This window comes from Herpailurus yagouaroundi, unplaced genomic scaffold (genome assembly GCF_014898765.1).
Source record: "Herpailurus yagouaroundi ecotype Mexico unplaced genomic scaffold, PumYag 186, whole genome shotgun sequence".
NCBI classification, from domain to species: Eukaryota; Metazoa; Chordata; class Mammalia; order Carnivora; family Felidae; genus Herpailurus; species Herpailurus yagouaroundi.
In genome coordinates this window covers 9,840,179-9,970,167 of record NW_024412417.1, presented here as the reverse complement: position 1 = coordinate 9,970,167, position 129,989 = coordinate 9,840,179, and the positions used below count along the sequence as shown (strand labels likewise).

Sequence of the window (129,989 nt, the reverse complement as noted above, 5' to 3'; positions counted from 1 at the left end):
GCCCTGTAGGAAAGCTGCCCAACGTTCACCCTGCGACGTCCATGGGCAGGGGTGCCACCATTTGCCTTCAGAAACCTCCTGGAAGGAGGAAGCAAGGACATAGAACTCTGGCCTAGGGGGTGACAGATGGAAAGAATAACTCTTGACTCAATCACATGAACGGGAGATTAACATTAATCCTTGCCGGGACTGAGTAACTGCCCAAGGAGGCCCACACGAGCCGCTGAGGGAGCAGCAGGCTCAGAGTGATGCAGGCTGGGGAGCCAGGCCCGCTGATTTATGGGCAACATTCAAAAAGTTAAATGAGCAGAGGCTTTGGAGACTAACACGGGGCAGAGCGGGAGGAGAGGCCAGTGCTTGGTGACAACCTCTCTGGATTCAGAAAAAGAATGCTGCATAGTGTACCCACTTCTTTCTAGGTGAAGGGGTGGCTGTGTGTGTGTGTGTGTGTGTGTGCGTTTTCATGTTTTGCTTTTGGCTGATGTTTTAAATACGAGCAGGCCAACTGGGAGACGTAATCACAGGCCTTTCATAACTGCCTAACGATGGCAAGATGAATGGTTTGGGTGGTGCTGGAGTCATAAATAACAGCAGCATATCAGGGCAAAATTAAACAGCAAGAAAAGCGAATGAAATAAATCTCCTGGGACTCAGGACCATCTTTTCCTAGGAAAACATCAGGATGAGAAAGCTTGATTCCTATGCCAGACCAAGAGCCAAAATCCCAACACCCTTCACATGGCACCACAGCAACATGTCATTGACCTTGAAGTGCTTAAGGACAAGTCCCCGCCTGATTCATGTTTGCATCTAACCCCTCCGGTGCCCGGCACAGAACAGGAGACACGTTGTGCCCAAATGGATGGGGGATGGGTGGAAGGACCGCATGGCATGCCGTTGTGAACTCAGACTTGAAGTCAGCTGATCTGTGCCCAAACCCCGACTTTGTGTCTTTCCAGCAAATTATCAAGCCTCTCTAAACCTCAGTTTCCTTGTCTGCAAAAATGGAGATAATGATAAAAGTGTGGTTGCAAATACTAAATGGAATATTGCACATGAAGCCTAGTGTATGGTGGGTTCTTAGTGTTCCCTCTTTATCATTACTAATGGCTGAATGAAATAACTGGGAACTAAAACTCCATTCCACAGGCCAAACTGGTAGAACTAATTATTTTCACACCTCAGGGAGATAAAGGCTAAGGAAACATGGATGACTATGATGAGGGAGGTGTCATGCTGGGGTTTGGGGGCTCCCTAGCCATCCCTGCTCTTGGCCTGACTCTTGGTTGCCACCCCCCCCCCCCCACCGTCCCTTCCCCTTTGACTTAGGGAAGAATCTACAGATTTAGACTGGGAACATGGCGGACACCCAGCCCACAGCTAGCCTCATCGCTGGCCTCTGGGAAGGGCGGGGAGGGGGAGAGCCCTCTGTGATGATGCCTGCCCAGGAAAAACAAAACCCCAAATTCCAACCGTCGTTGTCCCCGTACTGAAGGCCTGCTTCTCTTTGGCCACCACTTCCTTCCCGACAGGGAGTACCCAGCCCAGGTATGGTCACTTGTAAGACTGCCAAGCTGTGTGGGGAGCCAAGCTCTGCCCTTGGTAAGAAGCAGTTCCTACTTTTCCAAAGGGACAGCCCTATAGGCTAGTGACAGGCAGAAAACAATGATGCATCATAGAATTTTATGACATGAGATATTATTTTGCATGAGAGCCCAAGTTCCAGGAAGACCTTCTGAGGAAATCTTTCTTTCGGTCTGGAGCCTCTTGTAGCCTCTCAGCCTGGTGGGGTGCCCTGAGGGTTTCGACCTCCCTCCTCTCACCTCCCAGTGCTGGGCACTCTGAGGACCAGTTAGTGCCAAGCCCACTCGGCTCTTATCCTTTTGTGAGGGGGGGCACCACCACAGACACCCGAGCCACGGCTCCCCGGGCAAAGGCTTGGAGTATTTCCTCGAGACCACTCAGGCTTGTGTGGGCATGATGTAGGGGGACAGGAATGACTCGGGGCCATCCAAGATGCCGGATGAGACCAAATGCAAACACGCTCTGACCTCTCTCTGTGACACTTCAGGCTCCATCTCTCAACAGGGAGTAAGGTCTTGGCATCTCAGACAAATCCATCCAGAGCCTAATGGCTGACGGGCCGTCCCAGACGCCACCGGAGCATCCCCAAAGTGTGAGGTCGTGGGAGCTCGCGGGGCCTGGCAAAGTACCCGGACATTACTTAAATGCTGGAAGAAACACAAGCTCTCGACCAGAATATTTAGCAACCAGAAACTAGGCCTCACTATTAAAACAAGCAAACAAGCAAACAGGCCTTACGAATGCCTAACACCCAGAAAAAGTGACATTCACATTTGTGAAAAGTCAGCATGAAAAATACCAGAATCTCAGGATTGGCAAAAACCCAAAGATGCCCATCCTGGTGATTCTCAAGCCCGATCCCATGAATGGTCTGTGTTGGAATCATGTAGGGTGCTTAATAAAAATGACAGACTTGGGGGCCATACCGCAGACGCTCAGAAATTTCTTTTAGCAAGCTCCCCAGATGCTTTTGATGATCACCAGGTCCGGAAGCCACTGACTCAGTCCACTGCTCCTGCAACTTTTCTGTGACCACGAATCCCTCTTAGCAGTCTTATTCAAGTGCAGACCTGTTTCAGGTCTGGGGTGCAGCCTGAGATTCTGCCCTTCTAATGCTGCGGGTCTCAGGACCGCCCTGTAAAGGCAGGACTGTTCCCCAACCTCCTCCACTTTACTGAGGAAACCGATCAACATGAGGGGGTGAGGGCTGGGAGTGGGGGTGACGAAGTGGGCAGGGGGTGAGCACAAGGAAGTTGCAGGCCTCACTGGGCAAGAATGCTGGGAAAGCCAGCCCTGGAGGAGCCCACAGAACATCTCCCGACAACAGTGTCAGGGCTTGTGCCCTAATGACTGTTGCAGGCACACAGTGGCAAATATTCAGAACCATGCCGGGTAGTGCCCACAAACAGGAGAATCAAGCTCCTTGCCCAGATCCAGTCTAAGGGCTTGCAGAAGCCCGACCGTAACTGTCCCTCCCCGCCCCGCTTTGGCAAGATCAACTTTACATCTATATGCCAACTGCTGGCACTTATTCCAGAGTGCTCATCAGGCACCCCTGACATTTCCTCCCACGCCCCCCATGCATGCGCGCGCACACACACACACACACACACACACCTCTTGGCTCCTCACAAGTCACAACAGGAAATAGTCACCCCACCTCCTGAGAGCTCTGGGCTAGACATCTTTTGTCCCGGCTCACATTCCCTCGGCACACTTCTTGTCCAGCTCTAGCTGCAGCAAACTGAGGGGCACATGTGTGGCCCAACAGCACCTTGTCTTAGCTGCACCTCTTGTTTCTGTCCTAGGGGCTTCTTGCTGGCCTTCCATGGGATGCCCACAGAGCAGACTCAGCTATTCTAGCACCTGTACAAACCCGGAGGGGCAAGGAAAGGAACGCTCCCTGGGACAACCCTTGACCAGCAGGACTGAAAGCTGGGAACTGAAGACTGCCTTCTCTCTTGCGGACAATTCAGAGGCGCGTAAGCCCACGGGCAACCGGCTAAACAATGCACGCTTGGATCAGCTTCCACTCCTTCCTCCTGCACTCTGCCAGTCTCCACATTTCTGTCCCCTTAGGTCACTTCCTAAAATAAACACCCCGCAGGTAAGCTGTTCCAGGCTCTGCTTTTGAGAAACACCAAGCTCACGCATGCCTCAAGTAGTAGCGGCTGAATCCTGCAGAGCAAGGGAAGAGGAAGCTGGAGACTTCCGAGAGGGCCCACGGTGACCCAGAACATTTGAGACTCCCTGAAGCCAGCGGCCCTGCCTGAGGATCACCCAGCTGTGCAGGATTGTGCGTGGAACAAATTATGTTGTGTCCAAAAAATAAATTTAAGATCCTCTGTGAGATGCTGGAAACAAGAAGGAAAGCTAAAGAAATGAGGCTTTTTTAGCCTGGAGAAGAGAAAGCAAAACTCCCTTCCTAGAAGGTCTGGCTCTCAATATCAGTGGACATAAGTCAGGAGGAGGGGAGATAGGCTTAAGCTGGGGCTGAAGGGGTAGTTCAACCACAGTATGGTGCCAAGGGAGCATCCTTGACGGAATGAGCTCCCTGTCATTGGAGGCATTCGGCTTGTGATGGGGTGGGGGGGGGGGTGTACTTCCCAGGGATAACGTGGAGGGGATTCACTTTTGAGATATGCAAATTGTTTCTTATCTAGGACCCTCTTTAAAAATCACAGAGACCTTTCAAACTAGGATTTTAAGAGTATGCATCTGCCGGGGCGCCTGGGTGGCGCAGTCGGTTAAGCGTCCGACTTCAGCCAGGTCACGATCTCACTGTCCGTGAGTTCGAGCCCCGCGTCAGGCTCTGGGCTGATGGCTCGGAGCCTGGAGCCTGTTTCCGATTCTGTGTCTCCCTCTCTCTCTGCCCCTCCCCTGTTCATGCTCTGTCTCTCTCTGTCCCAAAAATAAATAAACGTTGAAAAAAAAAAATTAAAAAAAAAAGAGTATGCATCTGCCCCAAAAGAAAGAATATTGATTGATCTGTAACTTCATTACCCCCCCGCCCCCCTTTACACAATGACATACACGACTGAATTGTATTTTAGTTGTTTTTGCCCAGCAGGCTGCTTTCTCATGAGGTCTTGGCACCACCTAGTGGCTCTTTAGTCCATTGCAACATATGCCTCGGATAAAACAGTATCTTACAATTTACTATCAACATGCTTTGATTAACGCAGCAACTCAACAAAAATATACTAAATACAAGGCACAGGTTAGGGGCTCAGATTGGGCCTGGGGTGCAAGAATGATCAAATAACACATGGTCTCCCCTTCGTGAGGCTCACAGCCTAATAAACAAGTAAACAACCAAAGAATGTTGTGATATCATCAAGAAATAAACCCCTTCTGTGATAGAAAATAATGTAGGCAGGGGGAAGCCTCTCTGAGAAATATGAAATCAATTTGGAAGGATGGGATAAAAGGGGACAGGGGTGCAGAAACTGGGCGGAGAGGGGAAGGAACATTCCATGAACACAGAGCACAGGGCATCCAAGTCCTGGAGTCACCAAGAGCTTGGTTATTCAAGGAACCAAAAAACAAGCCATTGGAGGGAAGAACAAGGAAAGTTCTATGTTTATAAACATTTCCTTGGTGAAAGCACGCAGATGGTTAGCGCGGTTCTTCCAGAACAATACCTGGTTAAATTTTAACTTTAAAGAAGCGGGAAAGGGAAGATGCCATTACATGAACTTGGCTGTTTCCTCAGGTCCAGCAGGATCCTACCCAGGGCCATCAGTGTTAGCTGTGCCCCCACTCAAGACAGCCTACATCTGCTCCCACCCTGCACGGTTCCGTGTTACTGACAGGCTTCTGTGCCCTTGCCTAATTACACTGGAACCTCATATTAAAAGTCTAGAACTGGTTCTCAACCCTGGCTGCCAAGTCACCTCTGGGAGCTCTTAAGAATCCCAGACACTGGGTCACAGCCCTCACCAGTTAAATCAGCATCTCTGGGAAGTGGGCCCCAGGCCCCAGGGCTTGGAAAGCTCCCCAAGTGATTCCAGGTGCAGCCAAGTTTGAGAACTGATGATCTGGAAGGATACTCACCCAGAGAAAATATTTTATATTCCCAAATAGTGAAGGTTATACATGTAATGAGCCATGTTGTTTTCTTTCAAAACCAGGCCTTCTCCCCAGGTGGAAGTCCCCACTCAGGGCCACCCGGCCCTCTCATTCAGTTCCCACCTAGCTGCTTCACAGTGCAGTCGACAGACCTGTGAGCTGGGCCTGCTAAAGGCACAAGAGTGGTGAGGTTCATTCACACCTTCCCAAGATGCAGGGGCTCCAAAGAGCCAGACGTCCTACCACCACAGCCTCCGCCCAAGTCACACATCAGAACAGCCTTGGGGCTTTAAAGAAATACCACTGCTTGGGCCCAACCCGAGACTGCTTTCTGGAGGAAGAGGCCTGGGCTGTCCGGTGATTCTAACGTGCAGCCAGGACTGAAAGCCAAGGTTGTCAAAGAGACCCGTGCTACTGACTTCTGGAGAGAACGGCAGTGGCCAGAACCGCTGTGTAACTGGGGGTGGCGCTCTGAGTAACCCGAAGTTGCTGGTCTTTGTCATCTTCTATCACCTGCTAAGCAGCCCAGTCCCGACCAGTTAAGACCACAGCAGAGTCCACCCAGCTGTCAACTGCCCACCTCACTTCCCCCTGGCTGGGAAGAAAGGATCCCTCCCCCCAGGCTTGCAGCAGCCAAGTCAGCAATACAATGAGTGCATGATGGGTCAGTTACCTACAATAAAGGTATGAACATTCAGGGTCACACTAAACAAGCTCCATAAGGAACTGGCAATATGCACTTAACCTGCACAGGTACCACGTAGGATTTCAGATGAGCAATTACCAAAGCTTTTTTTTTTTTTTTTTTTTGAGAGAAAGGTGTGCACGAGCAGGGGAGGGGCAGAGGGGGAGAGAGAATCCAAAGCAGGTTCTGCACTGTCAGCACAGAGCCCAATGCGAGGGTCGAACTCACGAACTGTGAGATCACGACCTGAGCCAAAATCAAGAGACGCTTAGCTGACTGAGACACCCAGGTGCCCCATGAAGCTCTTTTATTTTACCGAAAACTAGACGCCCTCCTCAAGTCCTGGAAGGATATGTACCAGAAAGGTAACAGTGGTTACATCTGGGTGGTGAAAATCCAGGTGATTTTAAGTTTGTTGTTGTTGCTTATCTGCATGTTCTAAGTTTTCTTTTTTTTTTCTAAGTTTTCAGTGATGAATATGTATAAATGTAAAAATATTACTTATGTAAAAGCTGAGCATGATCCTACAGAATCAGTTTCTCACACAACTCAGGAAGTGTGTAGCTGGTCTCCAGGCGTTCAGCTCACAACTCTGCTTTTTAGGACACTTCCTGATTTTGCAAACTCTGAAGACTCTGCCCCCATGACAAGAGGCCAGGAGCCACACTACTTTTTTGGTAGCTCTGTAGCACTCGTAGGATCAAAATAAACATGTTTATTCATTCTACTGCTGTAGAGAATAAGACCATTCCTATGTCTTTTTCATAGAAGAAATGCATCCTTCACTGAATATGTGCATATGTTATCAGTGTTTTGCAAACTATAATCTATGAAACTGGTCTTCTCTGGACAATAGGTATAAAAAAACAAAACAAAAGGGGGGGGGGCAGGTCTGTGAAAGATTTTCCTTCCTGCAGGTATCTGCAGGGCCTGGAGTACACGCATTCATTGTGAATCTTCAATAGGAGAATACGGAATACAGCTTTTCCCCAATTTATTTAGCCATCACATTTTTCCAGGAAACATCTCCAGGGGCCAGAGCTCCCACGGACAGATTTTGGGAAATGCTAGTCTATCCTTTCAGCACCTAGTTCTTTGACCTTCTACCACAAAACAGAGTTAACTGCCCTGTTCATGATGCAGGCAGCAGGCCCCAGGCAGGGCGCTGCACGGAATGAGGTCAGGTGATTCACAGCACGCTCAGACTTCTGTCATCCAGAGAGCTAAGCCACAGATGAAGTGGCTCAGAGCCTAGAAAACAAATTGAGGAATGGTCCAATAAACGTTCACAATGGAACATCAGGTGACACTTTAATTTATTCTGTTTACAGACACCCCTAAGTTACACTATTTTTTTCAGTCTCATTTGGGTTGGATACAAATACATCCAGAGGCATGGCGAGAGGAGAAACATCAGACATTTCATTAGCTACTGTAACACTTGCTGTCTCTCTCCCCAACTCGTCACCCCCAAAGGCATTTATACCAAATGCTACTGCAAAAACCCAACGCATTTACATGAAATAATGCTTAACTGTACAGTTAAGTTAAAAAAACAAACCACACTCAAACTCTGCTAGAAATGTGTGCTTGGAAGACAAGGGTCTGACGGTGTGACATACACGTGGATACTAAAAGTGAATGAGCACCTACTTTCTCCACAAGTGAAAAAACCAATGACTCTACTCTTCCTGTGGGACAAGACCTTCACACCCTGCTCAAACGTCAGGTGGACATCATGACTGCATGAGTGTCTAAAAGCAGCTTGTTATTTTAATCATCACCTTGCAGGGACGCCTGGGTGGCTCAGTCAGTTAAGCATCCAACTTCAGCTCAGGTCACGATCTCATGGTTCGTGGGTTCGAGCCCCACGTTGGGCTCTGTGCTGGCAGCTCGGAGCTTGGAGCCCACTTCAAATTCTGTGTCTGCCTCTCTCTGCCCCTCCCCCACTTGCACTCTGTCTCTCTCACAAAAATAAATAAACATTAAAAAGAAGTCATTACCTTGCAGAATGCTGCAGTATACAGCCACATTCCCCAAAGTGTGTTCCTAAAAACACTGGTCCTACAAAGTGCTCCTTGCAAAACGAAGCTTGGCATCAAAGAGATTTAGAAAATACTGTAAGCTGTTATCCACTTCCTGGAGAGGCACAATGTGCATTATCACATGGAAGGTTCTAGAAATCCTTTAAAAAGAAATTGCTTAACTGGGTTTAATCCAGTTTCCCAAATCAATCTGACCTCGGAATCTTTTTTTTTTTTTTTTTAGATAACACATTTCATAGAACATATTTTGAGAAACCATCCTCTACGGTGTTTTTGAGAAATTCTTTGCAAAAACAAAAAGCACAGAAAAATCCAGAAACTTCTAGAATCATGCGTTGTTCAACAGCAAAGAGGACAAACGGTCCTAAAGATCGGCACCCCATTCAGATTCCACCCCAACACCTCTGCCATACACCGAGCCTGCCTGAAAATGGGCAGCAATAAATTTTCCACAATTTCCGTCTGCATGGTGTAAAGCGTTAGGCATGCGGGTTCCGGTATGGAATTGAACATGGTCCAGACAGGGAACCCAATTTCATGCACAGAGGCCAGATGTTTAGAGCCTTTTCCTCTTCTGCAGCAATCAAGTCATTAAACAACCACTGTTACTTATCACACATCTATAAGGCTTTTCAAACAGACCTGACAGCCCTTTGTTCCTTATAAAAAAGGAACAAGAAAACGGGAGAGCTTCTGATTATTTTCAGCAAGAATTACGCAGACCAAGAAACCAAAATATAAAAGCTATGTGGCAAATAATTTTAAAGTGTTGAGCAAGGGCAGGGAAAGATGGAGACCAATGATCTTGGAATAATGGAATGATGTCAGTATTTCATCACATGCATAATACAGAATTCTTTTATTCTGGTCTCCAAGGCATTTCACGTGGTATTTTAAAACAGAACATGGCAAAAACAAAGCTCTCCAGTGGTGGGACTTGGCAAACAGTTAACATCTACGCCCTGCAAGGACGTTAACCAGCATTCACACCTCCACGGCAATTCTCGCAAACCGATACTGCAAAGAGGCAGGGGCCCTCAGCAACACTAGGCCCCTCTCTGCGGTTGGCTGGCCGGACAGCATATCCAGCAGACCCGTCAAGCTAACAAACCCCAGGGCTTCTCCACAGCCCACAGCCATGGAGAAATCTCCCTGGGTGACAAAGCCAAGGAGAACTCTGGAGCAATGAGAAGTCACATCCGGGAGAGGGCCTGACCACAAGCCCAGGGTCAGAGCGTGGTGCCCAGCCGCAGGGTATGCCCCGGCCGGACCCTCAGACACAGTGCACCCTCGGTTCTGCCTCTTCTCTATTTTCTTCTTCTCTTTATGTTTCCGGATCTTGCTCTTGAATGGGTCACTGTGCTTGGATTCGTGGGGCCCACAGTACAGCCGATCCTGACTGAGCTGGAGGAAATCCTCCTTGGCTGGAACACAGATCATGGTGTGCGGCTCGGGGCTGCCCTTCCCCAGCAGGGACAGGCTGACCCATACCAGGGCCCTGGGGAAACGGTCCAAGATGGACAGGCAGGCCTCTCTGGTCAATGCCTCCTGCCCGCTGCTGGGAGCTCGCTGGGCTGCCCAACGGGGTCCAGAACTGGGCCCACACCAGGCTGACAGCTGCTTCAGTGATTTTCTACTCCTATATGGAATTAGAGACACACGTTTGAGGATATTTTGTTTGAGGAGAAAACATGCAATTAGAAGATTGGGCACTGCTAGAGTTAATTTGACTTTTTTAAAACTCTACGTGGGAAAGGATCAAAACTGTAATTTTTAAAAAATTAAAAACAGACATTAATACACTTCTGTAATGATATTTTTGTTTTTATGTGACTACTATTCTTAGACACTGAAGGATTAAAGGTTTAAGAAGATGAAGGCAGAAAAAAAATAAGACAGAAAGACAGAACCTAAGGCTGAGAGAGATAGTTATAGGGAATGAAGGATATGAAATTCTAAGGTTACTGTATAAAAAATAAATATAAGGCAAGAGAGGTGAGCACTTATTAAAAATATGAGCACAGACTAGAAGGTAACTTAAGCACAGTCTAACAGGCTACAGCAGGAACATGTCTTGTACGGTAGCCTCTTCAACGTGATGATGGTCCAATGAATGGGCACTTAATCGCTCATAAATTCAGATCACTGAAAAGGAACTAGAAAAAATCTAATTCGGTGATTTAAGGAAAGAACACTTGCTCAGAGCTTCGAGAGGTTCCTCATTACTGAAGGTCACAGTCACGAGGGTACTGCTTTCTAAGCAAAGACCAATGAAACAGGTCACAGGGAACAACTGCCTTGGTTTATGTCTATGGATGACAATACTTTAAATCATTTGGTCAGTTAGTATCATGCCCCAAATCAAATGTGACTCAGCTATTTCCCTGAGCCCTCTATGGACACTGGAGGACTGGCTTTCCCCTCCAGAAAGTCCATGCATTCCCTTGGGCTTTGCATAAAGGAACAAAGATAACGTTTACATCCTGTAGCCCGGTCGGTATTAAAACAGACAATCTAGGGGCGCCTGGGTGGCTCAGTCGGTTAAGCATCCGACTTCGGCTCAGGTCATGATCTCGAGGTCCGTGAGTTCGAGCCCCGCGTCGGGCTCTGTGCTGACAGCTCAGAGCCTGGAGCCTGTTTCAGATTCTGTGTCTCCCTCTCTCTCTGACCCTCCCCTGTTCATGCTGTCTCTCTCTGTCTCAAAAATAAATAAACGTCAAAAAAAAAAAAAATTTTTTAAAACAGACAATCTAGAACACATCCGGAAGTCGTGTGCACTTACCTAAGAACGCAGAGGAGGCTGCTGGTGGCAGCTGGTCCTGTTACCCACTCAGTCCCCATCTGGGCTGGACGCTCTGTGTCCATCACTTCTCTGGGCTCGCTGGGGCTGCTCAGAGACATGCCCACTTCATCAGACAGCTGATCGGATTTTTCAGGCGTGGGGGTACAAGGCACCTTCTCTCTTTTCAAGTTCCTCTCCTCGCCACGTGGAGAGGAAGCTACAGGTGATTTCTCTTGGGCCTGGACTCTTGATTCCCACTCTTGAGTTAACTGCTCCCAGGGATAGCAGAAAGGTGCCAGAGTGCCAAGCTTAACATAGTTGGGCCGTTTTGCAGGAGGGCGCCTGGTGAAAATCAAGGAGGAGAACCAATTTTGAACAATTAGGATTGGACCATTAAAATAATTATGGCCACTTGTACTACATCTCTATTTAAAAAACAAACATACAAAAAAAATGTTTTCCAAGAAATACGATAAAGAATAACCACCAACTCTACTGGCCAAGCTTATGTCTTCTTCAGTTTTAATTTGATTTTATTTACTTTTATTTATTTTTTTTATTTTAGAGAGAGAGAGCACACGAGCAGGGAACAGGAGCAGAGGGAGAGAAAGAATCTTAAGGAGGCTCCACACTCAGCACAGAGCCCGAAGTGGAGCTCGATCCCATGACCGTGAGGTCATGACCTGAGCTGAAATCAAGAGTCAGACACTCAAACAACTGAGCCTCCCAGGCACCCCTCTTTAGTTTTAATTTCAAAAGGTAATGCATCCACAAAGTGGCCCCATGTGGCCTCTGCACAACTCCAGGGAGTGCTGTTCTTGAAAGACTACAAGCGAATGGTGTCCCTGGAGTTGTGCAGTTGATGTTCCTGCACATTACAACATTCTGCGTTCTAAAGGAACAGAAAGGATGGTGGTGAAGTTTCTCCCTCACTCTTGACCTGTGGCTGGTGAAAAATGCTCCTGGGGTACCTGCCTCACTCGAAGACCTTTAAAAGGAAATTAATGAACCAGCTGCCCTACAAGAGATAGTATCATTTCTTTTTTTTTTTTTTTTTAATTTTTTTTTTTCAACGTTTATTTATTTTTAGGACAGAGAGAGACAGACAATGAACAGGGGAGGGGCAGAGAGAGAGAGGGAGACACAGAATCAGAAACAGGCTCCAGGCTGTGAGCCATCAGCCCAGAGCCCGACGCGGGGCTCGAACTCACGGACCGCGAGATCGTGACCTGGCTGAAGTCGGACGCTTAACCGACTGCGCCACCCAGGCGCCCCGATAGTATCATTTCTTAACATACCCTTCTGGAGACATTTTCTGTACATATGTGCAGATACGTACGTATTTCTTTCCTTTTTGTACCCATTTTACACAAATGTCAGGTCATGATCTCACAGTTCGAGTTTGAGGGTGCAGAGCCTGCTTTGAATTCTCTCTCCCTTTCTCTCTGTCCCTCCCCGACTTGTACTCTCTCTCTCTCAAAATCATAAATAAACTTTAAAAATAAATAAATAGGGGCGCCTGGGTGGCGCAGTCGGTTAAGCGTCCGACTTCAGCCAGGTCACGATCTCGCGGTCCGTGATTTCGAGCCCCGCGTCAGGCTCTGGACGGATGGCTCAGAGCCTGGAGCCTGTTTCCAATTCTGTGTCTCCCTCTCTCTCTGCCCCTCCCCCGTTCATGCTCTGTCTCTCTCTGTCCCAAAAATAAACGTTGAAAAAAAAAAATTAAAAAAAATAATAATAAAAATAAAAATAAATAAATACAAGTTGGTGATATCCTATGTTACTGGGAGTAAGGGGAAGCAGGCACTCTCCTAACTACAGATGAAATCCTAAATTAACACAAACAGTAATTGTCAATAGTACAACAAATCCTTGAGATGTGTATCTTTTTTTTTAAACCAGAGAGCTTATTCGTGGGATTTAGCCTAAGGTCAGTGCTTTCTTCCCTTCCAGCTCCTCTCCAGAGGCAGCTGTTTGGTTTTTACATCCACGGGCCTGAGTGGGGCCGATGTCCTCCTGATGCCCACAGACCATCTTTCCTCTCCTTCCTCCCCCCAAGACCCCAGCCCCCTGAAGCACGTGACATCAGATAAACCACTGGCTCTCCCTCCTCAGCCAGGTCCCCCATCAGCTGCCCACACACCCACTCCTAGTCCAGCCCACCTACCCCTCCCCACCACGAGTCAAACACTGGAGTTTACTGTACATTTACATCTCCTCACTGTAAACCACCACGCTGCACCTCTCCTTACAAAGCTCAAACTCTCCTGTTCGTGGACCCTCCACTCACCCCACCTGGCAAAGCCCATCCGGTTACATCCAACCCTCCGCCCACCCCACACCAGCCCCTGAAGGGCAGAACACAACTGGGGAAGAAGACGCAGCAGTGCTGAACAGTCCTGTCGTAAACACAAAACTCAAGTGGACTACCTTACACTTCTCCAGTCAGTTCTATGTTCCATGCTCCTGGAAAACTGTCCACGTCGATTCTTTTCTCCTCAGATCTCCAGCGGCCTCTGGTCCCTTCTTATTCCTAGCTGATACCCTTGCCTCTCTGTTCACTGAGAAGACAGTCACGATCAGAAGAGTAGTACCTAATCTGCACTACCGTCTACCCTACCTAAATCTGTATTCACGTCTCACTCAGCGCCAGACTTCCAGCCTGCTAAAATGAGATCTGAGCCTGACCCTATAGAACACCATCCCCTCTTCCCCACTCAAGAGCTTTGCTCTTGCAAGGTTAGCCTCCCTCCGCTCTCCTGGATCCCTCCCACCAGCAGGGAAACATGTGCTTTCATCAAGAATATAAGCTCAGTGGGTGGCGTCTGGGTGGCGCCTAGGTGGCTCAGTCAGTTGAGTGTCCGGTTGAGCTTCTGACTCTTAATTTCAGCTCAGGTCATGATCCCAGGGTCGAGCCCCACATCGGGCTCTGTGCTGAGTGTGGAGCCTGCTTCAGACTCTCTCTCTTTTGCCCTCTGCCCCTCCCCAGCTCTCGCATGCATGGTCTCTCGCTCACTCTAAAACAAAAAAACAAACAAAAAGAGTATAAGCTCCAGGAGGCAGGAACAGACCTTGCCTGCCTTCCCCTGCTGTAGCCCCAGTGCCTACAAGGTGTTTGACACATAGCAGGTTCTAAATAAACATATATTAAATGAATGAATAAACCAAACAAAGGTGTACAGATGTATATGGAAAGCTATTTATAAAAGCACATAGCACAAAATAAGAAATAACCCAAAGGGCCACTGATAAATTACAGTACACCCACACTGGAGTCCTGTGCAACTGTTCAGATGTATTTTGAGCAAGGGTTGGCAGATTATGACTCACACATCAAACCTGGGCTGCTGTCTGCTTTTAAATGACACGTGAGCTAAGAAGCTTATACATTCTGAAATGGTTTAAAAAAAAGAATATTTTATGGCACATGAAATTACACGAAATTCAAACTTGAGTGTCCGTAAACAGAGTGAGACTGGCACACAGCCATGCTCATTCATTTATGCACCATCATGTGTGGTTGCCTTTGTAACACAACGCAGGGCTGAGCTGAGCAGCTGCCATAGAAACCAAAAGGCCCACAAAGCCAAAAATACTTATCATCTGGCCTTTTGTGAAAAAAGTTTGCCAACACTTGGTTTAGAGTCACATTTATGGATATGGGAAAACCATCCGTAATACATTACTAAATTAAAAAAGCAGGTTTTCAAATAGTATTCATACTATAATCACTTTTCAAAAAAAATTATACCTAGGGGCGCCTGGGTGGCTCAGTGGGTCAAGCATCTGACTTCGGCTCAGGTCATGATCTTGCAGTTTGTGAGTTCGAGTCTTGCATCAGGCTCTGTGCTGACAGCTCAGAGCCTGGAGCCTGCTTCAGATTCTGTATCTCCCGCTGTCTCTGCCCCTCCCCTGCTCGCACTCTCTCTCTCTCTCTCTCTCTCTCTCTCTCTCTCTCTCTCAAAAATAATACACATTAAAAAAAAAGTTTTAATTGTACCTCAAAGGCACCTCAGTGGCTCAGTCAGTTGAGCACTGAACTCTTGATTTTAGCTCAGGTCATGAGCTCAAGCCCTGAGTTGGGCTCTGTGCTGAGCATGGAACCTATTTAAGATTCTCCCTCTCTCTGTCTCTCTCTCTCTCTATCCCTCTCTGCTCCTCCCCAATTCGAGCCTGCACGTGCTCTCTAAATAAAGAAGTTAAACATTCTAGAAAAAAAATATTTGTACTTAAGAAAAATTTGTATGTGTGAAAAAAAATCTAAAGGATGAGAAGTATTACTGTCGATTACTTAACAAACACATCGAAGTCCAGAGCTACGTATTATAGGAGGCACAGATTACATATTACTGCCCTCTAAGAGCCTGTAAGCCAGCAATCCAGGAAAGTGTCTCTGTGCTTTCACTCACTCACTCATTCACCTATCCCCTGACAAAGTCTGAAAACCAGGCACTGCCTGCCTCTGTGGCTGCGTGAACAGGAAAGCACGATAATTGAGCTCACGGTCAAGGAACTACAACATCCCACTTTCTACTCCTTCATCAATCAACTAATACAAGCTATTAAGGACACTGTGCACCAGGCACTGGCTAGACGTCGCAGATTCCACAACAAACAAGAGAGTTTCTGTTTCTGGGAGCCCACAGAGTCAAAGCATACAGGTTCTCAAAGTTAGCATGCACTTCATAGTATAAGGGTTGGTGAAGCCCCTCACTGGCCACTCCCCCAGTGAGAAAAAAGAAAAGAAAACTCAGTCTAGATGGATAGATACCAAAATGCAAAAATAGTGCTTATCTCTTTGGAAGGAAGGACTACACCAGTTTACAAAGCATTTTTGCACATTACCATAGTTTCAATAAAATTTTAAAACTATGGGGGGCGCCTGGGCACTCAGTCAGTTAAGCATCTGACATCCAACCCAGGTCATGATCTCTGCTCAGGCCATGCTCTCGCTGTTCATGAGTTCAAGCCCCACATCGGGCTCTGTGCTGACAGCTCAGAGCCTGGAGCCTATTTCAGATTCTGTGTCTCCTTCTCTCTCTGACCCTCTTCTGCTCACCATCTGTCTCTCTCTCTCTCAAAAATAAAGAAAAACAGGGGCACCTGGGTGGCTCAGTCGGTTAAGCGTCCGACTTCAGCTCAGGTCATGATCTCGTGGTCCATGAGTTCAAGCCCTGCATCAGGCTCTGTGCTGACTGCTCAGAGCCTGGAGCCTGTTTCGGATTCTGTGTCTCCCTCTCTCTCTGACCCTCCCCTGTTCATGCTCTGTCTCTCTCTGTCTCAAAAATAAATAAACGTTAAAAAAAAAATTTTTTTTTTTAAATTTAAAAAAAAGAAAGAAAAACATTAAAATTTTTTTTTTAATTTCATAAATATGTTATTACCTCAATAACCAGTTATAAAAAAACACAAATTCTATCTCGAGGGGGCAGGGGCTGGTAGTGGAAATCTTGAACAAGTGTCTGAGACTCAGGCCCATAGTTTTAGGCATGCACCATCATCAATGTCAGCAAATGACCAAAGGAAGGGTCTATTGCCTGGAAGGGCCAGATGTGAGACAATCCTAACTTAATTATGTCTTGGTCATGTGAACTAAGAACTAAAGGAAGTCTATGAAAACTCCACGTAGTGTAAGAGTTACCGAAGCTATTCCAAATGTCACTGGCCAAAGTGAGGAGGCCCTTCCCTTCCTCTTAAGACATTAGGAACCAAAGAAGCCAGTTTCTTACCTTTTGTACTTTTCAAGGAGATCCTTGGCTTGCTCTTCAGCAAAAAGAACTCCAGCAGGGCAGTCTGGGAAATCACCAGGGACGTCAGGCGATCTTTTATACTGAGAATGCACCACAGCCTCTTTTAACCCACCAACTCTTGCACCTCGATAGATCTAAAAGAAATGTCAAAAAGATCTTAACAATGTACCAACTTACAGTAAAATTAGTGCTTAATGTTTGTTTGGGGAAATGGGAAACAACCTAAATGCCCATCAAAAGGGAATGGATAAGTGTGGGATAATCCTACAAGGGGTTATACAATAGTAAAAATGATGACACAGAGCGTCACCCATCAATATGGAAAACTCTCAATGTTGAGTGAATATGGTTAAGTTGTAAAAGCATATATATGGTGAGACATATAAAGTTTAAAAACATGTCAAATATAGTTATTTGATTTTAGGATACAAGCATGCTTAATAAGCTATAAAAATAGGCAAGGTAGTGACAAACACTGGAAATAGGAATAGTGATTCTTTTAGAAGGAGGGTGGGAAACAGAACTGGACAGAAAAGAGAGAAAGTGCTTCCAATAAATCTGTAAGTTGGATGGTGGGTGAAGGGTACACAGGTATTCATTATATCAGGATTTATACTTTTTTGTATGCTTGAAACACTTCATAATTTAAAAATTAAAATTATTTAAAAATATTCCCATTCTTTTTTTTTTTTTTCAACGTTTATTTATTTTTGGGACAGAGAGAGACAGAGCATGAACGGGGGAGGGGCAGAGAGAGAGGGAGACACAGAATCGGAAACAGGCTCCAGGCTCTGAGCCATCAGCCCAGAGCCTGACGCGGGGCTCGAACTCACGGACCATGAGATCGTGACCTGGCTGAAGTCGGATGCTTAACCGACTGCGCCACCCAGGCGCCCCTCTTTTTTTTTTTTTTTTTTTTTTAAGTAAGCTCCATGCCCAACATGGGGCTCGAACTCACAACCCTGAAATCAAGAGTTGCATGCTCTACTGACTGAGCCAGTCAGGCGCCCAAGAAATATTCCCATCCTTAAATGATTAACTGAGTATCTCTTGTACTAGGCATAATTGCTAAAATTAATCACCTGTGTGAATTAACAGTTGTACATGTCTTTTCTACTCTCTTAAAATAATAAACTATTTGGAAGAAAAAAACACACTGGATTTTAATAAAAATTTTAGCTGCACTTAGGAATATATGGTCAGCACTTAAAAATGAAAAATGTATTCTATATATCTATAAACATTAGAAAATTATAAAAACTCTTTTTTTTTTTAATGTTTATTTTTGAAGGAGAGAGAGAGACAGAGTGTGAGCAGGAGAGAGGCAATGAGAGAGGGAGATACAGAATCTGAAGGAGGATCCAGGCTCTGAGCTGTCAGCACAGAGCCCAATGTGGGGCTTGAACCTGAGGCGAAGTCAGACACCCAACTGACTCAGCCACCCAGGTGCCCCCAAAATTCTTTTAAAATGGAATAAATTTCTTCAATTAAAAAAACAAACAACTTCAACATTTTGTTACCACTACTATTCAAAAATCAGGACACTTTTAAAATTTCAGAAATCCACATTATGTCAGCCCAACTCTTATTAATGAAAATCTGGCTCCAGGGACTTTATGAAGTATCTCATATCAGAATCATAGCTCAAAGGGTAGAACAATAGAACTCAATTTCTAAGTTGTGCGTGATGTCTGGAACACTTTCAGCTCTTGGTATTTACTGGGAATGTATTTTACACACTGTAAAGTCGGAATCGAAAAGGAACTTACAAATGGAATCCAGAAAGCCATGCCCCAGCCCTTTGGGAGCAGGACATCCCAGCCACTTCCCCAGCCTCGTCGGTCGTCACCAGTCACCCTTCCTGGCTGTTGAATCAAAAGTATAGGTATCTTGGATTCACGGGGACCTAAAACAAGCTGTGACCCGGGCACCAACAATTCACTTCTCTTCCGGTTTAAATCCTAAAGTGGAAGAAAATAATTCAAGACAAACAACCCTAATTTTCTGGGAGATTCTACTGGTTCTCCCTATAAGCAGCTTTAGAAAGTTAAATGCTCTTTTAAAAAACAAGGGGAAATGTTCTCAATAAATAAATGTGAGCCAGTTGAAATCTATGGTATTCCTCCTACAACAATTTTCCTCTATACAAGAGATTGGTTAGAAAATGCCAAATTATCTTAAATTTGAGCTACAATATACCAGATGACTCAAAGCTATAAAATAATATACATCCATTCTACTAATCTCTTCTATCAGGATTAATCTTATCTTCTGATTCTCAGTCCCTACATTTACTTTGGTTAAGATCTGTTGTCATGAGGTGAAAGAGGTGCATACAATCAACAACTTTTTCAAGGAGGGGCAAGTGGGAAAACGCTCTCACCAGGTTTTCTCACCAGGTCTTAAAGATTTAAAACAGAAGATGCTATAAATTATTTGTTACGTGTACTGAAGGGAGCAGTGAACAACACCATCTTAGACTTTCTTGCCAGCTGTAAAAAGAGATGAGCAGGTAGGAGAGAAGCCTAGCACTCACCGGAGAAACTATGCAAGAGACTGCCTCCGTGTTGCCAAGTCTAACTGCTCCCTCAAGCCTGACCAAGCCCTGATTCTCCCTTATTTTTACTCCTGGCTGAGTTTTCACTACCATCTCTACATGTTGTTAATTCCAAAATATCTATCTCCTTAGCCGGGACTTGGCCTCCTGGGATCAAAACTTGTCCTCCGGGCATCTGCTCTGGAAAGTCCTGAGGACCTTCACATTCAGCTTACCCCAGACTGAAGTTGTCCCCACTGCATCTGCTCTCCTCCCATGTTCCCCACCTAGCTGAATGATGCCACAATTGTTCAGTCACTCATTCATTCGTCCATTCTCATATTTACTGCCCATTCATTTACTCATCCATTCGAATGTTTACTGAGCACCATTTTTGTGCCAAACGTCTTCTAGAACTCGGGAATGCAGCTGCGACAAATGAGGCTCTGGCTCTCTTTTACCTAAGGTGCGGAATCTAAGCTAGACTGTCAGGAACTAATCTACCAGGCTCCTCTTTTCCCACTTCCCAGCATCCAAGCAACCACTGCGTCTTGTCAGATTTACCTTCAGGAGTCTGTATTCAACCCCAGGCCCTCCACTCCAGCCACCCTGCCCCAGTTCAGGCCCCCATCACATCCTCAATTAAGCACTATTTCCAAGGTCTCTTTTAAGGCCATCCAACCACACGTCCTCTCTCCAGCTCCTCCGCCTCCAGCCCCATTCCTACCTAGTCTAATGCATCTTCCACAGTGCTGCCATGTCTGATCATGTGGCCGACTTAAAACCTTCCCATGGCACCTGATATCTTCTGTTCAAATCCTTAAAATGCCTCAAGGTCTTTTATGCTCTCGCCCCTATTCACTTCTTCATCTCCTGCCTCACCCTCAACTCCAAGCCACCAATCTACTTGGATATTCTTGAACACATTATCCTGTTTTTAGCCTGGGCCCTCACACATGCTGGTCTTACTTCCAGCAATCCTTTCTTCGCTGCAGCCTTGGCTCCTGGCCCCAAGAAGTCTTGCTAATTCTGACCACCCATCTAAGAGCTCAAATTCCAGCTCCTCTGTCCAAGAAGCTTCCCCAATTTCCCTCACCTGGGCTTCCGGCTTCCCTTGACCCTATACTTTTTCGAACATACCCTAGCCATCTATCCCATCATCTACTATGATTCCTGGTCCTGGTAGGAGCTCAATCATTGTGAAATTAAAGATAGTACATTTATAAGGGGGAAAAAAAACAATAAAAGAAAAATGTATTTAAACCATGGGATTATCATTTTAAGAAAAATTCTCTGTGTTAACTTTTTAGAGAGATTATTCTTCTCTAAGAATAGGAAAAAAATCATAAATAAGGGATCAATAGATTAAAAATAAAAGAAGTCTATGAGATTCTATAAAGGATGAAATAACTTTTACAGCATCTAGAGTGAGGAATTTCAACCTGTCTTCAGGACTTTACCAATAATCCTTACACCATTAGTTACCTGATCCGAGATTTTATTCTCTGTGACATTCTTACAGATAGCTTGGTTCCAAATAAAGCTATGCGCACAGTCCACAGGCACACCCTCCAGAAGCAGCTGTCTAACTTTCTCATTATCTAAGAGGGAAAAGAAATAGCCTTCAAACTACATCCTTTAGATCAATGAAGTCAAACTATAAACATTGCCGGCTGACCTTCTGTTACAAGAAAATGTTCTGTAGGCACTCAACTTCTCTAGAAAAATTTACTTGACTAGAAATTATGTTATCCCTATAGTTGGCTTCATACTAGTCTGTGAAATAGCAAAGCCTCCTAATCTTATTATTTCTGATATTTATTTTTAACGTATAAGATATAAATATCATATTCAACTGCCTCTAAATAATTGTCTAATTCCACATTTAAGATAACCAAATTCTAGGAACTACTGCACAGGTGAATAATTTCTTTATAATGTGCTATGACAGTACAAGCCACATTTTAACTATTGGTTTCAGGGTTCTTAATATCATTCTTGGCCCAATGGTGGTGAGCCAACAGATACCAGCCTTCTCTTCTGCCCTATTATTTCAAGTCTCTTAAAACCCTTTCTCACTGAGTATTTATTCCTTCTGTAAAACATGTTTTTCCCACTCCTTTAAGATGAGCGTATTTTCTGTGAAATCTATCGCTTCTTCCCTTTAAAAAAGCTACACCGTGCCAAAAAGTACTCTAGTGGGAAGAAAAGGAGAAATTTTTTCAATTATAAACATATATATTGATAGATGAGATTTCCTACATGCAGTCCACTAAGGGTAAAAAATCTTCCAGATCTTATTTTTTTTGACTGAAAAATTAAAAGAAAAAAAAAAAAAGAAGGAAAGAAAGACAATTCCTGAGTTTGGGCTAAGGTCTAAACTGCCTATAAAAAAAGGTCACTCAAAGGCACGTACCTGCATGGGTCTGATGGCCAGAAAAAAGTAAGTTGGAAGTGACTGAGCCACAGTGTGACAGATTTCAGGGGAGAACAAAGATAGAGAATATTAAATTGATGAAAAGATCTGAGATAAAAGCTCCTTAAAGCAGAAACCGCCTCTAGTTGCTGCGGTTCCTCATAGAGATAATAACCAACAGCATCCCGAGTAACAGTGCTGTGTGCCGTGAAGTTCACACAGCCTGTCTAGGAGCAAACGGGCTCCATTTCAAATAGCCCCTTTCTACCCAGAATGCCTTCCTGTGGGGTCCCGCCATAGATTCTGAGTGACAGAACTGGGATTCTATTCAGAGCTGGCTGCAGACAAAAGACATGGCACAGGAAAGCACGACCTCACCTCTAAATAGTCTAAAAAATAATAGTAAACAAATAGATGAAACAAAGTAGGTAGTATATCCAGACAATGGAATTTTATTCAGAATTAAAAAGGAATGAGCTATCAAGCCATGAAAAGACATGGAAGCAGCTCCGATGCATATTACAAAGTGAAAGAAGATAATCTGAAAAGGATACATACTGTATGATTCCACCTATACGACATTCTGGAAAAGAAAATTATGAAGACAGTAAAAAGATGAAGGCTGAGAGAGGGAATGAGAGATGAATCGGGAGAGCACAGATTTTTAGAGCAGTGAGACTATTTTATGATACTACAATGGTGGACTCGTGTTGTTATAAATGTGTCAAATCCCACATAAAACACCAAGAGTGAACGTAATATAAATGATGGACTCCGCACAACCATGTGTCAATGCAGTTTCATGGGGGCTGTGCATATGTGGGAGCAGGAACGTTCTATTCCTTCCACTCAATTTTGCTATGAACCTAAAGCTGTTCTAAAATGTAACATCTATTTAAAACAAAACAGAGTATGTCTGAAGGCAAAAGGGAAGGCCCTTTTAGGTCAAGTCTTCAGTAGTTGAGAGAAAGAGAGCATTACCAGCTGAGTCAGCATGCACGCAAGTGGGCCTCGAATGACTTATCAATTCTGAATGTAATTCTAAGTCCTTTGCCCAAGGCTCATATTAAGCATATTTTCTTTCATACGCAGGCAAAAGCCTTCTAATTAACTACATAACTCCAGAATAACTTAAAGGTTGAAGGAAATAGCTTGTTTCCTCCTTTCTTAAGTAGATTTGAAGATGACCAAATTTTAAATTAAAACTTTCTTAATAAGTTTCCTTACAGAAGCAAAGGAAATTAATAAATGCTTTTCTCATTTGGGAATCAAATAAACCAAATTTATAGTCTTCAGATTCACTCTAAATTAAATATGCAGAACAGTTTAAGGGGTGCAGCTGAAGCTGAGGGATTTTTCTCCCAAGAGCAGAAACAGAGAAGTTGGGGCAAAATGACCAATAATTGGACACTTTGCAGAGTCAACTATAGATCAGTGCTCTGAAGGTGCTTGGAAAAGCTGTAAAAAGGGACAATCTCTCACCTATCACTCTAAAGGCAACTTGACTCTTCCCGTGGTTTGGGTACACACTACCAAAGAGTGGGTAAAGAGAAAGATTATAAAAATTCCATGAGCACAACGTAAAGCATTGTCTAAAGCAAATTCATCTCTGGAAGACAAAGACTAGTTAAAACAATCAGGGCCAATCAGCAGATGCAAAAGAGAATACATACTAAAATAACAGTACAAGAGAAATTCGATTTTATTTACATGGTGAAATACTGTGTTATGTTGAAAAGATTTGCAAAAACACACTACTAACATTTAAATCAAATTCAAGAATCAAATGATCAAGTAAACTTTTTCTTCATTTTTATTTTTTATTTTGAGAGAGCGTGCACGCGTGAGTGTGGGAGAGAGCAGGGTGGGGAAAGAGAGAGAATCTTAAGCAGGCTCCACGCTGAGCATGGAGCCCAACAAGAGGCTCAATCCCATGACCCTGGAATCATGACCTGAGCTGAAATCAAGAGTTGGACACTCAACTGACTGAGCCACCCAGGCCCCCCTCAAAGCATCAATATGCATCCTTACTTCAGGTTCTTCACTGAAAGAAACTGTTTCCTTCTCTGCACTCTTGCTGTTCTACTCTCCATACTTCTGACACGCAAATGTGTAGCCATTTTCCCCAGAGCAAGCAATTCTGCAACACCGGCTGATGTTCTACAATCCAAATCAATTCTGACACTATCCACCTGGAGATGGTGTCAGATCCCACAGTTTAAGGGCTCAGTCCCACAAGACTGCCCCTTCCTCAGATGCCAATGCCAATTCGAAGTCCCTGGTTTCCTATACTTCTGACCAGCTGGCTATAAATCGGTCTCACCCATGACCCCCTCCTCAAATTCAATAATTTGCTAGAATGGCTCCCAGAACTCAAGAAAACAGTTTACTTACTACTAATGTAATGTTCTTTTCTGTTTTTAAATAAAAAGATTTAACTCAGAAACAGCCAGATGGAAGAGATGCATAGGGTAAGGTATGAGGGAAGGGATGCCCTTGACCTCTTTGGGCTTAACCACCTTCCCAACACCTCCATGTGTTTAAAAAACCGGAAGTTCTCCGAACCCCAACAGTGTAAGATTTTTATGGAGGCTTAATCAAGTAGGCAAGGCTGATTAAATCATTGCTGTTGACAATGAAACTCAATCTCTAAGCCCCGCCCCTTTCCACAAGCAGGTCTGGATGGGGCAGGGGTAAAAGGGCTGAAAGTTCTAACCTTCTAACCTTGTGGTTGGTTCCCCTGGTCACCAGCCCACCATCCTTAGAGGCTTTCCACCTCATTAACATAAAAATTGTGACTGAAAGGGGCTTTAATGAGTAAGAAAAGACACTCCTTTAGCCTTTAAGGTTTTAAGGCTGTTAACAGACAAAATGGACCAATTTTGGTGTTACTTAAACCATAAAGAAGGGTTTGACTGATGTGGATAACAAACTATCTTCTCATGTGTACTAGGAATTAGAGAACTCTGAAAAGAGAGGGTATATATCATTCGGATACTGTGATATAAGAAGAAAATATGGGGCCTCTGGGTGGCTCAGTCAGTTAAGCTTCCAACTTCGGCTCAGGTCATGGTCTCGCAGTTCATGAGTTTGAGCCCCACGTCGGGCTCTGTGCTGACAGCTCAGAGCCTGGAGCTGCTACAGATACTGTCTCTCCCTCTCTCTCTGTCCCTACCCTCCCTCCCTCCCTCTCTCAAAATAAACATTAAAAAAATTTTTTTTAATTAAGAAAATATGTATTTAGGTTTTGGGGCAAATGCCCCTTTCCTGGCATATAGCTCCTTAAACCCTTGTAATTTCCTAAGTCAAAAAGGCAGAGAATGACTTCAGATATAGAAAGAGAAACTGGAAGTTCTACATCAGAGAATTAAGTTTTAGATCGTGACATTGAGATTCTTCCAAGGATTAGTCTTCCATCAATTGACCCAGCTCATCAAAGTTTATTTCTAAGTTTAATTTTGAATTATCATCCTAGATGATATGTCACATTTGTTAGTAATATTGATATAATACTAACTGCTTAAAAAGTTTACTGCTTTATGTGACTCACATATGACTACACCTTCAAAGAAATTACTTAAAACGGTTTTTTTTTTTTTTAATTTTTTTTTTCAACGTTTATTTATTTTTGGGACAGGGAGAGACAGAGCATGAACGGGGGAGGGTCAGAGAGAGAGGGAGACAGAGAATCGGAAACAGGCTCCAGGCTCTGAGCCATCAGCCCAGAGCCTGACGCGGGGCTCGAACTCACGGACCGCAAGATCGTGACCTGGCTGAAGTCGGACGCTTAACCGACTGCGCCACCCAGGCGCCCCTTAAAACGGTTTTAATAAAATACAATGACCGATAATACAGTAAGCTTTTATAGAAATTAAATCATGTTTTTCAAGATGAACTCTAATTTTCCTGGAACTGGTTTATATTAAGATAAAAGCCTTAAAAAGTATTTAATACAGGGGTGGCTCAGTAGCTTCTGACTTCAGCTCAGTTCATGATCTCACAGTTCGTGAGTTCAAGCCCCAAACGAGGTTCTCTGCTATGAGCGCAGAGCCTGCTTCAGATCCTCTGTCTCCCTCTCTCTCTGCACTCTCCCACTCACTCACTCTCTAAAATAAATAAACATTTTTTAAAAAGTGTTTAATATATAACTGCCTCATTCCAAAAAAGGATTTCAGGCAGCCAAGGAAACTAAATAGAGTTTAACTATGGCTTTAAGGCGATTATTGTAGTCAACATTTAATGGCACAGTGAACACTACAATTTTCATGGTTGCACCAGACCATAATGCCATTAAAAAAGAAAAGAAAGAGGCAACAACTCATTGAGAAAAGTCTAAGGCTCCATAATTAACTAAGTTGCCTATATATCTTCAAACACCTCTACACCTCTCTCATCCAATCCACCTTTCATGTAAGGTCCTGAGACAGTAATTTATTGCTCCCTTAATAAGCTATTAACTACATGTGGAAGTGAAAAAAAAAAAAAAAAACGAAAAAACAAACAAAACTGAAGTTGTTACTACACATACCTGTATTTTTCCTCTCAAAATTCACAACAGAAATTTTATGATTCCTCCAATGAAGAGTGTTTAAATGACAGTAAATACAATGAGATATTAGCACCAGTGTGGCAAACGTAAGACTAGACTAAAATTTTAGCCAGCTCCTGCCCTAGGCCACCCCCACTAAACAACTCCCGTGAGCTACTCCACTGAGTCTAAACCAAGACATCTTACCCTTCAGCACCTGGGATGGCCTTGCCAGGATTCGAACCTGGATCATCTGTATGGTCAGACAGAGGCTTCCAATGAGCACAAGACCAGCTGCGGGTGCGGATCCCTTCCTCACAATTAAAATTCTGAAATGCCAGCCATTTTCAGAGAACCAGTTTCCAGAAAGACAGTTTTTACCAGATACTAAAAATAAAGAACTCAAGGGGGAAAAAATGAACGTAAGGATCAGGCTACATGTCTCAAAGCTAAAAGATACTTCCAAACACACCATCTCCTTTGGTCATAATCACCTTGAAAAGGAGGCAGGTAAAGATCATCCCAACTTTTCATGAGTGAAGTTAATGCAGAGGTGTCAGACAGAACTCTTCCAATGGGACTAAACTACTCAAAACTAAGGAAAACCAAGGGTGTTCTAGAAACTTTACCTTGGCATTTCTCTGGGTTGGGCAAAACTCTGGACCTCTTTTGAGGCAAATTTATTCGAGGATCCCCAACTGTCAGTCCCAAAATAGTACCGGCTGGAATTTCTGCTGGTGATGTTATTCCTTTAACAAAAATAAAAACAAACAAAAAAAACAAGTTTACACAAAGTCACTCACAATATATACACATATGCTTGTATTTTCAATTTTTTTAATAAAAATTTCTTCTTGGGCTATTAAAAAACATGTATTCCTCTTTTTTCCTATTAATACTTTTAGGGAGTAAATTAACATTCATAAAGAATGACGTTTCTTATCAAACACATTAAATTAACAAAACATTATTTTACAACACGAACATGTATATTTCCATCACTGATAACTACAGTAGCTTTATACACAGACGCAATTACATACAGGTAAGTTTAGTCCTTGGTTTAGTACCTGGTCTATGTGTTTACCTATCATAACAGAATGGGAGCTATTTGGAATACTAACATATACTCAAATAGCGTTTCCCACGCTCACTGCGTCAGGTACCTCTCCGACATGTTTTCTTGCTATATTACGACAAGCAGTAACAAGTTAAAAAGTACCACTCCATGTAGGCAGCCCAACTGTAAAACACTCTTTGAACCCACTTCCCACTCCTCCCCTCTTCCCCAAACCACCCAGTCAGCATTCCCTCTGAATACCTCCCAACAATTCAAAAATGGCTTCTTGTTTGTGATGAAGGGAAACGCTATCAGGATTCTTACAGGTTTCAATCCACCAATGGTGAGGTGTCTTCTCTGTGTCCTCTCCCTCCTGAAAAATAACAATTCCTATTCACCAAATAATGAATCGGACTTGATAATTTTATTATGGCTGTGATATGTGAGAAACTGCCATTATATTTAACACAGTAATTAACACCAGACTGACTACTCTTCTCACTAGAGGCAAGGACATAGTGTTACAGTTCTCTCGAGATTTCACACACTAACAATAATACCCATGATTTTCAGAGAGACCACCCAAGCTACTCCATAGCTGCATTCTTCTGTCAGCACACTATTGACAAAAGAGGCCTGCTCCTTGCTCCTCTCCTACTACCACCAACTTCATACCAATTTAAGTAACAAAACCTTCCCCACCAAAGAAAAACCAAACCTTCTGTTTGAAAAAGCAAAAAGATATCTTATGATCACATTATTCCAAAAAACTTCAAATAAGACACACAAATGCTTTACTTATATTTTTCTCAGACAGAACCAGGAATCGAGCAAGGTTTCAAAAAGCACCTCAGGGGTACCTGGCTGGCTCAATTGGCAGAGAGGAGTATGACTCTCGATGGGGTCACGAGCCCCATGTTGGGTACAGAGATTACTTAAAACAAAACAAAACAAAACAAAACAAAACAAAACACAAAAATTGTTAAAACAAAAAACCAAAGAGCACCTCAAGCACCAGTTACACACCAAGAAAGAGAACCTATAGCCATGATTCATACTGAAGTTCACTGAAGTAGGATGTGCTCCTACAGATTCTAAAGAAGCACCCTGTTAACATATGGGCTATTTACCTCACAGAAACTCAGACAACATAGCTTACAGGTTTAAAGTACAGGCTCCGGAACCTAACTTCTTAGGTTCAGATCCTCACTGAGCAACTTATTAGCTAGAGTGGAGCCCCTACTCTGCGCCAGGCACTGTGCTAAGCACTGGAGACAGTCTTTGCCATCAAAGCTCCATGTGAACATCGCATAAGTACCTAAGCAGATCTAGACATATAAATTGAGGAAATGTGCAAAATATGATGAAATATAACTTATATAATTTAACTTGGGGGTCAGGAAAGGATTCTAGAGGGAAACGATATAGAGGCTGAAATGTGAAGAACAAGGAAGGTTTAGCCAACAAAAGGCAGGGGCCGGAGGAGGAGGTGGGGGGCAGAAAGTTCAGCCTCGTGGGGAAACGGGGTGTGAAGGCTCTAAAGGACAGGAGAGCTGACATATTCTGGGACCTGAAAGAAGGCCAGTGTGACTGAGATGCAGGTGAGGAGAGATGAGGGCAGAGGCAGGAAGGCACAAGAGTATGAAGTCACATTAAGGGCTTTGGATTTTACCATAAATACAATAAGAAACTACTTAAAAGCTTTTAATTGGAAAGTAACATGATGTGAATAAACTGTTAAAAGATCATTCCATTTCCTGCATGGAGAATGGAGTGAAAAGAAGGAACAGTAGAGGAAGCAAAAAAGCTGCTTTGGTATTCAGGCAAGAGACATAGAGGTTGAGGCAGGTGTGGAAGCGACGGAGAGGGGAAGAGAGAGAAAGAAAGAGAGAGAGAGAGGGAGAGGGAGGGAAGGAGAAGCTGCCTTTGTTTTTTAAAGTATCTTTCTTCATTAAAAGCTCAAAACCTGTTCAGGCTTAACATCTTATTTGGCATGTCAAATCTGTGAGAGGCACAGTCAACAGAAGGGTGAGTTGCACTAATCCAGGGGAAACAAACAGGATCTGAATCCGAGTGTCTGATTCCTAACTTAATCTCTCCTCTCTATACCTGCGTGGTCCACTTGGTAGCCACCAGCCACAGAGAGCTATCTCTATTTAATTAAAATTAATCGAAGGTACAAAATCAGTTCCTCAGTCACACTAGCCACCCTTCAAGTGCTCAAGAACTACATGTGGCTAATGGCTACCATACGGATGCCACAGAAGACTATCATCCTTGCAGAAAATTCTACTGGACACTGCTGCACTAGACATATTGCTCTTAACCTTTTAGGGATCACAGACCCTTAAAACAAGCCCCAGAAAATATGCACCACACAAGTACAAACAAACAAATAAAACCCGGTACACACTTTCAGTGATTTTAGGGGTTCTCTGTTACCCACAAAACTCACAAACTTGCAAGGAGAGTATGCACTTAAACAAGAACAAGTTAGTTTACTCACTAGATTTCCCCAGATTTGTTCCTCTAGAAGTGAAAGATGACAAAGTATTTGATACTAAACATAAGTAGAGAAATAAAAATTTATAGGGCGTGGCCCAAAATGCTACTGAAATATGTTAGGTTTCAAATTTGCTAGGAAGGACATAACTGGATTAAACCACGACAGTCACATTTACTCTTACGGTATGGACAGAAGCAGCTTTTAGTGCCTCAGTTAGGATGGAGTGGGCAAGTGGACCGATCAACCGGAGCCTGTTCATCTCCATCGTCAAATCACTGAAAGAGAGAAAAGATCTTAAGATGGAAACCTTCATCATACACAGTGTCTGAGCCACTGGCAAAAACAGAACAAGGCTTCACTAAAATTGTTCGGAGGATTCAGAGAGAATTCACCTGTACCTGATTATAACGCCTGTGGCTGGAGAGACCCAAGAATATGGTTGATGTGGATCTCTAGTTCCGTCACCGATGACTTTTTTAACCGGTTTAGCATTTTCTCCATCGTCTTTCCGTTTTCTTTTCTTGCCAATTCTCTCATCAGGTAGTTCCGTTTGGCTTTTTTCCTGCGATGGTGTCAGCAGGGGCTCCAGGGTACAGACAGTTGATTTGATGGGTTCCATACACTGGCACGCTGCTTTTATTTCCTCTAAAATATCCTAAGGAAATATTTAAAAACTTCAGGTAGTTCAGTTCGTATTACTTTTTTCTTCCTTTAAAAATATACATTTTAATCCCTTTACAAATTAAACGAAATTCATCATGATTTATCAAAAAGCTTTTTTGGTGCTGCCGAACAGTGCACAACACTTGAAACAAAAAAACTTCAAAGTGTCAAAGATTAATGAAAATAATGTGACTACTCTGAACAATTAACATTTTCGAAAATCAGATTAAAGAGAAAATTTATAGTCTACCAGAAAAAAGCAGTGACTATGCCAAGAAAAAAAAAGAGAGATTAGAAATCATCACAATTTGGGGCGCCTGGGTGGCTCAGTCAGTTAAGCGCCCAACTCTTGATTTCGGCTCAGGTCATGATCTCAGGTTGGTGTGTTCGAGCCCCACATCAGGCTCTGCACTGGCAGCACAGAACCTGCTTGGGATTGTCTCTCTCTCTCTCTCTGTCCCTCCCTCACACACACACACACATGCTCTCTCTCTCTCAAAATAAATAAACTTAAAAAAAAAAAAATCATCTGAATTACTCAAAATAGTTTCTTATCATCAAAGAGGTTCTTACAAGGACCTGGATACCAACGAAGCAATTCAGACCTGGTAGGACCCTTAGACCAAATGCAGCATTTCAAGCCGTTGCGTACATAGTATGGTGGGTTTTATCTCTACTTCCACTTAGGATTTACTAAAAAGTGAAAGGTCAAGATTTGCTTCATTTCATATTCACATAACGTTCTTCCCTATATTCTAATACCAAGTTCTCATCGAAACATTTATACTATTTAAATTTCCAGAGCATTGATTTCAACAGGAATTAAGAATGCAGTAACAGAGTCATGAGCAAATAACTCTGGGTTATACCTGTTTCAGAGTTGGATGAAGCCAGATCCATAACTGCCTGCTCTCAGAAGTGTGACCAGGGGTCCACTCAGGCTTCCAAATAAACGTAACAGGCCCCAGCATCTCTCTAGGGTATTTATTTGCCCGGTAAAGTATGACACTACCTTGGCGTTTTCCAGATAAGTAGTGAACTGCTGCGAAAGTCAGTCCTGACACAAACAAAAACAAAATTCTCTCATTTCCAGTGCTGAGATAGTAGTAGTATTTCCTGATTGCCATCCTGTTATCTACTGTCTATCTCTATGAGGGATGAGGTGCTGGTGTTGACCACTGCATAGATCAAAGCCTGGCACACAGTAAATTCTCAATACACACTGAATGAATGAATAAATGGATGAATGGGGACTGAGTTTTTGCCCCACTGAATTCACTACACCAAAATAAGGTTCTCTCACCTTCTACTTAACAATGCTACAAATAATTTGAAACCACCCCACCTTTCTTACATTAGCATTCTCATTGGGAACAAGAACTGTCTTACGCATTTTATATATATTTAAATTCCAAAACACTTACTTGCTCATGAAATGAACAAATACGCAAAGACTAAAAGAGCATTCAGCTTTAAAACCAGTTTACCTGTGTCTATACTACACATCGGAGAAAGTGCCTTCAGTATTTCTTCCTCTTTGCCCTTCAGCTCCAAACAACAGTAGTAGGATAGATCCTGCACAAAGGAGGAGACGTAATCAAATACTTAGAATGGGACATGGGGGAAAATTGTAAAACGCCAAAAGTCACATCAGAAAAACTTCTACCAGTCCAAGACTCAGAACAAATTGCCAAAGCTATCATTTCTTTAAGACAAAACCTGAAACCTGTCTATTCTTAGGACATTAGCAAATATTTTTAAACCAATTTAAAGCAAAATCAAAATGAATTTTCATTTAAAATTTAAGTTACTGTGTCTTTTCTAGAAAGAAAATCTGTGGGGGTACCTGGCTGGCTCAGTAAGAGGAGCATGAGACTCTTGATCTTGGGGCTATGAATTCGAGCCCCACATGGGGTGCAGAGGTTACTTAAATAAATAAAACATTTTTTTAATCTGCATTTTATGCCATTTTTACAAACAAGTTTTAAGTAGAGTATAAAAACTGCTGCCTCTAAGTAAAGGGTTATTCCTCCCCCAAATCTACCTAAGAAATCAGAGTAGAATACCACAATATCAATATATTCTGCAAAGTTATGCTAAAGTTCACTTTGGTTAGCTAATTCAGGACTCCAAGATTATTTAACACTGAACCTAGAGACATAATGTCGTAATTAATTTATCCTATATTCCTCCCATGCTTAATCTTGACTAGGATATTCAACTCTGACTAAACAATGTTCAAGGAAAAATGAAAGTAATGAGAGTAAGACCTTACCGACTTAAATGAGATGGCAAGAGATCAACTGAGCTAGTAAAACAAGTATGTTAAAGAACCAAAACAACAGTAACAGTCACTGAACGGATGCTGAGTGCCAGGGCCTGGGCTGTCATCTACTACATCGTACACGTACCAACACGTGATGAGCCAGGTACTTTCTGCTGCCATATGACAGACAAGGATACCGACACAGAGACTGTCCCTGAACAAAGCTATATATCAGCAAGTGGAGAAGCCAGCATTCGAGTTGGGCTCACTGACCCCCAAACCAGCCCCTCTGCCACATCACATTTAAGCAATTTCAGTACACTCAGCACCTGAGACTAAAAGGGAAACTATAGCTAAGCTTCTGACAAACTCACAGAAATCTGTGCTATCACACGCACAGAAATCTTCCAAGCAGCAGGGATCCACCGTCAGCTATCAGTGTGCAGGTGAACCACACCCAAATCTGTACAACTGAGTGTCAGCACCAAACAACAGTTAATAGCCTGGAAGTCGTGGCATCAGACCTGGGCTGAAATCTCAACGTCACCACTCACTGGATGTATAGCCATGGGTAAATTATGTAACTTCTCTGTTCCTTAGTTTCCTCATCTGTAAAGTAGAAATAATGCTAACTACGTCTGCTGCGGTGATGTAAGGACTAAAAGAGTAAACGTATATAAACCATTAAAACCAGGCCTGGCATAAGATTAAGTACTCAAAAAATGTCTGTTACTATCAGCTATTATTTGTATTACTTAGGGCTGATCAAATGTAAAGAAAATATCTGATAACGTCAGCAAAAATCTTGCCCCAAATAAGAAGTAACTTACCCATCTGTCTTAAAATTTGGGAAATGGCAGTGTATGCCAGAAAAAGCACAGGCCAGGGAAATCAGCTGCCCAAAGGCTACCTAGCCACCAACAAGGTGCATGACCCTGGACAAGTCACTTTATCTCTCTGGATCCCAGTTTCCACAATATAGATAAAGGATTTTACTATAATCAATGATTTCTGCTGCTGAATCTTCAAATCAAAAGCCCTTAAAAGGTTCTTGTATTATTTCACACCCATTAGGATGCTATTATCAAATAAACTAAACGTTTATTTATTTTTTGGGACAGAGAGAGACAGAGCATGAATGGGGGAGGGGCAGAGAGAGAGGGAGACACAGAATCGGAAACAGGCTCCAGGCTCTGAGCCATCAGCCCAGAGCCTGACGCGGGGCTCGAACTCACAGACCGTGAGATCGTGACCTGGCTGAAGTTGGACGCTTAACCGACTGCGCCACCCAGGCGCCCCTCAAATAAACTAAAAATAGTAAGTATCAGTGAGGATGTGGAGAAATTGAACGCTGGCACATTGCAGGTTGGAATGAAAAACATCATAGCCTCTATGGAAAACAGTAGGGCAGTTCCTCAAAAAATTAAACACGGTATTACTATGTGAAACAGCAATTCCATTTCTAAGTATATACCCAAAGAACTGAAAACAGAGACTTGGAAAAGATATTTGCAAGTTCATTTCATAGCAGCATCATTCACAACAGCCAAAAGGTGGAAGCAATCCAATGCCCGTTGCTGGATAAACAGATAAACAAGATGTGGTATGTACATACAATGGAGTACTATTCAGCTTTAAAAAGAAGGGAAATTCCAACACACGACACAACATGGCTGAACCTTGAAGACGTTACGTTAAGTGATGTGAGCCAGTCTCAAAAGGATAAATATTGTGTGATTCTCCTTATATGAGGTATCTAGAACAGGCAAATTCCTAAAGACAGAAAGTAGAATAGTGGTTGCTGGGAGTAGGCGAGTGAGCAACGGGGAAGATGAAAAAGACCTGGGGATGAATGGTGATAATAGTTAGACAACAATATGACTATAGTCAATGACACAGAACTGTGCACTTAAAATAATTAAAGGTAGGGTGCCTGGGTGGCTCAGTCAGCTAAGCATCCGACATTAGCTCAGGTCATGATCTCACAGTTTGTGCGTTTGAGCCCCACATTGGGCTCTCTGCTGTCAGCATGGAGCCTGTTTCAGGTTCTCTGTTCCCCTCTCTCTCCCCCTTCCCGGCTTGTTCTCTTTCTCTCTCTCTCTCAAAATAAATAAACCTTAAAAAATAATAATATTTAAAAGAGGTGCCTGGCTGGCTCAGTCAGTGGAGCATGTGACTCTTGATCTCAGGGCTGCAAGATGGAGCCTCACACTGGGTGTACGGATTATTCAAAAATAAAACCTTGGGCACATGGGTGTCGGTTAAGCATCCAACTCTTGGTTTCAGCTCAGGTCATGATCTCACAGTTTCGTGAGTTTGAGCCTCCCATTGGGCTCTGCACTGGCAGCATAGAGCCTGCTTGGGATTCTCTGTCTCCCTCTCTCTCTGCCCCTCCCCCACTTGTTCTGTGTCTAAAAATAAATACACTTTATTTTTTTAATTACTTTTTTAATGTTTTATTTATTTTTGAGAGAGAGAACAAGAACAAGCGGGAGAGGGGCAGAGAGAGAGGGGGACAGAGGATCCCAAGCAGACTCTGTGCTGATAACAGAGAGCCCCATGTGGGGCTCAAACTCAAAACCATGAGATCATGACCTGAGCGAAGTAAGATGCTTAACCAATGGAGCCACCCAGGTTCCCCTTTTTTAATTAATTTTTTTAATGTTTTATACATAAATAAACTTAAAAAAATAAATAATAAAATCTTAAATAAGTAATTAAACCAGTAAAATTTGATGTTATGTATAGTTTACCACAACTTTTTTTTAAAGGTTTTTATATTGATTATTCTCCTCTACTGCTTTCAAGAGGCATCAGAGACTCCTAACACCAATGGTTTTCAAAACTTGGCCAAGGCTTCCAGTTATGGAACGAATCGGTCATGGGGATAAAGGGTCAGGCACAGGGAATACAGCCAATGATACTGCAATAGTGCTGGATGGTGACAGATGGTAGGTAGCTACATTGTGGTGAGCACAGCGTAAAATATAGAGAAGTTGAATCACTATTTTGTACACCTGCGACTAATGTAACTGCTTGTCAACTACACGCAGATAAAAAAATCTTAAAAAACAATGAAACCTGGTCAAGGCCATCCTGCCATTGAAAGGCAGAATCTTCCAAGAGTAAATTTCTAAATATGTCCTGGAAGAATGAAAGCCACTGATTTACCAATTGGGGAAGGGGAGAGGGACAACCAGATAAATACTATTACCAGGCATAAAACAAACTGTCCTCTCAGAGAATTTAAAATGAACTTCCTAGCATCCCACTGAATCCTAAACATCTACAACAGCATTCTGAATACTGCTAAGGGCACACAAATATTTGTTGTTGATGAATGACTTCTAAATGAATCAAAGCTGAATAAATCTCAAACATGACCACCAAGACCCTGCAGGACCTGGCTCCTACCTATTTTTCCTGAACTAATCTCCCCTTAATGTTATCCTCTCTTAATGATCTCACTCTCTTCATCTTTATCACACCGAATTTACCTCAATTCTTCCCTCTTACCTGACTTCCTCTGCCACGTCAACTCTCTCCTTCCCTGATCCTTTAGAGCTGAGCCCAAACATCACTTCCATTTCGTCGAAACAAATATAAAAAGAAAACCAACTAGAGAAGCATACCTGGAGAAGGCAACGGTTTGTCATGGCTCGGTAGCAGGCTCTGTGGCTCTTGACTGTCGGCCTCTCCCCGAGACAGTAGCCCCACTTCTTGACCATGTGAAACCGTTTGGCGTGCCAGATGTGAGTCTCTAACCATATGTTCTTCTTTTGTCTACGGTTAAATTCTAGCACCCGGTTTTTGTGACATCTTCGAGCTTTATGGCATTTATTTTTTGAATGTTCTTTTTTCTGGTGCACTGCTTTCTCTGCCTGCAATTTCAAGAAGAGAGGAGGGTCCTAGTTGGTAACGATCTCAAAATAAAAGTTACATGTGAGGAATTCAAACAACTAACTTTAGATTAGGTGGGAGTACCTTTCAGACTCCATCAGTGTGCTTAATTTTTTGACTTGGCAATTTCTCCAGTGAAAGAGCAGACAGAAGGCAAGAGTGAAGGTTTCAGAAACGGGCAAACTCAGAGAGGAAGCACAGTTCTATCACTTACTAACCGGCAAGCTTTGTGGACTATGAGGATTAGAGTCTTTATAAAATGCTCCACACAGTAACGCAAGCTTATTGTGGCTATTCATGTTAGAGAGCAAGAGAAGAAGATGCCAGCTCTTTTGTTATTGGTTTTATTGTTTTGTAAACCTCTGGGATTGGAACTAAACCCAAAACAGGATGAAAAATGTGAGGTGAGGAAAACCTATACATTTCAATGTCAGTTAGGTACTGATAGACAAATGCCATGGGAAACAAACCTTACAATCTAAATCTAGAAAGCACAAAGTTCCTGTTCAGTTTTCACTCTTACTCTCCTCCATAGCTGAGCTAAACTTTTATGGGGGGAAAAAAAAACCAAAACTCTTCTCCGTTAGTTTGCTGAACTCCTCTCACCTCAACACCAGTATAGTACCGCACACAGAAGGCACTCCATGAGGAACTTTTGAATCAACTAGTAAAGACATGGGTAGCTGAGACAACCTGAAAATGTCCAAGCGAAGAATTTTGATAAAGCCAAAAACAACTAGACTTGAGGAAAAATTAAATCCAAGTTTCAAGTTTTCAATGTTGAAAAAGTCAAAAGGCAAGTACTAGGCATTGTTGCTGCTTTTTCTCTTGATTTTCCAACTGTAAGCTGGCCACACCCCCAAAACATAGAGCTAAAATTGCTTATGTGGTAAGAAGGTCAGGATTTGATTTTTAATCTGACAGCTGAACATCAACTATTTAACACCATTAAAAAAAAAGGGGGACCTGAAATTAATGAAAAAAAAAATTGAAGGAAGGAAGAAAAGAAGGAAGGAAGAAACAAAGAAATGAAAGAAAGAAAGAGAGAAAGAGAGAAAGAGAGAAAGAGAGAAAGAAAGAAAGAAAGAAAGAAAGAAAGAAAAAAGAAAGGGTTTCCAAATGCTATATGTAATATCCAACTACTTGCTAATTAGATAGCAAGGAGGAAGGTGGGGGGATAATGATTAAATCCAAAAATAATGCAGAAGAGTACATTGCTTTTGGTTTTCACTTTAATTCTATTAGGTTAACATTTCTCAATTTCTTTTAGGAACTACTAACTTGAACACTTACACTAAGTGAAACATATACCTCTTTCTGGGCGATTTCCTGCAACCGCCTGGGAAGGCGTTTGACATTGTGGCTCATGGCTCTCCGTCTCATGTGCCGGGGCAGCGTCTGGAAAACCAGTGAATTAGAAGATTTCTGGGTCACTGCTTTCAACATAGCACTGATTTCAGCAGCTCGGGCTTGAGCAAAAGTAGAAGCTGTAGACAAAAATAGCATGATAATTAAAGACAAGTCTAGAATCAATACTTCTGGTCAATCTCAGAAGGAAGACAGATTTGAAGTATATGAACTTAAAATTCACCCACCACCCAAGCCCTTAATTAGATTAATACAGATGGTGGCTATATCTGTATTATATATAAAGCCATTCTGTTTCTACTTTTTTTCAAGTTCTCTATAAGGATTCGGTGTTACTTTTTTAACCATAAAAATAGTTTAAAAGCATGTTTACAAACAATTCCTTAAAACAGAGGGCTACATGCAATATAAATCACAACCATTTTTTTTTTTATATAAAGTTATTTATTTATTTTGAGAAAGAGAGAGAGCATGTAAGCAGGGAAGGGGCAGAGAGAGAGAGAGAGAGAGAGAGAGAGAGAACCCCAAGCAGGCTGTGCACTGTCATCACAGAGCACAATGTGGGACCTTGATCTCACAAACCATGGGATCATGACCTGAGCCAAAATCAAGAATCAGATGCTTAACCAACTGAGCCACCCAGGCACCCCAACCACAACCAATTTCAAGTACAATAATCACATAAGAAAACAAAGAAAAAGTAAAATTGAAGTCACAAAGGTTGTGACTTCAAAAGTTTGTTTTCTTTAATATTTTTTGCTTTTTCCAAATATATAATCATAACTTTACTAGTTTTCCTTATTGAAAAGCAGACCTTTTTTTGAAGTAAACAGAGTGCTGGGGACATTTAAGTGCATTTTTCCCACCAGGCACAGAGACCAGAAGGCATACCTAATGAATACAGAGTTATGCATACCAGGGGTGCAGGTGATGGGGGGAGGGAGTAACAGGAGAAGAGATGTGAAGGGGCCTGGAGACAGGTATTTAAAGGTCTTGGTTGGGGCGCCTGGGTGGCTCAGTCGGTTGAGCATCTGACTTCGGCTCAGGTCGTGATCTCACATTCTGTGAGTTCCTGCCCCACGTCGGGCTCTGTGCTGATGGCTCAGAGTCTGGAGCCTGTTTCAGATTCTGTGTCTCCCTCTCTCTCTGACCCTCCCCCATTCATGCTCTGTCTCTCTCTGTCTCAAAAATAAATAAACGTTAAAAAAAATTTTTTTTAATAAAAAAAAAAATAATAAAGGTCTTGGTTGCCCTTGGAGTGTGTTAAATTCGGTTTCATCCTTGGAGAATGCCATGTAGACGCCATTTTATATTTTAAAAAGGAATGGGGTGAGGGAAAAGGTTTTAGGACAAAGTAGAACAGTTCACAGATAAGGACTTACAAGAACAAGCAGAAGAGGAAAAAAAGAGAAACTGAAGAATGGAGAGCAATCAGGCCCAAGGAAACTACAGCCACAGTCCAGACTAGAGACGAGAAGAACCCCCAGTGGAAGGAGGAGAGGAGAGAGACGGGGAGGCAGGGCCAAGGTGGAGAGCACTGAAGCAAAGGGCTCATCGTATAATCAAACTTCACTTCTTCACAAACACCTACCAGTTATATACTTGGGAATCTCCTGAGAGGTGCCCTCAGGACCTGCTTTCCATCCTCCCTTTTTTTTAAACATTATTTTGGAGGAAGACTGTTCATTCACATCAGGATCAACTGGGGAATGGTGGATCATTTTGGTATGCCGCGGTCGTGAAGTTCCAGGAAGAAGCTCTAGTTTGTTTTCAAAAAGAAAACAAAAAGAAATATGTCAGCCTTACCAGGAATACAGATTACAGTGGAGAACATCATTTGCTGGGTGGCAATGCTAATTAGGTTTTTAATCCTACAACTACCCAGTAAGGTGGCTATTACTATCTTTCCTTAAAGAGGAGGAAATCTACCTACAATAGGGAGGTGGATTAATTTGACCAAGGTGATAAGGCTAGCAGGCAGCATACTGGCTCATCTTGTCAGCATGACAAATAAACCTTGCATATAAATTATGAGGGAACTTTCCTCCAAACTTTTCTCCAATAAATTATGAGTACAACATAAATTTTAAATCTAAGCTCCCTTCAATATTACAATTTACATGATTTTGTATATTCAGGCTTTTATCGTAATTCTCTGCCACACTCAAGTTGGGAGCCTGTGTTAAATTAAAGAAAAGAAATAAAAGCAAAGTCTATACAAATGTCTGTGCATTGAAACCACACACTTTAAGACATCAAATCACGGTCTGCAAAGGGAGGGAGAGACTAGCAGAGAATTTTACAGTGTTCCTCTTATTCCCATTATACTGTTAATTATTAAGCCCCTATAAACCATGAAACATATTACAAGGTTTGTCACTTGGAGATTTAAATGAGGTAAGACCCATTAAGGCTTATGTGGCATGATGGGCATCAACTGTTGAATCTGAAATCTAAATCTTACAAATAGAAGAGTCTAAAACTTACTTCACCAGACCCAATGCACACTATTCTTTAAAGTGTCCCCCAAAAGTTCTTACTCACCTGCTTGCTATCTTCCCAAACTGGCATTTTCTATTGCTACCCAATGAACAACTAACACCTTGATATCACTTTATAAGGTTCTAAAATCAGCACACAAGCTAAATGTATATAAAACACACTATTTCTTTTAAGAAATAAAGAAGTGTAATTTAATAATAACTGTTAAGGTAGAAATATATCTGTTCTAAGATACATACAGCCAATTCTTGTCATTCCCAATAGTTATGCTCTATAAAGTCACAATGAACGCTGAATTAGCAAATACTGAACCACTGTTCCAAGAAATATATATATGTATATACGTACACAAGTATACATACACATATACATACATATATACACATGTATACACACATACATACATATATATATATATACATACACATCACATGGATTGCGATCTCAAATCATAAAAACAACTCATCCTAGTAGATTCTGTTTCCCTTATTTTACAACTAGAAAAAAGAGGCTCAGAAGTGTTAAGTGATCTGTCTGAGGCCACCCACAACTAGAACTCAATCCCCAGCTAGAGCAGGGGCTTCCCGAATTATGCCGCACTGGCCCATCAGAGTCTCCACCCTCTGGCCATCTCTGTAAGAAAGCTGAACCAAGGCAGCTGGGAACCTCAGCTGAGAATGCCCACATGGGGTGACTCAAATTTTTTCCCTCTCCTCGCAAATCCACGAATAACCACCAAAGTACCATGAGTATTAATTTGGGGGTTACAAATAAATTTAACAACTAGGTGAATGGGCAAAACAAAATGTGCGAATAATGAAGGTCAACTGATCTGTTTTTAAAAAGTGCAGGTCATTTAACCATTTAAATAATAACTATCAAAAAGAGCTAACATAAGCATTTTGATCCAAACAGAGTGGAGGGAGTACCGTGTGTATCTTACCTTGTTTTTGAGCTTGGAAAGATTTCCCACCTCCATTATAGTGCTTTGTGCCTCTATCCGCCATGAATCCAGAGGATAAAGTCACGTTGGTGGGCTGATTTCTCATTTTCTTAGCATGTTTTCTTTCTTTTGCATTAGACATTTCTGGAAAGAAAATAATAAATTTGGTATAGGGAAAGGGAACTTCCATGCAAAAATAAAAAAACATTTAGTAAATAAATATTCATGTAACTCAAAATTTGATTCTTCGGTAAAATAAATCTTCATTTATTATAGGTGGATTGATGATATCAAAATGCTATCGCGATCCTGACCTACAGCAGAGATTCATCACCAGGGCATCTCTAGGGGAGCCATGAATGGTATTAACACCACAAACCCAATTTAAAAGAAAAAAAAAAAGTCTATTGATGGAAGAGACCATTATTAGTATATTCCAGATCACACCTAGCAGAGTGCCTTGCACAAAGTGGGGCTCAACATAAATTTGCTCAGTGTACACGTGCATGCATAAATGGAGTGAAGTGTGCCTATAATACATTTATGAACAGAATAAGAAATATTTGGCCAAGTACCACGCCTTCTGACACAGCATGACTATCTGCCAAGAGACCAGCCTATCTTCCTTTTTGAAAGCAGATCCCAGTCACCAGGGCTCTCACTTCAGATGTGAGGGGGATGCGTGGAGACCTGTAAAGCTAGAAGAGGCACCCGTGAAAGGGAACATGGGAGGGGCGTTAGGTGGACGACGACGCCCAGATCTCAGCGTGGTCCCCTGAACGACCCAACTCATTCCTTAGAGTGGTCAGCAGGATAGGGGTGCAAGCCCATTCCCAGAACGGCGTCCGTCGGGCGGGACAATGCGAGGAAATGACCGACGCAGGGGGCTCGAGCACAGGGGCCGTAGGAGGCGCGGGGCCCAGGCGCAGGCTGCAAGGGACGAAGAGGAGGTCAGCGGGGTCTGAGCGGAAGAAAACCGGGAGGAAAGCCGGCACGGTGCGCGGGCGCCGGGCGGGGGACCGCCACGCACACTCCCCCCAAACTCGCGGACCCTGGGGGACACCAGCCCGTCACGACCTACCTGCCAAAGGCTCTCAGGCAGGGCTCCGCGGGTCAGAACGACAAGGCTCTGCAACACTCCCCTCCGTGGAGACGTGTGCGGCAAGCGATCTGCAGGGCGCATGCGCCAGCGCGGCCGTGGCCTCCACGTGGCCGGGAGCCTCGCACAGACTACAACTCCCAGAATGCGGAGCGAACCCCCTCCCCCCGCCCGGGAAACAAGTTACCTCGGGGATTCTGCCCTGGGTTGGTCAGTCCCGTGAGACGCAAGCCGGGGCGGTGTGCAGCCTTTCTCTCTTGAAGGGGCAGCAAGTAAAAGGGTTAGCTATGGCATCTTTAATCAGAAAGGTGATCAGCACTGCGAAAGCTCCAGGGGCCATCGGTCCGTACAGGTAACGACGCGGGCGGGTGCGCGGATGGACTCTGGGCTTGTGGAGTCGGGGATCCGAGGTTGGAATAACTCTGGGTCAGACCTGGAGCGGGCTTCGACCTTCATCGGGTCCAGCCTCCTCGAACACGCTGAACCCGGGAAACTGAACCCGGGAAAGGGGTTAACATACCCTTTCCAGTGGGAGCCCCACTGGCAACAGGAGCTTGTGTTCCCTGGGACTCTGCCCGGACCTGGAGGCCACAGAGTTCTGCCTGCCAAGTAGTCAGTTTTTTTAATTTTTGGACTTTTTTTTGTTTGTAACCATTTTATCCAGATATACTTCACATGCCCATAAAATTCACCCCCTTAAAGTGTACAAGTCAGTGTTGTTGTTGTCGTTATTGTTTTTATTATACTCACAAAATACTCACTACTACATGATTTCAGAATATGTTAATCACCTCCAAAAGAAACCGCATACCCATTAGCAGTGACTCCCCATTCTTTCCTGCTAACCCCTGGCAACCACTAATTTACTTTCAGTTTCTGTGGATTTGCCTGTTTTGGACTTCTGTAAATGGAATCCTACGATATGTGGTCCTTTGTGACTGACTTCTTTCACTTCGTATAATGTTTGGTCTAACCCTCTCAATTCAAAGGAATAAATCCCATGAACAGATGTGAGTGTCTCTCTGGAGAGCTGAATTTTTTTTGACAGAGACGCTTAGAAAATCGCTGCTCATCTACCTAAGACACTGATATTTACAACCCAAAGAGAAGTGCAGTGGGATGTGTATAAATTAGTTGCCCATGCTTATTTCCCACTAATAAAAACAGCACAACGAAAATCATGTGCTAAAATTGCCCTGACATGCTCTAGCTAAATGTGTATATACTGGCCAGAAAGTCTACACTGTGTACATGTACTCCCACTTGTCAGAAGTGCTGTTAATATAAAAAATTTAATTGCTTTTTTTTTTTAAGTTTATTTATTTATTTTGAGAGAAAGAGAGAGAAGAGAGAATCCCAGGCTGATAGCACAGAGCCCGGCGTGGGGCTCATTCCCACAAACCTCAAGGTTATGACCTGAGCCGAAATCACGAGTCTGATGCTTAATCAACTGAGCCACCCAGAAGTTTCTAAATTACTTTTTTTAAAAAACTGTATTTTCTTAAAATGTCTCAGCTTTACAACTATTAAATCTCATCCTATGCATTCTTGGAGACTTTTTGTCTCTAATATAATTTTTGTTACTTTAAATACTTCATAAAGTATACCATGTAACCCTTTCCCCATTTTTCCTTTTAAAAATGTAGTATCTGATCACGGTTAAAAGAATCACAGATGGAAAACTTCTACAACTGAACCACTTGGACTATGATATAATACATGTGTTGAGTACCTACCCTATGTCAAGCACAGCAGAGAATGCAAAAAATGTATAAGAATCAATCCAGTGTGAAAGACATTCACACACGTAAAGGAGAGAAAAGGAAACATTTTCATTCAGTGCATGCTGCATGGCGGCCACTGTGACAACCACCTTCTTCTCTGAGTCCCATCCTCATTTTATAAAAAAAAAAAAAAACAACCTGTGTCCGAGGTCAGACAGTCCATAAGTGGCAGAACTGGATTTGAACAAGCCCTAGCTCCGTCCTCTAAACCACACTGCCGTGAGAAATAGCACTCCTAGGCGGCAGAACAATAATTACGATAGCAGGGTTAGAAATAAGTGCAGTGGGAATAAGGAGTCATGGGGGCAGGGATGGCAAAAAAAAAAAAGGAGAAGAAAGAAATTGCTGGTAACTGGGGACAGAGGAAGAGAAAGATTTAAGAGGACTCCTGCGACAGGTGGTCCTTGAGCTGGGTTTTGAAGGGTAGGTTTGCCATTTATGTAGTACTGTTGTAAAGTGATTTTTAAATTACTTTATTAAGAACTTCAGCAGAAAGTCATTGGGCGAAGTTCATTCCAGAACGAGGGAATGACTTGAGGCATAGTGGTGGAAGAATACATGGCGTATTTTTTGGAGGAAGTTTTAGTAATCCAACTACGACTTTTACTCTTTTTCTTTTCCATTTGCCAAATCTGTGTACCACCTATATCATAATTTACTTAACACTTTTATTTAAGAGGGCGCACTTTAACACCTTTAAAAAGGAAACTTTACAACAGTACTCTAAATAGAAAACAACCTGAGGAAGGTAACAGTAAAAAAAAAATAAGCTCAAATAAGTAAAAAGCGTAATTCTGGGAAGCTGCCACAGTTGGCTCAGAACCTAAGACTGCTCTCTCTGTTAAAAGTGATAAATTTCAGGGGCGCCTGGGTGGCTCAGTTGGTTAAGTGGCAGACTTCAGGTCAGGTCATGATCTCGCGGTCTGTGGGTTCAAGCACTGTGTTGGGCTCTGGGCTGACAGCTCAGAGCCCACTTTGGTTCTCTGTCTCCTTCTCTATCTGCCCTTCCCCTGCTCATGGTCTCTCTCTCTTTCTCTCTCTCAAAAATAAATAAACTTAAAAAAAAAAAGTGATAAATTTCAGGGCACCTGGGTAGCTCAGTAGATTAAGTGTTGGGCTTTTTTTTTTTTTTTTTTTTTTTTTTTTTTTTAGAGAGGGAGAGCTCAAGCTGGATGGGGGCAATGTAGAGAGGGCAGAGGGGGAGAGAATCTTTAAGCAGGCTCCACACTCAGCCTGACACGGGGCTTGATCCTTTGACCTTGAGATCATGACCTGAGCCAAAAACAAGCATCCAGTGCTCAATCAACTGAGTCACCCAGGTGCCCCAAGCATCTGAGTCTTGGTCTCAGCTCAGGTCTTGATCTCAGGATCATGAGATCAAGCCCCACATTGGGCTCTACACTGGGCATGAAGCCTAGTTTAAAAAAAGAGAAAAAAAAGTGGTAAGATTTTTCCCCCTAAAAATGGTATTTTTTCTTTCATATAACTAGAGGATTGATGTCATAATCGCTAACATTTAATGATGTTCACTCAGCACAAAGCACTCTTCTAGGTGCTTAGGTGCACAGTTATTATTACAGTATTCGTTTTTCAGGTGAAGAAATTGATCTACTTGTGGTTAAATAATATGCCCAAGGTTGACCACTAGGATGGGATATGACAGAATTTGAACTTAGTCAAACTCTAGAGCTCAATCTTCATCATTTAGTTTGCTATCTCCTGCTATGGAATTACTGAAAGAAAATTGAAAAGGGAATCATTTCCTTACTGTGATTCAGTGTTTGTATATGACCTACACTTTGGGAAACACAGGTTCAGAGTTGGACTTTGAATCTAAATTTTTGTTTTGCTTCTTGCTAAAAATTAGCTTTTAGCAAGGTCTGGACTATGATCATTTTCAGTGCTAAACTGAAGAGTATAAACTTTATTTTGTATGCGTTGAGGAGCATTCGAATGTTTTTGTAGAGAAAATGACATGATCAGATTTCTTTTTTTTTTAATGTTTCTATGTATTTTGAGAGAGAAAGAGAACACACGCTAGTGGGGGAGGGGCAGAGAGTAGGGGGGTAGAGAGAGTCCCAAGCAGGCTCCAGATTGTCAGCGCAGAGCCCAACGTGGGGCTTGAACACACAAACCATGAGATCATGACCTGAGCTAAAATCAAGAGTCAGACGCTTAACTGACTGAGCCACCCAGGCGCCCCTGGTCAGATTTCTTTTAAGAGGAAAAATTATTTGGAGAAGACATTAAAGATAGTTATGGGGGTATTACAATAAAAGTAAAATTCAGCAATCTTTTTCCTCCTCTGCTCTGGATCGTTCTTCCTCAATCACCCAGTGGTTTTACTTCAGAACAAAATCAACACTTAATCAGACAAAGTGATTATAGAGCCTGGAGCATACACCTTCCTCAAGTGTGTACGTTGTTTAAGAAAGCAAGCAGGGCAGTAATATGCTGGTTGACTTTATAGAGCTGCAAGAAAAAAGAAGGGAAATTTAATATACCAGTATGATGAGAGAAAAAACATCAACCAGCTCACTGTGTGGAGACTTCCCAGGACATAGTGCCCTTAATGCTCTTTTGTATCCAGAGATCATACAAGGCCACTAAAAATGGTGCTAATTTTCAATATTTTATCTTGAAGAAAACCACACTCCCAAGTAACTAGTTACATCCTGATAAAGTTAATTAGACATGTTTTAAGAACCATTTGAAAACAAATTTGTGTGCATAGAGTTTTTATGAGCACAGTTGTTGAAAATTCCAGGTCTTCTCTAGGAAGAATTCAAATGTGTTGAACTTTCAATCCTTGGCATTGTGATGGATGGGGTGTTGTCACCAGTTCACTAATCAGCTGAGCACATTTCAGGAGTACCCCAGGACAGAACCTTGAGAGATTTCAACATCACATTGCATTGCTTTCTATTTTGTTAGCGCACTATCCAAATAGTCATGACATTTGGAAGCGATAGTCCATGTGGCATAGATTACAATACATTACAATTACAATGAGAATTCTTACTAAGATTCTCTTGAAAGTGTTATTATCCTTTGAGTTGGCAGTAGAACAATCCACTTAAATGTTCTGGAAACCTAATGACTTGTCTGTGGATAGTAGGTTTCTTATTCTCAGGAAGAGCTAACTAGCTAATTATCTTTGTGAACATCTCTTCACTAATCTATAAGCGATAATTCACATAGCTCAAATAGTCTTAGAGGTCTGTTAGTTTTCTGAGAATAAATGAATTCCTTTTTACTATCATAAATTTTTACTTTTTGTTTGCTTTATGTTTATTTTTGAGAGAGACACACACAGAGCACAAGTGGTGGGGAGGGACAGAGAGAGAGGGAAATACAGAATCTGAAGCAGGCTCCAGGCTCTGAGCTCTTACCATACAGAGCTCGACGCAGGGCTCGAACTCACAAACTGTGAGATCATGACATGAGCCCAAGTCGGACGCCCAACTGACTGAGCCACCCAGGTGCCCCAATAAATTTTTTGACCAATGGTAATGCAAATGGGCTTAAACTATATTTCAAATATAGGGAAAGTTAAAATTACTTTGCAAAGGGCCTAAGGTAGCCTAATTCTACACAGGACAGTTAATAGAAACCTTGTTAGTTGATACTTTTCAACCTGAAGAAAGCTTACACATTAACAAACTCCATAGTTACCTGTTTCTGGGCCAGGGTGAATAGCTATCTATTATGGCCCAGATAGTTGAGAATTTCTAGACTTTCTAAATCCTATTAACCAAGTTTAAATCTACCCTCTTTTGCTCTTTAAGCCCACACAATAAGCCAGTGGGTCCTGCTAAAAAGATACTTTACTGACAGCCAAAGTCATTTAAGCTAGTAAGTGGTTAGAGAGCAAAACATGAACAAGAAGTTATTGTGTGCCCACTAGTGCAAGGAATCACCTAGGCCCTGCACAGCTGGAGACAGTAAGACACAGCTCCTGCCTTCAAGGGGTTTACAGTCAGTCTGGCATACCCCCAGAAATAGGATAAAAACAGAACTAGTTATACTATAAGACAAGATCCTGCTCATGGTATAAGAATGGCTCCTCTGAGGTTCAGATGAAAGAAAGGCTTAGTACTTGCCCAGGGAAAGTGTGTGTGTGTGTGTGTGTGTGTGTGTGTGTGTGAGAGAGAGAGAGAGAGAGAGAGAGAGAGAGAGAGAGAGAGAGACGGTTTTCAGTGTAGTTTTGTTTACAGTAGCAAAATATTGGAATCAAGGGGTGCCCAGGTGGTTCAGTCGATTGAGTGTTGGACTCTTGATTTCAGCTCAGGTCATGATGTCACCGTTCGTTAGATCGAGCCCCTCATCATGCTCCATACTACCAGTGCGGAACCTGCTTGGGATTCTCTCTCTCTCCTTCTGTCTCTCTGTCCCATCCCTGCTTGCGATCTTTCTCTGTGTCTCTAAATAAATAAATAAATACATTTTTAAAATATATTGGAATTGATGGTAACTAGTAAAGTATGTCCAAACAATAAAATACTATGCAGCTGTTAAAAGAATAAGGATGCATTCTGCATATGGTTATAGAAAGATTGCGATATACCATTGAGTGAAAAAAGCAAAATGTAGAAGAGCATTTAGTATACCATATGTTATATAAACAGGGAGAAGATATATTTCATTTTTACTCATATATGCGTGAAGAAACTTTGGAAGAATATGTAAAGGAGAGCATTCGTTATCTGTAGGGACTGGAAACTGGGCAGGAGGAGGATAAGGAGAGAAAGGAGGAGATTTTTCACTGAGATTCTTTGTATTTCTAGATTTTTGATCCATGTGAATGTTCTCTTATTCAAAAAATTATTAAGAAAAGAATTATAGGGGTGCAGGCTGGCTCAGTCAGTAGACCATGCGACTCTTGATCTCAGGATTATGAATTCAATACCACATTTGGTGTAGAGCTTACATAAATAAATAGATAGATAGATAGATAGATAGATAGATAGATAGATAAGTATATACATACATACTATATTTTAAATCATAAAGAGAAAAGTTATGGTCAGGGAAAATCAGGGGAAACGAAGATTAGAAATGAGAATGTAATATTAGAAATGTAACATTGGAAATGAGAAGATGCTCTTTCTAAATAAACATGGAAATGATAAAACAAATTTTACTTCTAAATTTAAATTGATACTAAGTTTTCTTTATCAGGATTTTAAAAATGGTGGTACTCAATGCCACTGAATTGTGTACCTAAAAATGGTTAAAATGATAAATTTTACCTTATATATGTGTATATATATTTTTTACCACAATTAAAAAGAGAAACAACAGAGGTGTTTTCTTTATCCAAAAACTAATACATTTTTTTAAGTTGATTTGTTTGACTCTTTTTCAGGTCTCAGCATGGCTTATTCTGTTTCTTGTGATCGTACCCTAATTCTGAAATTTAGTATCCTCATTACAAAACAAGCCTTTTCCAAAAACAAGCACTTTATAGAAATAAAGTGTTCCCATCATAGGTGGATCCTTAATTGACACTTCAAGAAGCAGTAATGAGTCTTGTCCGAAAATAACTACTTCTTTTCTAGCAGTGCTCTTGGCATTGCATTTTTGTTGTTACTGTCTTGCAGTTCTGTTGAGGTGTAAGTTACATTAAAGTTCACCCATTTTAAGTTTAGAGTTCCATGGGTTTTGGTAAATTCTTAGAGCCATGCATTTGCTACCACAGTCAAGTTTTAGCACATTTCCATCACCCCCCAAAAATTCCCTCATACCCATTTGTGGTCAGTCCCCACTGTCCCCAGGAAGTCACTAATCTACTTTCTGCCGTTATACTTTCTCTTCTAGAATTTCATATAAGTGGAATCAAATAATATGTAGTCTTTAGTTGGATCTATCAGTGGATGTTTATTTTTTGTTTTTCTTTTTTGCTATCATAAATAATGCTGTTCTGAACAGTCATGTGAAGTCTTTGGACATATATTTTCCTTTCTTTTCGGTAGCTGCCTAAGAAAGAAATTGCTGGGTTGTATATTAAGTATATGTTTAAGTTTCTAAGAAACTTGCCAAACTATTTTCCAAAGCATCTGGACTATTTTTGCAGTCCCGCCAATGGGGTACATATTACAGGATTCTGGTCATGTCACATCCTCACCAATCCTTACTGTTATCAGTGACATCTTATTGGGTGTAATGGTATCTAGTGAGGTTTTGCTTTACATTTTTCTAATCAGTAATAATGTTGAGCATCTTTTGTGTACTCCCTAACTCTTCATATGTCTTCTTTTATGAAATATCTGCTCAAATCACTTGCCCATATTTTATTGGGTTGTTTATGTTACTGAGCTATACGAGTTCTTTATATATTCTGGGGACAAGTTCTTTGTTAGATATATGTTTTGCAAATAGTTTCTCCCAATCTGTGACTTGTGTTTCCATTTTCTTAAAGATCTCTTTCAAAAAGCAAAAGGTTTTCATTTTAATGAAGTCCTATTATTCTTTTATTTTACATTTTGTGCTTTTTGTGTCCTAGCAAAGAAATCTTTTAGCATTGAATTTTGTGTTTTATATTTTATATACATACTGTATTTCCGTTTATTGCAGTCAGGCTGTGTTAGTCGACAGGACCATTTACATTTCAGGACAGATAGGCATGGACCCTGCAAGTGGACAGCTCGTGCCAGGAGGGGTGGCAGAGGAAGCCAAACAAGTAAGTCATTTTTCACACTTGAAGTTCCCTTCTTTATTGCTTTTTAATACTGAAAGTATTAAGAATCCATTTGGCTGATTTTTTATAGAGGTCATCAGATAAATGCTTTTAAAGTTACTTACTGATTGATTTAAGACAGTTTTATATCAGCAGAAAGTCCAAACTTTGAGGAATCATTTAACAACAACAAAAAAGTCTACCTTCCAAGGGTGACTTCAAACCTGAATGTTTGGATAGTGACTAAACTGCAGTAATTATTTTATAGTATATACATATATCAAATCATCATATTACATACCTAAAACTGATGCAATATTATATGTCAGCTCTCTCAATAAAATTACTTCAATCTCAATTAAATTATTGAAATCAGATAGCATCTTGCCACTTCCACACGGATTGGGAAATTTCTTATCAGGGCCACTTAGCTGCAAAAAAAAAAAAAAAAAAAAAAACCCACAGAAGTAACAGTCAACATTTGTTAGTAAGAGAGAACTATCAAAGATTATGTGCAGGGGCGCCTGGGTGGCTCAGTCAGTTAAGCGGCCGACTTCGGCTCAGATCATGATCTCGCGGTCCGTGAGTTCGAGCCCCGCGTCGGGCTCTGTGCTGACAGCTCAGAGCCTGGAGCCTGTTTCAGATTCTGTGTCTCCCTCTCTCTGACCCTCCCCATTCATGCTCTGTCTCTCTCTGTCTCAAAAATAAATAAACGTTAAAAAAAATAAATTAAAAAAAAAAGATTAAGTGCAATATGTGTCTTTTAAAATAAGAATGAGCAGGGGCGCCTGGGTGGGTTGGTCAGTTAAGCGTCTGACTTCGGCTCAGGTCATGATCTCACTGGCCGTGAGTTCAAGCCCCGTGTCGGGCTCTGTGCTGACAGCTCAGAGCCTGGAGCCTGTTTCAGATTCTGTGTCTCCCTCTCTCTCTGCCCCTCCCCTGTTCATGCTCTGTCTCTCTCTGTCTCAAAAATAAATAAACGTTTAAAAAAAATTTTTTTTAAATAAGAATGAGGAGTATAATTCTGATCCAATAAATAGAATTAAATTATAATTTTATGCATTCACTGAGTCATTTATAATATCCAAAGATAGAAAACAGTCTAAATGTCCATCCGTAAGGAACTAATGAAATAAATCATGCTAGTTCCATACAACTAAATTAATGTGGAAAAATCTCCCAACATAAATTGTTAGGTGATAGAATAAAACAGAGATGCAAAACAGCTTTGCACAATATGCTACCATCTGTGTGTGTGTGTGTGAGGGTGTGTGGGGGTGCAAGTGGTGTGCATTTATGCTGGTGTAAGCATTGACTGTCTCTTCAAGGATATTCAAGAAGCTGGGGAAGAAGGAAGTAAGGGTAGGAGATATCTTTTCACTGTATATGGCTTTTTTATAGCTGTTGAATTTTTTTGCCATATCTATGTATTACCTATTTAGAAGAATTTTTTTTTTTTTTAATAAAAATATCAGGGTGCCCGGGTGTCTCAGTCGGTTAAGCACCTGACTCTTGGTTTCAGCTCAGGTCATGATCTTACAATCGTGAGATTGAGCCCTGCGTCGGACTCCACACTGAGTGTGGAGCCTGGTTAAAATTACTCTTTCTATCTCTCTCTCTCTCTCTTCCTCCTCCCTCTGCCCCTCCCCCACATGCATGTGTATACTCTCTCTCAATTCAAAAAAAAGAAGAAAAAAATAAATAAAAATATCAAATATTATAATGTGCCCAGTAAAATAAAGAGGAATAATGAATTGAAAAAATTGTACATTAAAGAATGAGTGAAAAACTGATGTTTTTCCAAAGGCCAGAGTGTCAAGCATATGCATAATTTACTGATACTGTTTTTTGAGAAAAAGATAGAACTCTTTAAAATCAATTATTGCTTTAAAAGGAAACATGTTTTAATGCTCACTAGCTCTTATTTACCCTCAAAGCAATACAGAGTTCAGAACTCCAGAAGCTATCCTCTCAGCATAGTGGACACTGGCTGAGAACTTTGCACCCTCTAGCACTGAAGAAGAGACTTCAGTCCAATCTTTATACTCACAAAAGGAGACAAGGTCTCACTATATGTCAGAAAGATTCATTCCATTACAGGAAAGCCAAGAAGCAATTCCCTTGTATAGACGTGGCCTAGAAGGAGTAGAATTTCCTAGAACGGGAGGATTTTTCTGCAATATAAGCTATTTAAGTAGATATTAATAAAAGTTGATTAATTGAGTTGAAATAAAGCTTTAATGTAACATCCATCCAGTGCCTTAGGTCTTTCTTGCCTTGCTTCATAGGCTCTTACAAACATGGGTGAAATTCTGAAAGCTGCAGGCTGTGACTTCACTAACGGTGAGCAACTCGATATTCCTTCACATTTGTTTGATACCTGTTTGATTCCTTCACATTTCTGTTTGATAACTCTTTTTGAAGAATATGGAGCATCCAGTAATATGCCATGCCATATCTTGGTTGCTTTTGAAAGTTGTTTTAATTTCAGGCCCATTTTAATCAATTCAGTCGCAGAACCGTATGTTTTTCTAAGTAATATTTTGAGTGAGACCAAATAGCTAAACCTAACAACGATGTATGTATCTTTTAGTGGTAAAAACAACTGTTTTGCTGGCTGACATAAATGACTTCAACACTGTCAATGAAGTCTACAAACAGTGTAAGTAATTTGGCTTCATTACTGTATTCCGTTTTAAGAGAAATGAGTGTATTAACCTTAATGATTGTCCATTATGAATTAAGAGTGATAGGAGATGCTAAAGAAATGGCCATAGATCCTGTCCTAAAAGAATTGTCTGATTGGAAACATACAGTGTGCCCCCATGAAAAAGATCCAAGATACTTCTATGGGATTCCCTAGAATAATATACTACAGCCTTACAAATTCATTTTCCGAAAGCTTAATATTGATACACTCTTCTCAGGCTTTTAAGCCCTCCTAATAATAACACATAAATTGTATTTTTTAGTGCTGTGGTATGACCTCGCCACCATCTCTGTTCTGGCTCTCAGAATCCTTAGCTGGTTAATTAGTTAATGGTTTTATGCCTTGGTTTCTTCATATGCAAAATGGGGATAAAACTTTATAGGGTTGTTTGAATGCTTAAATGAGTTCATATCACATAAGTATCACTTTAAAAATAAAACCCTATTCATATCAAACAAGATCAAAGTCTCAAACCATGTGAATATTTTCCTTTTTCCCAGAAAGCGAAGACATTTTTAAAAGTATTCACTGTCATAGGAATCCTATGGCAAAATATTTTGTCAAACTAATATGAATGTTAGCTTCTTTTTTTTCAGTGTTGCTTGTATCTAAGCACTAATAGATCTATGAAGCACTTACCAGATTCTTGATTGTGCCGTCACAATACAGTGTCCGAAAACTAAAATGAAATTCTTTTAAATTTAGATTTTAAGAGCAGTTTTCCTGCAAGAGCTGCTTACCAGGTTGCTGCTTTGCCCAAAGTAAGTACACTTTAAAATGGCTAATGTACACAATTTTAAATGCCTACATTGTTTTCTGAATATAACAAACTAAGCACTTTTGCAGGAAATTTTTAAAAGAAAAAAAAGAAATAATCTGTTTTCCAGGATCTTTTTATTTATTTATTTATTTACCTTAGAGAGAGAGAGAGAGACAGAGCACAAGCCGGGGAGGGGTAGAGAGAGAGGGAGACCCAGAATCCGAAGCAGGCTCCAGGCTCTGAGCTGTCAGCATAGAGCCCAACGCAGGGCTTAAACTCACGAGTAGTGACATCATGACTTGAGCCAAAGTGAGATGCCCAACCAACTGAGCCATCCAGGCACCCCTCTGGTTTCCAGGATCTTAAAGACTAAAAGGAAATACCCAATATTATATGTACAAGGAAAAAAATTAAGAAACTTAAGAATTTTTTTTTAATTTATTAATTTTTGAGAGAGAGAGAGGGAGCACAAGCTGGGGAGGGGCAGAGAGAGAGAGGAGATAGAGAATCCCAAGCAGGCTCCGGGCTGTCAGCACAGAGCCTGAGGCAGGACTTAGACTCACAAACTTCGAGATCATGACCTGAGCTGAAATCAAGAGTCTGACACTTAACAGACTGAGCCACCTAGATGCCCCAAGAAACTTAAGAAATTTTTAAAAGTTGTCTTAAAAATTAAGAAAATTAAAGATTAAGGCCACACATAGATCTTCTGTTAGAAAAAGAATCTCAAAACCAGTGGCTCACATATTTTCTCACCATTCCTAATTTGGTATTCGAGCCTAATCAGAAGCTCTTAGTAGCACGGTATTCCTGCCTACAAAGAAGCAGCCCCTACTGGCTTCCACTTGTAATTGTGAGTGGTATTTTTTATTGTTTTAATTGGCTGTTACCGGAATGCTCAGTATCATCAAACTTAATTAAGGTATTGGGTATAGTAGAATGAGCTCTGAACTTGGAATCAGAAGACATGGGTTTGAACCTCTGCCACTTAGCTCTGTGTCCTGGGACAGGTTGAATAACCTCTCCAGGCTTCAGCATATCATTCTCTGGACTGAGGAGAGAACACTGTCTGATATAGCTGCAGTGAGAATCCTATGTGCTAATGCTTATGGACGTGTTTGGCACGGGAGCCTGGCCTGTGGTAGGTTCCCAGGGAACGCCTCCTCGTCCTTCCTTTCTTTGAGAAATTTAATGTTAAAAACGCCCTATTGCTGTTAGTTGCATACATTTTTAGTAGGTATTGCACAGCTCTCTTAATTTGTAAAAAATTACCTAAACGTTGCTTCCTTATTTTCCCTGCAGGGAAGCCGTGTGGAGATTGAAGCAGTGGCTGTCCAAGGACCTCTCACAACGGCGTCGCTATAAGCAGGGCCGGCATTATTCAGTCTGGAATCTCAGTAATGTTTTTAAATTAACATCTTAATTTTAACAGTTGACGTTGGAAAGTGTATGACTGACTAAAACATTGGAAGTCACTATGGAAATACCATATAATAAGGGGAATTGAGTGTGAACTGAAGATCGGATGACAACTCCCGTTACTGGTGTTATAAATCACACGCATACTCGTGACTGGATGTGGGAAAAAAAACGTGCATTCCGTACTTCCTCAAATAAATGAAAGTAAAGGGAAGTAACATGTAGGAGAGAGAGGTTGCTATTCCTGATAAATAATAAAAGCACACCTAATTCAATTAAAGCCTATTAATTTAATGATGTGAAATATTGAATTCTCACGTCAGCTGTATAACTCTGCTTTCACTTGAGTAAAATTAAAGTACTGAAGTTTGAATGATAGAGGTGAAGGGGAAGAGATTGGACCACAATTTTCATAGATAATATTTTTCTAATTGAAATAAACAGACATGCAGATTTTCCTTGGTGTGATCTGTTCACTTATTTTTTAACAGTTTAATTTATACATTAAAGCACTTACCTAAAGGTGGGGGAACCATGAAGTTAAAATTCCAACTATTTTTTTCTCAAAACTTATTTCTGACTTTCTGACGTTTACACTGTTGTAATCAGGCTGTGTATAACTATTTTGTGTTTGATTCATTAAAGTCTTTTAATTTAGACGAGTACTACATGAATACTTCCTTGCTGTAGAATAAATTCCAACACAGAAGTGTATAGATTAAAAAGAAGTACCCAGGGGCACCTGGGCAGCTCAGTTGATTAAGTGTCTGACTCTGGATTTTGGCTCAGGTCATGATCCCACAGTTCATGGGATTGAGCCACCAGCACAGAGCCTGCTTGAGATTCTCTCTTTCCCTCTCTCTCTCTGCCCCACCCCTGCTCACGAACATGCATGCATTCTCTCTCTCAAAATAAATAAACTTTTTAAAAAAGTAAAAGTACCCTTCACTCACTGTCTATCCCACTTACCTCCCCAAAGAGAACCACTGCTAAGAGTTTTCACTATAACCAGCAGACCATTTTCTTTACATACTTGATCATCCAGTTTGGTTTCCACTTGTTTACGTAAGTGGCACTTTATGTGTTATTCTCAGATTGCTGTCTTCTGTCTTGAAGATCTTCCATATACATAGGTATATGTCTACCTCATTTTTTAAACTGTCAGAGAGTGTTCTTTTGTGAGAACATGCCTTAGGCGATTTAACCCTTCCTCCAAACAGTTCTGTGTTTTCCAGATGATCATATTACAGCAAGGCTGCCATAACACTCTTAAACGTACACATACGATTCTTAAGTATACAAAATCTTGTTAGAGCATCTAAGAAGAGCACAGACTTTGGAGTAATTCCATTGGGGTTCTAGGCCCACATTAGTCACACGACCTTCAGCTAGTTATTTAACCTCTTAAAGCCTCAGTCTCCTGAGACATAATTGCACCTCTCAAAGGGATGTCATTAGGATGAAATAAAATAATGAATATGAAAAATTACTTTGCAGAGTTTAACACACAACAAAGGCTCAAAAAGGCCACCTGTATTTACCAGTATTTAATAATTATTAATGGTATGGAATAACATGCTAGATGCAAAAGTTTCTGCAATTTAAATGACTAAATTTATTAACAAAAGATAAGTATGACAACTCTTCAAGTAGGCAAGTTTGGGAGTATGGCAGAGTAAATTGATAAGATTAGGCACTGAAAATTATTTTAGACACTTTTACATGAAGCAGTATAGTTTAGTGGTTAAAGACATGTACTCTAGAGCCAAACTACCTGAGTTCAAATCCTGGTCCACCATTTATAAGCTTTGTAACTTTCGGCAAGTCATTTAAGATCTCTGGTCTATTCTGTAAAATGGCGCTGATTCATCTATAAAATGGGGATATTAGTAGGACCTACCTTATAAAGTTATAAGGATTAAATTAATATGTATAAAGCATTTAGAATAATGCCTGGCACATAGCTATGATGATGATAATCCTAGAAGCCTTCCCATTATTTGGCAATAAAAAGAAATGAGCTGTCAAGCCATTAAAAGGCATAAGCATTTACTTAAATGCATGTTGCTAAGTGAAGTCCATCTGAAGAGGCTGTATGTAGCACGATCCCAATTATAGGACATTCTAGAAAAGGCGAAACTAGGCACCCCCTTTTTTTTTTTTTTTTTTTTAGATCAGTCTTGCCCAGGAGTTTATCAACCTTCCTAACCTTTTTACAGAATCATTTTGGGGGCTTTCTTGATCCTTTCTATTGTATCTTTTTATTATAATTAATTTCTGCTCTTATATTTAATATTTTCTCCACCTCTTTTATAAAACATCTTTCTACTTTTAATGTCAAGACTCTTCTTGGTAAATGACAGAAACGCAACTCAAACTAGTATAAGTGGAAAAAAAGAAATTCTTAGACTCGTGTAGCAGAGAAGTCCAGAGTACAGCTGGTTTGATTTACCCATCTACACACCAAAAACTTCCTGGCTCCCCTGTCTCTTAGAGGAAGTAGCTGCAGGCCCAGACACACAGACCACCAAGGTCCTAACTGCAGCATTAAGGCATCATTTCCTGGTATCTCTGGCAAGTGTCCCAGAGAAGCCTCTGATTGGTCCAGCTCAGATTAGGGGCCCATTCTTAAACCAATCACTGTAGCCAGGAAATTAGAGACACAAGCCAGACTGGGTCTAAGGGGCATAATTATAAATAGGTCATGGCTTCAATTCAAACCCTAGAATGAAAAAGCTGGAAATAAAATGCTGCTACCCAAGTTAATTAACTTGTTAGTGGCTGGGTTGGGATTTTGAGTCTTCTTTTCATACTGAAAGAGAATCACTAGATTTTGTTAAAGGTGAAAAGGAACATTTATTTCAAGTTCATCTTTCAAACATACAGAAATAGCAATCTTTTTGAAATGTGCAACCACTAAATGATCATGAGATGTCTAAAAAGATATTTCCCTGCTATTGTCAAATTCCTTACCTTTCACAGAGGGTGTAATTTAAAGAATACTTTTCTTTCTGAAGGACACAAAGAGCCAAAAGTAATTTTGTATGTTTCTGTAATAAAAAATTGTTTCAGATAAAAAATACACCACAAAACATTTTCAAACACTTTATTAGTTCTAATAACATATTCAATCAAAATTGTAAATATTGAACCAGCAGTACAAAATAATTATTAAAAAAATTGGCCACATTTTCCCCTACAGCCAGTTATATTCAGTTCTGAGGAAACCATCAAGATTATATAAAATTAAAGAGCATTGATCATCAAATATTTGAGTGCCAAATTTATACTAGGCTCAGTAGGGCACCATCCCTGCCCTTGAAGAGCTTACAGTCTTTAACATTTGGTTAGCAGTTAGTATTAAAAATAATTCTAAATAAAATATTAAGTTTCAGTGTTTTTCCCAAAGATATCAAAAAAAGTATTTATCATAAATTGTGGCCAGCTAAGTGCTAACATACTGGGGCATAGCTTCTCTCTATATAGCACTAATTAGTATTTACTAACATAGCACATATTTATTATTGGAACATTCTCTAAAACCTATTATCCCCAGTAGATTCCAATGCGGAAAATTTGGAAATGAGGCACTCAACCCTTCAATAGACTTAAAGTTCTATCCATAGCTGAGCTTAGCTAACTTTGTATTCCAATACTGAAGAAAAAGAAGAACCCCTCATATACATCAACGTGAGTTTTGACCAATTATGTGTAATATTTAGATTTCATCTTTTAAGGTTTATATTCTCTGAAGTTTCTACCATGAACATGTACTCATTTCACACTAAGAAAAAAGTGATTATTTCATAGTAAATCTTTCCTTGCAATTATTACCTAAATAATCATTGTGTCACATTCAAATACTTAGGCAATACCAGTGTTACTTTTGCCAAAAACACTTTTTAAACAAAACTCTGATACCCGGAAAACATGAAATAAATCCGTACTGACCCACTAAAGAAGAAATATCTGTAATTGAAATAAACTACTTGTCTGTCCCCTCACAGAACTGCTATGAGTGTGGTGATGGTTAGAAAGTCACCTGTGGGCCTTGTGACTTCCTAGTTGGTGCTGGGGCTGAACTCTTGCCAACCCGAAGTCACCCTACCACAGTACAGCTGCCATAGAAAGCCTCTGCTCTTGTCATTGAGTAATTTTTTAGATGGTTTATTTTTTTTTGAGAGAGCACAAGCGGGGGAGGGGCAGAGAGGAAGTGGGACAGAGGATCTGAAGCGGGCTCTGCACTCACAGGAGTGAGTCCCATGTGGGGCTTGAACTCATGAACCACGAGATCATGACCTGAGCGAAAGTCAGACGCTCACCTGACTGAGCCACCCAGGTGCCCCCAAGTAATTTTTTTTAAAGTATTTGGGGGCGCCTGGGTAGCTCTGTCGGTTGAGCCTCTGACTTCCGCTCAGGTCATGATCTCCCGGTTTGTGAGTTGGAGCCCTGTGCCAGGCTCTGTGCTGACAGCTGAGAGCCTGGAACCTGCTTGGGATTCTGTGTCTCCCTCTCTCTCTGCCCCTCCCCCGCTCATGCTCTGTCTCTCTCTCTCTCTCTCAAAAATAAACGTTAAAAAAATTTTTTTAAAGGTATTTGGAATAACGGTTATATAAATCAACTCAATATAATATGCATTACTTTTTTCATCAATTTATATAATCAGACGAATGATATTTTGCTACAGTTACTTTTATTAAGAAAAATTTGAAAGCCCTTTATGTTCTACAAGGAGAAAAACTGAGACAGATTTCAAACAATGTTTGTCAAGTATACTTCAGTGTCAAAAAAAATTTAGTATCCCTAACTGGTTTCTCAGAACTCTTTCTGGAAACTGGTAAGGCTTACTGATCTCCGTCCCCAGTAATGGGTAGGAGTAATATGTTTATTCATGTCAATAAGAGCACATTATGAAACCAAAGGGGTAAAAGGCTGGCTTTGATGTCTGGAGACTTCTTTCATTAGGCACAAAAATAACAATACAGTTGTGAGCTTGCAGTATCTGAAATATTGCCCAATAAATGCGCTGAGTGGCATTACTGAATAAAGCTAATAATGGCCTCCGATTTGATTCTACATGGGTTAGTAATGCTGGGGAGTCCCCTAGCTTTTGTTGACTGTAACAAGAACTGAACACAGAAATTCCATACCTGCCATCTGCTCTCTGGGATTACACGGATTCTGTTCCTGCAATTAAAACCTTGTATTATAACCAAATGTTCGTTAACTTTATAAACTCCGAGGAAGAGGAGAGCTGACAAAGTTTCAGATTAAAGGATATCTTGTAAACAAATACTTTTAACTTCTCAGACACACCTCTGCCCTGCTATCTGGTGCAGTGTGGGGAGAGAAAAAGAAGAGAGTCATTCTCTCCTCCCTTCCAAATGTGGGTGGCTTTATGATGTTCACACTGCTGACATTTATGAAACAATTCACAGGTAGGTCGCCAAATTATCTTTATAAAAATCAGATGTTTGTGGGGCGCCTGGGTGGCTCAGTCGGTTGAGTGTCCGGCTCTGGCTCAGGTCATGATCTCACGGTTTGTGGGTTCAAGCCCCATGTCGGGCTCTGCGCTGACAGCTCAGAGCCTGGAGCCTGCTTCAGATTTTGTGTCTCCTCTCTCTGCTCCTCCCCCACTTGTGCTCTGTTTCTCTCCCTCAAAAATAAATAAATGTTAAAAAAAAAAAAAAGATGTTTGTGATATTAGGTGCTCTAACAAGCTTTTGTATTTTCCCAGAGAGCACAGATGTAAACCCTATCAAGGTTATTTGGTGATGACTCCCCAACACTATCGGATTAGTTAAATGTGGGAAAAAACATTTTCCTTTTAAAGCCATTCTTAATTCAAGGCCAAGTGTGGAACAAAGCATTTGTTAGGAGGGATGTGGGTGTTCTGACTGCTCAAGGCTATGCTAGGAGCTCTTACTCCAAAGTCGAAATGGAAAAGGCAATAAGGTCACAGGTTGACCACACACTCCTATCTTGTGGTTCCCTGGGAGACTCTGGGTACAGAGCACTTCTGGCCCAGTGTTCCTGAGTCAGACCGGGAACTTCCTAGCTTTGCTACTGGCACCCTCTGTTGGTAAATGCAAACGTTCACTCCCTATTGGGAATGCTAGCAGACAAATCATTTGTTCACCATTTCCCTCCCAGTTAGGTATAGAAAATACTGAGATTATCTTAGTAGAACACAAACGGGGCTACAATCCTGGGGCCAGACAGCCCCCCAGGATGAGAGAATCCAGCCCCAAAGGTAGTTTCTCTATTAATTCATCATGAATATTCAAGCCTTTTGTCCAACTTGTGCATTTTGAATCTGGGGCAAAATTAATAATCTCTCAGAGTCTGAGCACTTAGAAGCAGAGAGCACTTGGCTGTGCTGTCTACCAGTCTTAGGCAAAAGGGAAACATTTAAACACGGGAAAGAACAGAATTGTGGTTTCACATGCACTTTGTGTAATACAAAGCCTATGTAAATTCTCATTTGTGTTTTACAATGTGGATATGAAAATATACATTCATGTTTTGGTTCATGCATATAGCATGGCATGTACATTACCTTTTTGTGGAACTATATGCAAGAAACCTTATTATCTTTTCATAGAAGGACTAAAAGATATGGGAGGAAGAACTTCGCTGCCCATTTTATAGCTTTCCGTATTATTTGAATTTTACTACAGGCACTTATTACTTTCATTTTATTTTTAAAAATAAATAATTATTTAGAAGAAATATTTCAATGTTAGAATATTCAAATATTATGGAACATTTTAATTTTCTTTATAGGTTTTGAATAAAAATTTACTAATATTATCTAAGAGAATAAGAACGGTTTCTAAAAATGTCTTAATAACCACACTAAAGGCCAAAGACAAAAGTATAAAAAGCACCAGAAATTTATACAAATTTCCAAAATTTTCTAAGAATAAATTATTTTAGTAATTCGTGGAAAAAGTAGGATTAATAGACAATTTGAAAACTTTTATATTACAACTATATAATAATGCCTTTGAGAAAGAGTTCTCTCAAGAATCAGTTCTGAATAGGTCTCTTTAACACATGTTAATGATTAAAAAAAAATTCACACAACGGAGAATGGACCTTTATGTCTATTAAGTAAATGATTCTTACTATTTTAGTACTTGATACAAAGTACAATTCCACCTTTTAAGGTGATCAGATATATTTTACACTGAGCTCTGTCATTCTCTACTTACTAGATATCTGTATAAAAATACCTTTTGGTCAGGAAAAACACCTTTGGATTACAAAAGTCAGCTTGAGAGATGTTATATCAGTTCTAATTTATACACTTCCTGACCTCAAAATTTTGCTGTTTTCAGAAAACTACACCAAATATATAGCACGTTGCTGAGTTTGAGCAGCCCTCAAGAAAATGTTAGTGCTACACAAATTGATATCTTAAATATATTCTTTTCTAATGAATTAAACATAAATGGGTATTTATTATTCATGTATTGATTTGACAAATATTTATCAAGTGCCTATAATGTTCCATGAAAGGAGATAAATGCCTGAATCAAAGATACACAAAACAGTCCTTGGTCTCAATAAAATCACAATCGAGCTACTTTGCAGAAAGGGGGACATCATCTACTCAAGTACCCCCTCTTGTTGTCTACTTCAACTCTTTAAAGTCAGAAACATAAACTACTATTAAAATCAGAATAAAGAGGGGCGCCTGGGTGGCGCAGTCGGTTAAGCATCCGACTTCAGCCAGGTCATGATCTCATGGTCCGTGAGTTCGAGCCCCGCGTCAGGCTCTGGGCTGATGGCTCAGAGCCTGGAGCCTGTTTCCGATTCTGTGTCTCCCTCTCTCTCTGCCCCTCCCCCGTTCATGCTCTGTCTCTCTCTGTCCCAAAAATAAATAAAACGTTGAAAAAAAAAATTTAAAAATCAGAATAAAGATAATTCTTCCCTGTATGCTATATTCTTGAAATTAATTACAAGTCATCTTAGTAGTCATTTTAATATAAAAGCCAAAGTAAAAGAGTCTACTGATGAATGGATAAAGAAGAGATTATTTATATACAATGGAATATTACTCGGCCATCAAAAAGAATGAAATCTTGCCATTTGCAATGATGTGGATGGAGCTAGAATGTATTTTGCTAAGTGAAATAAGTCAAATCCAAGAAAGACAAATGCCATATGATTCCACCCATATGTGAAATTTAAGAAACAAAACAGATGAACGGGGTGGGGGGGGGTGAGAAAGAAGAGAGGGAAACAAACCACAAGAGACCTTAACAATAGAGAACAAACTGAGGGTTGATGGAGGGAGGTGGGTGGCAGATGGGCTATGGGTGATGGGTAGTAAGTAGGTCACTTGTGATGAGCACTGGGTGCTGTATGTAAGTGATGAATCACTGAATTCTAAACCTGAAACCAATATTGCATGATATGTTAACTAAATTAAAAAAAAAATTAAAAATAAAAGAGTCTAGTTAATTCATCTGAGCAGTTATCTTAAAAATACACATTTACAAATAAGAAAAGGAAACAAAATGTTTCCAGAATATAATTCTATCCTGATATACATAAACACAGGTCCTCAATGGTAGACAAGATTGCTATTGTCATTACTATATTCATGTATAATCTTTTACCAAAATCCCTTGGCAACTTAGGAAGAATTCGTGAAAAGTAACTTTCAATGGTGCATCATTTTAACATTAATGCAATATTATAAATGGTTTCTAAATCTTGATTTCTTAGCTCCTTTCTACCTCTAAAGCCTAACATTAAGCCACAGCAATCTGAAAAACAAAACAAAACAGGACCCAGGGAATAAATTCCACATAGGCAGCAAATCTAGGTTTTAATTCTTGCTGTCTGTTGTCTCTGAAATACGTTTAAAAGTCAGTAAGTTTAAAACGCCTTTAATGTCAGTTAAAAGGATAACACCAATGAAACCCTTCACATAAGTGTAAAATCAACAACTGATTTAAAATGGCACCTGGAAAAACGTGTAGCCTTTCAGTGTGGAAATGCCTGATCTTGCAACAGCACCAGAGACTGCACTCCTTCGACATAAATAAGAGTCTATGGTAGTAGACAGACTTAAGGTGAGTAGGTTCCTACCAGCTTTAAATTCTTCAACAGAAAAAAAAAAAAAAAACCGAAATAAAAAAAAAAAAAACCCACTAGATATAGTTTGCCCTGATGTTGTTCATTCTTATCCCGTTGTAATTATAACTGTGTTACTTGATTATCATATGCTCCCTAAAATTTAACTCCTTTCTCCAGCCACCTACACCTAAGGTTTATACTTTCTTTTCAGGGTGTCATTTTCTGAACTGAATGGACGTGTTGCCACAGTGAAGAAAACACCCTCACACTCTTCAGTGATCCTATACCCTAGTCCTTACTGGCCGTGGCTACTGTAGTTCTAAATGTATAACTATTCTAAGTGCCTGAGAAAACTGTGTACAGCTTAGCAGTTTTATGGAACAATGTAATCAAGAACATGATAACCATACTCCTTGTATAAAACACATAGACATTTATAGACACAATCAGATCCGAAGTCACACACTTCACTACATTTTCTATCACAACACCTGTGCCTATTCATCCTTCTGCTACCACATCCATCTACATGGCTGCTGAAACGTCCACAGCTTCCCCTGTTTCTTCTTCTTTTGTTCCAGTCCCTTCACTTACTTTCTCATCCTCCGTCTCTGTTTCAACTTTTTCTCCTGTCTCACCTGGAAAAGTAACCAAAGGAGATATTAAGATACTCTCATTTATCATTGACAATAAAGCACCTCACAGCTGACTTCCAGTGGGGCAGTTTCTGCTCTTTAGGTCAAATTAGTAAATTTCTCTGATGGTATCTAGAAAGGCAACTGCCCTGGGGCACCTTCAGCTCAGGTCATGATCTCACAGTTCATGAGTTCGAGCCCCGCGTCGGGCTCTGTGCTGACAGCTCTGAGCCTGGAGCCTACTTCAGATTCGGTGTCTCCCTCTCTCTCTGCCCCTCCCTTGCTCTCTCTCTCTCTCTCTCTCTCAAACATAAATAAAACATCTTTAAAAATGTAACCCTTGAAAAAAGAAAAAAAAAAGGAAAGGAAATTGCCCTGATTCTCTCAGATCCTCTGAATGGCTGATGTCACTTAACATCTCCTATCTTGGCATCCTCCTACATAAAATCAGGCTACAGAATTACCCAAGAAATGACAGCAGAACATACTATAAATAAAAAGTTCCATTTAGGGGCGCCTGGGTAGCTCAGTTGGTTAAGCGTCCAACTTCGGCTCAGGTCATGATCTCAATGGCTCATGAGTCGGAGCCCCACATCAGGCTCTGTGCTGACAGCTTAGAGCCTGGAGCCTGCTTCAGATTCTGTCTCTGTCTCTGTCTCTCTCTCTCTCTTCCCCTCTGTGTGCATGTTCTCACTCTCTCTCAAATAAAAATAAACATTTTTAAAAAGTGTTTTAAAAACGTTCCATTTATATCTAAATGAAAAGGTGGTCTAGGCATGCCCAGAAACCTAGGGCCATTATGGTGTTTAAAGAAAACAATTGTTGGGGCGCCTGGGTGGCGCAGTCGGTTAAGCGTCCGACTTCAGCCAGGTCACGATCTCGCGGTCCATGAGTTCGAGCCCCGCGTCAGGCTCTGGGCTGATGGCTCAGAGCCTGGAGCCTGTTTCCGATTCTGTGTCTCCCTCTCTCTCTGCCCCTCCCCCGTTCATGCTCTGTCTCTCTCTGTCCCAAAAATAAATAAATGTTGAAAAAAAATTTTTTTTTAAATAAAAAATAAAAAAAAATAAAGAAAACAATTGTTAAACATTTAAAGACTGCAAACATTTAGGTGGCTCAGTCGGGTAAGCATCTAACTTTGGCTCAGGTCATGATGTTATGGTTCATGAGTTCGAGCCCCATGTCGGGCTCTGTGCTGACAGCTTAGAGCCTGGAGCCTGCTTCGGATTCTGTGTCTCCCTCTCTCTCTCTGCCCCTCCCTTGCTGGCACTCTGTCTCTTTTTCTCTCTCTCTCAAAAACAAACATTAAAAAAAGAGAGATAAAAAAAAAAAAAGATTGCAAATAAAGGTCTGGATGTTGTAGATACAAATCTGTCTCCCTAAGAAATCAGAATGGGCCACACTGACCCCCATGCTCATGGATGGAGCCAAGAAGTGGTGCCTCTTTTGCTAGGACAGTGCTCCTGTTCACCACGGTCCCCAGGGCTCCCCATGCCATAACATGTGCCCCTCGCTTCACTCACGGTCATTATCCTAGGCCCTAACAACTTGAGTTTGCTAACCCTAGTGCAACAAGTACATCTCCCCTGTTTTCCCTGGAGCACTTTTCTACACCTTCATTAAAGCACTTACCTCCATAGATTGTGGTAACTTGTTTCCATTCTGCCTTCTTCCCGCTAGCCTATGAGCACCGTGAGGACAGTGCCTATCTCCTGTACCCCTAGAACTTGGCATATGATTAGCACTCAAAAACTGCTGGGGTAATAAATGAATCAAGAAACAGACAGACGTGTGCTTTATTTAATTATACTGTAGTATGAAGCTAAAATTTACCAAAATGTAAATCATGTCCCAGAAGAAATGTTATTTTTAAATTATAATTCTAATAAAGAACAGTATGGATACCCTTTGTTTTATGCTGGTGAGGTACATTTTAAAAACACATTTTACCAAGACAATACATTTTCTCCAGTCTTCCCAGAAAGACAAGAGGACTATATGAGGACACAAGCAGACTGACCGTAATTTTCTAAGGATAAGATTGGCAAAGATGAAAACTATAGTCTAAGATCCATTTTGTGGGTACTCTTTCATTAGAAGCTTAATTCCCCCACTAACCACCTATTCATCTTTACTTTGAATCCTCGTACCCTCCATGGGGCCTGATGAAAAGTGAACTCGGAAAAACTCAGAAATTTTAACATGTTGCCTTCAACATCCAAGTGTATTCAACAATGAAACTCCAGGTTAAAAATTTCAGACACAGACTATGGTTTAGAAAATTTTTGCTAGAAAGCTAAGAGCTTGTTTTTCAGGTATGGAAGTCTTTTTGGTTTGGGTAAAATGAAGTTCAAACCCCTGAAATAGAGATCCCCAGGGATGATCTCTTATGTAGCACATCTAAACAACCCTGAATTTCGGACAACATCACTTTTACCTTCAATGTGTTGGTCCTCTTCATTAGTGTGAATTTTCCTGACCGTTTCCATATTAGCTCCTGTTTCTAGAATTCCCACTGGATGCTCCATGCTTCCAACTATCCCTTCAGGTTGAATCTGCTCCATGTTTCCTAGACCTTCAGGAGTTTTATGGAGCAAATCATTGTTTACAGCTGTTTCCACAAACTGACTTTCCTCCAATACTTCTGGTGTTTCATTCTCTTTGGAAATTGTTTCTAGAAGTTGGGATTGCTCATCTTTTATCACTGTTTCTTGAAGTTGCCGCTCTCCAGCTGTTTCCACAAACTGGCTTCCTTCCAATGTTTCTGGAGATTCACTCTCTTTGGGAATTGTTTCTAGAAGTTGGGATTGCTCATCTTTTCCCAATGTTTCTTGAAGTTTCTGCTCTCCAGCCATTTCCACAAACTGACCCCCTTCCAATCCTTCTGGAGATTCATTCTCCTTGGGAACTGTTTTTGGGAGCTGGGTCTGTTCACACTTTCCCATTGCTTCTTGAGGTTGTGGCTCTCTAGCTGCTTCCAGAGGAGGAACTTCCTCCTCTGTTCCTAGAGGTTTCATCTCTCTGGCAGTTTGTGGATTCTCAGTACCTTCCACTGCTCCAGGAGAGTCCCTCTCTCCTGTGATCCTCGACGGCTGATACTTCGTATCTCTTCCTGCAGATTCAGTCTCAGCATTTCCTTTTAAAGACTGAGCCTCTGTCACTGCTTCCGTGTCATTCTTCTCTCCTGCTCCGGGAGTATCATCTTTGACATGCGGCTGAAGTGGCTCAGATTCCCTGGGTCCTTCTAAAGGCTGAGCGTCTTCTGTAGGTCCTGGTGGGTCTGTAGTATCGTCTGCCAGGGGCTGTTCCCGGAGGGATTTAACACCATTAGCTGTAGATGCTGCTGAAATCTTGAGCTTCTCTAATGGAGGAGGACTTTCCTTTTGTACCTTGCCGTAAAGAGTCGATGATTCTTTTCCCGGAGTATGTGGTTTGGGTTGGGCAAAGCAGGACTCGCTTTCTTCTATGGTTGAAAAATAGATATGCAAAGTTACTTTTTGAATATTCACTTGAAAAAGAAAAAAATACAAATTTTTGGTTAGTTTCTATCCTCAGAAAATATATCACAATCAAGTAGTAGATTTAAGGGGCGCCGGGGTGGCTCAGTCGGTTAAGCATCCCACTTCGGCTCAGGTCATGATCTCACCATTCATGAGTTTGAGCCCCACGTTGGGCTCTGTGCTGACAGCTCAGAGCCTGGAGCCTGCTTCAGATTCTGTGTCTCCCTCGCTCTCTGACCCTCCCCTGCTCGTGCTCTGTCTCTCTCTCTCTCTCTCTCAAAAATAAATAAACATAAAAAAAAAGAAGTAGATTTAAGAGAGTCCGGTGGTAGGGCGCCTGGGTAGCTCTAGGGGTTAAGCGTCCGACTCTTGAAGAGTCCGACTCTTGATTTCTGCTCAGGTCATGGTCTCCGAGTGCGTGAGACTGAGTCCTGCATTTGGCTCTGCACTGACAGTGTGGAGCCTGCTTTGGATTCTCTCCCACCCACCCCCGCCGTTCTCCCCCCCCACACACACAAAATAAACAAACTTAAAAGACAGAGAGAGAGAGAGTCCTGTGTATAGTTGAGTAAAGAGAGGCCATACCATGACCTAAACATTCCCCAAGTCAAACTTCTTTACTGTGTTCAGCTCTAACACGTCCTCCAAAACTACAATATTTTCTTGTTTGCTCCTTAGACACCTTCCCATATTCTCAATAAGCACATTTCACTTTGCTTTTTCTCATGTTCTTTCTCCTTCTCACCCTTAGCCTTAGTAGAAGATTTCAGTGTGTGGTGTCGGGCTGCTACAGAGGTCTTACTTTTTCCCAAAGCAGAATGGGCCTCAGTGGAAGGAAAGGGCCCCATGACGGAGAAGCTCCACTCGGTAAAGATCAAGATGTCTGGGAAGGAAAGTGGCAGGGACAGTTCAACCTGCGTTTCATTTCATCTGGGGGGCAGAAATCAAGAAAGAGTTGGGAACCATGCATTGTAATTCTGGCTCTTCGCCCAGCTGTGTGACCTTGGGGACTTAGCTCCTAATTGTCACATCTGTAAAATGGCAGTGAATCTCTCTCTCCCCCCACATCAAGGCTGCACGAGGCATCAACATTAAAGGAGGAACACAAAAGTGCCCTAGACAGCTAAGCAACTTGGCAACATGATTGATTATACTCTTTGACCCAGTAATCCTCCTTCTGGAAATTTATTCTAAAAGCACAAATGTCAGGAAAATATATATTTTTTGATATATATATATATCATCTCAGTATTCTTCACAATAGCAAAAATTAAAAAACAACTTAAAAGTCTAATAAGTTGGGGAAAAGATAAATATTCTGCTGGATGGAATACTACTGCACCATGAAAAAAGATGGTTATGAAGACAATATGTTAATATAAGAAAATATTTATGGGGCACCTGGGTGGGTCAGTCAGTTGAGCATCCAATTGTTGGTTTCACCTCAGGTCATGATCTCGTGGTTTCGTGGGTTCGAGCCCCACGTCTGGCTCAGCGCTGACAGCATGGAGCCTGCTTGGATTCTCTCTCTCCCTCTCTCTCTCTCTGCCCCTCCCCTTCTCACACTATCTCTGTTTCTCTCAAAATAAATATATAAAACTTAAAAAATATATATATGATATAATAAGTTAAAATATTGGCACGCACAGTTGGGTTAATCAAACGAAATGATGCATATAAAATGTGTATTGGCACAAGGTCTTGCGTGCACTTAAGTGCTCAGTAAGTTAGCTACCAATTTCACATATAGTATGAGTATAGTAATGTCAATGATTGGAAGGGAAAGGGGGAGGAAGAAAAAGTAAATCACAAATAGATGGTGAAAACACTGAGAGAAAATAAACCAACATGTTAAAATGGACCTCTAGGTGATATACTTCTACCCTTTTTCCCCCCCAAAGATTGTTTTTCTTTTCTTCTCTTTTTAAATATTTTTTCCCTGGGGCACGTGGGTGGCTCTGCTGGTTCAACATCAACTTCAGCTCAGGTCACGATCTCACGATTTGTGGGTTCGAGCCCCATGTCTGGTCTGTGCCGAGAGCTCAGAGCCTGGAGCCTGTTTCAGACTCTGTCTCATTCTTTCTCTGCCCCTGCCCCACTTGTGCTCTGTCTCTCTCTGTCTCTCAAACATAAATAAATGTAAAAAAAATTGTTTTAATATTTTTTCCCTAAGTTACTCCTCACCCCAGTTACATATGCATACATTTATACTGAATATCGCTTATCTAATGTAAAATGCACAACTAATACTCAGATCTCCTCTCCCATTTCCCCTTCCCTAGGGGCAAATATTTTAATTCTTTTAGCTGTCTGAAGGGATATTTTTCTTCTATATCTCTAAGCAAATTGCTACTTCATGATTTTTCAGTTTGGGCTTTTCAGTGAACTCCCACTACGGAAAATAAAGGCTTCGGTTCCTTCTCCTCCTACCTCTATCACCACACCCTCTCCCATTACACACTAACATTTCCTTTCAATTCACCAACTATATATTAGCAATCATTTAACATAGTAATCATGTTGTAATTTGGGTAAATCAACATTCAAGTGCATGTCCATAGAATGAGTATGTCTGCTAGGAAGAACTGAGCCAAACAGTAAGCTCTTACTTTGCGTAAATTTCTTTTTGTATTTCCCTGAAATAATAATTGTCATTGTCTTCACTTCCTTAGTTTATGTGTTGTCATTAATTCAACTCACTGCCAATTGTTTCTCTTCTTAATACATGTGTTCACACTAAATCATTTCCCACCCGGCCTCTGGGGCTGGGTGGGAAGCCCTGGGTGGAGAGTAATTCAAGCTGAGGCTTGGAGAAGCAGAGTTTGGGAAGGATGTGGGGAGATTCAGGGCCCTGGCTGTGGGCCCCCCAGGGATCATATGTCAGAATAGGGAGAAGGGCTATCCTTCGCCTCTCCCTCAGGCTTCATCATGAAGAAGGTTTTCAAATTAATAGCACTTAAGGCAACTTAATAAAAGTGGTTTCTCAGGCCTACAAAATAATTCATTATGACAGGACGATTCATTCAGATCACACGAAGGATGTTCTGGTGAGGGTTGTCTAAAGAAATTAACAAGGAAATGTGTTAGTATACTAATCACAGATGTCTGCCAAATTATATTTTCTGGTAAAATAGTTATTACGGTGATTAGTACTGTCAGTTAAACGACATGAACGACTTTCATCCAACTGTGCCAGCTGTGGGTGCATTCTAAAGGCATCATTCTTCTAGAACAGAAAGCCACGGGGGGGGGGGAATGTGTCAACACACCCAAACCAAAGTCACTCAATTCTATATTTTGAAAAACATATTATGCTATCAGACTAAGTCAAGTTTTCTTCTCCAAAAACAAAAGTTTTATAAAAAGTTATTTTCCATGAATAGTGTCACAAATACTCAAGTGTTCTATCAATTTTTGCCATAACTAGAACATTTATGCCCATGATCACAGTATCAATTTTCATTCTTAGGTACTTTTCCTAATCTTATTGATATACTTGAAGTAGGCAAATGCCCTTGACATATAATATTTTTATAATATAACCTGAAAATAGTCAGCCAAACTGGGAAATATTACAGAAGAATGTCACTGTCTCTAATATTTTTCTAAGGTAGCTCAAAGGAGATAAAACGTCTTAAAAATGATCACCAAATCTTGGGGCACCTGGGTGGCTCAGTCGGTTAAGCCATCTGACTCTTGGTTTTGGTTCAGGTCATGATCTCGCGGTTCGTGAGTTCGAGCTCTGCATCAGGCTCCATGCTGGCAGCACAGAGCCTGCTTGTGATTCTCTATCTGCCCCTCCCCTGTTCTCTCTCTCTCGCAAAATAAGTCAATAAACTTTTACAAATAAATAAATAAAATGATCACCAAAACTTTTTTTTTTTTTTTTTAATCACCAAATCTTAACTATAGAGAACAAAACTGAGGATTACTGGAAGGGAGGTGGATGGGGGATGGGCTAGATGGGTGATGGGTACTAAGGAGAGCAGTTTTGTGATGAGCACTGGGTGTTGTATGAAAGTGATGAATCACTCAGTTCTACACCTGAAACTATAATATTGCACTCTGTGTTAACTAACTGGAATTTAAATAAAAACTTGAGGAGGAAAAAAATCAAAAATAAATTAAATAATCACCAAAAAAAATAAATAAATAAAAGAGAAAAGTTTAGTGACACCACATTCATTTTGTATTTATATTAATTAACTGCATTCTGCTTGGATTTTGAAAGGAATGTATTTTGGAGGTAATAGTTCTTTTTTTTAAATTTCTCCTTTGTTTTTTAATGTTTATTTACTTATTTTTGAGAGAGAGAGAGAGAGAATAAGGGAGGGGCAGAGAGAGGGAGAGAGACAGTCAGAATCCAAAGCAGGCTCCAGGCTCTGACCTGTCAGCACAGAGCCTGACATGGGGCTTGAACCCATGAACTGTGAGATCATGACCTGAGGTGAAGTTGGACGCTTAACCAAATGAGCCACCCAGGTGCCCCTGGAGGTAATAGTTCTTACCTAATAGCCCCAAAGTTCTCTTTTCCTATGTGAGAGAAAAGCACAATCTGTTCTGAAAGGCAGGGCAGAGATCGTATGACCTTGAAGACAACACCCATAATGTGGGGGGTTCGAGTCCTGATTCCTGTACTCACTAGCCTGATTAAGCCTTTTTTGTGCCTCAGTTTCACCACCTGTAAAATGGGAACAGTATCGGCAGAGTCGTTGTGAGGACTCCATGCATCACATTGCTAGTGGAAAGCACTGGCACAGTGACCGGCACCACTGAGTGACAGTCCATGCTAGCTGTCACCGGTATCATACCTCACTTGATGGCCCTAGAAAGGAAGACATTGTGGTGGGCAAACAGACACGTAAGGTAATTTCATTCATTCTAGTATTGGTACCTTTCTCTAAGCTTATTCAGAAAAAAAGAGATCGAAGTAAAAAACTGAAAAGGTTGGAAAATAAATGGTAATTTCAAACCGCCTCTCAGAGAATACAGCAATGAAGTCTACAAGTTGCCACAAACACTTCCTCTCAGGCACCAGACTGCATATCCTTCAGAATGTTTTTATCCCCAGCCGCTGAGGGAAGTAGGATTTTTGGATCTGTTTGACCTTCCTCCTCTTCAGCTGGAACAGTGCAATCCAGACTGTTCTGATGTTGGACGTGAATCTTGATTTCACCGTTTATTCAACTGTGCAATCTAGACAAGCTCCTAACCTCTCTAGACCTCAGTTTCCTTATCTGTAAAATGGGAATATGAGAGCTGCCTTTCAGGCCTCTTTGGAGAATTAACTGAGGTGATAATTTGCGTATTCCCCAATACGGTGTGTGATGTGAGAAGGTACTCAATAAACTGGGGGGAGCAGCATACAGCTACGCAGGTGCGGGTTTCTCACTGCAGAGGGCATTCTGCTGAGAGGGAGAGAAAGAGAGAGAGAGAGAGAGAGAGCTTAACTCCAGCCTCTGTGCACCTGCAGGCTGCAAGGCTGCATGTGTCAGGGGCGGAGAGGGCATCTTTTTCTAATTTCACAAAGGTCCTGTGTGGTCTAGTGGTGGCCCCTGTCAAATGAATTACAGCTAACTGAGCAACAGAAAGAATGAACGTCAACATTAAAGAGCTTGGATAAATAGTCCCCTAAACACTATAAAACTGCCAATGTTGACCTACAGAATTGGGTCGTCATGTAAGTTTTAAAATGTGATTACTGATTGGGGTGTCTGGGTGGCTCAAGTCAGTTGGGCCTCCGACTTCAGCTCAGGTCATGAGTTCAAGCCCTGTGTCAGGCTCTGTGCTGAGAGCTCAGAGCCTGGAGCCTGCTTTGGATTCTGTGTCTCCCTCTCTGCCCCTCCCCTGCTCATGCTCTGTCTCTCTCTGTCTCAAAAATAAGATAAAAACATTAAAAAAAATTTTTAATGTGGTTATTGATCAATAGTGTGATAGTATTCATAATGTCAGGCAGGACTTGACTGGCATTAATAAAGTCCACCGGCAGCTTTTTATAAATAAATCTCTTTCATTCTGTTTGTTGGCTTTGATTTCACTTTTTCACTGAATTCAAGTATTCGAGTGCCTAATATGCCTCTTCTGAGCTGAGCAGTTTACAGCGGTTGACAAGGAAGATCTGGTCCCTGCCATCCTTAAGTTTATTGTCAGAAAAAAAAAAAAAAGTTTACTGTCTGCATGGAGATTCAAATAATGGCTACCTCCCTCACTAAGTACGACTTGGTACCTATGCCTTACCTCTCACCCAAGAATCTCCACATGCTCTGTCTGCGTGGTTTTGTGAATCCCAGATATACCTCCTTGAGGTAGAAGAAGGTACTACATCATTTCTTCTAACACTCTAACTTGAAGCAGTGAGATTTTTTGGTCCACACACAGAAGACATTCTGTGCCTAATCTGTATTACTATATAATAAATATTGTGGAGAGATGCATTGTTTCCACATCCAAAGTTGTTTAAAGATGTGTCTGTTTTCTGAACCCTACATTTTATCAAATCATACACTGCTCTGGGCCTAATCCTTTGGTGCTCATTATCTCTCTTGATTCTGTTGTAAATTGATCCATGCACAAATTTGTTGTGACAGCTGAACTAACAGAACCCTGGTTGTAAGCACCGTTGTGATAGGCACACAAAGAAGTTAAATACTAGGCAACATTACAGAAGGGATTAGAACTAGAGCTAACATACCTGAAATTCACATTACAATGGAAGCTTTTCAACTCCGTTCATTACCCTAATCAGAAATGAAAAGTTTCTACCCAGCGAGGAGAAAAACTTGAGGTCAATATTTCCTATCCCATGGCTATGACCCATCAGACATCCCAGAGACCTCACTGGTTTGTCTGCTGGGTTTTCTAGAGAATCAATGAGAATAGTGGGGGTCGGGGGGGGGGGTTCCCTGGTATTTTCCCTTGCTGCCACCATTTCTAGGTTCCTGCAGCTTTTGGGCTTTGGGAACCCAGATGCCACATGAGTCAGCCCCAAGGGAAGAGTCTACTCATCTTCTTTCCCATTTTCTTTGTTTTCTCCTCACTTTCATCCTATCATTTATCCAACAAACATTTGTGGAGCTACTAGTGGAGCTATTCTAGATGTGTCTGTGCTCTTCCTTCACGAAAGTATGTAAAAACACTTTCCTCGCGGGCCGTGGCACAAATGCTAAGCCCCAAGGGCACGTTCTGTCAGTCAGTAGATGTTGGCAGGGCATTCATGTTGAAGAGAGATGAACTTAAGCAATACCCCATGTAACTGAAGCGTGAAACCATCAGGCAAAAAAAATCCTAGAGACTGTAAATAAAAATTGGAAAAGCCATATTTTTTTAAATAATTTTTTAAATGTTATTTATTTATTTATTTATTTATTTATTTATTTATATTGAGAGAAAGAGCATGGGCAGGGAAGGGGCAGAGAGAATCCCAAGCAGGCTCAGCGCTGTCAGTGCAGAGCCCAACGTGGGGCTCAAACTCACGAACCATGAGATCATGACCTGAGCCAAAATCAAGAGTTGGATGCCTAACCAACTGAGCCCCACCCAGGCACCCATGAAGCTTCTTTTTTTTTTTTTAATGTTTATTTATTTTTGAGAGAGAGAGAGAGAGAGAGAGCACGTGAGCAACAGAGGGACAGAGGGAGAGGGAGACAGAGGATTTGTCAACACAGCCTGATGCAGGGCTCGAACCCATGAACAGTGAGATCGTGACCTGAGCTAAAGTCCGATGCTTAACTGACTGAGCCACCAGGCACCCTGAACAAGCCGTCTTTTTTAATAGAACTACCTGGTTTGATACATTTAAACTTAGTTTTGACCATCACAAAGTAAATTTGATAAAATATGAAGGTAAACCTAATGTGGAAATTTAACTATAAAGAAACAAGAACATGTAGTTGGAGAGACACTTCTGGAACACTTGATGAGCATACATGGAGATGTAGGGCCTGAAGAGGGGGAAGGCTGATATCTAAAAGCTACAGAGCCAAGTAATGACAAATAGTTACCTCCTTCAGAAAAGATTTTCCAATTTCATTTTATTTCTTTTAGACTCCTAGAAGATAGACTCTTACTTCAAAGAAGCTGTTGCAGAAAACATCACTTTTGAAATTATCAACAGTATTCACCACTAAAAAAAGACAGCTTCGGGGCGCCTGGGTGGCGCAGTCGGTTAAGCGTCCGACTTCAGCCAGGTCACGATCTCGCGGTCCGTGAGTTCGAGCCCCGCGTCGGGCTCTGGGCTGATGGCTCAGAGCCTGGAGCCTGTTTCCGATTCTGTGTCTCCCTCTCTCTCTGCCCCTCGCCCGTTCATGCTCTGTCTCTCTCTGTCCCAAAAATAAATAAACGTTGGAAAAAAAATTAAAAAAAAAAAAGACAGCTTCATTGACTGATGGTCATTACTGGCACACGGGGATCCAACATTTGGGCAGAAATCGAGTCTACGAAATCAAAGGCATCTCAATGAGCAAGGACGAGGAGGGAGAAAGTGAAGATCATGTCTCTAATAGGCATAAGTTGCGACACTTCACCAACCTGAACAGGCCTTGTGGCTGATGTTTATTGAGGCATTTTGCCTAGAGCTTTTTGTGGATTATCTCACTCAATCTTCCTAAAAACTCCACAAGGTAAGTCGGTTAAGCATCCGACTTCAGCCCAGGTCATGATCTCACAGTTCATGGATTCGAGCCCCAGGTCAGGCTCTGTGCTGACAACTCAGAGTCTGGATGGATACTGCTTCAGATTCTGTGTCTCTCTTCCTGCTCCTCCCCTGCTCTCTCCCTTTCTCTCTCTCAAAGATAAATAAACATTAAAAAAAAATTAAAAAAATTTTTAACTATAAGATTTCAGTAAGACTAGAGTATAAAACAAAAATCTACGTTCGCCCTTCTTCAAGCTTCAGAATCTTAGAAAAGCTTACGAGGCAGTAATAAGTCACACTGAGAACTTGTACCCTTGATATGATGTGATGTGAAGGGCACTTTACCTCTGTGGTCTTCCTCCCAAAACCCACAAGCCTAGGAGCATCATAAGAAAAGCAACAGATAAATCCCAATTGAGGGATGGTCTACAAAATACCTGACCAGTACTCAAAACTGTCAAGGTCATCGAAAACAAGTCTGAAAAACTGTAATAGTCAAGAGGGGCCTAAGGAAACACAACAACTAACTGTAGTGTGGAATCCTGAATGGGACTCTAGAACAGAAATAGGACATTAGAGAAAAACTGAGGAAATCTGAATAAAGCATGGACTTTGGTAAATAATAATGTATCAGCGGGGCGCCTGGGTGACTCAGTCGGTTAAGTGTCCAACTTCAGCTCAGGTCACCATCTCATGGTTTTGTCTCATCTCATGGAATTCTGTCTCTCTCTCTCTCTCTCTCTCTTTGCCCCTCCCCCACTCATGCTCTGTTTCTCTGTCTCAAAAATAAATAAAAACCTTAAAACAATTTTTTAAAATAATAATGTATCAGCATTGGTTCATTCATTGTGACAAGCCTGCCCTACTCATGCAAGATGTTAGTAATGAGGGAAAGTGGGTATGGGGTCTATGAGAACTCTCTGCACTACTTTCATGAATTTTCTGTAAATCTAAAACTTTTCTAAAATAAAAGTTTTTTTTTTTAATATAGCAGCAAAAGTACAAGAGCATGTAACCTAGCAATATAACATCTGATAGCTTTAGAAAAACCGTTTCATAAACTTGGATCATTCCCATTCCACTTTTATGATTTTTTGCTATTTTTGTACCACTTGTGCTACTACTAACTTAATAGTTTTTTTAAAGACAATTTTTTAAAGATTTTTTCAAATGCTTATTTATTTTTGAAAGAGAGAAAGAGATAGAGAATGAGCCGAGGAGGGGCAGAGAGAGAGGGAGAATCTGAAGCAGGCTCCAGGCTCTGAGCTGTCAGCACAGAGCCTGACACAGGGCTCGAACCCACAAACTGTGAGATCATGACCTGAACTGAAGTCGTACACTTAACCAACTGAGCCACCCAGGTGCCCTTATTACTAACTTAATATTTTTAACAGTTCCTTTCCTTTTACAAATTTACCAAAATGAAAATGTCAGGAAATCAACAAACTCCAGGATTTAGAACTTGATCTTGAGGAAAAAAACAAAACTTGATCTTGGAAAAGCAATACAAAAAAAATTGAGATTTACTAAAATTGATGTTAATGACAGGCAATTTTTATTGAGGACTTACTAGGCAATATTCTAGGTGGGGGTCAGCAATTTTTTTTTCTGTAAAGGGACAGACAGTAAATGTTTTCAGCTTTGCTGGTTTGGGGTCATTATTGCAACTACTCAACTCTGTCACCATGGTAAGAAAGCAGTCAAATGACATGTAAATGAATAGACATAATTGTGTTCCTATAAAACTTCATTTATGAAAACAAGTGGTGGGCTGGATTTGGCCAGCAGGCAAGTTTGTCAATCCCTATTCTAAGCACTATTTAGGCTACCTCTAAGTGATTTGTATGTATTAACTGATTTTATTCCTTAGAACAAGTCTATGAAATAGGTACTATTGTTAATTCCGTTTTACAGATGAAGTCACTGAGGCACAAGTAGATTGAGTGGCTCAACGTTATACCACTAATAAGTTATCATGAACCAGGATTTGAAGCCAGTCTAACTCCAGACCCACATTCTTAATCAGCACTCTATACTGTCTCCCATATGTTGAAATTTACACACACACACACAAACACACTCACACGTTCAAATCCTCTCATAACCATCTAGTCTATAGAGGCTACTACTCCACTGCAAAGGGAAAGGAAATTAGCCAAAAGAAACTATGTGGTTCCTATCAGTCTTAGGAAAATGGAAACGGTAAGAATAGCCCCCCTCCCCAAAATCAACTAAAGGGAAAAGGAGAAAGAGTTCCTTATCACTATCAATAACAGCAAGGTCCCTCCCTGCCCAGCTGCCTTAAGGGCTGGGAGAAATGCTGGCACACTGAAACTCATTCTCACAGGCTGGGGGGCTCTGATACATGCAACACAGGGACAAATATATTTCTGTCACCATCAACACAACTAGAGGAGCATTTAGGTGGGCAAGGCTGAGAACGTAACAACGACAGATCAATCAGGGCTGTCTGCAAAGCGTGGAATGTTCTCATCTTGCAGGGACCGTTTAAGAGGAAGTTTTAAAGGCAAGCCTCTGAAGACAACATTTTCACTCAGTGTAAGGAAAAATATATTACAGGCTTGAGAAAGTATTGTCACCACACGGGAAAATCCTGATGAGGGGAACAGACTATTAATTGATAGTCAAAAACAAACAAACAAAAAAACAAAAAAACCTTGGTTTGATGCTACATCCAAGGAAGTGGATGTCAAGGACACTTCTTTTAGTGGAGAGGAGACAGGTCCATCACTGAGAGAGGGGGGTCTGGGAAAGGGGGGACCTAGGGGCGAGGCAAAAGGAACAGCTACAAAGAAGCCAGGAAGGGCCAGGGGTTCAGGTCATAGAGAAGGCTTGTTGAGTGGCCTCTTGAACATGAGTCATTTCCATCTTTGGCTTATGAGGTCATGTTCATTTTATATCTACCTTGGATGGTATTAATTGGTGCTATTTTGATGTCTGCTTTGTCATGTTCTACAGTGTTCTACAGTGTCATGGCTACAGAGTACATTGTTTATAAATGAAATGTGACTTTTGGTGACCCTACAGTAGATCGATAGGGCAAGGGTGCCATTTTGCTGTCTACGGATGCTTCTTGATCTTCTTGCATCTTGACTTTTCTACTTAATGTACATTTGGACACTCCATTTATCTAAACTAGCCTGACATAATGTGCTCATCTCAAGCAAGTTTTCAGAGCCATACAGATTTGAATGTTAAGCAGTGTTCAGTGTGAATGAAGAACATGTTATTGGGTTTTGAGTTCTTTTGTCTCATTAGAGAAGCCAGGACAGAGGAGCAGCCATAAGGAACTGCTGAGTATGTAGTCTTGAGAAAAGAGGGTCATCCCTCCTAGGTGTGGGACTCCAGCCACCCAGTCACCACAGCCCAGCCCAGTTATCCTGGGGACCCACAGATCCTTGGGCCCTTCCATGGGGAAGAAAGTGATGTCAGCTCAAGTTGCCCCTACAACACAGGCTGCCCTTTCTTTTCCTTGCCTTTTTCCAATGACCACTCCTTGTTTCTGAGCACACTGGCATCGCCTGGCCTATTTCGTTTACCTTCATAAAGTAATTCCCATGGGTGTTTAGCTGTTTAACACAATGTGGTTTTTCTTTTCAATGTTAATCCTTAAAGGGCAAACCTCTGACACCCTTGAATATATACAAAAGAATGAACTCCAGAACCTGATGTAAACTCCCAAGGAGGGGTTCAAAGAACGTGAACAACAGCAACATCCCTGGGAACGTAAAGAAGCTTCTTTTTGTTTTTAACGTTTATTTATTTTTGAGAGAGAGAGAGAGAAAATGAGTGAGTGGGGGAGGGGCAGAAAGAGAGGGAGACACAGAATCCGAAGCAGGCTCCAGGCTCTGAGCTGTCAGCACAGAGCCTGATACAGGGCTTGAACCCATAAACTGCAAGATCATGACCTGAGCTGAAGTTGGACGGTTAACTGACTGAGCCACCTAGGCACCCCTGTAAAGAAGCTTCTGAGGTCATTTTGATACTTCCCAGACATTAACACTCACCTGGAGAGCTATATTCTGGTATTTTGCTTTAAAAAATTACCTAGAACTACATGCAGTTAAACACACCAGCTTTTGAGGCCTGGCCAAGTTTGATGCTTTTATCAGTTTTGGTGAGCCTTTCAGTAACCCCCCACAAGTGTTAGGTTTTTATTTTAAACTTGATGTTATAAAACATTAACACAGAGGTGAAACTGTGGATAATACCTGGGACATGTGGCAACCTTACAGGAACATGATTTAAAAGAACACAATAAAGCTTTGTTTTCTTGTGTTGACCTTCTCCTGCCTGATTAGGAGACCCTCTTCACAACCTATTCTCTTCCCAAGCCCACCTCAACCAATGTTTCCTTCCAGTTTCTGTTATTACCTGGGTCCTGATTCCTACTCTCCCTCTGCCTCTTTTTTATTTTTTAAATCATTTACTGTCAAGTTAGCTAACCATACAGCGTATACAGTGTGCCCTTGGCTTTGAGAGTAGATTCCCATGATTCATTGCTTACACACAACAGCCAGTGCTCATCCTAGCAAGTGCCCCCCTCAATGCCCATCACCCATTTTCCCTTCTCCCCCACCCCTGCCATCAACCCTCAGTTGTTCTCTGTATTTAAGAGTCTCTTATGGTTTGCCTCCCTCTCTGTTTGAAACTATTTTTTCCTTTCCCTTTTCCCAACGTCTTCTGTTCAGTTTCTCAAGATCCACATAGGAGTGAAAACATATGATATCTGTCTTTCTCTGACTGGCTTATTTCACTTCGCATAATACCCTCCAGTTCCATCCACATTGTTGCAAATGGCAAGATTTAATTCTTTCTCATTGCTGAGCAGGATTCCATTGTATCTACAAACCACATCTTCTTTATCTATTCATCAGTTGATGGACATTTGGGTTCTTTCCATCATTTGGCTGTTGTTGAAATCCCTGTGCTTTTCTAAATAGGACTTCTCATTCCCCTGAGTCCCCATCTCTGTCAATCCATCTATTCTCCCATCCACCCACCAAACAAATATGGATTGTGTTTTTCCTACAGGGAAGGCCATACAATGAGTTATCGCAGAAGTGGACTAGACTCCAGATGGAACTGGACTGTGAAAAGAGTAGCGGCTTCTGAGTCACACACACTGGGCTTCAGCCCTATCACTTGCTAGCTCTGAGATCTCGGACAAGCTATTTATCCTCATGAAGCTGTAGTTGCCTAGCTGCATTTGGTGATACAGATGTTTGCTTCAGAAGGCTCTTGTGGAGATTAAATGAGATCACAGTCCAAAGTATCTGGAACCAAGTGGAGCTCCTGCCTTGTCTCCTGACTTCTCCACACCCATGTTTTGATGTGGCTGCACTAATCTTGAAAGTCCTTCAATTTTATAAGAAACTTACTGAAATGTTTCAAAAATTTTTTGTTTTTTTGTAATGTTATCTTTGAGAGAGAGAGACAGAGAAGAGTGTGAGCAGGGGAGGGGCAGAGACAGAGAAGGAGACACAGAATCCAAAGCGGGCTCCAGGCTCTGAGATGTCAGCACAGAGCCCGATGTAGGGCTCAGACTCATGAACAGCCAGATCATGACCTGAGCCGAAATTGGAGGCTCAACCGACTAAGCCACCCAGGCGCCCCTTTTATTTTTTAGTTTTCTTTAAATGTTTATTTATTTTTGAGAGACGGTGTGTGTGTGTGTGTGTGTGTGTGTGTGTGTGTGTGTGAGCAAGGGAGGGGCAGAGAGAGAGAGAGAGTACTATACTGTTGAGGAGAGTGTAAACTGGTACAAGTCTTATGGAAGGCATTTAGGCAGATATCCATCAAAATCATAAATGCACATACCCTTTAATCCAATAATGCCACTTCTGGGAAATTGTTCTACAGCTGTGCTTGAACACATTCAAAATGATGCATATATAAAGGAATTCATTGCAGCCTTGTTTGCACTAGAAAAAATTGGAAGCAAACCAAATGCCTATCAATAGGGGACTGGTTAAACAAATCACACGATGGATTATTAAGCAAGGATAAAAAAGGAGAAAGACGTTCTCTATATATCAAGATAGAAAGATGTCCGTCTTGCTAGGTGAAAAGAACAAGGTGAAGAATGGTGGGTATAATACATTTTATAATGAAGATGAGAGAGGGAAACAATATTTACAATGTATAAGGAAACTTTAGAAAAATTAAAAAAAAAAACACCTAATAAAAGTATTTACCCATGGGTGTGATTGGAACTAAGTAGCTGGTGCAAACAGGACCGGAGGTACACTTTTCACAGCATGCATTTTTCAACCGTTTGCAAATTTTTGAACCACTCAAGCAATTCGCTCTTTGTTAAAAAGTTTATTTATTTTTGAGAGAGAAAGAGCAGAGCAGAGAGAGACAGGGAATCCCAAGGAGGCTCTGCACTGCCAGCGCAGAGCCTGACATGGGGCTTGAACCCATAAACTGTGAGATCCAGACCTGAGCCAAAATCTAGGCCTGGACGCCCAATCTTTTGAGCCACCCAGGCGCCCCCACGTATGCAATTCTTATGTTCCATTTTAATTAGCTGTATGTAATAACCACCCTACCACAAAAACTTGCCAAACATCCTCTGTGTGCCAGGCTCTAGAGGGGACACAAAGACATACAAGACTTGGTTCCTACTTCTAGTATTTTCAAGAAAGAAACCCCATTTATATAACATCTGCATGCAAGGAAAGTCCATTAAAATGAGTTTTGGGGCACCTGGGTGGCTCAGTTGGTTAAGCGTCTGACTTCAGCTCAGGTCATGATCTCACGGTTCGTGAGTTCGAGCCACGCTTCCGGCTCTGTGCTGACAGCTCGGAGCCTGGAGCCTGCTTCGGATTCTGTGTCTTCCCTCTCTTTCTACCCCTTGCCCACTCACACTCTGTCTCTCTCTCTCTCTCTCAAAAATAAACATTAAAAAAAATTTTTTTAACGAGTTTTAATCTTGATGTTTATTCTTCAATTACAAAGAAAAAATGTCTGCTTAGGACTGAAATGTCACTATGTGAAAATATTGGTTGAAGGCTGAAGGTATCTCCACAGAACAAAGAACAATTCACATAACAGCATGAAATTCAAGCCTCATTCTATTGCCTAGGTAACATGGACTCCAAGCAGCTAGCAAGAGTTCAGGTGAGAATAAACAAATGATTATAGCTGTCAGTGAAAATGTACACATTAACCTAGCAATGAATTTGTCAATAATTACCATCTATTTACTTTGTCAATGCTGGTGCTTAAGCTGTAAGATCTCAGGAAGAAAGTCTGCCAGAAATGGGTGGTGATTTATATTAGGAAAGAGAAAAGCAATAATTGTGCATGTACACAGAAGGCTGGCAGGGAGGAAGGTTCGGATACAAAGACCTAGACACCTGTGGGTCCATTAGTCTGTAAAATCAACAAAACCTTTGTGTTCAGATTCCATCAGATCCTCGGGGCTCTGAAAAGAACAGCAATTGTGAACAGAATATTGCCCTAATAATTAGAATTTGCTTCCACAAACATAAGAAATTCCACTCAATCTGTCTAATAGTCCTTCTGGAAAGAAAAGCCGCTTTCCTTGCACATTTTAAGGCATTGAGTAAAAATCTGTGTGTACCATGTGCCAGGCCCTGCTCTACACTTTGAGTAGCACTGGGTAGTTAGTTGACTATCCACCTTTGTCCTGATCCCTCCACACCTCTTTCCCTAGTCAGTCATCTGGTGTCTGGTGGGTCAGAACAAATGCATCTGTGTGATCGGTAGAATGGATTTTCCTATTCAGCCTAACAGCAACCTAACCAAGTAGCTGCAATCTGATTTAAACTTAAGCCCAGAAAATAAACAGCTTCATATTTTAATGCTATAGGATTTTAGAGCTATAAGAGATCTCAGAGGTAACCTACTCCAACCCATTATTTAATGATTCTTTTGCTTGTAGGCTAATACTGCATCATGTACAACAGTTCTTAAGCCAGTTACAGAAAATTAAGTTGGGCAGAACTGTCAACACAAATCCAGTTTACAGGCTAGTTCGTATATTTTAACATCAACCCATAGGGTTTTAAGGTTGATATTGTGATGGGTGCCTGGTTGGCTCAGTCGATTAAGCATCCGACTTTGGCACAGGTCATGATCTCCTGGTTCATGAGTTCAAGCGCTACGTCTGGCTATTTGCTGTCAACGCAGAACCCACTTTGGATCCTCTGTCTCCCCCTGTCTGCTCCTCCCGCATGCCTTCTCTCTCTCTCAAAAAGTAAATAAACATTAAAAAAATTTTTTTTAAAGGTTGGTACTGTAAATTTAAAGAATCTCTGGTGTGATAGGAAGATTATCTGTACCTCTATGGGAGGACGCTGGTAGTTTCTCTACATCTATGTACATCTAAGGTTAGGGGCACCTGGGTGGCTCAGTCTATTGACTGAGTCCAGCTCTTGGGTTCAGCTCAGGTCATGATCTCATGGTTCATGGGTTTGAGCCCCACATTGGGCTCTGCACTGGCAGTATGGAGCCTGCTTGGGATTCTCTCTTCCTCCCTCTCTCTCTGCCCCTTCCCTGCTCTCTCTCTCTCTCAAATAAATAAATAAACATTAAAAAAAAACTCTAGGGTTAAATGAATGTCCCCCAAATATTTATAGTTTATAGTTGGAAGTAATATATATAAGCTTCATATTTTACTAACTTATCTAGGGGTAAACAAATATGTATTAAAATATGTATATTATATATTAATATCCAATAAATTTATAAGTTATATATCACATCTGTATAATATATTACAATACATATCTTATTTAGGGATTATAATATTGTGATTATATTATTAAATTTATTAAATTATAATGCTCTATTACATTTTATTGTATTTCTTTTGTTGTTTGCATAGTGGATGAACACACCTCTAATGGGGATCCAGAGTGATCTGAAATTTAAATCAGATTTAAATCGGGGTGCCCGGGTGGGTCAGTCAGTTAAGTATCTGACTTCCGTCAGGTCATGATCTCACTGTTGGTGAGTTCAAGCCCCATTTCAGGCTCTGTGAGGACAGCTAGGAGCCTGGAGCCTGCTTTGGATTCTGTGTCTCCCTCTCTCTCTGCCCCTTCCCTGCTCACATGCTGTCTGTCTCTATCTCTCTCTCTCTCAAAAATAAATAAACATTAAAAAACATAAAAAAATAAAATAAATCAGATTTAAATCTAGTTATCACAGGTGGTTTAAAGAGAAAGAAGTCAAGCTCTGGAATCAGAGTACCTGAATTCAAAGCCCAGCTCTGACTTTTAAGAGTAGATAATTTGCCCAAGGTCACAGGGCTCCTTATGTGTGAAATGGAGATGATCATAATACTTAGTCATAGTATTGTCTTAAAGATTAAATGAAGTAATCCATTCAACAACTATGCGCCAAATATTGTTAGGCACCAGGGGTACAGTGAGTAAATGCATATACAGGACATTTAATAAACTTGGATTTTTTCATCTAAAAGCTCATACCCACAGACTTAGGATTATATATAGGATTTAAAGAAGTTTTGAGCTGTAGAAACAGGAATGAATTATTTATTGAGCCTCCAAGATCATGGATCAGCATTGAAATGCTGATGAACACACAATAGTATCCAATTACAAGAGAGTATTGTGTGATTGGGCATCAAAAGCAAAATGCACCTGTTGACTGATTTAATACGTGCATTGAGCAGTTTATGTAGCGTATTAATTAATTTTCAATGCACTGAAACTGGTTGTCAGGCGTTTAAATATTTCTTTCAGAACAACATCTGTGAAAACTTAGAACAATGATGAAAGCATGAATAAAAAATGGAAAGGTGTGACTTATGTAGACAGTTATTAATACTGGTGATAAAGTTTTGTTTTTTTTTTTTAAACGTTGTTCATTATTTTTTGAGAGGATTAAAAACCCTTTCCCCCTATTGGATACTTTTGCCCTTCCCTAAGAGTAACATTCCCCTCAGTCATGTTTTTATCAAAAAAAAAATCTATGATGATTTAGTTCTCTGCTTTTTTAAATCAGTATGTTACTCCTAGGATATCTGGGACCATGGAGGGGGATGAGAAAAAACAAATATGGTGTACCTTTCCTGAAGCATCAATTTTCCTCAATTTTTCATATTGAAACCAACAAGGATTTATCATGGAGCAGGATGCAAAATCCACCTGACTTCATAAAATAAAATGAAACATTAAAGAAATTTCTCCTTGTACTAGCCTCTAATTAATCAATTAACTAACTTTTTGCACTGGCCTCTTGAGAGCATATTTGGGGTACAGAGGCTTTCTTTTCTTTAGGAGAAAGGTCAGCAACTATTGTACACAAGGAATGGATATTTCTTCACTTTGCATTGTCAGGGACAAAGGGTTTGGAATCACACTTAAACATGGCTTTAATTACTTTGCTTATTTCTAAACTTTTTATTGCTTTCTGTTATCTACTGAAATTAAAAATAAATTATCACACACCACGAAAATGAATTCAACGCAACATACTTCTAACTAGGACACGGTGTCTCAACTCTGAAACAGCATTGACGAAAACCCTGTGCTACTACAAAATCAGAGAGAAAGACATTTCTGTGTTATTGGAATAACACAAGATGCTAAAAGAAGACCTGTGGAAAAGAATGAACTTGAGTGCAAATTTTCCCCTACAGTTGGCCTTGAATATGACTGCAAACTAATTTGAAGGAATTTACTTAACCTTCGAAGCTTTATCCAAAATGTCAGCCATTCAGAATCTAAGAAGTGCTTATAAAACCCATTCTCTAGTTCATTAATCTGCTTACTCTTTTCACAGGATTTACCACGGTCAGAAACGTATCTTAATCATTCGTTTAACTTGTTTATTGCCTGTCTCTTCTATCCCTGACCCTCAAAAGTAGGGTCACTTGTATCTCCAGCATCTAGCCAGGCACTTGGCTATCTCATAATAGACGCTCAAAATATATTTGTTGAATTTCGGTGATGACCACTTTATATGGCACGCATATTCGTCAAGAAAACACTGAAGCGAAGGGCAGGGGAAGTGTATCTGACCTCTTCAAAAGTGCAGGATCCTACTTGATGGAGTGAATGTCCATCTGTGCTCTCCACATCCGTTACCATCTCTGATGCTGAAATGCTGACGGAAGGGCAAGGTCTTGGTAGAAAAACGGGGATCACGTTTCTCCTTAGGACCAGAAACTAATGGTTCCCAGGGAATTTGCAGCTTTATATGATCTGAAAGTTCGTACTTTTAGGAGATTAAATAGCACCTCTTGTAAGGGCAGGAAATTACTCATCTGTTTAAGGGAACCCCCGGCCAAGCGCGGTAGGGGTTTAACGCCACCTCCCCGCTCGCCCCGCGGATAACCCCGGGCCCGGCCCTAGGCCTCCCGCGTCCAGCAGCGCGAGCGGCTGGGGCGCACCGGGACCTCCACGCCGCAGCTCCAGCACCCGCGCTCCGGGGTTCGGGAGGGAGGGGCGCTCTGCCCTGGGTTCCACTCCCGTCCTCAGCGAGCAGCCCGCCCCCTGCCGGGCGGGTCGCACCTTTCGGAACCCTAGGGAGCAAGGCGACCCCGAGGCCCGGGCGAGGGTGGAGCCGGGTCCCCTGCTCACCGCTGCGGAGCCTGTTGCCGTCGCCGGCCTTGTTGAGGGCGCTGCTGGAGCAGCCCATCGCGGGCAGAAGGGCGGCCTTGTGGGTGAGCGCAGCCACCTGTCCCAGCCTGGCGCGAGCGTCGGCCAGGAGCTCGGATCCCGCGCAAACTGCACCGGCGGCGCAGAAGCTTCTCCGGCGGCTGGCCCGGCTCTGGCGGGTGCAGAGCGCAAGCGCACAGCGGGGCGCGGGGGTGCCGGGCGCACCTGCGAGGGAAGGTTGCCGCCGGGAGGTGGAAGGGGCCAGGGGGCCGGGCTGGCGGGAACGAGGAAGCAGAAGACAGGAACAGGGAGCCCGGTTGGCAGGAGGTGGAGGGTGGGGTCAAGGAGGAGAGGAAAAAAGACTCAGAGAGGCATAGGGAGGATGCCCCGGAGAGAACGAAGGACTGGGAGGGCTCATCTGAATCATCACTAAATAGCTGGGGAGGGGGGAGGAGGCGATTGTGGCCCGTGGCTATTGATTGGTAGACCAGCTTTGGATGGCAGATCTGTTCTTACATAACAGCAGTTGTGTTACCACAAGGAAGTTTGCTGTTAACACTATTTAATCCACCTCATATCCAACGTTGGCCAATTGTCCAATCCAGGACCACACATTACATTTAGTTGTCATGCCTCTTTAGTTTGCTTTAATGTTTATTTATTTCTGAGAGAGAGAGAGACAGAGTGTGAGCAGGAGAAGGGCAGGGAGAGAGGGAGACACAGAATCTGAAGCAGGCTCCAGGCCCTGAGCTGTCAGCACAGAGCCGATGTGGGGCTCGAACCCATGAACCGTGAGATCATGAACTGAGCTGAAGTCAGACGCTTAACGGGCTGAGTCACCCAGGTGCCCCTAGTTTGCTTTAATCTGATGTAGTTTCCCAGACTTTGTCTTTCATGACCTTGACATTTTTTTTTTAATTTTTTTTTCAACGTTTATTTATTTTTGGGACAGAGAGAGACAGAGCATGAACGGGGGAGGGGCAGAGAGAGAGGGAGACACAGAATCGGAAACAGGCTCCACGCTCTGAGCCATCAGCCCAGAGCCCGACGCGGGGCTCGAACTCACGGACCGCGAGATCGTGACCTGGCTGAAGTCGGACGCTTAACCGACTGCGCCACCCAGGCGCCCCAATGACCTTGACATTTTTTAAGAGAACAGGCCATTTATTTTGTAGAATATTTCTCAATTTGGATTTGTCTGATGTTTTCTTATGACTGTTTTCAGGCAATGCAGTTTGGGCTGGAATACAAGATGTTATGTTGTAACATAGGCACATGATGTCCCCTTGCTGGTGATGTTAACTTTAATTAGGGTAGTGTTTGCCAGGTTTGCCGCCAAAAAGTTACGATTTTACTCTTCATAATTTATGGGGAAAGACTTTAAGACTAATACCCTGTATCTCATCAAACCTTTATCTGCTACTGTTAGCATACATTAACATTCCTGCTGGGATCAGTTATTACTATGATGGCTATCAAATGGTGATTTTCTTTTTCTAACGTTTATTTATTTTTGAGACAGAGAGAGACAGAGCATGAATGGGGGAAGGTCAGAGAGAGAGGGAGACACAGAATCTGAAGCAGGATCCAGGCTATGAGCTGTCAGCACAGAGCCCGACGGGGCTCGAACCCACGGACCGTGAGATCATGACCTGAGCCGAAGTCGGACGCTTAACTGACCGAGCCACCCAGGCACCCTATAATTGCCCCTTCTTATAAGGGTACCAGTCATGTTGGATTAGGGCCCACCCATATGACCTCATTTTGCCTTAATTACCTCTTTAAAGGGCCTGTCGCCAAAAGAGCCATATTATAAAGTTTAGGAATTCAACATATGAATGAGGGAACACGATTCAGACCATAACACCATCATTACTGATTTGGATGCTCAAATTGCCTGCAGTTTGGCATATTTCCTTACACGGGCCATAGGGGTACACAGCTATGGTCTCTACAGTGTATTTAGAGGTCTCCCTCCCTTCCTTCTCTACCCCCCTTTCTCCTCCCCTTCCTGCTCCCTTCTCTTCTCACTTTTCTCCTCTTTCTTTCCTTCCTGCAGTGCAGGCCCAACAAAGCCTAGGCCACCCCAGCAATCAATTCACAAATCCATTCCAGTGAGGAGGAGACTGGGTGTCTTTGAGGAAGTACACTTTACAACATTACAAATACATATTATGACTCTTCTAGCCTTCTATCCAGGGTTACCATGTCCCAAGAGAAGTACTTTTGAGAGTGGCTAAGGATTTGGCTGGATTCCAAGTCCCTGAGTAAATTGACAGCATTAGTGAAAGGAAGTTTAGGGGGAGAGGTATGTCAATGGACCTGGCAGAATAGACCAAAATTTGGGGGAATATTTATGTCTTACATAAATGCTATCAAAAGGCTGTTAGGTTGGGCTGTCCTAACAAAATGCCATAAACTGGGTGGCTTAAATAACATACTTATTTCTCACAGTTCTGGAGCCTGGGAAGTCTGATATCAAGGTACCGGCCAATTTGGTTTCTGGTGAGAACTCTTTTTGGCTTGCAGGTGGCAACCTTCTCGCTGTGTCCTCACATAGGGGTTGGGGTGGAATCTTCTTCCTCCTATAAGGCCACAGCCCTAACAGATTAGGGCCCCACCCTTATGACCTCATTTAACCTTAACTACCTCCTAAACCCTACCTCCCCATTGAGTCACATTGAGGGTAAGGGGTTCCACATATGAATGGGGGAGGGAGGGGACACAAGTCAGTCCAGAGCAGGTTCCCACTTCAGCCGACGCTTTTGTAAGTTAAAGTCACATTTAATTTTATTTAGCTAGTGAAATTTTTCAAAACTCCATTCTTCCTCAAAAGAGCTGCAATAACTTACAGATTTTGTTTTGAGTTTATTTATTTATTTTGAAAGAGGGGGAGGAGGGGCAGAGAGAGAGAATCCCAAGCAGGTTCCGTGCTGTCAGCACAGAGTCTGATGCGGGGCTCGATCCCACGAACCATGAGATCATAACCTGACCTGAATTCGAGAGTCAGATGCTCAACCGACTGAGCCACCCAGGTACCCCAAGATTGGTTAAATATGAACACTAACTTGAAATTCTCTGAGTCCTAATGTTTTCATGCTTACTGAGCCCAGTTAAGTTTCCTCCTTTCCCCATCAATTATTTTTTGACTGGGGTATCTTACTTTTCCTTGAAGATAATTTGTCAGCCAAGCCGTGGTCTCTTCCATTTTTCTTCAGAGGAAGCATTTTATAATCAGGTGAGTAATACTAATCAGGTGTCCTGTGGATGTTAGAAAGTCTTTCTCATGAGCCACCTCAAGTCTTGCTCAATGAACTCAGGAATAAAATGGCTCTAAGAACAGGGAGAGAAGCCATATATATGCTCAATACCATGTTCCTCCACTTAACACAGTTTCCCTGGGTAAGTGCCCAGTTTGCCAGCAGCAGTAAGAGTAACCAAGTGTAAGCCTCCAAAATGGCACCTATAATTTGAGGGGACCTATCAGCCACCTTGTGAAAGAGTGATCAGACCTCTTTTGAAGCACTAGAAAATCTTTATTTTAATAGACAGTGGATTATGTTTGCTTTTCCTGCACTTCAGGCCCCTGGCAGCACCATCCATTAGTGGATGGTATCATCAAGACATTACACACCAAGACAATACATTCGGTGTATCTTATTAAATAACTCACTTTACATGAGACAAGTAATGTAATAGGTTAATTTCTATGTGATTTACTGGTCTTCTCGTCTACCTCAATAGCCAGAAGCAGCTAAACCCATAGGATGATGGAAGGGCACAGTAAACACTCCCTTATGGCACCAACCAAGATAAAACCCCTTTGAAGGTTGGAGTGCTATCCTGTGGTTTGCAGAGTGTTCTGAACCAGTGACTAATAAATGGTACTGCTTCTCCCATGACCAGTATGCACACATCTGGGTCTTACTCTCCAAGCTACCTGTTCACTTGGTAAACTACAACATAATTTTCCTTTTATGCTTAACTGAGCTAGTTTGTTTCTGTTGCTCACAACTTAAGTATCTAGACTAACATACAATGATTACCCTACCTCCCCCTCTCCATGACTATTCTCCTTCTTAGCAATTACCTGTCCTGTCTTATTCTTGATAATACCTGAACATACCTGATACTGCGATTTTAAATGCTAATAGTACCTTGATTGAGTTGTATCTTGAAAGCATAGTTCCTAAGTCTTTTCACCTCCAAGGAGTCCTTTTATCATTTTTCTTCGACATACTCATGTTTTGATGTCACAAATTTGCATTTATTATTTCTCCATTAGCTAATCAGTGACATTTTCTGATCTGCATGACATAGTTACATCATGTATAGTATTAAGTTAATTAAGTTCCAGTTAAAAGCAAAAAACATCAGTGTCAATCTGTGTATTACAGCTTTATTAAGGATAAAAGTACATGTACATGGAAGGCTTTTCAAATTACTGAATATGTAAAATGTTATTATGGACACGTAGAAACATAGTAACCCCATTTATACTAAAATTTCAAAAATGGACTCTAAGAAATATAAAATAATCCAAAGACATTTATAGACACTACTTTCCCAAAATGTCACCCCTCTATAGTAAAATAGTGAATGAAGTATTCTGGGTTCTTTGTATCCAAGAATATAAAAAACCTATGCTCCTTGGATGGAAAAATGGTTTAAAAAAAAAAAAAAGGAGAAAGCATTTCCCTGGCTTATTTTTAATCCAGTGCAGTCTGGAGCATTCCTAGTCTGAACAGAGAGGGGAACAGAAGAAATATTTTGGATTCCTTATTATTGTGGAGGCAGAAAGGGTGCAGAGGAATAGGTAGCATTCATTCCCCTTTGTCCTCTAATGGTTCAGAATTCTTATATTGGTCTATGTGTGTTTAGTTAGTCAAAAGGTCACCAACATTCATTCAGTTTACAGGATCTTTTCACTTGGATTCACTGTCCCTCCCTCACCAGATTTCTGAGCATGTTTAATGTCTGGGTGACTTAAGAATGTGAAGGTTGAGTTAGACAAATAGAGTTCCAAATTACAGCTGACCCTTGAACAACACTGATTTGAACTGGAAGGGTCCACTTATATGTGGATTTTTTTTTTTCCAATACAGAACTGTGATGTATTTACTCTTATGATCTTCTTAGGAACATATTCTTTTCTCATTTACTTTATTGTAAGTATATAGTATATAATACATAGAATATAAAAAATACATTATCTGACTGTTTATGTTATTGATAAGGCTCTTCTGGTCAACAGGAGGCTATTAGTAGTTAAGATTTTTAGGAGTCAAAAGTTATACAATGGGCTTTTGAAAATGTGGGGGGTCGGTGCCTCTGACCTCTGAGTTGTTCAAGGGTCACCTGTATTAATGGGCCACTTCCTAATCTGGACACTAAGTAATAGCAATGATAATGAATATGATAGTTTTAACTGCTTAAGGGGATGGGCCAGTGTACTGAACCAATGAATATCACATGAACTTGTTAGTATTTGCTCTAACCAGGAATGCAGCCTGTCACTTTTAATTCCCATAGCAAGTATAAACCAAAAGCACAATGAATGCAGGTGCCTGCAGAGTTCTCAGAATCTTGGAGCAGCGATTTTGGTGAATGGAAATCCAAAGCCTTGTGTTAATTCTATTCTGTCACATATACCTGTTGGTATTTTTTCAAAATCACTCTGAAATGCTACAGATGGGCATCCAGAAAAAAACAAAATAATATCTAATGGCAAAGTCCTTTCTTAAAGCATATGTATTTCCCAACTTTTTAGTATGATGATTTTCAAACTCAAGAAAGTTGAATAATACACCCAATACCTAAATACCCTCCACTTTAAATTCAACAATTGTTAACACTTTGCTGCATTTGTTCTACCCAACTGTCTACCTTCATTTATTTTAGGACTTTATTTACATTTATTTTAGCAATTCAAAAATAAGTTGCAGATAATCATGACACTTCATCTGTAAATACTTCAACATACATCTCTTTAGAATGAGGACATGACTTAAAGCACCCATTTTTAGTAACAGTAAGAGTAATATTTTAACACAAGGGTCAGCAAAGTATGGCCTGCAGGCCAAATTTGGCCGGCTGCCTGATTCTGTAAATAAAGTTTTATTGGAACACGGCCATTATATATTGCTTATGGCTGCTTTTGTGAAACAGCAGAGCTGAGTAGTTGCCTCGTAGAACATATGGCCTCAAAGGCCTAAAATATTTATTATTTGACTCCATAGAAAAAGTTTGCCAATTTCTGCTCTAATAAAATACAAAGGTGGGAAATTTAATTAACAATTTTTTAATTTTAGAAAGACCAAGCGAGCGGGTGAGAGGGACAGAGGGAAAGAGAGAGAATCTTTTTAAATTTATTTATTTGAGAGAAAGAGAGAGTACAAACAGGGCAGGAGCAGAGAGAGAAGGAGAGAGAGAGAAGCCCAAGCAGGCTCCAGACTGTCAGCACAGAGCCCGATGCAGGGCATGAACCCACAAACTTTGAGATCATGACCTGAGCTGAAGGTGGATGCTTAACCAACTAAGCCACCCAGGTGCCCCGACAGAGAGAATCTTAAGCAGACTCCGCACCATCAGCACAGACCCCAATGTGGAGTTGGATCCCATGACCCTGGGATCAAGACTTAGCTGACATCAAGACCTGAGCTGACATCAAGAGTTGGATATATAACCAACTGAGCCACCCAGGCGCCACAATTTTATAAAATCTTCTTGAGCCAAAAGATTTGACTGTCATTTTTGTATTCCAAGTGTTTCTTCCCCTAGTGCATACGTTTTATGATGTTGTGAATGACTTTAGGTATGGGGGGGTGGCTGTGCTGGGGAGGTTGGGAGGTTAGGGAAGTAGGAGTTGGATTGAGGAAGAGAACTAATATTCACTGCCCATTTATTCTGTACTATGGGCTATGCTAGATGTTTTATACACCATTACATTTATTGTGATCCTCGCAACAATACTATGAAGTAGACATATTATTCTAGTTTTCTGATGAAGAAACTGAGGCTTAGAACCTTTAGACAATTTGCCCCAAGTCATGCAGATATTAAATAGAAAAACCTAGAACCTGGGGTGCCTTGGCGGCTCAGTCGGTGAAGTGTCCAACTTGGCTCAGGTCATGATCTCATGGTCCGTGGGTTCAATACCCTTGTTCTGCTCTGTGCTGACAGCTCAGAGCCTGGAGCCTACTTCGGATGTGTCTCCCTCTCTCTCTGTCCCTCCCCCACTTGCACTCTATCTCAAAAATAAACCAAAAAAAAAAAAAAAAAAAAAAGGAAAAGAAAAACAAAAACCAAGAACCTAAATCTGTCTCCATAGAGATAACAGCAAAATCCATTAAGATCCCCTAGGAAGAATTCTCAAATATTTTGTGGTCATGTTTCATACATAAAATAAGTGTTTTGGGCTTCTCTGTCTTCCAATTCAAAATAATAATAAGATCCCTGGAAGAAAGCAACTAAGGCCTTTCTTTAAAGTATAGAGAGGACATATATAGTAAGGACCAGAAACTTGGTAACATATAATGAAAAGTACCCCAGGAAAGTCATATCAAGTACTTTAATCATTTAATCTCTAAAATGGGGGTGATCTCTATCCTGATTACTTTGGGAGAAAGTTAGTATTAAAAAGCTTTGAAAATATAGGGCTCAGTATAAAAGTGCAAGGCTTCATAATTTAGTTTATGTCTTTACCTAAGCAGGCATGCCTCAAAAACAACTTACCCATCTCATTCTTCAGTTGTGTGTGTGTGTTTAAAAGTAACCTTTACCCACAACATGGGACTCAAACTCATGACACTAAGATCAAGAGGAGTCATATGCTCTACCTACTGAGCCAGTCCGGCGCCCCTCATTCTTTAGGTCCTTACTCCTCAAATTCTAGTATTTATAAGAATCACTGAGGCTGCTTATTAAAACGATTCCCAAGCCCCACCAAACACTTCTTCCACATACCTGGGTGGGGTCCAAGAGTCAGAATTCAAGGTGATTCTGAATTACGTGATCTGGGAGCCATTCTTTGAGAAATATTGTTTTCAGATATAACTGATGTTTCACAAGATCTATTTAAATCACCACTTTATGATTAATAAGAAACTTTACATAATGCATGCTGTGAAATAATTCAAGTAGTACTGAAATATTTAAGGTAAAAAATGTCCTCTCATCACCCACTTTTCTCATATCTTATCCAGTGGTAAGTTTTGATGATTAGCTTTCCAGACTTGAATTTTGTATGCATATGCAAACACATGTATTGGTTTGTTTATATATATACATTATATATTATACATATATACATACATACAGAATGATGAGCATTTGGGGCGCCCCAGGGGCTCAATCGGTTAAGCATCCCACTTCGGCTCAGGTCATGATCTTGCAGTCCGTGGGTTCGAGCCTAGAGTCAGGCTCTGTGCTGACAGCTCAGAGCCTGGAGCCTGCTTCAGATTCTGTGTCTTCCTCTCTCTGCCCCTTCCCCGCTCGTGTTCGGTCTCGGTCTCTCTCTCTCTCAAAAATAAACATTAAAGAAAAAAATAACAAAAAAAATGAGCATGTTTCTGATTTCCTTTGCTATCAAAAATAATACCAAAATATCCTTGTTCACATGTCTTTGAGCAACTGTGACTGTTTCTGATTCCTAAAAGTTGACACATAATGACAGCTTACCTATTGGTCCGATTTTACATTTTTGGTGCTGGTACATTTTGGAAGCTCTGTGCTTCCTATTTTGAATAATCCTTCACTGGACATTTATATCAAGGTCCAACGTTCACAACAAAAAGATTTCTAAATTAGAACCGTTTATTGCTCTCTGTTGCAAATTGAGCTTACAAGGTCGCACTAACACCGCCACTTAAGAGGTGAGTTTGGGGAAGCCAGCGCGGGGGCGCCACCGTTCTCCGAGAGGCCGGCAACTTGGGCGAAGACAGGGGAGGGCACACAGCTGCTTCGGCCAGCGCGGAACTGACGCGGGAAGGTAGACCCGGGAGCCGAGGCGCAACGAAGTCTTCCTCGAGTCTCCCCACGAGCCGCGGCTTCGGTACAGACGAGTTCAGCGGCAGCAAGACCGTGAATCCAGCCGCCTCTTCTCACCGCCCCTCCCGCCTCACCCTCAGTCGGCTTCTCTAACTCCCGCCCCGTTCGGCGTTCCTCGAGCTGGGAGCAACACACTAACACACCTTTAAGTCCCGCAGCAAGAGAAGGCACAGAACCCCACCACCACTCTAACTGGCTGTACTAACAGCGACCTGCAGCAGCCCTCCTCTTCTTGCCCTGCCCCTTCCGCTTGTGGCTTGCTTCCGGTTCCGGCGTCCCGGCTTTGCAGAGAAGAGCTTTGCATTGTGGGAACTCTTTCCTTTCTCTCTCCCGGCCATTTTGGCGGTTGCTTCTGGTGAGTGGGCTTTGCGGGGCCGAGGTGCGGGCCGCACTGGCAGCGCAGTGAGTTGCTCTTTGGAGTTCCGATCCTAAACAACCTGTCCTGTCCTTTGTACGTACTAGGTTGGGTCCGCCCCGCACCTAAGGCAGGAAGATGGTGGCCGCAAAGAAGACGGTGAGTGAAGCGGGGCAGGGCCGGAAGCCGATTCACGTGGAGGAATGTCTAGGCCGGGGTGGGCCGATCTGAGCACACCGGGGAGACAGCATGCTCACTGGCTTGGAGGGACCCGAGAGGAAACCGAGCGGTCCTCTCAGTGACTTGGGACCCTAGACTTAGGAGGTTTTTCTTAAAGGGGTCAGCTTCCAAAAACTGGATTCTGTTTTGAGATGGTTAAAAACAAGGCCTTCAGGTCCGTGTTAAATGTTTGCTTTGTAGAAAAAGTCGCTGGAGTCCATCAACTCTAGGCTCCAACTCGTTATGAAAAGTGGGAAGTACGTGTTGGGGTACAAGCAGACTCTGAAAATGATCAGACATGGCAAAGCGAAACTGGTCATCCTCGCCAACAACTGCCCAGCCTTGAGGTAATCAATCCAAGGAACCTTGAGTGTGTGTATCGTCCACTGCATATTCATCGAAGTGAATATCCAGGAGTGTAAGCTTGGGCAATCGGGGTAGCACTAACTCGGCTTTATGTAAAATTTGTTTTAGGAGCGAGCACCTGCAGAAAATTTACGGATGCTTCTGTGGTGTTTGGGTCTTGAACCCCCCCCCCCCCCATGGGGTTTTGTCTTTGTAAGCTTATATTTTGGAGAAGTGTGGCAAGAAGGGGAAAAACCATGGAACGTCAAACTTTGAGGGAGGCACAGAAATTTGTTTTTCCATGTATTTTGTGTCATGCCTTTTTGGTCATTCTTGAAAAGTACTCCGTTTTGGGGCGCCTGGGGGGCTCAGTCGGTTGAGCGTCCGACTTCGGCTCAGGTCATGATCTCGCGGTTCGTGAGCTCCGCGTCGGGCTCTGTGCTAACAGCTCAGAGCCTGGAGCTGCTTCCGATTCTGTGTCTCCCTCTCTCTCTCTGCCCCTCCCCTGCTCATGCTCTGTCTGTCTCTCTCTCTCTCTGTCAAAAATAAATAAACATTAAAAAAAATTTTTTTAAAGTACTCCGTTTTGGGGGCTGCCTGGGTGGTTCAATCAGTTAAGTGTCCGCTCTTCATTTTGCTCAGGTCATGATCTCAGGGTTAGTGGGTTAGTGGGTTCCAGCCCAGCATAGGGCTCTGTGCTGACAGTTTGGAGCCAGCTTGGGATTTTTTCCCTTTCTCTCTGCCCCTCCCCTGCTCTCTCACTCTCTCTCAAAAATAAGTTTTTTTAAAAAGTACTCCCATTTTTTTAACTTGTTACAGTATAGTAAAACTAAGGTAAGAAAAGCTCAGGCTGGTGTGGAGCTACAGATTCCTAGTTCCCCAAGTTTTTGCTTGACCTCACTGTTTTGAAATTGAACTTAGCATGGAAAATAAGTTAAAGAGACTTGGACTGTACAGAATATAAGCCATGTGATCAGTCCGTTACACTGCATTGAGTTTTTTCTGTGGTAATGCGTAACCTCGTGGCATTTTATATAGGGTGTCTGTACATAATTGGCTTGCCTGGAGTGCTCTGTCCTCCATCCCATCCCATGGTTTGGTCTTCAGGCTTACCTTCTATATCAGTGCTTCTCAAACGTGAATGTGCACACAATTACTGGTAATCTCATTAAATGCAGTTCTGATTTAATGGGTTTGGGATGGGACCTGACATTATGCATTTTTTGTTAATTTTTTTTTTTTAATGTTTATTTTTGAGAGACCAAGTGAGAATGGGGGAGGGGTAGAGAGAGACACACACACAGAATCTGAAGCAGGCTCCGGGCTCTGAGCTGTCAGCATAGAGCCGGAAGCGGGGCTCAAACTCACAAACTGAGAGATTGTGACCTGAGCCAAAGTCAGCCGCTTAATGGATTGAGCCACCCAGGTGCCCCTGAAATTTTTTAAATGTTTATTTGTTTATTTGGAGAGAGAGAGAGTGCCCAGGAGCAGGAAATGGGCTAGAGAGAGGGAGAGCAAGAATCCCAAGCGGGCTCCCCACTGTCAGCGCAGAGCCCTACCAGGGGCTACGAACCATGAAATCATGAGATAGATTGTGACCTGAGCTGAAATAGAGTCAGTGGACACTTAACCATTTGAGCCACCTGGGTGCCTCTGACATTAGGCGTTTTTAACAAGCACCCACACTACTGCTGGTCTGTGGATCCATATTTTGAGTAGTGGCAAGGTTCCGTTAGGACTCTTCTAATTTGTAAAACCATTAATGTTTGTCTACTCAATTGACGCAGAAATGTTAACTTTATGTAAGTAGTATCATTCCCCATCTAGGATTCAGAGCACCAGAGAGTGATAAAAGTGATTTATCTTTTTTTTATAATTTTTTAAAGTTTATTTATTTTTGAGAGAGCACTAGCGGGGGAGGAGCAAAGAGAGGGAGAATCCGAAACAGGCTCCGCGATGTTAGCACAGCCCAATACGGGGCTTGAACTCAACAAACCTTGAGGTCATGACCTGAGCTGAAACCAAGAGTCCAACGCTTAACTGACTGAGCCACCTGGGCATCTCCAGAAATAGTTTATCTTTGAAACATAACACAGGTTTGGATTCTGGAACCTCCACTTACTGATCTGTGCCTGGATGTCTTTATTAGTTAAAAAAAAAAAAAATGAGTATGTTTTACTTCAGAGGTTATTGTGGGATTATGTAAAGTGTCTGATGTGTAGTAAATGCTAAGTAAATATTTTTATTTCACATCCTGCCCTCTTTTCCATAAGCATAGTTATGGTCTTAAACATAGGTATTCAGAAGATATTTGCTGGGTGTCCCATTTCTTAGAAAAGACCAAAGGAAAGGATGGTTTGTATTGGCTAATGGATATGATACTTTTTTTAGGGTGATTATTGATTTGATGACTGTTGGAAGTTAAAACTTCTGAGGGAAATAGTAACATTTAATCTGTCAGTCATTTGGTATGGCATTTATTTATTTGTCTTTTGTTTACCAAAGGAAATCTGAAATAGAATACTATGCCATGTTGGCCAAAACTGGTGTCCATCACTACAGCGGCAATAATATTGAATTGGGCACAGCATGTGGGAAATACTACAGAGTGTGCACACTGGCTATTATTGATCCAGGTATGTTTTTTAAGTCATAAAAGAATTTTCCCTTTATAATGTAATTACAAGTACTCTTTGGTATACAAATATCTTTGCTAACTAGGTTCAGATATTCAGAATATGGATATATAGCAAGGTATATCCTGTAGTTTTATTTCACGGAAAATTGATAACGGATATAAGTACGTTATGATAGGTCTTGGTGTAAATGAAGTTTTTTGTACTTTGAGCTTATGAAAATTGTTTGAAGCCCTTAAAATTTAGGACCTTGGTAAAGGTGAAATTATAAAGGGGGGAGGAGGGATCAAATGAAATAGTAGAAAGGAATCCTTACTGGCTGCCTAAGGGCGGATGGGTAAAGATTCAGTTGAGAAAAAAGTGGCTACAAATACAGATCATGTTATATTTTAGAACTTAGGAGTTTTTAATTAATTCATAAAAGACTGCGAATATTCTCGCTGTTCTGATTTTGTAATAATCAGGGCAGGCTAAACATTCGCTATATTAAGACCATGCATGTGTCCCCAGACTTAGTTCTTTCCCTAGGTCTGGTTTTATCGATGCTGGTGATAAACCAAGTCTGACTTACATGATGCATCCATGGAAAATGTCTGTGACTCTAGGTATCTGATCATCCTTGAGAAATGACAGCAAAGCTAGTGTAACAACTTTTGAAGATAACCATTGCCAATGTGATGATTACCAGTTGCCATTAAACAAATTGTAAAACTGTTACGTCTTATTTTCTAGGTGATTCTGATATCATTCGAAGCATGCCAGAACAGACTGGTGAAAAGTAAATCACGTAAAATTTTTCGTTAATAAAATTGGCTAGAGCTTGTTTTAAAAACTGTATTCATTTCCGTTATTTTCTTTGTATCTTTCTGTTCCCATACATTTTCCTGAAGATAGAATTTGAGAGGATGAGGCACTTAGATACGTTGGCAAGACTCGGGTTAATAGCTATACATCCCAGGTGCCATTTTCCTTTTTATAAAGGGAGTGCAGAGTTCCTTTCCTATACTAGATTTTTAAGAGATTCCAATCTTGGAATATTGTTGGCATTTTTTGTTTGAATATGTTTGAGAGGCAGCAAAGATCAATACCCAGAATTTAACCAGAATTGCAATTCATAAGGCAGCTTACATCTACAAATGAGTAGCAGAGAGGATTAAATGAAATATCCTCACCCGAAATGTTTTCAGTCTGAGAAAAGTTCTATTGAACTTTAATGAAGAAGGATTTTTCCAAAGGGTGTGTAGTGGTTCAGGTAGAAGAAATGTACTTAGAGCCCCTCAGAATAATCCCAGGTCTTCAATAAGTGCTAAATCCAGTTGCCCAACATTTGTTTTATATAATTTTATTCCTGGAAGATAGCACTGAAGTGTTTGGTGTTCAGATTTTTAGGAAGGTGCATACTACATCTTCCATGTATGTCCATTGGAACCCTTTTCCCACATTTCCCTTGGAACATTCTCAGTTAATTTAGGGAAAAATACTGTAGATTTATCTTGATTTACAGAGTCAAATGTTGCTGGTGGGGTATACTGCATGCAGTGCTGTGCTCTAAGGCTGCAAAAGTGTCAGAAATAACCACATCATATCGTTTGGACTTCAGATGATCCAACTCTTGTACTACCCAAAACCGGGTGGTAGATGAGTGAGACCTTGATGAGGCTGGCAATATGGTCTGGAATGTCACAAGACTTTTTTTTTTGTTTGTTTCTTTTGGGAACTGAGCATGCCAGTGGGGGAGGGGCAGAGAATCTTAAGCAGGAGCCACACCACCTGCCCGAAATCCAGGGCCTTGGGGCTCCATCTCAGGAACTGCAAGATTGTGACCAGAGCAGCCTGACATTTCACCCACTGAACTGCCGGGCACCCCTGAGGCTTTAATTGCTATGGTAACCATGGGTGGGTCAGATTCCCAGTTTCATAGAAGGGGGAATGGGTCTCTTTCAAGATAACATAATTTTAGTTTATGTCTGGAATTTGATGTTATGGATACCATGTGAAGAGTAGCTGTTACCAACTAGTCGCTCAGTATTTCTCAGTTTGGGAGCACTACTGACATATTTCAGTAGGATAATTCTTTGTTGTGGAGGACTGAATACTGCAGGATATTTCTTATTCATGTTTCTTCCATATTGTAATGACACCCCCAAATGTTACCCCATGTTTTCAAAGTAGCATCTCCTGGCCAAGAGCCACAGAGATATGAAAATCTAAAAATTTTTAATGTTTTTTTAATGTTTTATTTTTGAGAGAGAGTGAGTGGGGGAGGGGCAGAGTGAGGGAGACACAGGATCTGAAGCAGGCTCCAGGCTCTGAGCTGCCAGGACAGAGCCTGATGCAGGGCTCAAACTCATGAACTGTGAGATCATGACCTGAGCTGAAGTTGGACCCTTAACCGACTGAGACACCCAGGTGCCCCTGTAAATGTTCTTAAGTGCTCCTATCTTCACATCCAGAGACTGGTATCCCCCAGGTGGTTTAAAATGTTTGAAATCTGTCAGATAAGACTTGCTTGGTCAGACTACTGCTGGTCTCTAATGCCATTAGTCTGTTCCTTAGTTAAAAATGGTTGCCCTTGGTTAAGGAAGTTTGTGGTGCTTATTTTCTACTTGATAAATTTTGCCTTTCAAATTGAGCTTGCAGCTACTTGGGTTATTTTTGGATTATTTTTCCCTCCAGTTTGACCAGTTACAATTTAGTTAAGGGGTGTACCTGAAAGAATACATTGTTGCCAATACCAGGGTACCATTTCTTTGTAAGGATTCTGTTGCAGGACTTGTGGCTGCAGGCATTTTGGAGCGATGGCTTTTAGGAAATAATTGGTGATTTTTAGGGGCTTTCTAGGTAGTGATAATATGCTCTAAGGTCATTCGGCTTTTGCCTTTTCTTTATATGTGCTTTTTGTGCACTCCTTGTTTTAAGCAAGAAAGGAATTTACAGTTCAGAGAAAACGAGTTTAAAGCTAGTAGATAGGAAATGTATCTCACCCATTCTGGCCTGGGACAGCTGTGATGAAGTGCCATTAAAATGCTGCCAGAATTGGAGAAAATACCACTGGTCAGGAAGATCTGGGAAGGTCTAAGTTGGCATTTTTACATGTAATTTTCCGATTATAATCAAAGTAATGTGTTTGGCTAGGAAGCTCTCTTATGCAGGGGATTGTGGGAAATTCCAGCCAAATGGATTTATTCCATACTTGTCCTGAGTTGTTACGTCTGGAGATAAAAATGTCCGAAAGAAGAGGTTGGTCATTGTGGAGTGTATTAATTGTAATCAGTGTGGTATGGTGGCAGGGGCAAAAGGTACGTAGAGAAGAAAACAAACTTGAGGCTGGTGGCCATGAATGCAATGAGTTGGGCCTTCTGGAAGATCTGGTTCATGGAAAATTCTCTTTGCTTTGTTGCAAATCTTAACTTCCAGCTGCCCCTTAGATGTATGCTCCCCCTGTGTGCAGAGGCATCTGGTTTCCCTCCCCTCCTTTTCCAGGCCTACTCCAACATCCTCTTCCAGTCTAGATGGGGTGCCTCTGAGTTACCATGGAACCTTTTTTTATAACATTAGCCACATTTGTTTCTCATTAAACTAAGATCCTAGGGGACAGAGACTCTGCATTTTCAACTCTGTTACCACTTAGGAGTTCAATCAAACAGGGTGAATAATGACTTTAGGGTTTAAACATTGAATTCTCATTGATATGCTTGTGGCTTTCTAGGCCAGAATTTCATCTTTGTCTTGTTTATAGTAGGTCTTGAACATCTTGTACATTTACTATAATTTACTATTCCTGTCTCTTTGCTTCAAAAGGTAATTTAGGAGTAGGAACCTTCCAAAGTACTTTCCTCAGGGTAAGGTAAGCAAAGAATTCATTTGCTCAACATATACTTAAATTACCTTCTTTGTGTCAGATAATTCTAGGAGGCTGAAGAATAAAAACATAAGTAGTGTACATGTTAAACCATTTAATCCTCTTGACAATCCATTGAGATAGTACCGTTAGTCCCATTTGACAGATGAAGAAAGCAAGGCCTGGAAAACTCACACAAATAATGAAACCTGAATGCAAAACTTTTAACACCTGAGACATATGTACAAATAACAAAACAAGGAAAATGGGGAAGTATTTCAGATTCTAGATAATCTTAAATATCTTGGATTAATATGTAAATGTGATGAATTGGTTGGAGACCTTTTTTTCTTATGAAGGCATTTTCCTTCCCAATATGAAGAAAGTTGAAAACCTTATGATGAAATGTATTCAATAGCTAAAAATGAAGTGGGGGGAGGTACAGTCTAGAGCCACTAGGGGGAGCAGGGACTCAACAAAAAGTGAAGTACAACTGTGCCAAGGAAGCAATGCCTGAACTAGAAGTGTATCTCAGAAGGTAAGGCCAACCCAAATCAATACTTCCTCATGAAAACCTGTTTTCAGGGTCAACTGGATGACTCAAATACAAATATAAACTGAGGTTTGATACTTTGAACCACACAACTTTTATACTTAAATTCCAGTGATTTTCAGATAGGATTGAAGCTTAGATGTTCTCACTCTACCACACTGCCTTTTGGGAGGACATTCTGATGAAAACACTCATTTTAAAATATTTAAACAAGCATACTAAAGGTGTTTCATTTAAAAAGCATCATTTGGCCTCAAATACAGTAGCTTCCATGGGAAGGATGTCATGTTGGGGGTCTTCATTTCTTCATGAAGTTGTTACCTGTATTGTTTCCTGCTGCTCTAAGTGCTTTGAAAGACTTGATGTCTCCTTTGACCCTTATATTCCAACTTTCTTATTTTCTCAGGGATGTGAGATCATGCAGTCATGACCAGAAACCAAGAGCCAGATGCCCAACAGACTGAGCCACCGGGTTCCCTGATTTATTTTTTTCTTTTAGTAGGCTTCACACCCAGTGGGAGCCCAATGCAGGGCTCCAACTTATGACCCTGAGATCAAGACTTGAGCTGAGATCAAGAGTCAGATGCTTAGCCTAATAAGCCACCCAGGTGCCCCTAGTACATTCCTTTTATTTTTAAATTATTTTTATTTTTTTTAGTACATTCCTTTTAGATGGATAGTAGTTCTGAGGTATGGACTGTGCTACAATTTGACAGTTCTCTTTGTGATGATGATTAGGTTATTTCTAATTTGTAAATTCGAGTAACATTCTGTACAGGTTTCCTTGCCTGTATGTGCTAAAGTCCTCTAGTTAGATGCTGGTAAGTGCAGTTGCTAGAGTGCAGGGTTGTGGGCATTTTTAGTTTCACTAAAGTGTCCATTTGCACGAGCATGCCCGTTTGCATTCTCGCTAGTAGTGTACAAGAGCTCCATTTTTTACATCCTTGTCATACATACTAATTTTTGCCAAGCTGATTGTTTTAACTTGCATTTTCCTGATTGCCAGCAAGTTTAAATATTTTTTGAGAGAGAGGGAGAGTGTGTGGAGGAGGGCGGGGAAACAGAATCCTAAGCAGGGTCCATGCAGCACAGAGCCTGACGTGGGGCTTGATCCCACGACCCTGGGATCATGATCTGAGCTGAAATCCAGAGTCGGACCCTTAACCAACTGAGTCACCCAGGTGCCCCAAATACTTTTTTTCAAATGCATATTGACCATTTCCCATATACACATACCTTGTGTTTAAAGTTAAACTAGGAATATTTACACAGAATACCATCCTCTGAAGTGGTGAACTTTAATACTGTATAAAAAAAAAAAATCCCAACTTGTTAATTCAAGTACATACGTTCTATGATTTTATGCATACATCCATATACATATATCAAGGTAAAAGTCCAATACAAAAAAATAGCTTTTCCTATGGCCAGTGTTCTACAGAATTCAGACTGCAAACTATTTTGTAGTCAAATGAGATTGCAACACACTAAGGCAGGACAAGGCAAAAGCAAATCAGGTCCACAGTATGTTACAGAATATCTTGCATAGGTTACTTGCTCTCACTTGATAATCGCATTTTAGGATTCTGAAGGATTTTTCTTTCTCAATAAATGTATACAAGTTAGTGTACACTTTTTGTCTTTGTTCTATAGCAAACCAGCTCTCTCAGTACTACTTATGTTTTACTTGACAACCTAGAAGTAACAACAGCCTGAGCTTTGGGGCTCCGAACTGCTTTAACTGTCAGCCTTGATACGATGTACAAATATGTAGAGCATTTCAAATCCTCATTTGTATCTCAGGCGATTTTCCAGGGCTTCCATCCTCCGTGTCATTTCTTCTAGTAAATCTCAAATTAAGGAAGAGGAATCTGAATTGCCTGTTTTTATTTACATTCAAATACAAACTTGATATACCTACATAAAAATTTGTCCTGAAAAATAAAAATTTTTCCACTTCTGTTAAGTTTTTTAAAAGTTCATTCATTTTTAGAGAGCGACAGAGCATGAGTGGGGGAGGGGCAAAGAGAGAGGGAGACACAGAATCCGAAGCAGGCTCCAAGGCTCTAACTGACAGCACAGAGCCCAACATGGGGCTCAAACCCATGGACCATGAGATCATGACCTGAGCCAATGTCAGATGCTTAATCAACTGAGCCACCCAGGTGCCCCTCTGTTAAGAATTTTTAAACTCTGACTTGAGGTTTTCATTTAACACATGCTATCAACACTATAAATCTCTTTCAGGTTAAATGTTTCTTTAACATCAAAGCCAGAGAGTTCAGTTAAAATTCTTTCAGAAAAATATTTAATTCTACTCACATCTGTGTGCTTGTAAAGTAGTTTGCCACAGCACACCTTTGGGAGCCAGAGTGATAATGTTGGGAATGTGAAGAGAAGGATGAGGCCTTAGTAAATAATGTCAGGAAAGAACAGAGATTGGGTAGTTTTCACCCATGATGCCAGATACAGCAAAAAGGTAGCAGCCTTGAAGTCTTAAGACCTATGCTCTTTTTTTTTTTAACCTAATGTTTATTTTTGAGAGAGAGAATGTGAACAGGGGAGGGGCAGAGAGAGAAGGAGACACAGATTCGGAAGCAGGCTCCAGGCTCTGAGCTATCAGCACAGAGCCCGATGTGGGGCTCAACTCAAGCACAGTGAGATCGTGACCTGAGCCGAAATGGACGCTTAACGGACCGTGCCACCCAGGGGCCCCTATGCTCTTTTATATGTAACTTCCTTAGTCAACTTCTGAAACACCCTCAGAAGTGGGGTGGGAAAAGGCAGAGGAGAGGGGCATTAGAACAAGCATTTGTCTTCACGTAAGCTCCTTAATCCCCTCCACCCATCCCCTTGGTGACAGAGTGAGAGCCTGGATTCATCACCCACGTTAACCACTGTCAGGTTGTTTTACTTGAGGGAGCATATTTCCAGCTTTCAGAAAGGGAATTGCTACATCTGTTCCTTATTATATCAACCCATTGGCACAGAGATAGTTCAGGATTCAACCATTTCCCTATAGGCTAATTGATGCATGTGGAGATAGACATCAGCCAGCTTTAGTAAGCTTACTGTAATTTGAAGTTCAGAGCAGCTGGCAGTATAAAAACACTGAATCCTCATTTCTCCATTCTCTCAAAGCATTCCTTTTATTTGTAATAATTGGTTTAATGAATCATTGGACCCTGCTGTTCCCTTGATAGCATGTTTCATCTTAGAGTGCTGATATAAAAGATCTCTGCTGCCAAACAAACAAACAAAAATCCCTAGTCTTCTAGAAACTACACACTGACCAACTGTGGCTGCAGTATGGCTTGGGGCCAAAGGAAAGGTCTGGAGTTCAGATGGAGTTTGAAACCTCTTCAGTCCACATTCTTTGCCTGTACTTACTGTACCTTTGATGCACATCAGACCCAGTACATTTCCTTTTCCTCCCAGCAGAGAGGCAGTTAAATTTTCAGTCTGTTTTCTCTTTACTTTGCAGACTTTTACTTTCCTGGCAGACTGGCCTTCCTGCTAAACCCCTAGAACAGCAGATAGCAACTACGTGCTTGACCCTGGCTACGAAGCTTGGCTTGCCCTTGGCTCTGAAACACCTATCAGGTTGCTTAAGTAAAAAAGCCTTTCTGGGAGTTCACTACTCTTGACTTCATGGAAATAGTTTCATTTGATATACACCCACAAATAGTATTTGTGAAGTTTGGTAAGATTCTTTGCATTGCACATAGAAGCATAATATTAGAAAAGGATATAGCGTTGTGTTAACTTTCTCACTTCTTCATTTGCAAGGTTCTGGAACATTATTAGGTTTTCACATTTGCACTGATCGTGTTTTTCTTCCAAAGGACTTCCTGAGAAAGCACACGGAAAGTGTTCACTCACCTCTATAACCCACCAGGCTTCCCAGATGCATAATAATAGGACTGAATCAGCATACGGAAGAAACCAAAATGAAGGAACTGTTCAACTTTTTCCGCACAGCCAGATCCAGTAAATACCAGGAAAGGGCCGTGTACACTTCCAACACTGCCCTTCGTGTGGACTGCAGGGAAGGCTGCCCCAGTTTCTTCCAGTTAATTTTTTTTGAGTTCTCATTTTACTTAAGCTGTTCTCTTATCCTCTATCCTGGTTCCTCCTCCCTCCTTACTTGTCCTCCTCTCAGCTGAGTTTGTTGGCAAGCTAAGAGGGTGGTATCACGTTCCCTTCTAGTAATACTGTATTTGGAATTACCTGAAGATTTTGTTGAATGGAAAAGCTTTTGTGTGGACCGTGAAACACTGTCTTCTTCAAACAGATATCGGTGTTGCACTGCAAAATTAGAACAGGAAAGTAGGTCTCGGATATTTATGGTGACTGGCTCAGATTCTGTAAAGAGAGAGAAAACTGAAGTCAAACCTGCTTACCACGGTTGTGGTTCTAAGACAGCCATCAGCTGTCTCAGTAAGGTACTTGATGTTCCTAGCATGTAGTACACGGCTTTACTTTGGGGACATACTGTGGCAAAAGACTCAGCAGAGAGGCTATTACCAAACAGGGCTTAAAGTGGAGAGTAAATGTTTCCTATCTGACCAAGGGAAAAAAGCCATAGTTAACGTAATTCAAATCTTACTTTCACTCCTTTACAACTTTTGTCTGAGGGCGGAGGCAACCACCAAAGGTTCTAGAAACACTGCTTTTTAAAATTTACCTATTGGCTTTTTAGGATTTTACCTGTTGGCTGGTGGGCCTTCTTTGGCAGTTCCCCTGCTGGGGAGTCCTGACTTCCGTCGGAGTCTTCCAGAGCTGAGAGGAAAAAGATGACCAACAGGAGTGACAGCTGTCTGCATGCATGTGTGCTCTTTAGGAAACTGGTCCCAGACCAGCTCCTTACCTACCAGCTGTAACCCAGGGGATTTTGGTTTTATTTGGTGACACCAGTTTCAAGAAGCAATTGGTTCCCAGGGTAATCCAAGATCACTCTGGGGGTGTTCCCTAGTAAGAGAAACCTGGACCCCTCAAGTGCATCTTCCTTAAGAATGCCTCCAAAAATGTCATGTCTACAAGGTGGGTGGGGAAGAAACTTAAAGTTGTCCAAGGACTAAGCTCTAGTGGCAAAGGCTCCACTGGACATTCCAGTTTGAACTAAACAGCCTAGAGGTGAAATCAAATCTACTCGCATCAGAAATTGGAAAGGCCTGGGGTGCCTGAGTGGCTCAGTCGGTTAAGCGTCCGACTTTGGCTCTGATCATGAACTCATGGTTCGTGGGTTCGAGCCCCGTGTCGGGCTCTGTGCTGACAGCTCAGAGCCTGGAGCCTGCTTCAGATTCTGTGTCTCCCTCTCTCTCTGCCCCTCCCCGCCTCACACTCTTTCTCTCTCTCAAAAATAAATAAACATCTAAAAAAATTAAAAAAAAAAAAAAGAAGAAATTTGAAAGGCCTTTCCTCCCTGGGTTCCCCCTTCATCTCGTTGTTCTTTCCTTTAGAGGAGTGAAACACATGATTTCGCTTGGGATTTTACTGGTGACTGAACCTGGGACATAAGTAGGGGAGCTGGGCAGAGCTGCTATAGAGAAGCTTCCTGGCCCAGGAGTGCAGTGGAGATAAGCAGAGGGAGCTCTTGGACATAACGGAATCTACATTCTGTAAATAGGAGTGCTCCGTGCAGGAAGGCATTCTTTAAAAATTTGAAATATGAACCCCTTTCCACTCCATCATAGGCATATCCTGAAATTGCGCATCAGCTCTCTGATGTGTATAATGGTTGTTTCGTAGTTAAATGATCATTTCTGTGGGGGTTTTTTGGGGATTAAGTATACTGGTGTGTCAAAAGATTTATCATACTGCTCAGCACGCAGCAAGCACTCATCAATTCTAGCTGTTCCTTTTGTCCTCTCTCTCTCCCGTTCCCCTTTTTGTGCTTAGTGTTTCCAGGCATTACTGGCCCTGAACACCAGGGAGGCACTTTGTTAAGCACTTTGAAGGAAGAGGTTGAGAATTTCTCATTCAGGGGTCCATGCCGTCCTGTGTGATGTGAGGACCTCTCCTATAGGTAAGCGATAGTACCTTCACATATGCCTTTCTTTAGTTTTTCACTTATCTCTCCCATCGTACTGAAGTCTTCGGCATAGAAGAGATGCTTGTCCGTGGGCTCAGAGGCAATCTCTTGTAGTTCTTCCTCAATAGCTTTTCCTACCCCGACAGCATACATAGTTATACCTAAGTTGCAGAGCAAATTAAGAACAAGGTAGTTAGAGCTGTGCTCCCGGGGTCTGGAAGTTGTCTGTACGGCACCCAGAGCCAGGTGGGGATTAAGTGGTGTGACTTGAGGGGTCCATGTCCCGCTCCCTTTGTTTCTCCACCATTTCTGTTTTGGCCCTACGGAAAACAATGAGGGGTTTCCAAGAGGGAGGAAGGTGAAACCTCTAGGGGAAGTTGGGAGCTAGACCACCAACCTGTTGCTCAGCTCAGGGCAAGGTCATTTAACAAACCTTCAGCTTCTGCCTGAATTAGCCTTAGGGATAGAGTAGAAAAGAGCACTATTTTATGGCTTACTAAATGGGAATCTCTTCGGGGAGAATTCTAAGAAACAGGTCAATTTATGACCTTCTAACCTAGATTCTACTTCTCCAAGGTACAGGACAGGATCCTTAAAGGAGGGGGTGGGAGGGCGGGGCAGGGGAAGCTGCTCTCCACTCACATCTCTTGGAAGGACAAAGCCTTATGAGGGGTGCTAAACTGAAAAGGGAAAGCTGCAGACCAGTGGAAATCCCCAAAGTGTGAGAGAAAGAACAAACCCAAGTACCAACCTTAGATTTCAACAGGGACATGAAATTGCTCCAAAAGCTTTTCTAAACAACAGAAATCACTAGACTGCCTTCCTCCATAGGTGCTTCACTTGAAAGTAAAACATGGTAAGAACTTAAATTCTGCCTGATTTTCAACATTTTTTTAGCACTGATATCTTGCTCTGGCTAATTCATTAGGCTAGATTTTTTTTTTTTTTATTTTAAATATACATAAAAATGGCTCTTTAAGCCAAGGGGAAAGAGTTATGTCTTGTTCTAAGTCTGTATAAGGTCAATAGGCGAGTTCAACATATTTGTCCAGGAGCCCAGTGACCTGATCAAACTCCCTAAAAAGGAGAACTACTATTTTAAGATTATATTAGCTATGCATAGGAATAATTAAAGTCATCAGAGGATGTCACTTCAGGTAAATCTTGTTGGTTAAAAAGTTTTTTTAATGTTTATTTTTGAGAGAGAGAGAGAGACATAGCGTGATCTGGGGAGGGGCAGAGAGAAAGGGAGACGCAGAATCTGAAGCAGGCTCCAGGCTCTGAGCTGTCAGCACAGAGCCCGATGCGGGGCTCGAACCCACGAACCATGAAATCAGGACCTGAGATGAAGTCTGATGCTTAACTGACTGAGCCATCTAGGCGCCCCATATCTTGTTGATTTTAGAACCAAATTTCACCTACCACTTACCTGTCTTTGGGTGATTTGTGGAAATTTAAGTAGGGGAAAGAGTAAGGTAGATGGGTCTTAATGGGACAAATAAGAGGGCTAACCACTGTCTCTGGAAACAAGATGCTTCCCCGTGTGCACTTTAAAAATGCAGGGTAGAGGTGGGGCACCTGGTCGTGCAGCAGATTCAGCATCCAACTCTTGATCTCAGCTGGCGTCAGGATCTCACAGTTCATGAGTTCGAGCCCCGCATCAGGCTCTGCGCTGTTTGGGATTTTGTCTCTCCTTTCTCTGCCCCTTCCCCCACTTGTTCTCTCTCTCAAAATAAAGAAATAAACTTAAAAAATGCAGGCTAGTGGGGTTCATGGGTTTGACATGAGCTCTAGCAAGCTAGTCTGGAAGCAGAGGAACTGAGTATGAGCAGCCAGTTTCACAGTCCACTCAGATGATTTAGAACAGGACACTTTTTGTGGCTACTATTCTGTTGGGCTAGAGGAAAAGGAGTCAATGTTCTATTCTTGGACAATAGAAAGAGGAGGTACAATACCAATAAAATGGCCTCCTTCACAAAGCATCGCTGAATGTCAGTGTGAGCCAGCCTTTCTGTGGGGAGGAATGGCGTTCACTAACGGGATTGCTAGTACTTTCTCTCCTTGTTCATGGACTCAGATTAGTCACACACGTCCTATGTGCCGTGCCTGGTCAGGGAATGGCTCCGTAAAGTCTTAGGCGAAGGCCTGGTCTGCACACCCTTTCCCCCCTTATAGGACTTGTTAAAGCAATGCACCCTCAACAAGTTCTTAAAGAAAGTGGCTTTCAAGCAAACTGCTGCAAAGTCTCAAGTTTCCTCATCTCCCCGAGGAATCCAGTCACTTCACCTTACGCTACCTCTTTCGACCATCCTAGCTTTTGGGTTTCCTTTTCGGAAGGCCGTATTCCTCTGCCATACTTCACATCTCTGCACAACTCACGTGAGCTCAAGCCTCGTCTCCCCCACCTTAGGCACTGTGCTTGTATGGCTGTGCTTGCCTGAATAAAAGCCTAGAGTGGTAATCTCTTCCAACATTTTGATTTTCTCAGAAGCTAACTTTTGCCTCCTACAAACACAAGAGTGTTCGCTATCAGAAGGCTATTGTGCTTTCAGAGTTCACCTGAAGCACTGGTTTAAAAAAAAAAAAAAGTATCAGCAAAAGTTCCTCCCACCAGGAATCTATTTTTACCGAACTCTTGAGGTGATTCTAAAGCCACCAGACCAGTGTTTGGAAACGGTCATATATCTATCTGCGGTTAAACAGCACATGCAGACTCGCTTCTCTCCCCTGGAGGTCACACACTGGGAAATCGCAGTTGGTGACTACTCAGGAGTGTTTGGTGTCTAGACTAACAGCACAGCCCGCAAGACGCCCGCCTCCCAAGTCCTGGACGCCTGCGGGCTCCCTTTACAGCCTCTAGGTGGCAGTGCAGCACAGGTGAATGAGCACTTGCCGCGAAGCCTCTCCCAGTGCTCAGAGGCTCTCACTCCTGTCACCCACCACCCTTTGACCACCCGGTGAGTTTAAGAAACCCAAACCTGAAGTGATGTAAGCCACACCTCCATCCCTTATTACCATTGGCCTGGGCTTTACTGGCCCATTCCGAGACGTCATCCTGAGCCCGTCCATCTGTGAACACGATGGCCACTCTGGGCACCCGTGCGGAGAGAGGTCTGGCCCCTTCTACTTGGGTAAAACTTCTCTCAAACATGTGTTTCAGGGCCAGCCCGGTCATAGAGCCCTTGCCCATGTATTTTATGTGGGCCACCGCTTTCTTCATGTCTTTGGCTGAGCTGAAGTTTCTCAGGGTAAACTCTGTGCGGACCTGCGTGGAATACTGGAGCAGTCCCACGCGAGCAGCTTTGGGGGAAATCGCCAAGGAATCTATAATGCCAGTGACAAACTGCTTCACAATCTCAAAATTCTCTTCTCCGAGGCTCTTGGATCCATCGATCACGAAGACCAGGTCAACTGGGCCTTCAGTGCATCCTGCAGGAAGGAGAGGAAAGGTGAGGTAGTTAAAGGGTCACATAGAAGAAAACTAACGCTGCAGTTGGAGGCCGAGCCACTTTGGAGAACTACCTTTGTTCTTCAGATAATACACGGGGCAGGCGGAAGGTGTGGGAGTCAGGAGCCACGATAATTTTCACATTTGCCTTCCCATGTGGCTTGTTAAATTCATAAAAAGAGTGTTTTTCGTAAGCAAAATCACACAACAGAGGCACAAATCGTCAGGGGAATCAGGTCCACACCGTACTCTGGGTCACTGACAGCCAAGCCTGGCAGGGACTGTGTCTAGAGTACTGTAGGGCCTGACAGCTTCCAAAAGATTCCTATAACTTCCCTCCAGGAGGGTGACATCACCCCAGTGCTGGCATTCTGACAGACGGCAGAGAAGGAAATTCTTAAATTCAGCTCAGCCATCATCTCTTCCAGGGAGTTCTCCCTAGGAACCCAGCTTGTATTACTCTCTCTCTGTGTACTCCTAATAACGGCTAATGTATTCAGTGAAAATTGGCTTCTTGAGCACCTGCTTCACGCAAGGCAGCAGGCAGGATTGCAAGAGGGACCAAGGCAAAATCCCCCTCATGAAAGTGCTTACAGTCCAGGGTATGGTACAGAGTCCACACGGCACACTAGCTATCTGAGGATGTGTCGATCTCTCTGGTCTGCAAGTTCCTCCTCTGGTCTCACTTCTGTACCCCCACACCTGGCACGCAGCAGTTGTTCAATAAATGCTTGTTGGCAGATTAAATGAAAGAGGTGGTGCCCATTGGGGAGCACACCTATAAGTAGCCTCCTGACCTATTCAAGCTGAAAAATGAATCATCACTGTGAATTCTTGATCTATATGGAAGCTATTCGGGCAACTCAGACGGTTGGCAGGAAAGCTCTACGTGACTACTTAAGCAATCTGGCCGTGGACAGACTTTGTTATTTAGGACCGCATAAAACAAATTTACAGATCCTGAATGAATGATCTCATTTCAAACGGTCTACAGTATGTGATATAACATTATCTTTTATATATCAAGCAGTTGTCTAATATTTGAAAGTAGAGCACAACAATAGAAACAATATAAACACGGACACACAAAAGCAAAATTATTTCTGGGCATGGGCCCAAATAATATGCAGTGTGTGTGTGGGGGGGGGGGGGGGGCGCGGGTGTGCGTGTTGGGGGATTGAGTTCTCCTTTCCCATTAAGTTCTTGTCCCTATTATTTAACTTATTGATTGCTTATTAGTAAAAGAAGAAAGGTCAGTTCAGAGCTTCATTTACATTCATAGCCTATTCTTGAATCGAAAGGAAGGAAGAAAAAAAGAAAGAAAAGAAAGGAAGGAAAGGAAAGGGAAGGAAGGAAGGAAGAAAAAAGAAAGGAAGGAAGGAAGGAAGGAAGGAAGGAAGGAAGGAAGGAAGGAAGGAAGGAAGGAAGGAAGAAAGACTCTCAGGAGTCATGCACAGGGCTCTCTAGCAGACTGCAAAAAGACTGGAATAATTTTCCAGCAGTAGGTCTGTTTTCTCCCCTCCCCCACACACTCTTCTTAACGGAACAAAATCAGTACCTGCAGCCTCCATGCACAGAGGCACAGAAGGCTTCTCCAGGAAATAAGACACTAGTTAGAGTGGAAGAGCACAAGGCAAAAAGTGCTAGATTTTTGCTTTCAGACCTGGGAAGAATGATAGCTCCCTTGCTGGCTACTCGTTTGCAGGACGGTCACTCCAACTGCAGCTGAGCATTTTCTTTTGGTAGTTAAGTCAAGGAGACTGCAATGGAGCTGTGATTTGCTTTCAGAACATAATTTTCACAGAGTTCCAGAATTTCAGGGTTGGACAAGACCGTTAAAGTCACTCGTGCAGCCCTCCTGTTGCTTGCATCTTTACAATATCCCTACCCAGCAGCCAGTTCAGCCCGGACCTGAACACCTTTCCTGATGGAGAAGTCATCACTTCACCATTGAAGCCCCATCTCTGGACATCTCTGCGGTTGATGATTACAAGAGCTGCCACTTGTCAAGCAATTAGTATGTGCCAGCACCGGGCTAAGAACCTTCGAATACCTGATCTCATTGATTTCTTATGACATTTCTGTGAGGTATTATCCTCATATTATAGCTGAAGAAACGGAGACCCAGAGAAGTTAAATAATTTGTCCAAGGTCACACGAGTACTAAGAATAGGGTCAAAGTCCAGGTCTGCCTGACTCAAAGCTCATGATCTTAACTAATTAATCACACGGCTTCCCTGAAAGTGTCTCTGTCCTGCTTCTGGGCTGTAGTTTCTCTTCACTGTTCTTTCTTTCCCTGGGGCTATGTTATGGGTCATGAATGAAGTCACTGTCACTTTGGCATTTGAACGGTACCTTAGGTCTTTTTCTATAAAGATCCCGTTTCTTCCTTTATTTTTTACTTGACATCATACTGAATGAACATTGTCACTGTGATGGTTTCTAAATCTTGCTTGTCACTATCCTTTTTCTTTAAATATTTTTTCCTAAAAAATAATACATATACTGGAACTGAATTCAAACATTACAAAAGGGTATATATAGTATATGTATATGTATATGTATATGTATATGTATATGTATATACGTATGTGTGTGTATATCTATATCTCTCTATATTTACATAATACAAATAGAAGTGGAATTGCCTTTAAAATATTGCCAGAGGCCCCTGGGTGGCTCAGTCATTTAGGTGTCCGATTCTTGGTTTCAGCTCAGGTCATGATCTCACAGCTTTGTGGGCTCTGCACTAACAGTGTGGAGCCTTCTTGGGAGTCTCTCTCTCCCTCTCTCTCTGGCCCTCCCCAACCTGTATTGTCTAACTTTAAATTAAAATAAAATATTGCCCAACTGCCCTCCTAAATGTTGGTACCAATTCAGACACCCAGTTGATAACTTTATGACTGCCTATTACACTAGACCTTTGTCAACATAAGGACTCATCAACCTTTCTGATCTCTGTAATAGGTAAGAAAAAAAAGGTATCACAGCTTTAATCTATCACTATACATCAGCTCTTTTTTAAAAATGGTTTTTATGTTTTATGTTGTGTTTAGAAAGGTCTTCTCTATTCTGAGATTATAAAATAATTTTCTTAAGTTTTTTTTCTGCTACCTTGGAGGGTTTTTTTTGTTTTTGTTTTATTGGTTTTTTGTTTGTTTGTTTTTTAATGTTTAAACTTTGCTCTATCTCTCTCTTCCTAAAATGCAATGCCCAGAACTGAGTGTCATTCCCTGGCACAGAGCAGAAGACAAGTCTTACCTCTTTGTTTCCAGATATTCTTATTCACCCTAAGATTACTCTAGCCTTTTGGCTGATAGTGAACTTGCTGTCAACTAAAACCAAAAGTTTTTCCACAGGTGCTTTAGTTAAGCTCCATTATGAGACAAGCAGAGAGGTGAGGGATTTGTTTCCTGAAAATACTCCAAAGAGCAATTGCTCCCAAACCAAATTAAAGCAGAAATCCAAGTTCAGATCACTTACTCTTGCACCGTCTTCCATCCTCAGCTAGAACAAATCCCTCTGAGCATTTGCAGATGTAGGAGTTGCCACGATTAACACAAATGTGTTCACAGCCGTGGTAGGTCGATTTGCAGATATCCTTCCCTGAGGGAAATGCAGAGAGTTGAGAAACCCCATCCATGCAGGAATGAGCCGGACTGAATGGTCAAGTCAGGACAGATCACAGAAGGAATCCATTTTTAAAAAACCCATCCTTATTATAAAGGAGAATTAAGCCTTTTTTATTAAGAATTTTTTTTAGTGTTTATTATTTATTTTTGAGAGAGACAGAGAGCACGAGCAGGGGAGGGGCAGAGAGAGAGGGAGACACAGAATCCAAAGCAGGCTCCAGGCCCTGAGCTGTCATCACAGAGCCCGACGTGGGGCTTGAACCCACGAGCCGTGACATCATGACCTGAGCTGAAGTCAGACGTTCAACCGACTGAGCCACCCAGGCATTCTTAGACCTTCTTCGTTTTAATACTCAGGACAGGGAGTGGAAAGGGAGGAGTTTCCTCTCCGAAAGCCCCAGCCCCCACAAGCCTGAATGGTAAGATGGGTGAGCGGGTGTCCTGTATTTCTTATTAATTTTTGGAATCATATGAAGTTGCTTTGGGTTTTGATTTTCCCAAGCTACTGATTTTTCCCCGTAGATATCCCAAATACCCCAGCCTTAATTAATGAGCATTTCTAATGTGTGAGGTACTTTAAACATTTCAGAGTAGTCACACCCTTCAAGCTCCACAATGTCCTGTGAGGAGAGGAAAGCAGGCACAATTAGAGCTGTGTATACATGAAGAAACTCAGAAAATGTCGTGGAGTTGCCCGAGGTCAACAGGGCAAGTTGAGAGCACGGCTGAGACAGCTGTCCCCTGTGCACTCCTCCCCCATCACATGAAAGCCTGGGGCTCTTTTCTGTCGTTAGCTCCCTAGAAAGCTTCCGGTAGAACGGGGTTAGTCACTCCAGATCCCCAAAGAAGTGGGAATGGGGGTGTCTGACCTAGTGACCAAATTCCAAGAAGTAGGCGTCGTGCCCGGTGTACAAGTGTATAACCGCTCAACTTACTGAGCGAAAAACACGCTGCAGGAACAAATGGTATCCGTGTGGACGCCTGCGTTTACAGAAATAAAATCATGAGCCAACAGCTCGGGCAGACACAAGGAGCAGAGCCGTGGACGTGGTCCCCACAGTGCAGAGTGAAGGCAAGACAGGAGGGAGCAGGGAGGCCTGCAGACTTCCGCCAGGGTCCCACGGGCATCCCTGGACTCAGCCGTTCCAACAGAACTCTTGTTAAAGGTAGAAGCCCCTCTTCCCAGTGGAGGGATGAGGAACGTGGGTTCCACTCAACCCGGCTTTGCTGACATGTGGGATGCCCCCAGTTGTCTCAAGGGAGTCTGGGAGGAGATTCCCCCGAATCAATTTCAAAAGCAAATGCACTGATGTTGTCTTAACTAAAACAGAGCCATCCTGCCCACTGGAGCAGAGTCTCATAAAAGCAAGACGGCTTCAAAAGTCCCCCAAATAGGGATTAGCAGCTCAGAATCTCACAGTGGAGAAAGATCCCTGCCCTGTGCTCTCCTAATGCCCACTCCACTGGGTGCATGTGTCTCCATCTGTCTCTCTCTGGATGCTGTGATGGTTCATTTCATTTGTCACCTTGTCTAGGCTACGGTGCCCAGCTATTTGGTCGAACACCAGTCTAGATGTTGCTATGAAGGTATTTTTTAGATGAGATTAACATGTCAATCATTCGACTTTGAGTAAAGCAGAATACGGTCCATAGAGCTGGCCTCATGCAACCATTTGGAGGCTTTAAAAGACAGAAAACTGGGGGAGCCTGGGTGACTCAGTCGGTTAAGCATCCAACTCTTGGTTTCAGCTCAGGTCATGATCTCATGGTTCGTGAGTTTGAGCCCCGCATCAGGCTTTGTGTTGACAGCATGGAGCCTACTTGGGAATCTCTCTCTCTCTCTCTCTCTCTCTCTCTCTCTCTCTCTCTCTGCCCCTCCCCAGCTCTCTCACTCTCTCTCTCTCTCAAAATAAATAATTTTTAACAAAAAAGAGAGAGAGAAAGAAGACTGAATCCCTGTCACCTGTGCCCCAAGGAAGAAGGAATTCTGCTTCGAGACTGCCTTTGGATAAAAGCTGCAACATCAGTTCTTCCTAGGTCTCCAGTCTGCTACCCTGCCCTGATATCAGATTTTCTCTCTCTCTCCATCTGCCTCTATCTCTGTAAATATGCGTACACACACACACACACACACACACACACACACACACACACACCCTATTGGTTCTGTTTCTTTGGGGAAGCCCTAATACACCTTCTAAGAAGTAAACTCTCACAATCTGTACCGAGTGACATACAGAAGAAAATGATGGAGGAAAATGGATAAGTAAAACCCACAGAGGGGCGCCTGGGTGGCTCAGTCAGTTGAGCGTCTGACTTTGGCTCAGGTCATCATCTCACGGTCCGTGAGTTCAAGCCCCACGTCAGGCTCTGTGCTGACAGCTCAGAGCCTGGAGCCTGCTTCGGATTCTGTGTCTCCCTCTCTCTCTGCCCCTCCCCCGCTCATGCTCTGTCTCTCTCTGTACCTCAAAAATGAATAAACATTAAAAAAATATCTAAAACCCACAGAAAATCCCTTAGTCCCTCTCTCACCCTCTACCCTTACTTATAAGGTCTTCCAAGAAGAAAAAGCACTGTAATTATCCTTGGATCCTCATAGTGATTGCTGGCAGAGATTCTAACTGTCCAATGATTAGCCAGGCTCTGTGGGAGGCTCTGGGCATCCACATAATGGTTGTGGAAGGGCCAGCAACTGGGAGAAAACGGACAGAAGCCAAGAGCCTGACAGCTCAGGACGTTGACCGAGAAAATCCTGAAGAATTAAGGCTGCTCCCCAACAAACACTTTCAGAGCACCCAAGGCAGGAACTTGTCATTGTAACATTGATTATAAAGGAAGATTTAAGTATTAAATGAAGCTATGTAACTGTCCAAGTCCCACAGATGGAAAAGTTCATCTCTACCTTGAGGCCACTTACTTCTGCAGCGTTTCCTGTCCTCGGCAAGCCGGAACCCCTCCCGGCACTTGCAGATGTACGACTCATCACTGTTCACGCAAATGTGCTCGCAGCCATGGTCTACGGCTTGGCAGACATCTTTCCCTGGGGACAGCACAGCAAGTTACAACAATTTCGCCAACAGAAATTTCCCCCAGGCTTCACCTTGGAGGATCCATCCACCTCGGCCACCACATACCCCGGGGCTCCTTGAGCTCAGTGGTCCATGGGAGGAAGATAAAATTAAGGATGAAGTTCAGTGGCTCTAATTTAGCTTCTTCAAACTTCCTCAGTATCACCCCCCCCCCCCCCCCCCCACTCACCAGCACCTACTTCGGTGTCTCATTAAATTCATTCAATCATCAGCTTTCTGCAGATGCAGTTTCTGATATCAAAAGGAAACACCTTTGGTATGTCATGATTACTTAGAAGATTAAACCTCAATTTAGATTAGTGGCATTGAAATCTAATTTTGGCTTTGTCCCTGACACATGACTTTAGAGAATCACTTAACCTCTTGGAGCCTTATGTTTCCTGTAATAATTTCAGTTACCTACGTTTTCTTCAAATCTATCAACACGAGTTGCTCTTTGTAAAGTGCTTTGAGAAGCTTGTGGAGAAAATGACCGATAGGAATGAAAATCATTTGCTCAGAGTTACACGCTCCCCTTTGGGTTAGAGGTGTATCATGGCCCCTCGAAGAGACTTTGCTTTCTGGGATGTAAGAATAGACTCATCATAAGGTAGTCTCTGTGAGAGATTCGTGCTACCAGCAATAACAATATTATTAAAGATGAACAGGGGCACGTGGGTGGCTCAGTCAGGAGTCCAACTCTTGATTTTGGCTCAGGTCAGGATCTCACAGTTCATGAGTCTGAGCCCTTCATCCAGCTCTGTGTTAACAGTGTGGAGTCCATTTGGGATTCTCTGTCTGTCTCTCTGTCTCTCCCTCAAAAATAAATACATAAACTTAAAAAAAAGAAGATAAGCAAAGAGAAGCTCAGAGAAGTTAAGCAACTTGTCCAGCTAATAAATGATCTTGGGATTTCTTGGATTTCACACTGTCTTTCTATTAGAGCATAACCGCTAAATCACTGCTTCTTGCCACAGGGTATAAATAAGCAACTTCACTTGTAGCTCTAGCATTGACTTTTTTCATTCGTCCATGTGTTTGTTTGTTTTCTTTCAACAGACTTCATTTTTTAGAACAGTTTTAGATTTAGAGAACCTGGGAAGATAGCCCAGAGAGTTCCTACAGACTCCATATCCAGTTCCACTAGTGTGGGCATCTTACATTAGTGTGATACATTTGTTACAATAAATGGACCAATACTGATACATGAATACCAACTAAAGTCCCTGGTTGGTTTACATTTCCTTAGTTTTTACCTTTTTTCTGATTCCATCCAGGACCCCACATTACATTTAGTAGTCGTGTGGCATTGGCTCCGGGGGATAACTGATTTAAACAGAGATCAGGAAGGCGGAATTCATGCAGAGAGCAGACACAGGAATGTGAGGCAACTCCAGCGGAAACTTACTTTTGCAGGTTTTCCCATCTTCTCGGAGTATATAGCCTTCAAAGCACTGGCACACAAAAGAGTCTCCCCTGCTCACACACGAATGTTCACAACCATGGTCGCCCAGAGCACAGGGGTCCAATTCTGAGAATCCAGTTGGAATAAGAAAAACAGAAGAAGGAAATGATTCATACATACATCAGTGACTTATTCAATCTTAAAAGACATTTTAGACACCTTAAATTAAGGCAGTGTCTTATCCCACAATGCATGTTTCAAAACAGAAAACGTGTCTACGAACAAAAATTGTTCATATATAGTGAATAAGACAAAATCGTCTCCATAGGAAAAATGAACAAAAGACATGAAATACCATTCATAACAGGAGAGATATAAATGGCTTATAAATACTAGAAAATAAGTTAAACTTCACTGGCTATCATATATGACTGTAACATGAACTTATCTACATATCTACTCATGTATGCACATATGTGTCACCCTTGTCCATTCAGTCATCAACTACTTCCCGAGCCCCTACTCCCATTCAGGCACCCTCCTAGGCTCTGGGGATTTAACAAAAGGAATAAAACAAAGTTTCTGCTGTTGAGAAGCTTATATTGGACAGCAGGTGTGGGAAGGGAAGGGGGGAGACAGATAGACAAATCTATGTATCAGATGGGCAAAGCGCCACGGAGAAAAGCAGGATAAGGGAGTGAGAACGTGCCCGGGCTGGAAGTCCCGCTGCAGTCAGATACAGTGACACTCAGCAGAGCCCTGATGAGACTAGTGAGTGTGTGGTACCTGGAGAAAACCGCACCCTCAGCAAAGAACAGCATTTGCAAACTGCAGAGGTAGGAGTGTGTGTGGCATGTTTTAAGAAAGGCAAAGAGACTAGTGTGACCCCAGCAATGCAAGCCTGGCAGGCGACAAGGCCAGTGAGGCCAGAAGTGGCAGACCATGTGGGATTCGCAGGCAGCAGGGGGATCTGAGTGAGAAAGGGGCACTGGCGGATTTTAAGCAGTGCAGGGACACAAGTGGCTTTGTTATAAAAGGAGCCGGGGCACCTGGGTGGCTCAGTTGGTAAAGCGCCTGACTTCAGCTCGGGTCATGATCTCGTGGTCTGTGAGTTCGAGCACTGCATTGGGCTCTGTGCTGACAGCTCGGAGCCTGGAGCCCACTTCGGATTCTGTGTTTCCCTCTCTCTCTGCCCCTCCCCCACTTGCGCTCTGTCTCCCTCTGTCTCAAAAATAAATACACACTAAAAAAAATTTAAAAAAAAAAAAAAAGGAGCCCTCGGCGTGGGCAAAGATGGAGGACGGAAAGCTGGAAGAAACCTCCCACAATATGCCTGGTGGCCCCGACCAGGATGGTGGCACGTGGTCAGACTGTTGGCTGATTACTGAAGGTAGAGCCCACACGCTTTGCTGATGGGATGATATGAAGGGACCACCTTCATATGGATGTGACGGAAGAGTCACGGATCACTGAGCTTGTGGGACACAGCAGAACGAATGGCTTTGCCGTCCACATGGCTGGCGTGGCTTCTGTTAGTGCATCTGTGCAAACCAAGCTGACGTTGGAGAAGTCTGACACTGAGGACATGTGGGAAGTGACTTTTTATAAGAATGACACCCAGTTCCGAGAGTCGACGCCAATCATTTCAGATCGAGAAGAATTTTACAATGGAGAGGCACTGACGTGGTTAAATAAAGGCTCTGAAGTACATAATCACTGCTATAATCAGTCACAGACCACACATTTATTTCTAAGCCATTTTTGCAGTATTTCTTTTTCGGAGGGGAGTCCTGAGAAGCACCCTGTGGGGTAGTGAAGGCAGCTGTTGTTATTCTCACTTACCAGCTGGGAGCCGAAGTTTGGGAAGGTTAATGGCTTGCCAAGGTCAATTGCTACTAAGTGATACCGCCAAGACTCAAAATGTAATCTTCTGACAATAAATTGCACGTTTTCCCCAACGACACTGCATTGCTGTCTCCTAAAGTGAGCTTTCAAACATGGAGGGAAATTTGCTTATGTCTTCCTTTGGGCGGAAGTGCTGCCAGAACCTTTGACCGATGGGAAAATGTTGCAGTAACTAAAATGATAACTGCAGAAGAGAGTCGAAGCAGAGCTGGGCTGTCCCGTTTGCTCTGAAAATGACTTACTTCTCTGAGCACAATCTAGACTCTTGATTAATGCAGAACACTCCCCGATGGCTTGGGGTAGTTCCTCACATAGTGTTGAGTGGAAATATAATTGAGTGATCCGTAATACAGACAGCTGGCTGGCTGTGGAGGTGAGCATTTTTTTCCACCGTAAATTTATACCAAGAATACTCCATCTTCCAACATAATAAAATAGCTATAACTCTTTCAGTCCAGCGTTGTCAAGCCATAATCCAGACAAATACTCACCCCCTCAACCCACCACACCTCTTCTTTCTGGAGCTTCCCCCCACATGCCCTGTCCTGTCCTCTGAGCTTCATGTCAGGCTGCCATTGAGAAGAGTGGCTGAGTCTTCCCACATACCGCCTGAGCCATGGTGGTCCGCACCTGCCCCCGGCAGATGGGAGCTGCTTTCCTTTATCAGGAGCCTGCTGAGCCCAAAGCCACTGTCTACGTCACCCTTGGCTATAGACCATCACAGGAGCTCCCGGCCCAGCTTCTGAGTTCTCCTGGGTATTCCTATTAGCAGCTGTTTGAAACCTTTTTGGGTGCATGCTTTTAAAGCATGTGCAGAGTTTGGGTTTTTAACCTTTTCCCTCCTTGCCCCTTCGGAGCATCTGATCAGTTAAGCGTAGAGCAGTGGTGAGTTCTCCATCTCACACGAGCATCAGAATCACCGGCAGAGATTTTTTTTAAAGGCAAAACAGACACACGATTCAGAATGCAAATGTATTAAAGGGCATACTTCCCCTAAGGAGGGGTGTCTGGCAATATCTGTCAAAGTCACAAAATGTACCTCTGACCTAGCAACTTTGCTTCTGGAATTCTCTCCTGCAGATACCCTTGTACCATATGAAGAGATATACTCTCAAGTTGTTTGAGGCAGCACTGTTTGTAATAATGACAAGGGGGAAGCAACCCAAGCACCCAGCAACATGGGACTAGCTGAGTAAATATTCAGTAAGCAGCCGCAAAAAGAATGAGAACGTTCTCTATGTAATGGTATGAAATGTCCAATATATCGTTGAGTGAAGAAAAAAAAGTCATAGAATGGGGTATATACAGTATACCATTTTTTGTGTGTGTAAGAAAAGGGAGGAAATAATATATTGGCTTTTACTCACATAAAGAAACATCTTCATAAAGAACAAACGAATGAAAATGGTGTATAAGCTATCTGTCGCTATGGAACAAGTTACCCAAAACCTAGCAGCTTAAAATAAATAACATTTCTTATCTCACATAGTTTCTGGGGGTCTAGAATCTAGGAGTGGCTTATCGGGGCAGTCCTGACTCAGGGCCTCTCATGAGCCTGCAGTCAAGCTGTTGGCTGGGGCTGCAGTGATCTCAAGGCTCTAGTGAAGCTATAGGACGTGCTTCTGAGCACACTCACGTCTTTATTGGCAGGATTAGTTTTCTCACTGGCTATTAGCTGGAGGCTTCAGTTCCTCAGCACGTGGACCTCTCCACGGGGCAGCTTACAACAAGGCTTCCCCCAAACTGAATGATCCAAGAAACAAGAGAACACTCACTATAGCAGCCACAGTGTCTTTTATAACTTAATTTGAGAAGTGACAAGCCATCATTCTTTCCATATGCTATTGGTCACACAGACCAACAGTGAAGGAGGGGACTACACAAGTGTGTGAATCCCAGGAGATGGGGATCTCCGGCTGCCATCTTGGAGGCTGGCTACCACCACGGATGGATAGGAACTGGAGGTAGGGAATGGGATGGAAAGGCAAGAGGGGGAGCAAACCTTCTTAGTGTATGTCTTTTTGTATTGTTTTGGCTTTTCAACCATGTAAACCACTGATCTATTCTAAAAATAAGTTAAAATTTAAATAAAAATTCTTATGGGAAACAAAATGTTTACAATGAAGAGCATGCTTTTCTCTCACCTTTGATAGTCTACATCATTACTTTTTTAAAAAAATTCTTGGGGCGCCTGGGTGGCGCAGTCGGTTAAGCGTCCGACTTCAGTCAGGTCACGATCTTGCGGTCCGTGAGTTCGAGCCCCGCGTCAGGCTCTGGGCTGATGGCTCAGAGCCTGGAGCCTGTTTCCGATTCTGTGTCTCCCTCTCTCTCTGCCCCTCCCCCGTTCATGCTGTCTCTCTCTGTCCCAAAAATAAATAAATGTTGAAAAAAAAATTTTTTTTTTTTAAATTCTTGGGGTGGGGGTGGGGGGACACCCGGGTGGCTCAGTAGGTTAAGCGTCCTACTTTAGCTCAGGTCATGATCTCATGGTTTGTGAGTTCAAGCCCTGCATTGGGCTCTGTGTTGACAGCAAGGAGCCTGCAGCCTGTCTCAGATTCTGTTTCACTCTCTCTCTACCCGTCCACTGCTCATGCTCTGTCTCTGTCTCAAAAATAAATATTTAAAAATAAAAAAATAAAAAATAAATTACAAAAAATTTTTTGAGAGAGAGAGTGTAAGTGGGGGAGAGGGGCAGGAGGTGGTGGGGAGAGAGAGAGAGAGAGAGACAGAGACAGAGAGAGAGAGAGAGAGAATTCTAAGCAGGCTCCACACTCTGTGGAGCCTGATGTGGGGCTCGATCCCACTACCCTGGGATCATGACCTGAACCAAAATCAAGAGCCGGATGCTCACTCAGGTGCCCCTACCTCATTACTTCTAAAGCACGGGCCATAATTCATTTAATCAATGTTTTATTGGATGGGCATTTAGGTGGTGCCTAGTCTTCTAGCATTATGAACATCACTGCAGTGGATATTCTTGTGCACATGGTTTTACATGCAATGTGAAGGTATATCTGAAAGATAAATATCCAGAAGCAGAAGTGTCTAGTTAAAAGGTAAGAGCATTTCCAAATTGTCTTCTAATGAGGTTACATCAGCGTAAGATGCTCTCTGCTTCAGGGAGGCTAGGGTGCTTCCTGGATGCCTGGCTGTTTTAAAAGCCCCACAGATGATGCCAATAAACTACCAGGGGTGGGATGTGGCAGGAGACTCAGACCTTATGCTCAGAGACCCTCTTAAGTGTCTAGATTACTGTACACCTCGACCACCACGAACCAAGCACCACTGTCTTCCTCTTGGGCTGCTGCATCATCCACTAACTTGTTCCCACACACCTTTTACACCCTCCGGTCTCGTCCTGAGTCGTCTTTCTAAAAGGCGCATCTTCTCCCATCACTCCCTCCTTCTGCCTGAGACCCTGAGGATCTTCAGAAAAGACACAGGATCCTTGGCAAGGTTCCCAGGAGCTTCCCTTCAGCTTCATCTTGCCCGCCCTCCCCAGCTCTGAGCGCCGTCTTTCAGTGCGTACCTCAGTACCAAGCCAGGGCCCTCCCACCACTGTGGTCTGCACGGCCATCTGCCTCTCCTTCCTCCCCCACCATCTCTGGAGGTCTTCCCGGACCTCCCCACACAGGGCCTCCAAGCAGCAGGCATCTGCCTCTCTGGTAACGTCACCACTGTCACTGAACAGGTAGTCATATGTTGGTTTAGGTTTTCGCCCGCCTCCTCATCGGACTGTGTTCCCATGGGCTCTGATCAAGGGACCACAGACCGTACCTGCCCTTCCCTTCATCTCCCAGCGCCCAGCGCAAGGCCTGACGCACAACAGGCCCTGTAAATACCCGGTGAGTAACAGGAGACATTTTCTCAGTTTTCTACTCTGAAAATCAAGGGTAACAAGACCCTCCTCCCAGGGGTTTAGTGTAGATGTTTTATTTTAATTTTTTAAATGTTTACTTATTTTTGAGA

At 42.1% G+C, this 129,989-nt stretch overlaps 5 protein-coding genes and 1 non-coding gene across 10 annotated transcripts in view; 3 read left to right on the top strand and 3 right to left on the bottom strand.

The window, feature by feature from the left end:
* Positions 1-9,215: 9,215 nt before the first annotated feature.
* POP1 (POP1 ribonuclease P/MRP subunit) lies at positions 9,216-42,789 on the bottom strand. Its single transcript, XM_040494080.1, has 16 exons — positions 42,687-42,789; positions 41,606-41,749; positions 39,752-39,919; positions 38,104-38,279; positions 36,525-36,773; positions 32,114-32,201; positions 31,496-31,683; positions 30,362-30,618; positions 30,145-30,238; positions 27,719-27,830; positions 27,027-27,146; positions 20,939-21,054; positions 18,687-18,878; positions 16,897-17,051; positions 11,168-11,509; positions 9,216-10,024 (listed from the first exon to the last, which is right to left on the bottom strand). The coding sequence occupies exons 2-16, from the start codon at positions 41,745-41,747 to the stop codon at positions 9,370-9,372; spliced, it is 3,054 nt and encodes a 1,017-aa protein (XP_040350014.1). The 5' UTR covers positions 41,748-41,749; positions 42,687-42,789; the 3' UTR covers positions 9,216-9,369.
* A 79-nt stretch (positions 42,790-42,868) lies between these two features.
* On the top strand, positions 42,869-56,713 carry RIDA (reactive intermediate imine deaminase A). The gene is made up of 6 exons (XM_040494081.1): positions 42,869-43,056; positions 51,065-51,170; positions 53,456-53,510; positions 53,761-53,829; positions 54,583-54,638; positions 55,940-56,713. Exons 1-6 carry the CDS (start codon positions 42,992-42,994, stop codon positions 56,000-56,002), a joined length of 414 nt encoding a protein of 137 aa, XP_040350015.1. The 5' UTR covers positions 42,869-42,991; the 3' UTR covers positions 56,003-56,713.
* An 8,244-nt stretch (positions 56,714-64,957) lies between these two features.
* On the bottom strand, positions 64,958-89,991 carry ERICH5 (glutamate rich 5). The gene is made up of 3 exons (XM_040494077.1): positions 89,514-89,991; positions 68,219-69,244; positions 64,958-65,787 (listed from the first exon to the last, which is right to left on the bottom strand). The coding sequence occupies exons 1-3, from the start codon at positions 89,569-89,571 to the stop codon at positions 65,675-65,677; spliced, it is 1,197 nt and encodes a 398-aa protein (XP_040350011.1). The 5' UTR covers positions 89,572-89,991; the 3' UTR covers positions 64,958-65,674.
* Positions 89,992-98,852: 8,861 nt separating this feature from the next.
* On the top strand, positions 98,853-102,971 carry RPL30 (ribosomal protein L30). Its single transcript, XM_040494079.1, has 5 exons — positions 98,853-98,934; positions 99,042-99,093; positions 99,355-99,500; positions 102,004-102,134; positions 102,867-102,971. The coding sequence occupies exons 2-5, from the start codon at positions 99,073-99,075 to the stop codon at positions 102,914-102,916; spliced, it is 348 nt and encodes a 115-aa protein (XP_040350013.1). The 5' UTR covers positions 98,853-98,934; positions 99,042-99,072; the 3' UTR covers positions 102,917-102,971.
* Positions 102,560-102,691, top strand: LOC121043289 (small nucleolar RNA SNORA72). Its single transcript, XR_005796778.1, has one exon. It is a non-coding gene; the product is annotated as a small nucleolar RNA SNORA72 (small nucleolar RNA).
* A 4,836-nt stretch (positions 102,972-107,807) lies between the features above and the next one.
* MATN2 (matrilin 2) overlaps positions 107,808-129,989 on the bottom strand; it is a 130,540-nt gene continuing 108,358 nt past the window's right edge. For 2 of the 5 annotated variants that reach the window (XM_040494072.1, XM_040494076.1), the window contains 9 exons: positions 124,119-124,250; positions 122,560-122,682; positions 119,494-119,616; positions 115,578-115,991; positions 112,571-112,723; positions 111,239-111,310; positions 110,759-110,893; positions 110,281-110,379; positions 107,808-108,372 (listed from right to left, as the gene is read on the bottom strand). In XM_040494072.1, coding sequence (XP_040350006.1) covers positions 108,317-108,372; positions 110,281-110,379; positions 110,759-110,893; positions 111,239-111,310; positions 112,571-112,723; positions 115,578-115,991; positions 119,494-119,616; positions 122,560-122,682; positions 124,119-124,250 — 1,307 coding nt within the window. In that variant the 3' untranslated portion in view covers positions 107,808-108,316. The remainder of the gene's footprint in view (positions 108,373-110,280; positions 110,380-110,758; positions 110,894-111,238; positions 111,311-112,570; positions 112,724-115,577; positions 115,992-119,493; positions 119,617-122,559; positions 122,683-124,118; positions 124,251-129,989) is intronic. The other 3 variants (XM_040494074.1, XM_040494073.1, XM_040494075.1) reach the window with 3 other exon arrangements.

Excerpts from the sequence above, each read along its gene's own strand:
- POP1 (XM_040494080.1), bottom strand. The coding sequence starts at position 41,747 with ATGTCTAATGCAAAAGAAAGAAAACATGCTAAGAAAATGAGAAATCAG. Across the intron at positions 21,055-27,026 it reads CAACCCAGAGAAATGCCAAG|ATAATGAGAAAGTTAGACAG; the intron begins GTAAAGTTTCTA and ends TTTCCCTCTTAG. Across the intron at positions 18,879-20,938 it reads AGAATAAAATCTCGGATCAG|GATTTAAACCGGAAGAGAAG; the intron begins GTAACTAATGGT and ends CTTCCACTTTAG.
- RIDA (XM_040494081.1), top strand. The coding sequence starts at position 42,992 with ATGGCATCTTTAATCAGAAAGGTGATCAGCACTGCGAAAGCTCCAGGG. Across the intron at positions 43,057-51,064 it reads GGGGCCATCGGTCCGTACAG|TCAGGCTGTGTTAGTCGACA; the intron begins GTAACGACGCGG and ends CGTTTATTGCAG. Across the intron at positions 53,830-54,582 it reads CAATGAAGTCTACAAACAGT|ATTTTAAGAGCAGTTTTCCT; the intron begins GTAAGTAATTTG and ends TTTTAAATTTAG.
- ERICH5 (XM_040494077.1), bottom strand. The coding sequence starts at position 89,571 with ATGGGCTGCTCCAGCAGCGCCCTCAACAAGGCCGGCGACGGCAACAGG. Across the intron at positions 69,245-89,513 it reads CGGCAACAGGCTCCGCAGCG|AAGAAAGCGAGTCCTGCTTT; the intron begins GTGAGCAGGGGA and ends TTTCAACCATAG. Across the intron at positions 65,788-68,218 it reads AGAGGACCAACACATTGAAG|GTGAGACAGGAGAAAAAGTT; the intron begins GTAAAAGTGATG and ends TTACTTTTCCAG.
- RPL30 (XM_040494079.1), top strand. The coding sequence starts at position 99,073 with ATGGTGGCCGCAAAGAAGACG. Across the intron at positions 99,094-99,354 it reads TGGTGGCCGCAAAGAAGACG|AAAAAGTCGCTGGAGTCCAT; the intron begins GTGAGTGAAGCG and ends TTTGCTTTGTAG. Across the intron at positions 99,501-102,003 it reads AACAACTGCCCAGCCTTGAG|GAAATCTGAAATAGAATACT; the intron begins GTAATCAATCCA and ends TGTTTACCAAAG.